Source organism: Pleurodeles waltl, chromosome 1_1, assembly GCF_031143425.1.
Source record: "Pleurodeles waltl isolate 20211129_DDA chromosome 1_1, aPleWal1.hap1.20221129, whole genome shotgun sequence".
NCBI classification, from domain to species: domain Eukaryota; kingdom Metazoa; phylum Chordata; class Amphibia; order Caudata; family Salamandridae; genus Pleurodeles; species Pleurodeles waltl.
Genome location: NC_090436.1, coordinates 1,003,163,623 through 1,003,307,801, shown reverse-complemented (window position 1 = coordinate 1,003,307,801; position 144,179 = coordinate 1,003,163,623).

The following is a 144,179-nucleotide window of genomic DNA, read 5'->3' as shown; positions in this document are numbered from 1 at the left end:
CTCAGGCATATATGATCTCAGTGATGCTGCACCAATAGAAGCTACCTCCCCATTACAGTCTTTGTCTTTAAAATAGCATCAAAACCCAAAAGGAATAGGAAAAAATCCATCTCCAGTTCCATGTTTTGCTCTTGGTAGAGTTCATCAGAAGATTGTAATCAGTCTACTCCTGATACAGGCCACCATTCATTACAAAACCAAAACATTCAGAGACTCAGGCTCCTGTGTTTCATTAAGTAGGAAAATAGATACAGGTCCTTTCCAGGTTTTAAAGACGTTCTCTTAACCACAGAGAATACTGAATAAAGGGCCAGATGTAGGAAACTGTTTGCACGTCGCAAACTGCGGTTTTCGCTGTTTGCGACGTGCAAGCTGCACTATGCAATGCACAAAACCCGTTTTGTGATTCGGTAACCTGGTTACCGAATTGCAAAACGGGTTTGCGAGTCGCAATTAGGAAGGGGAGTCGCAGTGCAATGCCAGATTGCTTTGAGACCGCGAACTCGGTCGCAAAGCAATCGCAGTTAGCACCCATTTGAAATCGGTGGTAACCCATTTGCAAAAGGGAAGGGGTCCCCATGGGATCCCTGTGAATGCCGCCACTCGCAAGGGGGTGCAAATTGCGACCCACCTCATTAATATTAATGAGGTGGGCCTTTGCGACCCCCTTGCGAGTCGCAGATGGTGTCAGGGACACCATCCTTCATTCCAATTTGCGACTCGCAATTTGCAAGTCGCAAATTGGAATCTTCCTACATCTGGCCCAAAATGCATGAATCCACATTTTGCCTCATAAAGAGATTGTGTTCTTGCGAAGATTTGAGCGTTTGGACTATTTTGGACTAACAGCATTGACCATAGCAAGCAAGCACGTTACATACACATATAACACTACATATGCTACCTCTCAAATAGGAAAAAGATTGAGCCCAAGTCATTATTGCCATAGTTTATTTCCAAACAGATATATATATATATATATATATATATATATATCTTCTTTTACATTTCATTACATGTCCAGTGCCTGCAACAAGCCATCTCTGGAAATCTTAAATGAAAAAAAAAATAAGTTGCAAAAACATGACTGATTTTTTCTTGCACGTCAGATGCAGGACTAGTAGATTCTTTTGTGGGGCCAGGTCATTACCTTCATATTCATACACGGGCCTTACACGGCTCCTTTCCATGTGATGCTCTGTTCAGACTAATAAGTAGCACACTGCAGGAGCTTTACACAGACCCCTGCAGCCCATGTGGCACAAGGAGGCTTCCAACTCTTCAAAGGGGCACCACTCAGCCCAAGGCCAATTAATGCATGTGAGATATGCGGGACTCGGGGGCCCTCATCACATTCTGCGGGAGGGCGAGGGAGGGGGGGTATTTTATGCTACGCCACTGATACACTTATTGACTGCATATTTTCCATTATCTTTGTTATGTACTTTTTCAAACTGTCAGCATTTCTTTTCTGTTCATTTAACATAGTCCAATATCATTATTCGCTTGAACAGGAGAAACAAACAGTGCAAGTGATTACAAATATCATTGAAGAAGCAAACAAAATCTGCAACGAATACAAAGAAACCGGAGAATGGAAGACAAGGCTCTGGTAAATTGCGATGCAGTTAAATATTTTAACTCAGAACAGTTAGCAATTCAGGATATGCAGTTAGTTTAAACATTACTAATGGCATATGCTTTTTGTATTCTGAAAATAAAATGTATATCTGGTGATTAAGTGCAGCAATTTGAAAACTATCCACCTCTGGTTCCGTGTTTATAAATGTTGATGCGATGGTTTGGTGGATCATATTGTTTGCAGAAGATGAAATATGGGTGACATTGAAAAGGTGGGCTTTAGTTCAGATTGCTGGGTGGAACGTGCTGTGCGGCGTTGTATGATTACCAGGTGTGGCACGTCGGCGGCCTGGTAAATTCATGGGATAAATTATACCCGTATTTATACTTTTTTTAGCGCCGCATTTGCGCCGCTTTTTGACGCAAAACGGCGCAAACCTACAAAATACAATGGTATTTTGCAAGTTTGCGCCGTTTTTGCGTCAAAAAACGACGCAAATGCGGCGCAAAAAAAAGTATATATACGGTATATCTACAATGTACTGGTTGAGTGGCGTATCCAGCTTGGGTGATTGTATCATAGCGATAGCCAGCTAGTAGCTGAAACTCTACCGCTTTGCATGTGTGTGAGGTGTTAGGTCAAGAACGGATTTTTGTTACCCGGATTTCCCTTCGAGAAGGAAGCAAGATATGCAGATCAGGCTAGTGTCGGTTTCAGAATGAACACTTTATAGCTCGAAATAGCTAAGAAAAAAGTATAAAACAAAGGGTGTTTTAGAAATAACAATGCATTGCACAAAAAAACACACCTCAATGCACTCACCCAAATATATAATTACTGAATCATGCAAGAAAATGTTGACTTTACAAGTTGGGGTAAAGTGCATGTTTTTCTCATTAAACTGTTGTCTAGCACAATCAATCAATCAATCAAAAAATTTATAGAGTGAGCTATTCACCCGTGAGGGTCTCAAGGCGCTTGTGGGGGGAGGGGATTGAGGGGGGGTTACTGTTCGAACAACCATGTCTTGAGGTTTTTTCTGAAGAGTAGGAGGTCTTTGGTTTTGCGGAGGTTGGTGGGGAGGGAGTTCCAGGTTGTGGGGGCGAGGTAAGAGAAGGCCCTGCCTCCTGTGGTGGTTCGTTGGATGCGGGGGAATGTAGCTAGTGCGAGGTCGGCTGATCGGAGGTTGCGGGTGGGAGTGTGGAAGTTCAGTCTTTCGTTGAGGTAAGTCGGGCCGGTGTTGTGGAGGGATTTGTGTGCGTGGATGAGGATCTTGAAAGTGATTCTCTTGTCTATGGTGAGCCAGTGAAGGGATTTGAGGTGTGGTGAGATACGTTTGTGGCGGGGGAGGCCAATGACGAGGCATGCGGCTGTGTTCTGGATTCTCTGGAGTTTGCGCTTGAGCTTGAGTGTGGTGCCAGCGTAGCGGGCGTTGCCGTACTCTAGTCTGCTGCTGATGAGTGCATGGGTGACTGTCTTCCTGTTCCCTGGGGGAATCAATTTGAAAGATTTTTTTAGAGTGCGGTGTGTGTGGAAGCAGGAGGAGGTTAGTGCATTGATTTGCTGTGTCATGGAGAGGGAGGGGTCCAGGATGATGCCGAGGTTGCGTGCGTGGTTTGCGGGGGTGGGTGCAGGGCCTAGGGCGGTGGGCCACCAGGAGTCATCCCATATGGTTTTGTTGGGGCCGAAGATGATGATCTCGGTTTTGTTGGAGTTAAGCTTGAGGTGGTTAGTTGTCATCCAGTTGGCGGTGTCGAGGAGAGCAGCATGTAGGTTGGTTTTGGCGGTGGTGGGGTTGTGGGTGAGGGAGATGATGAGTTGGGTGTCGTCTACGAAGGAGAGGATAGTGATTCCGTGTGGTCGGAGGATGTTGGCTAGGGGGATCATGTAAATGTTGAAGAGTGTGGGGCTGATGGAGGACCCTTGGGGGACTCCGCAGATGATCTTGGTAGCGGTGGAGTGGAAAGGTGGAAGGCGGACTCTTTGGGTCCGGTCGGTGAGGAAGGAGGTGAGCCAGTCTAAGGCTTTGTGGCAAATTCCTGTGTTGTGGAGGTGTGTGCGGAGTGTGTTTGGCAGACAGTGTCAAAGGCTGCGGAGAGGTCTAGGAGGATGAGTGCGACGGTCTCGCCTTTGTCGACTTTGGTCCTGATGTCGTCAGTGCATGTGATGAGGGTGGTTTCCGTTCTGTGGTTCTTGCGGAACCCCGATTGTGAGGGGTCAAGAGTGTTGTTTTCTTCGAGAAAGTGTGATAGGCGGGCGTTGACTAGTTTCTCAGCAACCTTGGCGGGGAAAGAGAGGAGGGAGATGGGGGCGATAGTTGGAGAGGGTTTCCGGGTTGGCTTTGTTTGTTTTTAGGAGAGCGGTGATTTCTGCGTGCTTCCAGGGGTCTGGGTAGGTGGCAGAGTAGAAAGAGGAGTTGATTATGTCGCGGAGTATGGGGGTGATGGTTGGGCTGGCTTTGTTGTAGATGCGATGAGGACAGGGGTCGGAGGGTGATCCGGAGTGGATGGAGTTCATGTTTTTTTCGGTTTCTTCGTGTGTGGTGGGGGCCCAGGTGGTGAGTGTGGTGCAGGGGGTCATGAGTGGGGGTTGAGTTGGGTGAGTTAAGGGTGTGTGTGGTGGGTGTGTGTGGTATGAAGCTGTTGTGGATGTCCAGGATTTTGTGGTGGAAGTGGTTGGAGAGGGCATCACATAGGGGCTGTGTGTGTGGGGGGTCTATGTTGCTGGCTTTGGGTTTGGCTAGCTCTTTAATGATGGTGAAGAGTTCTTTGTTGTTTTGGAAGTTGTTGTCAAGGCTTGTCTTGTAGTGATCTCTTTTGGTGGTGCATATGGGTTGATGATGGGTGCGAATGGTAGTTTTGAGGGAGGAGAAGTTGGTTGTAGAGGGTGCTTGTCGCCATATTTTCTCCACTTGGCGGCATTTGCGCTTGGAGTCTTGGAGTTCGAGGTGAACCATGGGGCATTCTTGATGTTGCGGGTGCCGATGTGTTTTCTGAGGGGGGCTAGTGTATATGCGCAGGTAGTGATCCATTTAGAGAAGTTGTGTGCTCCTGCATTGGGGTCGTTGGTGTGGGGGGGGAGGTTGTGAGGCAGTTGGGAGTTCAGGCGTTTTATGGGGATCTTGTCCCACATGAGGTAGGGTGTGGTTTGTTGATGGTGGTATGTGGGGGGTTTGGTGAAGGAGAATTGGACGCAGTGGTGGTCAGTCCACTGGAGTTCGGTGTTGTGGGTGTAGGCTATGTGTTGGCTTGAGGTGAAAATTGCGTCGCACAGGATGCTTTTCACTTCCACTGTAGATGCTGTAATTTTCCAGAAGCCTTTTATCAGCTATTGATAGGCTTTTATTATGTATTAGACAACTGCTAGGAAGGTTCTCACTGGGAAGAGAGTAGGTGGCAGGAAACAGAACTCATGTGAATAACTGTCTGAACCACAAGATGTACCCAGTGTAACATTTCAAGGACTCAGTTCAGTATTTCACTGGGGAGGCGTGAGAAACTAGGGACTTTACTTGCTCCCAGAGTTTGCTGAGGATTGATTGGTTGTTGGGTATGGGGAATTGTTGGACCTGGTCCTTGTGGCAGGTTCATCCCCTGAATTGTTGCCTCCTTCCTCCTATTTTTTTTTACCTCTCACTGTTGGCTCCAGGACTCTGAGCACTTCAACACTGCTGATCAGTGGTAAAGTGCAGGTGCTCTCCGATATAAAGTTAGTATGATTGGCTTATACCTATTTGGCATATTTAATTTACCTGTAATTCCCTTGTACAGTGGTATCGCTATACCCAGGGCCTGTAAATTAAATGTTACTACTGGGCCTGCAGCGCTGCTTGCGCCACCAACTGAAGTAGCCTTTCAAACCTGTCTCAGGCCTGTTAGCACAAGACCTGCGTGCACAGTTTTCTGCGACCGGGACCTGGTGTAAGGAAATGCCTCCTTGAGATGGTTACTCCCTGACTTTTTGCCTTTTGCTGACGCCAGTTATGACTGAAAGTGTGCTGGGACCCTGCTAACCAGGCCCCAGCACCAGTGTTCTTTCCCTAAACTGTACCTTTGCTTCCACAATTGGTACAGCCCTGGGACTCAGATAAGTCCCTTGTAAATGGTACCCCTGATTCCAAGGGCCCTGATGCCAGGGAAGGTCTCTATGGGCTACAGCATGTCTTATGTCACCCTGGGGACCCCTCACTCTGCACATGCACACTGCCTCACAGCTTGTGTGTGCTGGTGGGGAGAAAATGATTAAGTCGACATGGCACTCCCCTCAGAGTGCCATGACAACCTCACACTGCCTGGGGCATAGGTAAGCCACCCCTCTAGCAAGCCTTACAGCCCTAAGGAAGGGTGCACTATACCACAGGTAAGGGCATATGTGCATGAGCACCATGCCCCTACAGTGTCTAAGCAAAACCTTAGACATTGTAAGTGCAGGGTAGCCATAAAGAGTATATGGTCTGGGAGTTGGTCAAACACGAACTCCACAGCTCTATAATGGCTACACTGAAATCTGGGAAGTTTGGTATCAAACTTCTCAGCACAATAAATGCACACTGATGCCAGTGTGGAATTTATTGTAAAATGCACCCAGAGGGCATCTTAGAGGTGCCCCCAAATAACAGTCCGACTCCTATTTTCCGAGTCTGATTTTCTGCCAGCCTGCCACAACCAGACGAGTTGCTGGCCACATGGGGAGAGTGCCTTTGTCACTCTGTGGCCCGGAACAAAGCCTGTACTGGGTGGAGGTGCTTCTCACCTCCCCCTGCAGGAACTGTAACACCTGGTGGTGAGCCTCAAAGGCTCACCCCTTTAATTACAGCACCCCAGGACATCCCAGCTAGTGGAGATGCCCGCCCCTCTGGCCACTGCCCCCACCTTTGACGGCAAGCCTGGAGGAGATAATGAGAAAAACAAGGAGGAGTCACCTACCAGTCAGGACAGCCCCTAAGGTGTCCTGAGCTGAGGTGACCCCTGCCTTTAGAAATCCTCCATCTTGAGTTTGGAGGATTCCCCCAGTAGGATTAGTGAAGTGCCCCCCTCCCCTCAGGGAGGAGGCACAAAGAGGGTGTAGCCACCCTCCAGGACAGTAGCCATTGGCTACTGCCCGAGACCTAAACACACCCCTAAATTTAGTATTTAGGGGCACCCCGGAACCCAGGAAATAAGATTCCTGCAACCTGAACCAAGAAGACGGACTGCTGACCTGAAAGCCCTGTAGAGACGACGGAGACAACAACTGCTTTGGCCCCAGCCCTACCGGCCTGTCTCTAAGAAAACTGCAACAGCGATGCATCCAACAGGGACCAGCGACCTCTGAAACCTCAGTGGACTGCCGTGAGCCAAAGGACCAAGAACTCCCGTGAACAGTGGCTCTGTTAAAAAACCAACAACTTTGCAACTTTCAAAGACTTCACTCTTACCACCGGAAGCGTGAGACTTAACGCTCTGCACCTGATGCCCCAACTCGAGCTCCAGAGAACCAACACTACAGGGAGGACTCCCAGGTGACTGTGACATTGTGAGTAGCCCAAGATGACCCCCCTGGACCCCCACAGTGGCACATGCAGAGAGAATCCAGAGACTCCCCCTGACCACGACTGCTTGTAACAAGGAACCCAACGCCTGGACTGGCAGGGCCAGAAGGAACCGACCCTCAGTGCAGGAGTGACCACCAGGCGACCTTCTGCCTAGCCCAGTCAGTGGCTGGCTCGAGAAGCCCACCTGTGCCCTGCCTGCACTGCTAGAGTGACCCCGGGTCCCTCCATTGATTTCTATTCAAAACCCGAGGACTGCTTTGCACACTGCACCCAGCAGCCCCTGTGCTGCTGAGGGTGTGTTTTGTGTGCCTACTTGTGTGTCCCCCAGTGCTCTACAAAACCCCCCTGGTCTTCCGTCCGAGGACGCGGGTACTTACCTGCTGGAAGACTGGAACTGGAACACCGCTGTTCTTCTTAGGCGCCTATGTGTTTTGGGCTTCTCTTTGACCTCTGCACCTGACTGGCCCTGTGCTGCTGGTGTGGTAACTTTGGGGTTGCCTTGAACCCCCAACAGTGGGCTGCCTATGCCCAGGAACTTAGACTTGTAAGTGTCTTACTTACCTGACAAACTAACCAATACTTACCTCCCCAGGAACTGTTGATTTGTGCACTGTGTCCACTTTTAAAATAGCTTATTGCCATTTTTACTAAAACTGTATATGCTATTGCTCTAATTCAAAGTTTCTCACTTACCTGTCTGGAGTACCTTGCATTTTATGTATTTACTTCAAATCTTAAACTTGTGGTTCCAAAAATAAATTAAGAAAACATATTTTCCTATATAAAAACTATTGGCCTGGAGTTAAGTCTTTGATTGTGTGTTCCTCAATTATTGCCGGTGTGTGTACAACAAATGCTTAACACTGCCCTCTGATAAGCCTACTGCTCGACCACACTACCACAGAATAGAGCATTAGAATGATCAAATTTTGCCACTATCTTACCTCTAAGGAGAACCCTTGGACTCTGTACACACTATCTCTCACTTTGAGATAGTACATACAGAGCCAACGTCTTACACCTGGCATCTAAATCTACTCGCCAGGCCCAGAACTCCCCTTTTACTACATGTAGGTCACCCCTAAGATAGGCCCTAGCTAGCCCTATGGGCAGGGTGCTATGAATGTAGAAGGCAGGCCATGTGCCAGGTTGCCTGGCCTGTCCTGGTAGTGGCCTAACTTGGTGTCTCACTGCTGTGTGTGCTGCCTTCTCATAGGATTGCATTGGAAATGGCCTGCCTTATGTGTAGGGGGTATTGTCTGATTTATGAGGGGTAGCGTAAGCATGTTTGGTATGGTTGTAATGGTGGTAAGAAATGCTGCTTACTGGGGTTAGTGGATTTGTTCTTACTATTACAGGAATGGCACTTCTAGAAAGTGAGCATTTCTCTGTGCTTATGACTAGTGTTTTGCAGCTTGACTCCAATCCACGTCTGGGCAGAGTGACAGTTGGGCTTTGTGCATACTTTTCAGACAACCTGTACACAGGGAGGGTGGAGGTGTCACAGAGATGCATCTGCATGCTGAATAGTCTTCCTGGGCTGAGAGAAGGGAGAGGTGGGGCACACCTGCATTTGTAAAGGCTGTGCCCTGGCCTCACACAATAGGGTTGTTTACCCTCAACTGATGTTTGGAGCCTGTGCTGGAGGAGAGAGGGGGCACTCCCAGAACCAGTTGTAACTGGTTGGAACCTCCTCTCCCCTTCCTTTGTAACACACTGTAAAAATGAGTATAAGTACAGGGGAGTTTTCCCCACAATTTGGTGCCATTTTGGAACTGGAACGCTGGAAGGACTCACCAGGAACTGCCATGGAGTGCTGCTGCTGTGCGGACCTGTGATCTGCTTGGTCACTGTAAGGAACTGCCTGCATCCCCTGTGCACTGATCTGTTGCTGGGCACTGCCCCCCTGTGCTCCTTTTTCATAAACTTTGTTCTCCAGGGGAAGCGTGCTGTGGCCCCTGACCCCTGCAACCATTTAAAGCACAAGAATTGTGAGTGCCCTTAGCACTTGTTGCTTCCGTGGAAATCACCTCTGCGACCCGGGGTCTTTGTGTGCCCCTACGCTTTGAAAAGCGCATTGCCTTTGTGTGACAAATTCATCGCTGCGACCGGGCTCTCCACTAAAACCTGAGCGCGTCAGAGACGTGCTACTGTTGGTGCCCCTGGGGCACAAAGGAGCAACAACGGGAGCTGCTGTGCTCCCTTAAGTGCCCCTGGGTGAAGCGCGCTGAAAGAGGCACCCCCGGGGCACAAGAAGGCACCTACTTTGGTGCCTGGCCTCAGCTGCAGCCCGGGCGGGCTGCAGTGTGCAGAATGAAGCCGGGCAGGGTGGAAGGAAGCCTCATCGGAGGCTCCCTCTGGCACCCAACAGAGCCCGTCTTGTGCCGCTTGAGACTGCAGGGGTCGCGAGCCCCAGAAGGGGCCCGTTATAAACCAGAGGAGGTGTGTGTCGCCCCCCTCCTTTCCCAATCATGGTGCTGGCTTTGGGCCCCCTCTGGAGGGCCAGTTGAGGGCCGGGGGGCCCAGAGATCGCTGGTCCCAGGTGGGGCCCACCATTAACCAAGAGGGTGTGCGTGTCGTCCCCCCTCCTTCCCAATCACCGTATGGCCCCAATTTTGTGCAATAGAGTGCCAGGGCCCCATTTGGATCTCCTCTTGGCACTGGAGGTGTCTCATCATGGAAGACAGGTACTTTTAGAGGACAGACATATTTCAGATATTCCTTATATGAACATTACTGGTTTATATGTGTATCTGCATATTTTTATGATGTTTCATATATGTATGCTAATGTTCCTTTTATGGGCATAACATGCAAATATGTTTTTTCTGACTTGCCATATGTTTTATAATGTTCCTGATATGGGCATTTTTGATACTTCTATGACAAGTGCTTTTCAGTTAGTAATGTGATTCCTGACTACCGCTTATGTTGCAGAATACTAGGTAACCTGTGTGTTATATGGGACTACTGCTAGTTCTTCCGAGTAACTAATGTGTAACGTTCTGACAACTGCTAAGGTAGCAGTATTTTACTAATATGTTGGTCTAATAATTGCGTTGTGTACAATACAGTATATTTTCACATAACTTGGTGTTGTGTTTCCTTTTGGTGGGGATAGTGCATCACTTGTGTTGTGTGTGTTGTGCAAACGCTTTACACATTGCCTCTGGGATAGGCCTGACTGTTCGCGCCAAGCTACCTAGGGGGTGAGCAGGGGTTATCTTTGACGTGTAACTCCCTTGCCCTGACTAGAGTGGGTGGGTTCTGCCTGGCTTAGGTGCATACCCTAGCCAACCAGAAACCCCATTTATTACATGAATGCAATAATTGCTAACAATGATGCTTTTGCAGAATTATATTAGTATGTGTTCCTCAGTTTAGTTAGAAAGCATGCAGAAATGGATAGGAGGGACCACATCTGAGACCTTTCCTTCCTACTCTGAGACTAGGTACGCCAGCTGATTTATAGCTGAAAATACAAATCGTTCTGTTGCTTAAGTGTTAAGGCTTCATGTCTATGCATTTTCAGTCTCTCATCAGAATTCTTCATTTGGGTTTTTGAAACTGACACAATTCCTTACATATTAAAGAAATTGCCTTTTTATGTCTAAAATCATCCCTTAAATCAGGTGGGTGAGCCTGCTGCTACAGCATTCACAGGTGTAAGTACTTTGCACACGCTGGTGGAAATATCTGCCACCGCTGCAGAGAACTCCCTATGGCAAAGTATAGCGAAAATTATTCACTTTATTACTTAAAAAAATATAAAATATGTTAATCTATATTATAAATGTAAATTCATTGAAAATATTTATTATTAATATAGAATGAATAAAATGTTTCAAATACAAACTGAATGTGTATCAAACAATTAATTAGTTTAAATATTTTAATTTAATTAAAAAATCATTTTAGAACAATCATTTTAAAAAGTCCAAACTTCAATTTTATATCTAATTTTAGTAAATGTGTTTATAATTAGGTTTACTGTGGATGTTTGTAATGATAAAATGATTAATAATGATATCTATTTTTACCACTATATATTTTCATTTTCCCATTCAATTATAATGCATGCATATATATATATGTGTAAATGCATAAATACCTACACGCACATATATATGCATACATCCAAACCCACACAAACACATACATACGTTATTACATGTTACCATAATTAAATTAAATTAACTGTATATCCTCTGGATTTTTTTTAACTTTCCTGTCCACCGTTTTCTATGAAAGTGTGTTGAAATGCCTATAAGGCGACTGGTGGAGTTTGAGTGGACAGTGTACATTTGAGCCTGTTTTCACACCTTAGTGGTTGTAGTAACTTAAGAAGTGTAGTTTGCGAATATAAATGTTTTTTCTCTTTTGTGGGTATGTGCTTGTACTGACATGTCCCTCCCTAAACGCTTCCTTAAGTATTCCCTAGTTTGTAGGCAGTCCCTTTTGTCCCTCCCACCACTTGCTACTAAAACGTATTCTGTGTCTGTGGAGATCATCACTTGGCATGGATCTCCACATAGGACAGAGATGAGAGTTGAAGGTCTCCTGCCATATGATTGTGAATAGCATTTTGTAGTGTGTAAATAGCTCTGTTGTAGTGTTAGTTTATGTACAAAAAATGCAGTATGTGATTAGGGCCTGATGTGAGCAAGACCGAGAAGATGACTGCCAGGACCTAAAGCTGAGGGTTGGTGGCAACTCACATTTTGCAAGTCCTAAAATATAATTTGTGTTTGTGTAGGGCGATCATCATTTTTGCATCACTTCATCCTAAAAGTGTTATTGGGACAGCACTGGAGTTTGCAGAAACCTATGAAAAGACTGCAGCAAAGTGTTGTGAAATAAGTGAATGGACTTCTGACTGTTTTCTAGAAGAGGTACTCATTTTTATTTACCTTTCTGTGTTTACTTTTTATAGATCATAAACTCTTACCATGTTTCAATTAATGCTTAGACTACACTAATACCAAAAAACTTGAGAAACACATAAGTCTGCCTTATTCGGAACACCTTATGTAGGTCTATGTTGCCATTTGTTTTCAGTAAGACCGCATAAATAAGCATAAATTTTTCAATTCATCCATCATTGGTAATCCCTAACAGATATTTTTGTAATAAGCAAACTCTGCTGAAATCTGGTTACTACACATTTTACAGCATTTGTGAATATTGAATTGTGAATAAAGTCACTGAATTCCCATTCAAGGTAGTAGCACGGGTGGTTAGCCCAGAAGCATAAAATAAAGAAGTAAAAGGGTAACACTTTTATAGTTTTAACAGTAACCTGGACCAGGAGGATTCTGGTTATCATCAAAATAAAAGAGCGTGAAAATATTATTCACATGCCAAAGAGTATGGCCAAAGCAGCACACAATGGTGTTTACGTGGACATCTCTCTTTACTAGCTGATGCTAGGCAGCAGAAAAATGAAGAACTGTAACCATGGCAAGTTTCCCTCAGAAGGAGGAGGAGGGCTCATAGACTGTATCTACTGTGTGAGCGAGCTCTCATAGCCTCAGTTTATCATCTTCATATAGATGGCATTCTGTCTGCAACAGGATCAACATATGTCAGCTTTCAAAGCTTCAAGAAGTTTTGTGCTACTGTGCCATGGTTTGCTATCAGGGTACCATGGACTCTTCTCATGCCGGACGTGCAACTTCACCTGCCCTCAAGCGACCAAGCACCACAACAATGCCACCCACCTCAGCCACCTCAGCTGCATCCTCCTCAACACCCGCTCGATCCACAAGCACTCCGTTAAACTCTGGGACCTGCTCACATCAACCTCCCCAGACATCGCCTTCCTCACTGAGACCTGGATGAACCCCTCATTGGAACCCGACATTGCCATAGCCATTCCTGAGGGCTACAAAGTCACCCGAAGAGACCGCACAAACAAACCAGGAGGAGGAAGAGCCATAATCCACAGGAGCTCCATCAAGATCTCAACGGATACCCATAATGCCCTAGATACCACTGAACTCCTGCACTTCCAGATATATGTCAATGCCAACACTACCCTGAGAGGGACCCTCGTCTACAGCCCCTCGGGCCCCCGCTAACAACTCTGCGACACCATCGCCGACACAACCGGCACCCACGCCCTTGCCTCCATGGACTACATGCTCCTCGACGACCTGAATTGTCACCTGGAGAGCACCGACGACAGCAACTCCTCCGCCCTAATTGACAACCTTGCCAACCTCGGCCCCAAGCAACTTGTCACCAGGCCCACCCACTCAGCCGGCCACACACTCGACGGCATCTTCTCCACCAGCAATCACATCATCTTCACCCACACCACCAACTCCACTGGACCGACCACTGATGTGTCCATTTTTCCTTCCAGAAACCCACCGCCCACCACCAACAGTATCGAATCCCTCACCGCAAGTAGAACAAGATCTCCAAGGACCAACTGATCTCCAACCTCACCAGCGCCCCACCACCCAACACCAGTGACCCCAACACCGCCGCCCTCAACCTCAAGCAATGGCTTGACGACTGCGCCAACACCCTCGCCCCACTAAGGAAAACCACCAACACGAGCACCAACAAAAAAGCCCCCTGGTTCACCACAAACCTTCAGTTCTCCAAACTGGAATGCCAAAAAGCTGAGAAGATCTGGCGCCAAGAACAAACAGAAAGCAACTACGCCGCCCTCAAATCCGCCATCCGCAAACATCACCAGCTCATCCGAACCACCAAAAGATCTTTCTACAAAGAATTAATTGACAACAACGCACACAACAGCAAGGAGCTCCTCAGCATCATCAGGGAACTCACCAACCCCAAGTCCTGCTCTTGCCGACCCCCCCACTCGCAAGACCTCTGCGACCCTCTTGCCACCTTTTTCACCGCAAGATCAAGGACATCCATGGCAGCCTCACACCACCGTCCCCTACCACCACCACTGTCAAGGCCGACCCCGACGTACCCTTCCACACCAACATCCTGAGTGCCTGGACCCCCACCAGCGACGAGGAAACCACCAAGACCATGAGCACCATCCACTCTGGTTCACCCGCTGACCCCTGCCCTCACCACATCTTCAAAAAGCCAGCCAAATCATCACTCCCCAGCTCCGGACCATCATCAACAGCTCCTTTGAGTCCGCCATCTTCTCGAAAAGCTGGGAACACCCCGAAGTCAACGCTCTGCTCAAAAAGCCCAAAGCCAACCCAGAAGACCTCAAAAACTACTGGCCCATCTCCCTACTCCCCTTCCCTGAGAAGGTCATCGAGAAGATAGTCAACAACCAACTATCTTGCTTCTTGGAGGACAACAGCCTACTCAACATCTCCCAGTCTGGCTTCTGCAAGAATCACAGCACCGAGACCGCCCTTATCGCCTGCACTGACGACATCAGGAGCAGGCTCGACAAAGGTGAAACCGTTGCCCTCAACCTCCTTGACCTTTTCGCAACCTTCAACACCGTCTGTCACCACACCCTTCGCACACGTCTCCATGACACCAGAATCCGCCACAGATCCCTGGATTGGCTCACATCCTTCCTTTCTGGTAGAACCCAAAGAGTCCGCCTCCCCCATGGCCTGTCAAAAGCCACCAAGACCATCTGCGGAGTCCCCCAGGGATCCTCACTCAGCTCCACCCTCTTCAAAGTCTACATGGCACCACTCGCCAACTTCGTCGGATCCCACAGCTCTTCCTGTCTCTCACCAAGGACCCCACAACCGCCAAGACCAACTTTCACACCGGACTTCGCCAACAGGATGGAGGCAAGCCTCCTCCAACTGAATTCGGAGAAGACCGAGATCATCATCTTCGGCTCCAACAGATCAGCATGGGATGACTCCTGGTGGCTTGCCACTCTGGGAGCTGCCCCTACGCCCACCACCCACGCACGCAACCTCGGCTTCATACTGGACTCATCACTCTCTATGACCCAGCAAGTCAACGCCATCACATCCTCATGCTTTAACACCCTTTGCATGCTTCGCAAGACCTTCAGATGGATCCCCATTGAAACCAGAAAAACGGTCACCCACGCCCTCATTAGCAGCAGCCTGGACTACGACATTGCTCTCTATGCGGGAACAGTGGCCAAGCTCCAGAGGAAACTTCAGCGCATCCAGAACGCCTCAGCACGACTCATCCTCAACCTCCCTTGCCATGAATACATCTCAGCCCACCTCAGAGACCTCGACTGGCTCCCCGTCCACAAAAGGATCATCTTCAAATTCCTGATCCACGCTCCCAAGGCTCTCCACGACGCCGGACCTGCCTACCTCAACGAGCGTCTCAACTTCCACATCCCAACATGCCAGCTCCACTCCACCAACCTTGCGACTGTCCCCCTCATCCACCAGACACAACCGGCAGCAGATCCTTCTCCCACCTTGCCGCCAAAACCTGGAACTCCCTCCCGGTCAACCTACATCTGACCCAGGACCTCCTGACCTTCAGGAAGCACCTCAAGACCTGGCTCTTTGAGCAGTAGCACCCCCCCAGCGCTTTGAGACCCTACTGGGTGAGTAGTGCGCTTAACAAATTAGTGATTGATTGATTGGTTGATCAGCACCCCAAATGACATTTACTAAAATACTGTCAGATGCAAATTGGAATGGGCATTGAATGTCCTGCTAAGCCATATGGGCTGCAAGATCATATTCTCCACTGACAGGTATTATGCCAGTTCCATAGAAAAATACTTTTAGGGCACCGAAAACTTCCCAGAAGTTGAGGTCCCAGAGGCTGTGCTTCTGGCTAATCGTATCAACATCAAACTAGTACCAGCAAAGACCAGGGGTAAAACAAAAAGAGGTATGTAGAATTCTTGAATGGAGCCACTGGTTATTACAAAGGCCACATTTCAGTTCATTGTTTTAGCCACTATGCCGCTCTAGGCAGAGAACAGCCATATGCAGATTATACTTTGTCCTGATTCTGCAGGAACAGCCCAGCCTAAACTACTATGCCAGGTCCCCCAAAAAAACAACCCAAGCAAATCCAGACTCGTCTCAGCCTACTTTGGCCTCGTTTGTAAGGTGAATCTTGAATCCCATGGCACAATGAGAAGGGGGCCCACTTCTGGGACCCCTTCCCCTTTGTGTCTGGCATTAAAAATAATTTTTCAGAGCAGGCAGTGGTCCAATGGACCACTACCTGCCCTGAAAAATACCAAAACTAAAGGTTTCGTTTTTTTAATCAAAGTGCAGATCGTTTTCCTTTGAAAAAAAAAACTGCTTTATTTAAAAGCAGTCACAGACATGGTGGTCTGCTGTTCCCAGCAGGCCACCATCCCCGTGAGTGCCCTGAATCGCTATGGGGTCGCAAATTGCGACCCACCTCATTAATATTAATGAGGTGGGTCTTTGCGACCCCATAGCGACTCGCAGAAGGTGTCTGAGACACCTTTCTGCATTCCAAATTGTGAGTTGCAATTTGCGAGTCGCTGGGACTCACAAATTGCAACTCGCAATTTGGAACATTGCTACATCTGGCCCTAAATGTGTAATAATCTGTATTCCACCCTGTGTCCATATTTAAATTAAAGTAATTCATTCTGTACCCAAACTATCGGTCAGAATGACTGGCTACCTCAGATACACTTCAACTGTTGTCAGAGGTGTGAAGAAATATAAAATATAAAGCTTGGGGTTGCATTCAATACCATGTCCAGAAACATTGTACGAGTTTTAATTTTGTTTAATGGGATGGTGGAGTGTGGATTCCTGTTTTGTAACTAATCAACATATTCACTTAGAAAACATTTTGAACTTATTTTACAGTATTAAGACATCTTTTCATAATATTCTCTGTGTTCTGCAGTCTGAACTTCTTTTGAACTTGTTTTGTTCGAGATCAATAACTGTCGCTCATGGAGATTGCTGTCTGAAGAGTGGACCTGACAGAGCAAAATGTCTGAATCAGATTGCAATGCAAGAATCTACGGATATCCCTGAAAAAATACCGCTGAGAACCGAGAAGCTGTGTGAAATTTACAAAGTGCACAATGCACGTTTGCTTATTTGGTAAGATCTCGAAAGGTTTGAGTGGTATAATATCTGTCAAAAACATATTGGCCCAGACTTACAAAGGCTTTGCCTAAAGTTTGCATTACTTTTCTAACTCCAAACTGACATAAAAAGTTCAGGTGGGATTTATTAGCCAACACAAATAGAGATTTCTGTTAGATAGTAACCCAACTTACCGCAAAGCTAACTAGTGCGCTGCCTTGCGTTACTTTGCATCAAGGAGTGTTGGACCTGGCCCTTTTTGTCGGGTTATCCCAAACATTTTACCTTCTGCCTCCTATTTTTCTGACCTATTTTTTGTTGACTTTAGTACTCTGGGCACTTTAACACTGCTAATGAGTGCTAAAGTGCATGTCCTCTCTCCTCTAAATATGGTATAATTGGTTTACACCTGTTTGGTATATTTGATTTACTTGTGAGTCCCTTGTAAAGTGGTGTACCATATACTCAAGGCCTGTAAAATAAATGTTACTAGTGGGTCTGTAGCACTGATTGTGCCACCCAAATAACTAGCCTTTCAAACCTGTCTCAGGCCTGACACTGCAGTGCCTGTGTGTGTAGTTTTCTGCCGCTTCCACATGTATATAGAACTACTTACTAAGCCTTATACTCCTCTTTTATTATAGCTAAGTCACCCCTAACATAGGTCTAGGGTAGCCTTATGGACAGGTGCTGTGTAAGTAAAACATAGGACATGCACTTTTATTTTTTCCTGTCCTAGTAGTGACAACCCACTTAGTTAATTTTTCACTACTGTGAGGCCTGCTCCTCTCATGGGTTAGCATTGGGAAATCCCTTATACCTCTTTAAGTGATAATTCCTGATCAGAAAGGAATAGCTTTGTCATGTTTGGTATGCTTAGAATGGCAGTAATAAATCCTACTTACTAGTTTAGTGGGATTTTACATTACTATTTTAGAAATGCCACTTTTAGAGAGTGGGCATTTCCCTGCGCTCGTAACTCTGTGTGCTTAGCAGTGTGTCTCCAAACCACGGTTGGCCTTGTTAACAAATTCACTTTGTGGGTACTCTCAAGACAGCCACAACACAGGAAGGGCTGGGTGTGACAGGGGATACATCTACATTCATTTGCATTTGCATACTGATGGGCTGGGAGAGGTGGTTCACACTTAACATTTGTGTAGGTTGTGTGCTGCCCTCACACAAAAGACCGATTTACCCCCTACTGATTGTATGGAGCCAGGGCTGGGCTGAAGGTGATTGTTTTGAGTATAAGTACACTGGCTCTGACCCCATGTTTGTAGACAATGAGTGGGACTTGTAACCAAACACTGGTGACTCTTCAATTGCCAGATGACTGCTGTGCTGCCAAAAGGAACAGCCATTTGGGCTACTTGTTTTGTATACTGGAATGCTGGAGGGACTGCCACTCTGCCATTGAACTTTATTTACTGGCCTGGCTGCCTTCTGCTTTGTGTGTCCCCCAAGGTTTCTCAAAGGGCTTGTTGTCTTGCCCATTGTTCTTAAAATCTAAGGGTCAGAAAAGATTCCATTGAAGTCCCTCTGCTGTAGTACTCTGCCGTTTGTGAGTCCGGCAGCCACGGGCTGAGGATCTGAGATCTCTACTCCTCAACTTTTCAGTCTTCTTTAGAGCGTGGTGTGCGCTGTTTATTGCTTCGATCAGCAATTTAATGTACTGGCAGTACAGGCGCTACTTCCAAGTTCCACCAACCTCTTTTAAAGCCAGAGGAGTTTCCTGGAAGGATGCCATCACCCGCATCAGTAGAAGCTGCTGTGGTGGCTAGAAAGTACTGTGCTGTATTCAGTTGCCAAATTGGTGTGGGCCTGGGTTCAGGGCCCCATGTGCCGGTGGTGTATGTAGGACCACCGCATCTCTCTCCTGAATTGTGCCACCTCTGCAGGGCGTGGAGACTCTGAAAGCTGCCTTCACGCATGATGTGTTGCTGGGGCCACTTGGAGACTCTTTCATTGACATCACCACTACTTCACGCTGCCTCCCCTAGACCATGGCAGAGTTAGATGCTGCGGGCTCTGTTTCTGAGGCCCCCACTGGCACATTGGAGGCTGTACTGCCACAATACCTTGGAGGGTGGCCCCTCTTTCAAGTGTAATTTTCCATTGGGAGCAGATAGAGATATGGGGTTTGGGATCTCAGAACTCACAGTTTAAACACAATTCAAACTTACATCTTTTGGGGAAGTTTGCTTTTGAATTGAAGGTTTAAAAAATGCCACCCTTAGAAAATGGGCATTTTCTTGCTTAACCATTATGTGCTTCTGCCTATCTATGGAATACACGTCTGGATCAGGATGACAGTTGGACTGTTTGTACATTCACTCTAGACAGTCACACAAAGGGAGCTGAGGTGTCCACTGCAATTCCTGATGGTTCTTCCTGAGATAGAGTGGTGGAAGGAGCTGACACTTGCACCTGAATAGGGCTGTGCCTGTCCCCACAGAAGGCATTCTTCAACCCCCCTGTTTGTGTCTTGGGCTAGGGCAGGGAAAGGCAGGGACCTGTGCACTACAAAGACTTCTCTTTAAAGTTTGCCTACTTCAAAGGCAGAAATGGGTATAAGTACTGGACCTCTGACCCCACAACATTTGAATTCTTCTGGACTAAGGACATTCTACCAGGAAGAAGAACTGGATGTTGTAGGACGGACTGCCACCCTGCCTGTTGCTTTGATGTGTTGGCCTGCTGCTTCAGTCCTGGAAGTGAAAGGACTGGACTTTGCTTTCTACATCCTGCTTCAAAGGTTCTCCAAGGGCCTGGACTGAACTTACCTCCTGTTAAGAAGTCTCAAGGACATCAAAAACGTCACCTGCCAGTGCCTAGGCTCTCTTGCTGAGAGTTCTGACTTGCCAAGTGGTGCCAAATCTAGGTCCTAGGCCCTTGGGAGTAAGTTCTTCTGTACAAAAGGAATGGTCTAGTACATCAACCTCCAGAACGACTTCAGGACAGGCGCCACTCTCTGACTCCATGCCGCTTCCTGCACTAGAGCCATGTTCTTTGCTTAGTGCAAGGATCGCAACCTCCACCACAAACCTGATGCAGCTGCAGCACATCCGAAATCCTACCACAGCGTGAATCCTGAGTGCCATGTCTCCGACGTCCATGACACCCGACTCCACTGCAGCACCTGTGGCCGCGTGGTGTGATTCAAGCACTGCAAAGTCAATGCCTCGCATCTTGACCTGCCTGATTCATTAACCCCGCCCTTGTCACAAGGAACAGATGCCTCGCCACTGACTCTGCATCACCTCCTCCGCAACCATAAGGAACTGACGCCTCACCTCCTTTGCCTAGCAGTAAGGAACTGACGCCTCACCTCCTTGGTAGAAGTAAGGAACCAATTCCACACCGGCTCCATCGACATCTCACCTCCCCAACTCCATTGTTTTCCAAGGTACTGTACCCCCAACATTTTCCAAAGTTCTGTACCCGGGGCTGTGCAACTCCGTGATTGGGCCACAGTCCCTCACGAGTGACATTGTACTGTTGGGAACGACTCCTTCAAGATTGTGTGATAGACCCATTTGAAGCTATTGTGTTTCTAAGCACTTTACTGAGATTTAATCTTTTAAAATTTGTATCATTGCTTGTGTATGTTAGATGTTTGCAGTTTTAGTCCTATTTCATTCAGATAAATATTGGCTATTTTTCTAAATTGGTGTGGAGTCCCTTTGTGGTGTTTTTTTACTGTGTTTCTGTGTGTGTGTGTGTGTACAAATAATTAGCACATTGCCTCAGAGATAAGCCTGACTGCTCGAGCCAAGCTACCAAGGAGGGAGGTCGGGACATCTTAGCTGTGTGACTCTCTTGGCCTGACGAGAGTGAGGATCCCTTCTTGGACAGGGTACAAACCACTGCCAAGTAGTGTGTGTGTGTGTCTGTGTGTGTGTGTGTGTGTCATATAGTTTGATGGCTGCTCCCCCGAAACCCAGTGCAATAATTGCATTTTATTGCGCTAAATTTTAAAAAATTGGCCGAAAGGGAGATATAAATTTCAACTTTCCAGTGTATATTGGAGTTCTATGCTTGGAAACTATAACCCAGATTTACTAAAGGTTTGTGCTAGTGCTGGTGTGAGGCAAAGTGGTGCAAATGGGCTCAAAGGGCAGCAATGATTAAGTTCTACGCACAAAATCTATTCTGCACAAAATGTTGATCATTTAGCAACACAAAAAACTGCATAGGGCCAACCTACTGAAGGAGTATGTCTGGGGTGGGACAGTGCACGATACATAGGTTGTGGAACTAAAGCCAGTTCTGCTTTTGCGCCATATTCTACCCCCCAGTGAAATGGAGGAGCAAGAAAGGGGCTAAATGATAGATTGCCTGATATACTTATATGTAACATGTATGCTTTAGTCTAAAGCATACATCTTATTAGAACCATGTCGTATTGTCTACATACATATGTATTTATACTTGTGGATGTACCTCACATACAAATGCTTGTTTAGATACTGCTGACTGGCCCATGTGCCACAATGAGAAGGTTAGCATTAGACAGAACGGCTATTTTTAGGGTGAGGGCTGCTGAAAACATTTAGGGGGTCATTACGACCCTGGCGGTCGGTGGTATAGTGGAGGTATTACCACCAACAGGTTGTCAGTACCTACCTCCAGTATTATGACATTGGCGGTTTGGCCAAAGCCAAACCGCCAATGTACCACACCGACCGCCAAGGCGGCAATGACCGCCGAGCTGGAGACTGCAGTCTCCAGCCCAGCGGCCATCACTAGGCCACCCATGGCATTATGACCCCGCCCACTGCCATGGTTTTAGTGGTTTCGGTACTGCCACTGAAACCATGGCATTAGGCACTATCGGTGCCAGGGAATCCAGGGAATAGGGGTCTTCCCCCTTCCCGTCCCCAGAATCCTCTGGCTTTCTGGCTGTTTTCCATCTACGGTCAGAATGCCATGGACGGTCGGTAGCCATGGCGACGGTATGTTGGCGCCAATGTCATGATGAGGGCCTTAAAATTTACACTCAGCCCTCTCCTACATTTGAATGCTCCCAGCAATGAAAAAGCTACGGAGCCCCCAATTTAATATATGACAGTTTCTGAGTGAGGTTTTGGTTTACAGGTCAAAATAAGACTGGTATCACAGGAAACATTTTTAGGGAAATGAGTGCAAGTGCAACATATCCACTCCCATCTTGAAGCCAACACCTTCAAGTCCCAAGTGATGCATTGCTGGAGTTGTGTTGTAAAAATTGCTGATGCAACTACAGCAATGTGTGAGAACACAGAGGACAGTTCTATGTTAAAAGCCCTGTGTCAATCCTTATGCCTGGTCTGAGCAGGCGTAAGAATTCAGATGCAGTCAAGTCGCAGAGTGACGCAGGAAAAAGTTGTAAATTTTACTGCATCAGTTCTGCGTGGCTTTTAATGTGGGGATGCCTACTCTGCATACATTTTACCTGGCCCAGGTATAATGTGAAGTAGGCCTCTACAAACTGACACATTGGGCCCAATGTGTCGGTTTGTAGATATGGAGCAGTGTGGAACACTGATTGCGCCTCCATAGCAGCAAACAAAAATAATGCAACGGGAGTGCAAGTTACCCGTAAATGAGGCCCTGAGTTTCCATAAACCACTAAGCAACTCATTGAGCCACTGCCACCAAGTAATTTGTTTGGAGATTCAGAACTGAGAGGTCACTTGCACCGTATGGTGCCAGAATGTCATACCCTACCATGAGTTGAACTTTGGCCCATATTAATCTAGTACAAATGACTCCCAACTCGTGAAAAATGCACTTGATAGCATTACAGGAATAGTTAAAAGTAAATATATTAACTAGTGTAGAACCACCACGGGCAGTTTATCCCAAAACTCCACAGAGGCTTCTAACTTCTGTTTCATATTTGCATTGCATCAAGGCATTAATAGTCTGGCTAACATGAATAACTAAGGGCCTCATTACGACCCTGGCGGGCGGCGGAGGCCGCCCGCCAGGATGCCGCCCTCCATAATACCGCTCCGCGGTCAGAAGACCGCGGAGGGTATTATGAGTTTTTCCCTGGGCTGGCGGGCGGTCTCCAAAAGACCGCCCGCCAGCCCAGGGAAAAACTCCCTTCCCACGAGGATGCCGGCTCGTAATCGAGCCGGCGGAGTGGGAAGGTGCGACGGGTGCTACTGCACCCGTCGCGTATTTCACTGTCTGCTACGCAGACAGTGAAATACTAGCGGGGCCCTCTTACGGGGGCCCCTGCAGTGCCCATGCCATTGGCATGGGCACTGCAGGGGCCCCCAGGGGCCCCACGACAATCCTTACCGCCATCCTGTTCCTGGTGGGCGAGCCGCCAGGAACAGGATGGCGGTAAGGATTGTCAGAATCCCCTCGGCGGCGCAGCGAGCTGCGCCGCCTTGGAGGATTCTTAGGGGCAGTGGAAAACTGGCGGGATACCGCCGGTTTTCCCTTTCTGACCGCGGCCAAAGCGCCGCGGTCAGAATGCCCAAGGGAGCACCGCCGGCCTGTCGGCGGTGCTCCCGCCCCGTTGGCCCTGGCGGTTCTCTACCGCCAGGGTCATAATGAGGCCCTAAGTACTTAAGAGGTACTAGATATTATGCTATTTCCACATAAACCTTGATGTAGTCCAAATTTTGGTAGTGCCCCTTGTGTCAAAAAAGTCATCAAATATGTGACAGTTTATATCTTATATTAATCAAAGCACTAAGGGTGAATGTAGAAATTGCATTGACACGTTTAATTAATGTGCATTTGTTTACACTCTTGAGTTCAACATAGGTGGTATTTTAATTAAATCAAAGTTATAAGGATAAAACTGATATTATGATGTAATTTAGACTGTGGACTAACAGAATGTATTGAATGTATTGTAATGATTTATGATCTAAAAATGAAATAAATTTACTTCCCTGTTATATCTAATGAAATGCGTTAACGTTTTCTCTGTTTAAAGTAAATGTAACATGTATCAATGAAGCAGTATTAATATTGAATTCATATGTTGCATACTATATGTGTTGTATTAAAACATATTAATTAAATGTATTGCTATAATTCTTTTGTGTTAGCCAAAGTGAGGCCTTGTACTTCGTGACGTCCAGGAAATGCGGATTCATTTTTTTTATAACATGAGTTTTTCTTTTAGACTTGTTCCCATGAGAAGACTGGCTTTTGGTAATAGGCCCTATAGTTAAGACACAGAGAGAAAGTGTAATTGTGTCCTTGAAATTGGAACATCCTGAATAGGTGGATTGACAAACTGTACAAATATTTCTACCTCGTGTGGAGACACTTGGATGGAAGAGGTTCCTGGTTCCCATGACAGACCTGGGGAGATTTGTAGATTTTTCAGATTGGAGTTTTGTGATTAATTTATATTGGATGATGCCCCCTCAATGTAATTGAACTGATACCTTTGGTGAATCAGAATGCTTTATGTCAGGAGTATCAAATACTGGACAGCTGGATTCCTCAGTAGCAAAAGCTAGTCCCAACACCCCTCCACTAATATCCACACTGACCTTCTGACTATTACCAGTGTGAAATATAAACGGGGGAAAAGGGGAAGTGGATAGAGAAATAAGAGAGACTGCCTTTCAGGGGAATCTTCGTTTCTGTACTTTGTTTTTACCTGATGTTGTAAATGACAGCTATGTTCAAGGGAAGACAAATACAAACATGCAATTCTCATTTCAATTCATATCCTAATGTTACTAAACTCTATTTCTATTTTATGTACATCAATGTTCCATACCCCTATAGAGAAAGACCTGTGTTCCTCTCTTAGAAAATAAACTCTGTAGCAAATATAATAATATTTTGAATTGTCCTAAATTAGTACTTTAACACTGTGACAGTATGCCAGTATAGCAGTTGTAGTATTTGATTGAGTGAGTAGATACAGTTCTATAGTGAAGAAATCTATTGTTTTTCATAGTTGAGCTCCAAATGACGTGAATACGCGTTTGCATTGGAGAATGAGCAACGTTCATGTATTTTCAACTGATCACAATATATTAACTGAGTCTTAAGAATTTTCTCGTAATGTAGAAAGTCTTGAATTTTTCCTAAAATATTATGCCACTTGAAAAGATATGTGTTATCTGACCTTTGCAAAGAAGTTAAATGCAGAGCTCGCAGTTGAGGATCCTGTGAACTATGAGTGCTGCAGAGAACTGAATTAGTTGCTGTACGATAAAGAAGAGACACTACTCCAAGATCCATGAGCTGCTTTCCCTGACCAGGCCAAGCAGTGTCCTTTCTGGTGAGGAATCTTCTGTAAGGTAACTATGCACTAATGAGATGCTATCAGCGCCTCAGGAGTCCAGTTGAAGTGCGCCGCTTTCCTTGATGAGTGCTTGCATGTTGAGCTGAGATTTCAGCTTGTGTGCAAACTCTAGACTGATAACCTTCCAGTAACATCAACAATTTTGGAGATTCAGAAGTCGGTGCGTGTAGCAAACAAGCAGAGGATGGCCTTCAACAACGGTTTTGCGAATGGCTTACTATGCCCCCAATGTAGATATCACCCGGGTCTTGTCAATCTCTGGTGTTTTGGTCTTTTGCACAACTAAGTCTTTGTTCCTGCTACTGAATTCCTGACAGCTTTATGAACTTTAAGATATTGATGACCAGTTGGACTTTGGTTAGATGCTTCCAGATAGTTTCCAGATTTTCGACTCAGATGCTTTGCTGATGAAGAGTCCCCATATACTGTGCCCTTTGGAGAGGTATGTTCCTCTCTGCCATTGCCTCTTTGAGACTTAGAAATCTATCTGCTATCCCCTGTTAGAAGACTCTTGATTGAGCTGACATACAGAGTCGTCCCTTTTTACCTATCTTTTGCCCACTGTAGGTAGTAGCTTGCAGTCCGAGATTGTCTTTATCTTTTCCAAATTATTTTTGTTCTTTTTCGTCTTTTGTCTGCACGTGTTCCACCCCACACATGTATTTCCCTGATTTGGGCAACTGTAGGGTTTTCTCTGTGCCCAGCTAATTTGTGACTCTCACAAATTGAATTGATCGATGATTGCTACTCCAGAACATTGTTTAATTTCTGTACCACTGATATTTCTTTTGATGACATGTATTGTCCTTATTGAATGCTTAATTTTGTTAATGTTAGTTTGCTTGAATGTATTTTGTCGTCTTGGGCAACCCTTGGTGAATATGTATCTTTATAATATGGTTTTGTAAATTGTCTACACGACATTGAGCTTGAGTTTGTGATAACTGTTTTCTCAACTTGCCTTCCATGGCCACATTGGTTGTGGTGTATAAATTAATTAGGTTTGTATTGAAATTGTGTTAATGGTTCTACCACACCCTGCCACAGGGTCCGAAGATTCATCAACCTCGAAGGTCATTGATTTCTGCGAAGGATGAAATTGCAGAAATGGTTTGCCCCACCAGGGGGGAGAGACATTTAAGAGTAGTGTTAGGGAGTTAGGGATCAGCCCCATGAGATTGCCCAGCCCAAAAATTGTCTACCCGGAAATCTGTCCCATGGCTTGTTCCGGAGACTGATGAAGTTCCAGTGTCATGCCTACTTGTGATGTATATCTGAGTATTAATAAGGTTTGGCACTTGCATTGCTTTTGGTCTGCAGATTGATGTGAAATGTGATGTTGTGAAGTGTTTTGCAGAGTCATAGGCCCATATTTATACTTTTTGACGCTAAACTGCGCTAACGCAGTTTAGCGTCAAAAAATTTAGCGCCGTCTAACACCATTCTGAAGCGCCATGCGGGCGCCGTATTTATGGAATGGCAATAGCCGGCGCTAGCAGACCGGCGCTGCCTGGTGTGCGTGGAAAAAAACCACACAGACCAGGCAGCGCCGGCGTAGGGGGAAAATGGCGTTAGGGCGTCTTAAAATGGGGCAAGTCAGGTTGAGGCAAAAAAATCGCCTCAACCCGATTTGCGCCATTTTTTTCGACGCCCAGACGCCATTTAAATGACTCCTGTCTTAGTAAAGACAGGAGTCATGCCCCCTTGCCCAATGGCCATGCCCAGGGGACTTATGTCCCCTGGGCATGGTCATTGGGCATAGTGGCATGTAGGGGGGCACAAATAAGGCCCCCCTATGCCACCCAAAAAAATAAAAAAAAATAAAAAATGTATACTTACCTGAACTTACCTGAATGTCCCTGGGATGGGTCCCTCCATCCTTGGGTGTCCTCCTGGGGTGGGCAAGGGTGGCAGGGGGGGTCCCTGGGGGCAGGGGAGGGCACCTGTGGGCTCATTTTGAGCCCACAGGCCCCTTAACGCCTACCCTGACCCAGGCGTTAAAAAGTGGCGCAAATGCGGGTTTTTTTGACCCGACCACTCCCGGGCGTGATTTTTGCCCAGGAGTATAAATACGACGCATTTGCGTCGCCGTCATTTTTTTAGACGGGAACGCCTTCCTTGCATCTCATTAACGCAAGGAAGGCGTTCACGCAAAAAAATGACGCTATTTGCCCATACTTTGGCGCTAGACGCGTCTAACGCCAAAGTATAAATATGGCGTTAGTTTTGCGCCGAATTTGCGTCGAAAAAAACGACGCTAATTCGGCGCAAACGGAGTATAAATATGCCCCATAGTACTCAAAGTGATTGTGGTGCTATTTGCTCAAAATGTCCGCAGTTGTTGTTTTTGAGGTTAACGGGTCCTTCATGACCTTTTATCCCAGGATAACGCACAGGTGTAGAAAACATATGTTGCCTGCAGTGAGGTACTTGTCATGAGATGTCGTTGACAGTGGCAATAGTTTTCCTTGAATAAATGTGAGTTAGTGGTTGATATTAATTGAATCCTGAGCGCACATGGGAGATCTATATCAACCGGAGTGAGAATTGCTGGCCAAGTTTCACTTTTTGTGTAATTGGGAAAGCTACAGCTGGAAAGTGTAAACCCATACAGCTTTGAAGTGTTTGAGTTCCTTTCCATGGTGTGCAGAGAGGTTGTTGGTTTTTGCTTGCAATACATTGCTTTAGGTGTGTGTGAGTAATTGTGTGAGAGACAATTACGTAGCAACTGCAGTGCTGAACGAAATGAGTGTGACGTCATTCAGTACAGTGCTAGTATAGGGCGTTGGTGTGAAGCCACACTGGTATTGGTGGACAGTTGCTTTTGGTTGAGATCATCAAGAGCAAAGAATTTTGGGATTAAAGTTACTTCCTAATTTGATTGAAAGTTATTGTGATTAATTGAATTTGACCGAAAATGAAGTTTTTCATAGCATTAAAGTTTGCGTTAAAAGGAGATACATTCATTCCGTTTAAGGAAGGTATAGAACTCCCACCTGGGGGAACTCCAGGTCACTGTAAATCAAAGGATTATATGCATATGTATGGCTTGAACAGTGGTGCAAGTTTACTGAGAAAGAAGGTACCTTAGCATTTCCCAGATATGGAACATTTAACTTGAGAATTATTGATAATTTGAGGCACATAATGTAAGAGATGAAACTGCCTCCACAACCTGCACAATTTGAAGCACTTAGGCCCTCATTACAACATTGGCGGTATCGACTGCCTACAGCCACAGCGACGGCCGCCAACATACCACCGCCGTAGCTACCAGCGAGCAACGAGTATTATGTCCGCCGACGGTATTCCGCCAGAAATCTGGCAGAACACTGCCGCCGGTCATGGCGGCGGACGGCGGTAAGGCTGAGCTGCTGAAAGCAGCACTGCCACACCAGCAAAACACCGCCAACCATATTGTGAGCAATGATACAGCCTGGCGGTCTTTTGCTGGCGGACGCTGCTGCTGACAGCAGCACCGCGGACCATCTCCAGCCGGAGGACCCCCTGTAAGCAGGTAAGTCGGGTTCTCCGACCGGAAAGGGGGGCGGGGGGTGTTGTGTGTATGTGGGGGGTGTGTGTGTATGTTTTGGGATGTGGGGATGTGGTGTGAGTCGTGTGGGATGCATGCATGAATGAGTGATTGTGAGTGTTGTGGATGCATGTGTGTGACAAGGTATGTTGGTGTGTGTTGTGGTGTGTGGGTATGTATGTGTGCATGCGTGGGTGGAGGTGGGTATGCGTGTGTGCATGTGTGTATATGGGTATGCGTGTGGGTGTGGATATGTACGGGGGCAGGAGTGGGTGGGGGAGGGTGGGGGAAGACTCTGGGGATGGAGTGGGGGGCGGGGGAGACCCCTATCAGTGCCAGGGAATGGATTCCCTGGCACTAATAGTGCCTACCGCCATGTTATTTGTGGCGGTACAGAAACCATGGAAACCACAGCGGTAGGCTGGCTCATAATCCCGAGGGTGGGAATGTGACAGCCGCCGGGATGGAGACCGAAGTCTCCAGCCCAGCGGCCGTTACCACCCTGGAGGTCGGTGTGTTAAAGTGGCGGTGTTGGATGGCCATAACCGCCAGGGTCCAAATCCTAATTTTTTTTACTGCCGGCCTGTTGCCGGTGTTACCTCCACTTTAACACCGACCACCAGGGTTGTAATGAGGGCCTTAGTCTTTGGGAACTCGTAGCGTCAGAGAAACTGACAGCCAAGCATGAGAGCAGAATGCAGGAAGCAATTAAGACACTTTTAGAAGCTAGAGGGATGCAGAGCAGATGTAATTGCGGCAGTTAGAATGTTTCTAGCCATTTCAAATGAGGAAGGAGAAAGCACTAAACCAAAGACTAGAAACAAACAGACAGAAAATGCCCAATAGATCACAGGAGCTGAGAATAAAAAGACAGAAACGTATGACAGTGATTCAGATGATGAGCTTATAAATCAGACCCTGATGAATCGTCCACCTCTGTATCATTTAGTTGAGGCAAGAGCGAGAAGTGTAGCAGCACCAATTGTAACTCTGAATGTGCCAACTGCTCCAGTTGCATGGACCTTGAATCAGACAGTGCCAGATACCCCTGTAAATTCAGGGACACAAGTCAATGCAGTCCAGTTGTAAATCAAGTTACAACGAGTCCTAAAGTGAGTCAGATGGTGCAGTCATCTTATGTGAATCCGCCTGTGCAAAACTGTACCCCAAATCAGTCTGTGTCATTGTTTAGTCAAGTTCAGCCATTGCCAAATGTTATCCTGAGTCAAACAGGACAATATTTCAGTACAGTCTTAACTGGACAAAGTGCAGAAATAACAATTCCTCAGAACCAGGCAAATCTTATGGGTGCCGAATCATTAACAAGTCCTGTGACTATAGGTCCAGTTGTTTTCTTGTATGCTTCAATTACACCTGGAAGTAATATTCATTCAATAAATATCTTGACTGTTCCTGATACATCAGTTACATCTGCTGGTATATCACCAGTTGGTATGCAGAGATAAGTTTATACAAACAATTCAGAGATGGAGAGAACAGCTTCTCTTGTTCAACCATTGACCCCTACTGGAGTTGCAGAACCTCATCCAATTTTTAATCAAGCAAGACTTAAACCTGATGCAAGGTTTCCTCAGGGAACCCCACTGTATTTTATGCCCAGACCTGATCAGATCCCAAATGTACATTGCAGGACTCCACAAGCAGAAGCACCACAGAGAAATAATATTAGTTTACAAGGTTTCACAGCACAACAGTTGACAGATTGGTTAAAATATTTGAGCCCTCTAGGTGCAACAAGTGCAACCAAGTCAAATGTTTCAACAGAAGAGACACCCGAGAGAGATAGATCAGTAAGTGTGTCCTAACTGAAAGTGGGATCTTAAATGAAATAATTACAGGAACATTAGACACAGCTCAATTGGAGGCTTGCACGGGAAAGGCTTATGAAAATTTGGCTGAAGTGGCCGAGAAACATGATATGGATTTAGTTGAATTAAACCCCTCAAAGAGACGTTACAGATTAGAGTTCATTTCAAAGGACATAGTTAACATGAGATCTCCTGGGATGAAAAATTGCACATTGAGGAACTGATTACATACACACAGACATGGGGAGCGTTAGACAAGTGGGAAGGTAGGTGAGTGAAAAAATGAGATCAGAAGAAAGCAAAGCCGAATGTGCCTCCGGCTGGAGCAAATCAAGCCAAGGGCAATGTGAAAATGATGCCTATGAGAGTAATGCCACATGAAGGTTATGCAAGTAGGGATGATATATTGTCATTCACCAATGATCACCCGAGATTGAGAGAAAATCCTGTGGAATGATACAAGCAAACAGAAAGAGTTGTGAAACTTTGGGAAGATTTTAATATGTGGTTTGATAATGTGGTTCCGATAGATTTGTGGTCTGCATGTAAAGTGCATGTTGATTGGCTTGATAGTGAACCTCGAAGAGATCCGGTAACAGGTGCAACATCTGAAGAGGTGATGAAAAAGTATTACAAGGTAATTGAATTTCTGAAAAAAATTCAAAAAATGATTGATTAGCAGAAAATTGACAGAACATCCCAGGAGTCATAAGAACTTACTATGTAAGATTAGTGCAGGCTTTCAGATATAGCAGTGGCACTGAGACTATAGAAGCTAAAGATATGGGTCGTTTTGTGTTCAGATGTGTGCACCTGATTTGTTGGAAGAATAAACCAATTGATGAAATTCCACGTTATGTAAAGTACTGTAGTGACAAATTGAAGTTGAATAAATTGAAAGAAAAGGTCATGGTCTTGCAATTGAAAGCAGCTCAGAACGATAATCAGAATCCGGAGATATTGGTGAACACTAGTAAGATACAAGGAGTACCAAAGCAGGTAATGAATGTTGTTCAGCCTAGAGTTTGAGGACTTGGTGTTCAGGTAGATCAGAGTGGAGGTGTTCTTGATGTTCAGGCTTTGAAGATAACTAACCCGTGTCATGTGTGCAAAAAGCTTGGCCATTTGCGACAGGAGTGTCCATATACTAAAGTGAATAAACAAGTGCATAATACTGCGGTTGCTCAGATGTAAGGCAATAATCAAGTTAAAGTACAAAGAGTTCAAAGACTCCTAGTGCAGAAGGTAAATGTGTCCCCAGGACATTAGATGCAGGTACCACAGGCCACGATGAAACAGCAGCAATTTATTGTTCCTCAGCAAAACATGAATTAAATGGCAAAAGGAAATGTGAATCAGATAACATCACAATTTCCCCTAATGAACCTCAGTGATGAGGAATTTTCAGAAATTCTTTAAACTGACAGCTCTAATGATGAGGAATGCATGCTAGGTGCATCCTTATAAGGAGATCAATGTGGTCCATATGTAAATGCCAATGTTATGGGCCATGATCTATCATTATTGCTTGATGCAGGAGCTACACGTTCCATTGTCCGAACAGTTGAAGTGCCAAATTTGCCCCTTTCAGGAAAGAAAATCCAGGTTGTAGGAGTCACAAAAAAGAAATTGACCAACCCTGTAACAGAGTATGTCCCTGTAAAAATCTATTTATTCAAAGATGAGCACTGGTTTGTGGTCTGTAATTCAAGTCCCGTAAGCTTGCTAGGATGTTGTCTGATATGTAAGCTAAACTGTTCTAATAGCTGCACACCCCAAAGAATAGCAATTCATAAAAATGAGAAAGATGTGCCTTGTGAAATTGCAGAGGAGTACTGGAGTGTTCCCCTTAACCAATGCTGACATGTAATGAATTGCCTGAAGATTTAAAAGAAACAGTGACACCTGAGGTTTGGGATTTTTCAGGAGAAGAAATAGGACTCATTAAAGTAGTTGAGCCTATTAAAATAATACATTGAGTCAAATACAGTATACCCCAAAACACCCCTGCATACTATGTCAGTAGAGACAATTGCTGGAATAACCCCTTTGATCAACTATCGGATTCAGCAAGGTATCCTGAAAGAGGTTTTGGGAAGTCTGTGTAATTCTCTCATTTTAGGATTGTGGAAGTCAAATGAAAAGTATCACATAGTTCAAGACCTGAGAAAAATGAATGAGATTGTCATTCCATGTTGTCCCTTGGTACCAAATCCAGCAGTGATTTTATTTCACATTCCCTGTGAAGCAGAATGGTTTACTGTAATTGATCTTTGTCAAGGCCTTCTTTTCTATACCATTGCATAAGGAAAGTCAATTCCTCTTTGCGTTCAAATTCAGCAGTTATGTTTTTGCAGGGTGCTGAGTTCCACAAGGGTATACTGAGTCACTATCCATTTTCAACCAGATCTTGAAAATTAATCTGGAGTCCCTTAGAATTCTCTATCATTCCGTCTACATACATGACCTCTTAGTTGCGTCAAACACCCGAGAAGTATGCAGAAGATGTATAATTGCTCTCTTGAATCATCTGGTAGAAAATGGTCAGAAAGCGTCCCCAGTATTTAGGTCACCACATTGAGAAAAGTGTGAGGAAAGTTTCACAAGAGAAAATCTCAACAATCATGAAAATGAATCCTCCTGTCACACAGAAAGAATTCTGAATGTTTTTGGGAATGTGCACCTACTGTCATCAGTGGATCCCAAACGTTTCACTTTTGGCCAAGCCTTTACAGAGGCTAACACAAGGATGTGTCTGATCCTGTACCTTTGGATGACAACTGCCTATGTGCCTTCACTGAGCTGAGAAAAAGCCTATGCCAAGCCCCAGCTTTGGGAATGCCTGTTTATAACAAATGTTTTTCTTTGTTTTGCTATGAAAGAGATGGATGTGCTCTCTCAGTTGTGACAAAGCTGCATGGAAAGCCTGTGGCTTATTTTTCTGCTACACTTGATCATGTAGCATCAGCGCTGCCTGGTTGTTTTTAAGGCTGTGGATGCTGCTCATGATGGAGTAGGTTTTGTCCGTGTTGAGGATGGTCCAGCGGTCAAGGATCTGTGATGGTTCAGAAAGTTGGAGCTGGGGGGTTGTTGGAGGACTCGAAGGGTCTTGGGGTCCGAAACTGTCATGTATGTCTTTGATTTTTCAGTGGAATAAGTTGGCTAGTCTGTTTCCGAGTTCTTGAGAAGGAGGGATATTTGCCATTTTTGATTGGAGCTTAGTGAATTCTTTGACCACAGTGAAGAGTTCTTTGGTGTTACGAGTGGTGGTACTGATACGCTCCTGCAGTGCTGCTTTCCTGGTTGTTCTGAAGAGGTGGTGGATGGATTGGATGGCAGCTTTGAAGGCCTCAAAGTCTTCCAGGGACTTGCTGTTTCTCCATCTTTTCTCTAGCCATTTGCAGGTGCACCTGGAGTCCTGGAGTGCAGGGGAGAACCAGCTGGCCTTCTTGAGGTGGTGTTCAGCTGAGGTCTTACGGAGAGGTGCTAGGGTGTTGGCGCATTTGGAGATCCATTGGTGGAAGTTCCGTGCTGAGATGTTAGTTTCTGTAGTGAGGGGCTGGGAGACTTGCTGTGGGTGTTGGTGAGCTGTTCCTCTGTGATCTCGTTCCATTTTCTGCTTGGGGCTCGGAGTGTGCGGAGGTGGATGGTCAGTGTGGTGATGGTTAAATGAATGCAGTTGTGGTCAGTCCAGTGAAGCGTGGAGGTGTTCTCGACAGTGATGTTGTTGCTGGTGGAAAAGATGGCGTTGAGTGTGTATCCAGCAATGTTTGTTGGTGAGGTAACCAGTTGCTTTAGTCCTATTGTGGCGAGATTCTCGAGCAGGGAAGCGGTGTTTGTGTCTCTGCCATTGTTAGTATGGTAGTTGAGTTCACGAGGAAGAAGTAGTTTATGGAGGCGAGACCGTGGAGAGAAATTATGTCTATGATGGAGTCTCTGAAGGCTGGGTGGGGGCTGGGTGGCCTCTTGATGAGGGTGCCGCATAAGGCTCCTGTTTAAGAGATAAAGATGGTTCCCTGAAAGCAGGTTATTCAGTTTGCACCATCTCAGGTGTGATAGAAGCCTCCTGGCTTTGAGAAGTATTTTTAACTCAAGTAGCCAAATTGGTCTCTCCTACCAGTGCATGCTGTGTTTGTGACAGCTTAAAGTGACAATTGTCACTGATAGTCAGTATGGTTTTGGTGTTGTACATGATTTATGACAGTTGTGTTCCAGAGAGGCTTTATGACCTCTTTTGGTTGCCCCATCTCTATGACAAGATTTATAATCTATTAAAGGCATTACAGTTGCATGCAAAAATTGCCAATGTAAAGTGCATGGCTCACAGAAATTCTACTGATTATGTGACCTTAGGGAATACTTATGCGGATAAAGTTGTCCCCTGTGGCGAGACTTTATCATGACAAGCACACAGAGATAGAGATGCATTGATTAGAATGTTCAGACAAACATGGTTTAACCCTAGATTCAGAGGATTACAGAACTACATGCCATAGATGTGTTACGTCAACAGATGAACATAGGAAAATACACAGTTGTAACACTGGGTCATATTGGTTGATTAGGAGGACCATTGAACAGAATGCAGCTGGATTTAATTGAGCTGTCAATGTGCAATAGACTGAAATATGTCTTAGTCATTGTATGCATTTCCTCACACTGGGTCAAAGATTACCCCAGTAGGAGCAAAACAGTTACTTAAAAAGTTGATTCCTCCTTTTATCTTTCCGACTTCTCTAGAATCAGACCGAGGAACTCATTTCAAAGGTGAGGTCCTAAAAATGTTGTGTATGGCATTACAAGTTGAGCAAATGCTGCATTGTAGCTACAGACCTGAGGCTTCAAGACGTGTGGAGCAGATTAATGGAACTTTGAAGTCCAGGTTGACAAAAGTATGTTCATCCACAACGTTGAAATGACCAGATGCATTGCCTCTTGTCTTGATGAGTATGCACAGAACACCTGACAGAAAGACTGGATTTTCCCCTCATGAGATTATCATGGGGAGATCCCTGAGATTGCCAGCAGTTCCATGAAATGGGCTTGTGACTTAGTGCTGGATTATTGCAAAGGACTGGCTGACATGGTGCGTTCTTTGTCGCATCAGGTTGGAGAGGCTACTGCAGATCCGCAGCAGAAACTGTTTCATGACATATATTCCTAGCAACTGGGTCATGATTAAAAATCAAGGAAGGAAAATCCACTTGGAACCACGTTGGAAAGGCCCCCAGCAGGTGGTCCTAGCAACCACTACAGCTGTGAAGTGTGCTGCTCTCCTGACCTAGGTGCATGAAAGCCACACTCACAAAGTTCCAGGTCCCCTAGATGAAACAGCACTTATTCCAGAAGGGTTGGTTACAGTGAGTGAGAGGGATCAGGTTAGTCAACCCTTGGGGGCTGGACAAGTAGCTGCTACAGCAAGGTCTGATGTGGTTCTGAGTGAGTCAACAACTGTGAATGGTGCAGAAGTGATGAGACGGAATCAGTTGACTCATGCTAGCTTGGATGCTGATGGAGGACGAATGGCTGCAAGTAATAGCACTGTATCAGGAGGCAATTGGCCTAAAGAGAAAACTTTACCTACTATATAAGCACCTCCAACTATTGCTGAAGAAGATGAATAGTCAAGTCAAAGAGTCAGTAAATTCTGAAAGCCGAGTAAACAGAAGGTCAAACAGAAAAAGAGTGCCAAGCAGAAAGTACTGAGCACTTGAATGGGCATATTTTGCTGCTGATGACTGAGAACAGGACTTTGTTACCTTTTGAGCTAACAATTCAAATCCAATTCAATATTTTTGAGATTGAAATTGTATTGAAGCTGAACTTTGAAATCTCATTGCCACTTGATGAACAAAGCCAATACATTTTGGAAGTGATGCTCAATGATTATGAACTGTGCCTTTATTAGAGGCGTTCAAACTTTTAGTAGAAGCTTTTAGAACATTTGCAAGTAGAGAACATTCTTGATGAACTTTCTAGAAGATCAAGGAACTGTGTGAATAATTACAGATTTGAAGAGACTATTTTTTATTTTTGCTTTGCTCACAAATAAAAGGGGCTGAAAGACAAAGTGATACATCAAAGCTGCTTTGCAATTTTGAGTTTTTGATTTTGACTTTTGATTTTTAGAATTTGGACTTTTGGTCTGTAATTAGAGAAATCATGGATTCAATTCACAATAGAAGTAGTAAGTGTAAATACATATGTATAGGGTTAGCAGTGGTATCAGTTATTTTAATTATATTATTATCCATTGGTTTGAGTCTGCCCATAGCAAATGATTCACAAAAGATTACACCCACACTTGTCCCAAATTTAGCAAATTCCATTGTAGATCAGAGACCACTTTGCAATGATGAGAAATATTTCCACACTGATCGTTCCAGAGGTGATTTTTCAGCAAATGTGTATTATAAATTGTTGTATGACTATGTTTACACCATGCAACCCAGAGATTGCTATGTGTTATCACAGTTGCCCTCATCAGTAAGTGAGGGAATCATATATCATAGTTTGTCCCAACCTATGGATTTTCCTGTAGTTTGTAATTAACACTGTTTGATCAGCTGGAGTATTATCAGTACTTCTTTTCTAATTATGATTTGGTATTTTCAACTGTCCCAAACATGAAATACCTGAGTAATATTGCATAAATGAAGAGCATTGACACTGTGGGAGGTTTCTTTGAGCCTACATTGACATTTTATACAGTACATGCACACAAGAACATTTTGACCTGCATTCTTAGCCCAGCAGAAAATGAATTTATTGGACAAGTTAAAGCAAGAAGAAGATAGAAAAAGGAGTATTTTTACAGAATTAGGAAAAAGATGCAACACACTCAGTAGCTGGAAATCAAGAATTCCCAGATATGGATTGGCAACAAGTAGGGAAGTTATGTATCTATAGACCTAGATCAAAGACTGGCACACATTTTGTAGATGCTAGTGATTGGAGACGTGTTTTTAATGTAGACGTGTTTTTTTTTAGGAGTGCTTGGACTTTGAAGTTAAATAGACAAGAGAAGGTGTTTGGAAAGAATGCCAATCACAAGTTGCCAAAAGGCTGGTATGGTACATGTTACCGAGAGTAATTTTTCCAAAGATGTGCCATGTGGACCTTTTTAATAATTCTGTATGTAGTGAGACATCAAACTCCAAAGTCAAAAGAGAAACTGGTGCTTTAGAGATTGTAGGAGACATTTTTGGTGCCATAATTCCATCAGTAGATGTAGCCTTGAGTGATATCAAGATTAGGAAGCTGCAAACATTAGTAGATATGTTATCTACAGACACTACAGGGGCCAAATAAATGAACAAGAAACAGAAGTGGTTGCTGTGAGATCAATGGTTTTGCAAAATCACCTTGCGTTAGACATCCTCCTCACAAAGGAATGCGGAGTTTGCAAAATGCTACATGCACAACAATGTTGCACTTCCATACCTGACAATAGTAAAGATATAAGAAAGTACGTTGCAAACATGACTGGCTTGAAACTGGACCTTAAAGGATTGACAGCAACAGGTGCATGGGAAACGATAGGTAATGGTTTTTCAGCATTTGGAATCTTAGGAAGAGGTAGTGAGGGAACCGTTTTGAGACCCCTATTGATCATGGTTTTGTGTGTCCTAGTTGCAGTTGGCATTTATAAGATATATAAGAAGTTGAAGGAGAAAAGAGCCAAGAGCAGACGGAGAAGGCAGGAGACTGAAATGGAGTCTAGGAGAAGCCTGTGTTATAGTAACATCAAACAGTTAGAGGATTTCAGAAGACCTTACCTGAAATAAACCTCTGAAATGTTGAGCTGCCTTACTGAAAATGAGAATATGAGTACTTTGTGATGGCTTAATTCATCATCAAGGAGAGAACCGATGTAGTCTAAATTTTAGTAGTGTCCCTCGTGTCACAAAAGTCATCAAATATGTGACTGTGTATGTTTTATGTTAATCAAAGCACTAATGGTGAATGTAGAAATTGCACCGACACATTTTGTTAATGTACATTTGTTTACACCGTAAAGTTAAACAGTGGTGGTATTTTAATGAAATCAAATGTTAGAAGGATAAAACTGATATCGTGATGTAATTTAGACTCTGGACTAACAGAATGTATTGAAACAATGTTGACATTTTATTGATTTATGATCTAAAAATGTGTGCAAAAAATAAAAAGAAATGTTCTTTCCTGTTACATCTAATGAAGCGCGTTAACAAAGCCTTTCCCTGTTTAAAGTGAATGTAACAACCATATTAATGAAGTATTATTATTATTGAATTCATAAGTTTGCATATTACATGTGCTTTATTAAAACATATTAATTAAATGTATTGCTGTAATTCTTTTGTGTTAGTCTAAGTGAGGCCTATTAAGCTTGTATTTTGTGACTGTGCAGGAAATGCTGATTCAATTTTTTTACAACATGAATTGTTCTTTCAGACTTCGTTCTCATGAGAAGGCTAGCTTTTGGTAATAGGCCATATTGTTTAGATAAGAGAGAGAAAGTGCAATTGTGTCCTTGAAATTGAAAAATCCTGAGTAGATGGACTAACAAATTTTACAAATGTTTCAACCTTGTGTGGAGCTACATAGATGGAAAAGTTCCATGTCTGACCTGGGAAGATTTGTATATTCTTTCAGATTGGAGTCTTGTGATAAATTTTTATTGGATGATGCCCTTAAACGTAAATTGGACTGATACCTTTGGTGAATCAGACCTCTTTATAAACGTTAATATATTGATGACCCGTTGGATTTGGTCAGATGTTTCCAAATGCTTTCCAGATTTTCGACTCAGATGCTTTGCTGATAAAGAGTCCCCATATGCTGTGCCCCTTGGAAAGGTATCTTCCTCTCTGCTTTTGCCCCTTTTAGAAAGCTGTTGATCAAGCTTTTAACATGCTGACACGTTCCCTTTTTAACTTTGTTTTGCCCACATTAGCTAGTAGCTTGCAGTCTGAGATTATCGTTTTCCGAATTATTTTGGTTCTTTTTGTACTTTTTGTCTTTTGCCTGCATGTGTTCCACCCAGCCCATGTATTTCCCTGATTTGGTCAACTGTAGGGTTTTCCGTGTGTCCAGCTAAATTGTGACTCTGCTGAATTGAATTGATTGATGATTGTTAATCCTGAGCAACATTTAATTTCGGTATCACAGATATTTCTTTTGATGATATGTTCTGTTCTTCTGGAATGCTTAGTTTTGTTAATGTTAGTTTGCTTGAAGTTATTTCATCGACTTGGGCAACCCTTAGTGATTATATATCTTTATAACTTGGTCTTGCGAAATGTCGACATGACATCGAGCTTGAGTGTCTAATAAATCCCCTAACTCTATTCCTAGTTGGAGATTTCCTTCCATGCAACATTAGTCATGGTGTGTAAATTAATTGGATTTGTATTAAAATCGTGTTAATGGTTCTACTACAGCCTGTTGCAGGGTCCAAAGATTCTTCATAGTTGAAGGCCACTGATTCCTGTTAAAAGATGACACTGTTCCAGCAACCTCATTGGCTGACTGATCCTCTCGATGTTCCTGGTAAAGGGTAGACATTCAGATTTGTTCAATTAATCGTCAACCCTGAGAATTCATCTAATTCTGTCACCTCCTCCGTAAGTGACAAGAGGTTCACCTCCATGTCCCCTCATATAGGAGAACAATTTACATACATACAGGCATGCGGTTCCTTTTCTAGAGAGAACAGCAATGGGGATAAAGGGTAACCCTGCTACTTTCCTGCTGAGAGGTGAATTTCTCAGACATCCTCGATTTCGTGAGCATCTTGCTAGTGGACCATTGGGTAACATCTGCAATAAGGTCTAAACCTACTGTCATTCTTCATATTACTTTCATAAGAAATGGCTACGCAATGGAATCAAAAGCTTTCTCTGCATCACACCTGGTCAGGACCACCTCCAGTCCTGGGTCTATTCAGTGAAGAATTGCAAGCACCTGTCTTAGAATATCTAATGTGACCCTACCCAGGATAAACCCTGCCAGATCTGGCAGAGTTACCAATGACATCAATGGCACTAGACGGTTTTACAGTCAAGGTTGATGAGGATTACTGCAGTAAAGTTCTGAGAGCCTCTCTAGTATTTAGGATAATTAAGTTTAACCAGAGCTGCTGCAGACATTTCCAGCAACTGTGGAACTACTGTTTTCTTGTAGACCTCATAAAACTCACTTGTCAGACCACCATTTCCTGGATCTTTGCCCCAACTGCCTTCCCTATCTCCTCCACAAATGCTTTCTTAGCACCTCTTCAATCCACAAGAGAAATTTGATCAAGGTACCTCCCAGTTAGCTCTGAAGATGCCTGTTTCTTTGTAGAGCATGACGTTCTTTGGTAAGCAGTAAACCTAAATACCTTTTGTGCAATCTCATATGTCCAATTTGTTGCCCCGCTCACTATTTCTCGCTTGTATGTGCCTTTTGTATTGCAGCACCTTCTTTCTAGAATTGTCTTCCTTTTTGTCTCTGTCAGCTTAAAAAGTGTCAAATGTGTAGAGAGGCAGTCAAGGCATTTCTTTTCTATTGAGTCCCCTTTTTTTGCTGTCTACCAGTTCTGGTACTGTGATGGCATGGGACGACATATTCATGTTATATAAAAATCTCATTTATTCATTCATTCAAGGTTTTTAAAGGCTGTTTAGAAATTCTTCCATGATGTCAGTCTATTTGATTTCTTTAACAACATGCATAAGAATATTATTTCTTTGGGATATCACTTCCAAGTATTCAGCTTTTGCCTGGAGCTGCATTATCTACACTTTGAGTATGTGACCACAACAGGAGATTGATGTCCTTTGTCTTCAAAATCAGAGATGCACTGCTTTGCACAGCCCAGCCTAAAACCATGCTTATCCAGCCAGCTTGAATATGTGTCCTGCGTGTTAGAGCATAAAGCTTTCTCCCTCTACCATTAATGGTTTTCTTCATCTCGGAGAGCATGGATTTGATACTGGCTATGTCTTGTTGCGCTGTTTGATGTAGCCTGCAGAAACATGGCCGTTCTAAGCATAACAATTTATTTTACAATGTTTTTCATTCAAGCTACCCACTTTTGGAACAAAGTTTGTGGGGCGCTAAAGCAGGGACAGAGCAGCTCAAGCTGTTCAATGTTCTCATCCTTGAAAAGCTCAGTACTACTACTGCTATTATGCTCTTTGCTTACCTCCACTGCTCAATTACTATGGGATAACAGGAGCTGACTCAGCATGATTCTAGCCTACCAAATCAATTACAGCCAAATGTGACCTTGGTGTTGTGTCGCCTTAGTCTTAATACATTGATGATATGTACTTTTGTCTCACAGTGTGCAGTCTTTACTCTGCAGCTAACACTTTAAGAGATCAACAACAGTGACAGGCCACGCCCCTTAACAAGGATAAACCCCAGCAGCTATGCCTACAAATCGTCTGTTGGACACCAGGTTCTCAACAGTTACTCCTGAAGCCATTGGGCTAATCAGAGCAACCCTCTGATTGTGCTACTGACTTGGCCCCCCGGGCCCAAGTGCCACCAAATACAGCTTCCCTGGCTCACCTCTCTGTAGCTTGCCAGACAGGAGTAACACCACCTAGAGGCAGTGTGATCCACAGCTAGCTCAGACCTAACTTCACAGTAGCAGACTACTGAGATCCCTAGGTAGTGAGGGGGTCTGCAGCAACAGATGCTTTGGCTGCAACATGCCTTGTGTGGTAAGCATGCTCTTAATGGCTCAGCCTGCTCTGTTGCCATTCCTCCCCATGCTGTAGGCTAGGATAGAAATGACTCAGTGCTACAGGTGCCAAGGAGGTCCACAGATCTACAGCAACTCAGGGAGACCCACCACAGTCAAAACCAGTTCCTCTCAGTTTATTCATTGCCACCACAGGTACTCTTCCGCTGTTTACATCAATCTTTAGGTCCCATACAATCTGAGTGCCATTCATTTACATGGAAATGTGTTGATTTGCAGGACTCTTCAGGATTTTTTTTTTAGCTTAGCCATGCCATAGACGTCACAGATGACGTTCCATCTTGGCTTGTGGTACTCTAATGCCCCTCGTTATCTGGGGGTGATTGATGTTTTATTTATCAACATTCTATTTATATTCTGAAATCTTTCCACTTTCACACAACTAGTTAGTATAATTGTAGAGTTAGAACAGAGATTTAAAGCATAGACTTTAATATTTTTGTTTTGCTATTAAATTGTTTGAAACAACTTCCAGTATTAAAGTATAACTCTCACGTATGACAGTCAACAGATAATACGTCATAGAAGTGGTGTCTGGTGCTATAATTCATCCTGGGTTTATGATCTGTGTCCTATTCTCTACTTTGTATTATTTTCAGGCCTGCATATGTGATTTCTTCTCAAATCATTTGGTTCATGGATTTGTCTTCGGCGTACAACTGTCACTAAGACTTCTGATTTGGTAAAGACGATGTTAGCACCTTGCAAAGGCTGGTGCAAATCTCACGTTTCGGCTGCACCCAGGTGGATGGACTTTTGACTCGAATTGAGGTTTGACATAAAAAATTGAAGCACAATTTGCCTCACAAGAATGACAGAGTAGTAGATTTGTAAATCCTGAAAGCTTATTAACAGATTAACAAAATGCAAACTCAACTCAGTTAAATTATTCTTGAATCACTAATCATTCGGATTCAGCATAACTCAATAGGAACTGGGCAGATTAGAATAGCAAATAAAAAGTAAAGTTGTTTAAGTATTGTAGACAAATACCCAAGGATTCAGTTCCCATAACGGTAAACTCCCTGATGCCAAACTAAGGTTTCAAAGTTAGGAAAGCTTAAGCAGCAAGTGTCAGCAAAATAAAGTCTCTGAGGTGGAGCCAGATAAAGCATTCAATCAAGGAAAAAAGAAAAGGGTTTGCTCGAGAGAGTAACTCTATGAGTAGTTGTAAGGGAAGCAATGGGTCTCAAGAGTGGCAAAGGGACCTCTACCTTCAAAGGTGGACAGGAGCAGGTTAGTTGTTCATCTCATTAAAATATACATTTTGAGGCCTTCACACACAATCTAACAAATAACAATGCAGTTAACACTTTGGCTTTTCTGAAACGAGAAAAATGATTATGCACAGCATGCTAGAACCCAACATTTCATTTAACCTGGAGGCTTTTCAAATCAAGACCGACAAGACTATCATTAGATGAACGTCAACACAGTCTAACTATGGTAAGCTACTAATTTGAAAATCACTCATTAAGGCCAATCTATATATAAAAGCACAATGAGATGTGAAGAAGCAAAGATTATATGTGAAGTGTAATAATAGGTAGGCAAATGAAAATGTGAAAAATAGTCACAACATCTTTACTACATCTGCGGAGGCTAGACTAAGGTCCAGATTTATAGAAAATTGATGCAGTGCGGTGCTGCGCTAAAATTGGCAGCGCCACGCTGGGTCACTTTAGAAATGCAGGGATGCGCTGTATTTATGAGAGTACGGCGCCCCCCTGTGTTTCCCATAGCGCTGGCGCTAAATTTAGCTTCCAGTGCTAACGCAGGCATTCTTGCACCATTGTGCAAGGATGTCTGCATCGAGGGGTGTGATGTTTTATGTGCGGGAAGGTGTCCCTTCCTGTACATAAACAATCACTAATGGCGCTTTGGCACCTCTCTGTGTGCTGCAGCACACACAGAAGTACCAAAGCGTAATTTTCAAATGATTGTTTATGTGCAGGAAGGGGAAAAACGAGGAGGAATAAAAGTATTCCTCTTCTTTGTGCCCTGCTAACGCCACCCCTGAGGGTTTACAAAATTTCATAATTCTGAAGCAGCATCAAAATGCAATTGGTGTTGCTATAGCACGCCCACAGCACCACTCATTGCACGCCCCTTCCATGCACAGTGCTGCGTGGGAAGAGGCCGTATTCACAAGATGACGTTAAGCCACAAGAAGTGGCTTAACGCCACCTTGTAAATATGGCGCAGTGCTTAGCGCCACAGAAGCATCACAAAAAGTGATGCTCCTGTGGTTGCGTATAAATACGCCCCCAAGGCGTAGTGTTGTCTATCACCAGAACTAACAGCTATTCTTACACTGTCTGCACTGTTTACCACAGAGGTGTATAGCCATTTCCAAGATGCCATGACAGCAAAAAAATGGCTGCATGCTATTAATTAATTCTACCAGGGATCTGAATTTATGTTCATGAGGTGGTGGTTTAACGGTTTCCTTTTTTGTTTGGCATTTTCCCAACTTTGCATTCAGATTAATCTGCGGTGATAGTTCTCTGACGATTTCAATCTTGTACTTTGTCCTGTTTTGCTTTAACACAAAGCGTTACTGCTACATTTGCTCTGCATTGCTTTTATTTGAAACTTTTATTTTTGTTTTTATTTAATCTTTTCCTTAACATAGTGCACTTTATGTTCTGACTATATTCGTTTTTGCACATATCCCTCCGGTTTTCAGGTCTATAGTGCTCTCAATGCTATGGTTACACTGACAGAGCTCCCTTGGCTCTGCCCGTGAAAACCTCTAAACTGCAACTCATTTGGCAAGAGACAGGTCACAAAGACGGTTGTCCTGCCCATTGAGGATATTACTGATACATTTAAAATCTGTAATATACCTACGCAGAACCGCAATATGGTAAACAAAAATTGGTTACATAGAACTTGAGTGCCATTGGTACTTTGAGCTGTGCTTTCCAGCTAACCAAATATTAAATGTGTGTTTCTGCAGCACCCAACTGGTAAAATGGCATCTTCCTGATTAGCAAAAATGATTTTACAGCTTCTCACCTTTCTTTTCTTTCAGGTACGCATTTGAATTTGCAATACGACACCGGCAGGAAAACCTAAGCTCTGTCCTGACTGCGGTTTCAAATGTGAAGCTCGTGTTAAAAAGATGCTGCGCTGAAACTTTCTCAGATGCCTGTCTTTCATTCTTTTTGCCGAAGCTGTCACTTGTTATCCTCCCCACCGATCCATTGAAAAGTGATTGAAGAAAATGTATCACTTTAAAAGAAACAGATTAATAAAAACATTCATCTCACAATTCATTGGAAATCGAGGCATTTACTGGGACAAATTTGTACAACCAGATGACCGGATTGATAATGCTGTCACTTATTGCAAATCTAGGTCTGGGTTGAAGTTTATTTTGATATTGCTTGGTCCCTGTGCAAAATATGTGCCAGGTGAATATTGTGGTTTATATCATCATATACACAGATTTACTTAAGGGTTCATATAAGTTGCTTACCCGGGCCTCATAAATAATATTTACGGCAACATCATGTGAAAGAGCAAATGAAACAAAACATAAAATTTATGGGACATTATTGGAAACAAGGGCTCATTCAAGGAATCCTTTGTTGATGCTATACATTCTTAACCCCTTTGCTGCCAGGCCTTTTCCCCCTCAGGTATCGAGATATTTTTTGGCTATTTGGGGGTAGTTTGCGCTTAGGCCCACATAACATTTTGCCCACATAAGCTATCCACACCAAATTTGCGTTTGTTTTTTTCCAACATCCTAGAGATTCTAAAGGTACCCAGAGTTTGTGGGTTCCCCTGGGGAGACCAAGAAAATTAGCCAAAATACAGCTAAAACTTAGTTTTTTTCTGAAAAATTGGGAAAAAAGTGCTGCAGTGGAAGCCATGTGTTTTTCCCCCTGAAAATGGCATCAACAAAGGGTTTGCAGTGCTAAAATCACCATCTTCCCAGCTTTCAGGAATAGGCTTACATGAATCAAAAAAACACACTTTTTAACACAATTTTGGCATTTTACTGGGACATACCCCATTTTTACTATTTTTGGTGCTTTCAGGCTCCTTCCAGTTAGTGACAGAAATGGGTGTGAAACCAGTGATGGGTCTTGGACAGCTAAACATTTCTGAAAAGTAGACAACATTTTGAATTCAGCAAGAGGTCATTTGTGTAGATTGTTCAAGGTTTTCCTACAGAAACTAACAACTAAAATAAAAAGAATATTGAAATTGAGGTTAAAAAAGAGCCATTTCTGGCCACGTTTTCTTCTATAACCTTTCTATCCGTGGCAGATTTTTGAAAGCAATATACCATTACATCTACTGGACTCTTCTGGTTGCAGGGATATATAGGGCTTGTAGGTTCATCAAAAACCCTAAGTACTCAGAGACAATAAATGAGCTGCACCTTGCAATGGGTTTTCATTCTATAACGGGTATACAGCAATTCATTTGGTGAAATATAAAGAGTGAAAATTAGGTATCAAGGAAACCTTTGTATGTCCAAAATGGGAACAAGATAAGGTGTTGAGAAGCAGTGGTTATTTGTACATCTCTTAATTCCGGGGTTCCCATACTAGCATGTGAATTAGAGGGCATTTCTCAAATAGACTTCTTTTTTACACACTGTCTTACATTTCAAATGAAAAAATGTAGACAAAGACAAGGGGAAATAACACTTGTTTTGCTATTCTGCGTTCCCCCAAATCTCCCGATAAAAATGGTACCTCACTTGTGTGGGTAGGCCTAGTGCCTGCGACAGGAAATGTCCCAAAACACTATGTGGACCTATCAAAATGATCAATTACAAAACCACCTGTTTTTGCAGGAGGCACCTGCGCTTTTGGTCCTGGGATCAGCAGCCATGTAGGGAAACCTATCAAAACCATACATTTCTGAAAACTAGCCACCCGAAGGAGTCCAGGGAGGTGTGACTTGTGTGGATCCCCCAGTGTGTTCTTACCCAGAATCCTCAGCAAACCTAAATTTTAAGTAAAAATCACATTTCCCCACATTTCTGTGTGGGATCACTGCACTGGCACAAATTTTCAACCACCAAACATTCCCCTCAGTCTCCGGATAAAAATTATACCTCACTTGTGTAGGTGGGCCAAGTGCATGTGACAGGGAAAGCCAAAGACATGTTGAAACTGAGTGGGAACAAAAGGCGGGTCCAAAAGTTCAGTTTGAAAAACCATTAAAAACATGTTTTTAGGCTGTCAAGTGGGGCAGAATTTGTATCATTATAGAAATTTGACAATGCTGGGTGGTAGGAATTTTGTGGATTCCTGCAGATTCCAGAAGGTTCCAGCACAAAAATGTGTGGAAAATGTGTGATTTAAAGCAAAGTTGGAGGTTTGCAGGGTGTTGTGGGTGAGAAAATGGTGTGGGGTGCATGTGAAGCACAGCACACTGGACTCACCCAGATGCTTAGGGGCATATTTATACTCTGTTTGCACCGAATTAGTGTCATTTTTTTTTACTCTAATTCGGTGCAAAACTAACTCCATATTTATACTTTGGTGCTAGATCCTTCTAGCACCAAATTTATGGAGTTAAAGTCATTTTTTGAAAGTGGAGACCTACTTTGCCTTAATGAGATGCAAGGTAGGTGTTCCCGTGCAAAAAATGACTCTATGGCCTTAACACCATATTTAGGGGCATATTTATACTCTGCGGCATATTTATACTCTGTTTGCACCAAATTAGTGTCATTTTTTTTTACTCTAATTCAGTGCAAAACTAACTCCATATTTATACTTTGGTGCTAGACCCATCTAGCACCAAGGCCCCGATTTAACCTTTTTTTGCACCGCATTAACGTCATTTTATGACACAAAAGTGGCGCAAACTTTCAAAATATTGGCCCTTATTTATACTTTTTGCTGCAAAACTGCACTAACTCAGTTTTGCACCAAAACGTTTAGCACCGGCTTGCACCATTTCTGTGCACCAGCTGGGCACCATATTTATGGAATGGTGCAAGCCGGTGCAAAGGGTAGGCTAGAGTTTTAAAAAATGACTTTAGTCGGGTGGGGCTGGCAGTATAGAAGAAGAGGGTTTAGCACCAAAAAATGGCTTTAGGCAGGTTAGAGTAAAAAAAAATGACGCTAACCAGATTAGCGTCATTTTATGGTGCTAAACCTACCATGCCACATGACTCCTGCCTTAGAAAAGGCAGGAGTCATGCCCACCACCCCAGTGGCCGGCACAGAGGACAGGGGTCCCCTGGGCATGGCCATTGCACCCGGTGCCATGTATGGAGGCCCATTTCAGGGCCCCCAATGGCACTTTCAAAAATAAAATGCACTTACCTGTACTTACCTGGGATGGGGTCCCCCATCCTCGCAGTCCCTCTAGTGTGGGTGGGGGTGCCCCTAGGGCCTAGGGAGGGCACCTCTGGGCTTATTCCATGGTGTTCCACCATGGAAATAGGGCCACAGGTCCCCTAACACCTGCCCTGACCCAGGTCTTAAAAAATGGGCCAAAGCAAGCTTTGCCCCATTTTTTGACCCCTCCTCCCTCCCTTGCACCATTTTTACATGGGAGTATAAATATGGTGTTAAGGCCATAGAGTCATTATTTTGCACAGGAACGCCTACCTTGCATCTCATTAAGGCAAGGTAGGTTTCCACTTCCAAAAAATGACTTAGGCCCGTATTTATACTTTTTTAGCGCCGCATTTGCGCCGCTTTTTGACGCAAAAACGGCGCAAACTTACAAAATACAATTGTATTTTGCAAGTTTGCGCTGCTTTTGCGTCAAAAAGTGACGCAAATGCGGCGCTAAAAAAGTATAAATACGGGCCTTTAACTCCATAAATTTGGTGCTAGACGGGTCTAGCACCAAAGTATAAATATGGAGTTAGTTTTGCACTGAATTAGAGTTAAAAAAAAATGACGCTAATTCAGTGCAAACAGAGTATAAATATGCCCCTTAGCGTCAAAAAATGATGCTAATCTGGTCAGAATCATTTATTTTGACTCAAAACTGCCTAACGTCATTTTTTTTTAAGCTAGCCTACCCTTTGCACCGGCTTGCACCATTCCATAAATATGGTGCCCAGCTGGTGCTAAAAAATGGTGCAAGCCGGTGCAAAACTTTTTGGGGCAAAACTGCCTTAGAGCAGTTTTGCACCAAAAAGTATAAATAAGGCCCTTAGTTTTCAGATGTGTCTAGGTCGCATAGATTTTTCTAGATGGCAGCATCCCAAAGTCCAAAAAGTGCAGCCCTCACCATTCCAAGTGGGATGGTTTTGAGAGTCAGCCAAGCTCTCATGGCCCAAATGTAAAATCAAAACCCCAAATAATCAAATGTCCTCTTGCTTGCCATTGGGATAACATCTTTTAGTGTGCGGGGGAAAGAGCTGAAAGACTGTTACCCCCTTCATGCCCATACTGGTTGGTAGCCACCACACCACTATTTTTTATTTTTTTTAAATTCCCTGTCATCTAGTAGGCTTTCTGCCCCCTCGGGAAGTGGATATGGGGTAATTACCCCATCGGCCCACTGGTGGGCAGAACAATTTTGTCCCCACTTATTTGGGGTGGAGTTATGGTCATACCCCCTCTCTCTTTCTGAAACAAAAATTCTTCCCTGGTGTCTAGTGGGCTTCCTGCCCCCTGGAGGGTAGATGGGCCTTACAAAAATAGGCCAATCTGCCCCTAAGGGGGGGCATAAATGTCCAACAGTCATGTGCCCCCATGGGGAGTGACCCTTTCCCAAGGGCTGCCCCCCAAAACAAAACACACACACACCAATCCCTGGTGTCTAAGTGGTTTCTGCCCCACTTGGGGGCAGATGGGCATAATAGAAATAGGCCGATCTGCCCCACGGGTGGCAGAAATGGCCTAAAATAATTTGCCCCCATGGGGAATGGCCCTTGCCCAAGGGGCCGCTCCCATTACGTAAGATAGTAAAGGAATGTTTTTAACATCCCATTAGCCTCCTTCCTTCACCGTCTCCCCATGCTGACACAGGGCAACAACACCTTTGACAGCAAAAGGCAGCAAACCTTTGGGTGATTTTGGAGAACAGGGGGAGGTCTGGAAATGTTTATGCTCAGCGGCCATTCACTGCTCAGTCAAGGAATAACCAGTGAACACAAAAGGCGACCCTTGCTGACTCTTTTTATTCACTAGCATCAGCAAGGGCACCACATTTTTCTCCGCCCAGGGCACTATCTTAGCAAATGCCAGCGAGCTATGTCTGTAGTTTCCCACTCTGTAGCCGCTTTTATACTAATTCCTGTCAAGAGCAGGGGTAATTGTGTTTCCATGGGGAAACGTCCCGTACAACGACGTCGGAACCACAACAATTTTGTTACTGCAAGTGGAACCATGCTTGCGTCAACAATGACTCCCTTTATCTCTGCCTTATCCATGCATCTGCTGAACAACGCACATGTGTGGTTAAGGCAGAGAAAAAGGGAGTCAGCATCAGGAGAGGATACGGACAGGTAAGTGGGGCTGGGGTGTAGTTTTTAGGGCAGTTTTGTTTTAAGGGCAGGACTGGGGGGTCGGGTAGTTTTGTTTTTAGGGGCGGGTGGGGGTAATTTTGTTTTTAGGGTGGGTTTTTAGGGGCAGGGTGGGGGTAATTTTGGTTTTAGGGGTGGGGTAATTTTGTATTTAGGGTGGGGGCAGGTTTTAAGGTTTTAGGGGCAGGGTGGGGGGGTCAGGATAATTTTGTATTTAGGGTGGGTGGTTGGGTTTTAAGGAGCTGGGGTGGGGGTTGGGGTAGTTTTGTTTTTAGGGGCGGGATGGGAGGTTGGGGTAATTTTCTATTTAGGGTGGATGGGGATGGGGTTTTAGGGGTGAGGTGGGGGGTCTGTGTAATTTTGTATTTAGGACGGGTGGTTGGGCGGGTTTTTAGGGATGGGATGGAGGGTTGGGGTAATTTTGTATTTAGGGAAGGTGGGGGGTTGGGTTTTTAGGGGTGGGGGATCGGGGTAATTTTGATGTTAGGGGCAGGGGTGGGGAGTCGGTGTAGGGCGCGGTCATGTAAGTGGAGCTGGGGAAGGGTTGGGGTAGTTTTTAGGAGTGGGTGGTTGGGGGTGAGGGGTGAGGGTGGGGGGTCGAGGTAGTTTTGTTTTTAGGGCATGGGTGGGGGGTCAGGGTGCTATGGTTTTTAGGCTGGGGGTTGGGGTAATTTTATTTTTGGAGGGTTGGGGTATGTTTTGTGTTTAGGGTGGGTGGGTTTTTGGGCTGGGGGCTCGGGGTAATTTTGTATTTAGTGCAGATGGGGGGTTGGGTTTTTAGGGGTGGGGGTCTGTGTTATTTTGTTTTTAGGGGCAGGGTTGTTTTATTTTGGGGGTGGGGTTGGTTGTTTTGAGGGCAGATGGGGGTAGGTTGGTTTTAGGGCGGGTGGGGGTTGCGGTAGGTTTTAGGGCTGTGGGTGGGGGTATCGGGGTAGACTTTAGGGGGGTCGGATAGTTTTATTTTTGGGGCGGGTGGTGGGTCAGGGTACTTTTATTTTGTGTGTGGGGGTTGGGTAGATTTATTTTTAGAGCGGGTGGGGGTGTCCGGGTAGTTTTTTTTCAGGGCGGGGTGGGGGGGTCGAGGTAAATTTGTTTGTAGGGACAGGTAGATTTATTTTTTAGGTGAGGGGGTCAGTTTTTAGGGCGGGTGGGGGGTTGGGTTAGGTTTTAGGGCTCAGGGTCGGTGGGGGTATCGGGGTTGTTTTTGAGGGCGGGTGGGCAGGTCAGGGTAGTTTTATTTTTAGGGCAGGTGGTGGGGTTGGGGTAGTTGTGATTTTTGGGCATGTGGCAGGGACGGGTTAGTTGTGTTTATAGAGCCGGTGGGGGAGTGTCATGCGAAAACCATGCATGCTGTTCCACACATGCCTTTACTAGGCATGCCTTTACAATGAAAAATCATTGTAAAGGAATGCGTGGTAAATGCATTCATGGAAACAACTCGGTCATTGTTCTGACTGCGTTGTTCAGTAATGCGTGGTTGGCGCATGCATTGTTCCATCATATATCTGTTTCCAGGGTTAAAAAGGGGAGGGGGAGTTACACTATCAAATATAATGATGCTCAATGGTAAGGTGTTTATTTACGGCAAAATAAAATTTCCCTATGGAGAAACACACGTAGTTAACATTTTGAATGTGTAAATGTTTTCCATGTTAGTACATCTGGAAAACTAGGACTGCCTCAGTTCTTCAGAAGTAACACTGGAATTTTTTGAGAATTGAGATTTCAATAAATTCCATAAAACTAGAAATTTTAATAAACTCAAAAGGGAGCAAGTTTCTAACTTTTTTCATTTACGCTTCGTGAGTCCGGCATAAAGTAATTTTGAAGGAGTTCTCTTTGAAATTATACACACATAAGTAGTCTAATCAAACGATCATACTGATTATTGTAGGCTAATGATTACTTGGTACCAGTGAGGTTGACCAATAACTAGTTTAAACCCTACAAAGTATTGATTGGGCTCAACATCCCTCTTTTGTTTTTTAAATATATGTATTAGCTTTTACATATAACCAATCCTTCGCATATTGCATTAACACATCTGAAAGCCCATTCCACTATGTCTATAGGAAATACATAAGCCTCTCAAACTACAAAACAGAATGCCCTAACGCCAATAGGACTGGGAGGTTGGTCTCTCCTTGTCTGATGTAGGACCATTACAATTGTGTCCATTGGGCTTTGCTGTTGTGCTACAGAAGAGACCAGAAAGCATTAACAATACAGTGCAATTCAAACAATTAGGTCTAAGCATATGATCATGCATCCATTTCAGCATAAATGTGTCTTGGAGCCCGGGTCAAAGAGCCATCCCCTACTGTCAGGTAGGCAGAACCAGGTGAGAACATTCAGGGCTAAACCTTGCCAGACTCCCGCCAACCTATGCACATCCCTTTGTCCCTCACAGGGACCCCACATCACAACCTAGAAGCCAAGACAGCAATGATAATAGGGCAATGAGCATTAAACTACAGCATCTCCACCTGCACACCCACAGTCTTGGCCACACCTCCACCCGCCTCACACCAAGTCTTGGCCTCCCCGTAGAATGTAGTGAGTTTCTTGGGTAACACAAAAGGTTGATGGACAGAGTGCTGAACAATGCAAACACTCACCCCCAGTCACAGATCTGGGTTTAATCCATCGTTCTTTTGCTCACCATGCTACCCCAGTTTGAACCCAGCAAATCAGTCTTGATCATGTCCTTCATGGGAACAGTTCAGCCCGAACTGCCAAGCCAGGTCCTCACTGGACCAGAAACAAGCATCCTGGGACTAGTTTCCAGGTTTTATCCTTCATCAGCCAGGCTAGCTTGAATACAGTGGCACAGTGAGCAAGGGACCCACGTCTGGGCATACCCTTCCCACTTGGGGCAACTTTAGCAACACAAAAGGATGATGAACGGAGGGCTGAACAATGCAAACACTCACCCCCAGTCACAGATCTGGGTTTAATCCATTGTTCTTTTGCTCACCATGCCACCCCAGTTTGGACCCAGCCATATGCAAATCAGTCTTGAACCTGTCCCTCACGGGAACAGTCCAGTCCTAACTGCTAAGCCAGGTCCTCACTGGACCGGAAACAAGCATCCTGGGACCGGTTTCTGGGGTTCACCCTTCAACAGCCAGGCTAGCTTGAATCCAGTGGCACAGTGAGCAAAGGACCCATGTCTGGGCATACCCTTCCCACTTGGGGCAACTTTAGCAACACAAAAGGATGATGAACAGAGTGCTGAACAATGCAAACACTCACCCCCATTCACAGATCTGGGTTTAATCCATTGTTCTTTTGCTCACCATGCCACCCCAGTTTGGACTCAGCCATATGTAAATAAGTCTTGATTCTGTCCCTCAAGGGAACAGTCCAGCCTGAACTGCCAAGCAAGGTCCTTACTGGACCGGAAACAAGCATCCTGGGACTGGTTTCAGGGTTTCACGCTTCATCAGCCAGGCTAGCTTGAATCCAGTGGCACAGTGAGCAAGGGATCCACATCTGGGCATACGCTTCCCACTTGGGGCAACTTTAGCAACACAAAATGATGATGGAGGGAGTGCTGGACAATGCAAACACTCACCCTCAGTCACAGATCTGGGTTTAATCCATCGCTCTTTTGCTCACTAAGCCACCCCAGTTTGGACCCAGCCATATGTAAATCAGTCTTGACCCTGTCCCTCATGGGAACAGTCCAGCCCGAACTGCCAAACCAGGTCCTCACTGGACCGGAAACAAGCATCCTGTGACCGGTTTCAGGGTTTCACCCTTCATCAGCCAGGCTAGCTTGAATCCAGTGGCACAGTGAGCAAGGGACCCACGTCTGGGCATACCCTTCCCACTTGCGGCAACTTTAGCAACACAAAAAGATGATGGACGGAGTGTTGAACAATGCAAACACTCACCCCCAGTCACAGATCTGGGTTTAATCCATTGTTCTTTTGCTCACCATGCCACCCCAATTTGGAGCCAGCCATATGCAAATCAGTCTTGACCCTGTTTCTCATTGCAACCAGGCAACACCCAGTCCCATTGAAAGCATAACCCTCTCCAGGAGCAACCAACTACCTCTGTCAAATGTCTTTTTCATGTCGATCAACACTATCCTCTCCTGTCCCTTCCCCTGCAACAATGGCAAGTGCAGGAGCATATACAGACAGTGCAGATTCAGGAGGGTGGTGCACTATGGGATAGAACCACACTGATCAGGGTGCATTAACTTTTGCATATGCAGGAGTAGCCACATTGCCAGAATTTTGCTCAGTATCTTGAAATCCGTGTTCAGCATGATCAGAGGTCTGTATGCCTTAAGAGGTACCACTTGCGCCTGGGTCTTTGGAAGCGGGGCCACCATTGTGCCTCTAGTGAAGGCAGGGAGTATCCATTTTTCCAGGGCTGCAGCATAGACAGCAGTAAGTACTGGGACCAGTAGCCCAGTAAAGGCAGAGTAAAATTCCACCTGCAGACCATCCAGCCCAAAGGACTTCACTCGCCCCATATCTTGTATAGCACTTTTAATTTCCTGTGGTGTGATGGGACCCCCCCTGCCTCTGCAGTCTCCGCCGTGACTCTACATAATCACAAAGGGTCAAGAAAGGACTCTGTAGCCTCACCTGAATCCTCAGCCTGTCTGTTCTAGAGAGTTGTATAATGGTCCTGGAAAGCAATGTTAATTGTTAATATACGCCAGTGAGTAGACCTTTCCCCTGCTCAGCACGTGCAATTAGTTTAACAGAAATCCGTTACACTCCTGCTGTTTCAGCCATGCTAACAGGCACCCTGCCCTTGCTCTTGCCCAGGCAATATAATCCCAATAATGTTGATACCAGATCTTCTTCAGGAGAATAATGTATTGTACTCTGACTTCTGCCAGCCTCACTCCTGCCTCATCATCCAGGCCCAGTTGGTTGTCTAGGTGACTGACGTAGCCCTCTAGTTTGGTCAGGTCTCGCTGTAGGTCTGTCCTTATCCTCACTGATGCTCCCAAGCAGTGTCCCCGTACCACCACCTTGAACACCTTCCACTCGACAAGGCAGTCTGGTGCCAAGCACTGGTCGTGCTCAAAGTAATGGAACATCTTCTCCTGGAGGCCTTCCCAGAAAGTGGAGTCCTCCAGTGCACGGAGAACAGGTCCCACAGGAGGACCGCAGGGCATTCCTCCCTCTGATGGGGATGTCTCAGCAATGGGATATGATCAGAAATGATGTGACAGAGGTATTCAGCATCTTTTAACAAATTGACACAGTCTTCCTGAGCAAAGAAATGTATCCAGGCAGACATTTAGCGCATACAGGCTGAAATAATAGGACTTCTGCTGTGCCCTTCAGACATCTTCTAGTCTCCAGCTCCCCGTCCAACCCCGGAGTCCCCTTTCTACCCTATGTGTAGAGTCCCCTAGCAAAGCAGAGTAGAATGGCCCAAGTATGTGTCAGTCACACTGTTAAATTCTCCCCGAAGGAGCATCTCTCCATCAGTACTCATACTTAGTTGTGCAGACACAATGGGGAGCACCACTTGGTCCTGATTTTGGGCATATGGAGCCAATACTGAGTGTCTGACCATCTAGTCTCCCCTCCACCAACATATATCTCCCATCCTTATCTTTCTCTTCTAACCTGTAGTGCTTCAAAGGGGACTTCGGCTCTGACCCACATCAAGGCCCCCCTAGCTAAGGCAGAGTATTCTGAAGCATACACCTGTCCTCTCCAACACCCTTGGAGGTGTTGCACCTTGACCCTTGTGCTGTGCGTTTCCTGAAGAAGAGCAATGTGAAGTGCCCTGCGCTTTAGGAACACATGGACCTTTTGAAGCTAGGTAGCAGATCCCATACCCCTGATGTTCCACAATAGCAATCTAAACCCTTCATGTGTTGCCATCATTCCAGCAATCCCCACACCACATCCAATCTCCACCACACATCATGGCAGGCTTCCCATGGCCCCCCTCCCTCTGTACAGCACATCTTAACCTAGAAAGATACCTGAAGCCTATAAACCGGCAAACAAACAAACACAGCCCAACTCTCTGACCCCAGAGTGGCCCAGCAATGGCCAGCCACCGAAATACAGACATGGTGAACATTAATTCTACAAAACTACTGCTATCCATGTGTAAGTGGCCAAGGATATGGGGGGTGAAGAACCACACAGTCAGGCCGCAGAGGCACCCCACCCCAGTCTCAACCCACCCCAGCCAACCACTTGCAATCATCTCAACAACAAGTGAAATCTAATCAGGGCATAGAAAACATCAGCTACACCTCCCCCATTCATGAAGAGTGGTGAAAGTCACTCCTGGCCAGCAACCGACGGGCCACTGCAGCGAGTCCAGCACGCATGGTAGGCCAGTACATGATCAGTTCCCTCCAATGGTCAAACAACATAACCTATCTCCTGCAAGCTGCCCCTGAACACCTTCCAAGAGGGTCCAACAATGCAGAGCACAGCCCACAGCACATCACCACAAAGGAACCAACTCACCCATTAAGGTCCGTAGAGTCAGATCAAGTCCTCTGCAGTCTGTGGTGTCAGACAGAGCCGGCTCTGTCTGCTAGTGGAAATAGGGCCCGAAGTAGACCCCTCCAATCGGACTGGGTGACCTATTCCGAGTTCACAGGACCACTCCAGTGAGCCCAGTTGCAGCCATCTAGGCAGCTGCACTGTCCTCATCTGCGTGCTCCTTTGTTGGTTTCTGAACCTGCGTAACACTCGTAGGATCTCGCCACTATCTGCGCACTCATCGGTGCAGCCTGCGTCCATCCTTCACCATCTTGTCACCCATGCTCTCAACCTGGTACCTCTTAAATCGCCCACACATATTAGAAGGTGTCATGAAGATGTGCAGCATTCCATTTAGGAGCACCTGCAACTTTGCCAGGAACAAAATGGAGTACCCTAGCCCCCCTTTATGGAGTCCCCTCTTGACTTCTGTAAAGGATGCCCTCTTAGACTGTACAGCCGCAGTGAAGTCAGGGAACATTGTCACTGCTGCATTCTCCCCCGGGCCAGGCCACCCCACACAGTGGCTACAGAGCCACTTCAGCAGAGAGCCTGTAACTGTGTCAGTAATGAGCCCCATCCCCCTCCGCAAGATCTCCAGTCATTGGGGGGGGTGTAGCAATGTCCTGTTTCTTACGTTTCTTTCATATTGCTCATTTTGGCCCTCATTACAACTTCGGCAGCCTTCACTGAAGGCCGCCGAAGCTGCGGGTGTCAGTATACCGCCAGTGCTGGTGGTATTTCTGGCTCCCTATTTGGACTTTTCCACTGGGCCAGCAGACAGTAACAGTGTTACCATCCGCTGGCCCAGCAGAAAAGTCACATCAACATTGCTGCCAGCGGCAATGCTGATGTGCAGCGGGTGCAGTAGCACACATCACACATTTCATTGCCTGAAATTTGGGCAATGAAATGCGTGACGGGGCTGTGCCTGTGGTCCCCTGCACTGCCCATGCCAAGTGCATGGGCAGTGCAGGGGCCCCTAGGGGCACACCAAGTCCCCCTTACCGCCAGCCTCTCCATGGTGGTGTTTACCGCTGTGGCCAGGCTGGCGGTCGGGGACTCATAATCTCCAGGGCAGCGGTGCTCACGGTATAGTGGAGAGGCCGGCGGTATGGCTGTGGCTATTGTGCCACCATCATAATAGCTGGCGAAACACTGCCAGCCTGTTGGCGGTGTTACCGCCAGCTTACCACCGGCCGCCAGGATTTCACGGTTGACTCGTCGCTTACCAGATTTATCTGCTTGTAGGTCCTGCCTTGGCCAAGATATGGGCGACCCTTTCTGGTAGCCACGGTGCTGCTGACAAGGGAACGTCAGGGCAGTCCGTGCCTTCCAAAAGGAGTCCCTGATGAAAAACCCAAAGGAAAAAACCTCAAAGGCTGGAACTCCCTAAAACAACAAAAAGGCACAGGCAAGGTAAGTGTTCAATAACAAAAATATAACTGGAAGGGCCTGAAAAAAGGCTAAAAAAAAGGCTGGAAAAAACGGAGCGTGATCACCACCAAAGGATGTGTTGCAGCGCAAGGAGACTAAGGGGGCCATTACAACATTGGCGGTAAAAGCGGCTTACCACCGTGCAGAAGACCGCCGATACACCGCCGAGGTCGTGGAAAATTGCCACAGCTATTATGACACACATCTCGGAATCCGCTGAAATTCAGACACCCGCACAAGTCCGCCACACCAAAGGTCAGTGATAAACTGGCGAAAACAAATCCTCCACCGTCACGCCAACAGAAACACGCCCATGCTATTACGACTCACGAATCCACGCAGCGGTCTTTCAACCCCGGTATTCCATTGGCGGTACACACTGCCGCGCTCAAAATACACACACATCTCCAAAACACTGCCACATTGGACAATTCAAAATACACACACCTGATACACATACAAACACCACTCCCACACACCCAACACAATATAAAACACACACCCATATCACCCACTAACCCCTACGACCAAAAATTAGAGACGAAGGCAACAGAGAGAGCACAGCAATAGACAACCCCACCACACAGAGGCACACTACACCATCACCCACACAACACCCATGCACAAAACACCCCACACCACTACACATCACCACACTCATCACCACATACACCACCCCACACATCACCTACACCACCCCATGGCACGCCAAAGACACCCCAGGTTTTCGGAGGAGGAGCTCAGGGTCATGGTGGAGGAAATCGTACGGGTAGAGCCACAGCTATTTGGATCACAGGTGCAGCACACCTCTATAGCTAGGAAGATGGAGCTATGGCGAAGAATCGTGGACAGGGTCAACGCAGTGGGACAGCACCCAAGAAATCGGGAGGACATCAGGAAGAGGTGGAACGACCTACGGGGAAGGTGCGTTCCGTGGTCTCCAGGCACAACATCGCGGTTCAGCGGACTGGCGGCGGACCCCCACCTCCTCCCCCACAACTAACAACATGGGAGGAGCAGGTCTTGACCATTATGCATCCTGAGGGCCTCGGAGGAGTCGGTGGAGGAATGGACACTGGTAAGTCAAATCTTAACTATCATATCCCCTACCCTACCTGCATGCTATCACACCCCCCACCCTCACCCCCTCCCCTATCACTCCAACTCCTCACTAATGTACTAATAACACAAACCACCCATCCCAACAGCAAGCCCTGCATGACACAACAAAGCATGGACACCCCTCATTAAAGCATGCCCACTGAACATACCCATAACAACCCCTAACCATCATCACACAAGCCCCCACATAGGAATGCTAGCACTGGGGTACACTCTCACTCACCCATTGCACACCATGACACACACAGATGCAATAATCATGCTTTTATACCCCTGCAGGACCACTACCTAACGTCACCAGACAGGAGGGTCCAGACATCTCCACCCCACCCACAGAAGAGGCCCACAGTGATGACAGCAGCTCTGGCCAACTGGATCCAGATGACCAGCCCGGACCATCGTGGGCCTCGGGACAGTCGGTTCCCCTCGCACAGGCACAGCCCAACACTGACCTTCCACCCTCTGGAAACACCAGTACAGCACCCACCCAGCGGGCCCATACCTCCGTACCCAGGACACGTCAATCAGCTGTGTGTCCACCACTACAGGGAACCAAGGATAAGCCACCACCCCAACAACAACAGGGACCTGGGGGCAGTGGTAGTTGGCACGCGGTCCAGGGGACGGAGGCACAGAAACACAGGGGAACTGGGAGGGCTGCTGTGCGACAGGGGGCTGACAGGCCAAGGGAACCCACTAACCACGATGCCCTCTCCTCCATCATGGGAGCATACCACCACTCCCAGGAGACGATGGCTACGGTCCTGGCCAAGTTTCAGGAGACCCAGCGCCTGCAGGAGGAACAGTATTTGGGGTTCAGGGAGGAACTCAGAACCATCAGCTCCGCCCTGGGCACCATCGTAGGGGTGCTGAAGAACATACAGAACACCATGAGGGACACCGTGGCACTCCAACGGGCCCCTGACACTAGCCTGGACGATGAACTGCCCACCACCTCCGCCGGCGCTAGTGGACAGGACTCGCTGCCACAGGACCACCACACTAGCACCCCACCCCCTGCAGACGGAGAACCACCCCACAAGCGGTCGCTGAGATCCAGGAACAGGACAGAGCACGATGGCAAGACCCCCGCCAAGAAATGAGACCACCCTGATTGTCATCCCACTGTCCCACTTTGTAACCCTGTCCATATTGGAACTGCCCCAGCTCCACTTCCTATGCCCATATGGGCAGTGCACCTGTGAGACTAATAGACTGGACTCTGCCATGGACATTCCTCCACCATCACCCATCACCATTTTACCACCCCCTCCAATAATTACCACTTCAATAAACACCCTTGAACCACAAAACAATCTGGTGTCTTTCTGTGTTTTTGAAAATGTGTATTAGCTATGACAATGACAAAATCCGTTCGAAAATGTAATGTCAACATACCTATGTCACACATCACAAGTCCATGAAGGATGCAAGCAGATGACACACGTTGGTAACCACACCTGTGAAACCGTAATGGAAATGTACATCCCAGTTACCAAATACTGCTTGAAATTTAGAGACAGGATAGAGGTAGAAGTGTGAAAGTAAATGTAGTAGTGACTGAGTCCATGTTGTCAATGTCTTCTTCCTCTGCTTCCTCCTCATCACTGTCCACAGGCTCCACAGCTGCCACAACACCGTCATCTGGACCATCCTCCTGCAGAAAAGGCACCTGGCGTCGCAAAGCAAGATTGTGAAGCATAGAGCAGGCGATGATGATCTGGCACACCTTCCTTGTGAGTAGAATAGGGAACCACCTGTCATATGGAGGCACCTGAACCTGGCCTTCAGGAGGCCGAAGGTGCATTCGTTTACCCTCCTAGTCCGCCCATGAGCCTCATTGTAGCGTTCCTCTGCCCTGGTCCTGGGATTCCTCACTGGGGTCAATAGCCATGACAGGTTGGGGTAATCAGAGTCCCATATTAGCCACACCTGGTGCCTCTGGAGTTGACCCATCACATACGGGATGCTGCTATTCCGCAGGATGTAGGCGTCATGCACTGAGCCAGGGAACATAGCATTTACCTGCGAGATGTACTGGTCTGCCAAACATACCATCTGTACATTCATCGAATGATAACTCTTCCGGTTCCTGTACACCTGTTCACTCCTGTGGGGGGGGGGACCAGAGCTACATGGGTCCCATCAATGGCATCTATGATGTTAGGGATATGTCCCAGGGCATAGAAGTCACCTTTAACTGTAGCCAAATCCTCCACCTGAGGGAAAACGATGTAGCTCCTCATGTGTTTCAGCAGGGCAGATAACACTCTGGACAACACGTTGGAAAACATAGGCTGGGACATCCCTGATGCCATGGCCACTGTTGTTTGAAATGACCCACTTGCTAGGAAATGGAGCACTGATAGCACCTGCACTTGAGGGGGGATTCCTGGGGGATGGCGGATTGGTGACATAGGGCCTGATTACAACTTTGGAGGACGGTGTTAAACCGTCCCAAAAGTGACGGATATACCACCTACCGTATTACGAGTTCCATAGGATATAATGGACTCGTAATACGGTAGGTGGTATATCCGCCACTTTTGGGACGGTTTAACACCGTCCTCCAAAGTTGTAATCAGGCCCATAAGGTCTGGCTCCAAATTAGTACACAGTTCCTGGATTGTGGCACGGTCAAACCTGTAGGTGATGATTAAATGTCGCTCCTCCATTGTCAACAGGTCCACCAGCGGTCGGTACACCGGAGGATTCCGCCATCTCCTCACATGTCCCAGCTGACGGTGCCTAGGAAGGACAACAGCGACCACAGAGTCAAGCAATTCAGAGGTATGTACCCACAGCTACACAGAACACGAAACAAAATCCAAAAAGTTGTCTGTATGTGTGTGGAGTCCAGGCCTAGGTATGTGTGACGCAGTTGAAAATGAAGCCATGTGGGCCCCTGAAATGGCGGATGCCTGACCTCTAAAGTGGGACAATGGGATGTGAGGTAACTGCGCAGGCGTTGTACACCGCCGCGGTAGGCGGTCGTAGACCGCGGCGCAATGCTGCATTGGTTAACATTGGTCCCTATGGGTCCCAGGAGCCAATGACGAAGTGCGCCGGTGGTGATGATACGCACCTCCGCGGACGTCACCGCCGTGGACGTGACCGCCATTTTCTATCTGTTCAATCACTCGATACCTGATCTTCGACAGGAGAGGACCTACACTGCAAGTGCTGCTGTGACCTCGGTTTGGAAGAGACAATGGCACGTGCGTCTGGGGAAAGGGCCCCTGCCTTCACTGCACAGGAGTTGGATAAGCTCGTGGACGGGGTCCTCTCCCAGTACACGCTACTCTACGCTCCTCCAGACCAACAGGTGAGTACATAGGGTGCAAGTTGTATGGGCTATGCCTGGGTGGAGATGGCTGGATGTAAGAAGGAAGGGGGCAGAGTTCTGCGAGCATGAAGGAGTGTGAATGCATGTGCCACATGGCAAGGGCAGGGATGTGGGCCACTCACTTCGACGGTGCAGTTGGTAATGACTTCTCTTCTTCCCCTGTACATGTCATGTAGGTCAGCGCCCACCAGAAGAAGGATATTTGGCGTGCCATCGCCAAGGACGTCCGGACCCTGGGGGTCCACCAGAGACTGAGAACCCACTGCCGTAAAAGATGGGAGGACATTCGCCGCTGGAGCAAGAAGACGGCGGAGGCTCAGCTGGGGTTGGCCTCCCAACGTGGGAGGGGTGCCCGTCGCACCATGACCCCCCTGATGTTCCCAATCCTGGCGGTGGCCTACCCTGAGTTGGATGGGCGCATGAGGGCATCACAGCAGACACAAGGGGGTGAGTACACTCTCATTCTGCTGACTTTGCGCGCAGTGGAGGGGTCTGGGTGGGGGAGGAGGGCTGTGGGTTTCCCTAGGCCAGGGTGAGTTCTGTAGGCTAGGCCCCTCCATAATGCAGGCCATGTGGCACTCCCCCCCACCTCTGTAGAGTGCCAAGTACAGGTATACATCCCCTGTGTCATCAATGTGTGCAGATGTCCACCATAGCCATGTAGGCCATATCCCAGGAACTGCATCTGTAGAGCCCAAGAGCGCGGCGTAGTGCAGGGGGCTGCTGTGTCTGTATTGTCCGCCAACGGTAGTGGTAAGCCATGCACTCAACCTGTCTTTCTTCTGTTTCCCCACCCCTTTTTGTTCTCTCCCTGTTCTTTTGTGCATCAGCATCATCAGGCGGAGGTACAGTGTCACTGGAGCACGAGGGGGATGCATCCCACATGGCCATGGAGGGCTACACCACAGACTCAGAATACACCAGTGGGACGGAGGGCGAGGGGAGCTTCATGGCGGTCACCGGATCAGCAAACAGCGACACGGACTCGTCCTCCGATGGGAGCTCCCTTGTGGTGGTGGCACCATCTGTGCCCCCCACTTCTACAGGTACAGCCGCCATCCCCCCTACCAGCACCGCCCTCCCAGCAGCCCCTCAGAGTTCGCCCCATGCCCGCTCACCCAGGAGGGTGGGCATCACCTTCGCCCCAGGCACCTCAGCCCCTGCCCCTGTCACCTCTGCTGCCCTCAGTGAGGAGGCCTTTGACCTCCTCAGGTCCCTCACTGTTGGGCAGTCTACCATTGTGAATGAATGCCATCCAGGGTGTAGAAAGGGAGTTGCAACACACTAATGCATTCCTGGAGGGCATTCATTCTGGTCAGGCTGCCCATCATCGAACCCTGCAATCTCTGGCCTCAGCACTGATGCAGCCATTGTCCCTGTGTCTAGCCTCCCCCCTCCAACTTCCTCCACCCAGACCCAATCCCCTGTACCTCAGCCTATCCCCAGCACACCATCGGACCAGCCTGCACACACGTCAACAACAAGGGCAGCTCAGGCAAACATAGGCACCACACATCCCACAGGCACTCACACAAGCATCACCCACATACAGACACAGCAACATCCAGTGCCTCCACTGTGTCCCCCTCCTCGTCGTCTCCCTCCTCCCTCCGGTGTTGTCTACACTCTCCCCTGCATGCACTATCACTACAGCCACTAGGACTCGCACCAGAACACCCAGCACCACACCCCGCTCACCTGCACTCACCACCCCCACTACCATTTACACATCCCCTGTGTCCTCTCCCAGTGTGTCTGTGTCGCCCCCTCCCAAAGTACACAAACGAGGGCACACACACACCCAACATACATCCACCTCACGACAGCCTCCAGAACATGCACCTGCACCCAAATCATCAAATGTTACACCTCCTACAACCACCTCCTCTTCCTCGACTCCCAGACCCCTTCCAGCTACCTGTCCCAGTGTTCGTCAGAAACTTTTCCTGAGCAACGTTGACCTCTTTCCCACCACCCCCCCTCAAATTCATAGGTCCCGTAGTAGCACCTCAGCCAAAAAATGTCCGGTACCAGTGGTGCCTGTTAGAGGTATGTGGAGTGCACCGGGCACCAGGGCAGCCAGTGTGACATAGAGCCAAAGCACAGCCAGCCCCTCCCCCCTGTGAAGCACCAGAGGTTGGACAGTGCCCGACAGGAGAGGGTGAAAACTCCTGCCGGCAAAGCCACTCACAAGGGTCCCGGGGGGGAGTGTCGAGTCAGCTGTGACTCCTCCCAAGGTGGGGAAGAGGCAGAAGAAAGCGCCAAAGTCTGGGAAGAGTAGCACGGCGGAGAAGGCCGCCATCACCCCGCTGCCCAGGACGCCACCGCCAGCCCCATCGTCACTGGTCAGGAGACCACCATCAGAGTCAATGCCCAGGAGGGCAGCACAATCGTCACTGGTCAGGAGACCACCATCAGAGTCAGTGCCCAGGAGGGCAGCACAATCGTCACTGGTCAGGAGACCACCGCCAGAGTCAGTGCCCAGGAGGGCAGCCCAATCGTCACTGGTCAGGAGACCACCGCCAGAGTCAGTGCCCAGGAGGGCAGCACAATCGTCATTGGTCAGGAGACCACCGCCAGAGTCAGTGCCCAGGAGGGCAGCACAATCGTCACTGGTCAGGAGACCACTGCCAGAGTCAGTGACTAGGAGGGCCCTGGCAGCCACAGCCCCGCTGGGCAATGAGGGACTGCCATGGCACACACCGCTGCACAGGTCAGAGACAGAAAAGTCAAGCACCGCTGAACAGGACAAAGACCGCCATGGCAAGCACCGCTGAACAGGGCAAGCACCCCTGAAAAGGGCAAAGACCGCCAAGGCAAGCACCGCTGAACAGGGCAACACCGCCGAACAGGGCAAAGGCCGCCATGGCAAGCACTGCTGAACATGGCAAGCACCGCTGAACAGGGCAAAGACCGCCATGGCAAGCACAGCTGAATAGGGCACGCACCGCTGAACAAGGCAAGCACCGCTGAACAGGGCAAAGACCGCCAAGGCAAGCACCGCTGAACAGGGCAAGAACCGTCAACTCAAGCCTCGCTAGCCCATGTGCGGCAGGGGCAGTGACTGAACTGGGACCGTCACGGGGAGAGTGATGCACTCTGGGCAGCAGTTCCCCTCCAGAACCAGTGGAGAACAGCATCCACTACCTCAGTCCTTAACAGGATGAAGCACTCTGGGAAGTCTGTGGCTTTGCACTCCCCAGGATGGAACAGTGGGCAAACCACCCACTGCAAAGACTTGTGAGGCTGTGGCTTGGCACTCCCCAGGATGGAACAGTGGGCAACCCACCCACTGCAAAGACTTGTGAGACTGTGGCTTTGCACTCCTCAGGATGGAACAGTGGGCAAACCACCCACTGCAAAGACTTGTGAGACTTTGGCTTTGCACTCCCCAGGATACATCAATGGGCATGGAGCCCCGTCGTGGATCTGGCGTGGTGCTGTCATCCGGCTGAGGTGCCCCCCCCTTCCCTTCCCCCTGAGGTGCCTGTTGTATTTCTGTCTGATGCCCCTGCAGTGTTCTCTCCATTTCTGGACAGGTATTGTGTGTGGGCCTCGCCCATGTCATGTATTTTGGGCCCCGTGGTCCACGGACATTGAATGGTGCATACCTGCACTACTAATCGTGATGTATATTTTTTGAATGTGTATATATTTCTGTATATATTAGCTTACTGCATTTTGATACATTACAATGGTTGTACTCATTTCCTTTTGTCTTTGCATTCTTCCGGGGGGGGTTGGGGGTTGTTACTGTGATGTTTGGAAATGCATTGGTGTGTGTGTTGTAGTGTGCGAGGGTCGGGTGGGGATGGGGGTGTTGCGTGTGTGGGTCCCTGACTTTTGCCTCCCCGTCCCCTATGTCGTAGGTGCAGTACTCACCGTTGTCTTCGGTGCCGGCATTGCTGATGTTCGTAGAGGAGCAGGAACACTATCGCAGGGAGCTCCATGGTGCCCTCCTTCCTCGTGGAGTGTGTTAAGGTGAGTGTTTTCCCATTGAAATGGCTGTTTCCGCTGTGTTTTTATCCACAGTGAATCCGCCCCGGAAAAGGTGGCGGATTGGCCTGTTGTAATACTGTGGGCGGGACTTTGTCTTCCGCCTGTCTGTTGGCAGTGACCGCTGCGCTGCTTGTCTGTACCGCCGTGGCGGTCGGAGTGTTAAAGTGGCTGTCTATGTTGGCGGTTTCCGCCACAGTCATAATTCCCTTTTTTTTCCGCCGGCCTGTTTACGGTATTACCGCCACTTTATCACCGTCCGCCAGGGTTGTAATGACCCCCAAAGTGTCTTAGACCTTATATTCCCAAGGACAGGAAGTGACCTTCAGGAAGGGAAAATACGCCATGTTAGTTTGGGAAAAACTACCATAGGAATGTAGATGAAGTCACCATGTTAGATAGTGAGCCTGATGCATGCATGGAAGAGAAAGGCATGCTGGAAAAAAAAGCAAAAAACATGGCTCCACCCAAAAAAGGGACAGAGAATAAAAGGAAGAACAAGAACAGAAGGGAAAAGAACAGAAGAAAACAAAGAACCAGGTATGTGCCAGTGTGGGGGGAAGGGCCTGTCACTAACTCCCAGGCTGCGCCCCACCCTGAGCTCGCCGAGGCCTGAGAAAACACTAGGGCCTTGTGCGAGGAAATGCAGAAAAAAAATGGTTGCGGCATGACTGGTGGCCCAAGAGCAGAACCCCGGCTGCTGTGTCGCGACTCAGAGCTTCCGAGTGCGCCGCAGCAGGCCGTGGCGCAACCCAGGATCGTAATGAGGCCCTTTATGTGTTGTATTATTTAGCCTCATCACATTTTTTGCAGCATTATTTTTATGTACAAGCTTACAATATATTATTCCAAGAAGGCAGGCAACATGACGATTGTTTCTAGTTGGCTTTCTTGGCACATAATCAGGAACACTCTGTCCAAGGCTGTGTTCAGATCAAGATATTCTGGGTGCTGTGTTGTCAGTTTAGGTGACAGCTTTCAATACCAAGACAAAGCATCAAAGCAGAGCTGCATCTTCTAGCACAGTGCAGTTTTATTATATAAGAAATGCACTGACCGGAAGGGTCAAGAGGGCAGTCGATCCACAGCAGTTTTGGGACCGCTGAGCTTGACAATCAAGCTTTGCTGGTGCTGATCCACCAGTCTCCTGATGAGGATTGCCATTCTTCACACAGGCAGACTCCTGACACCAGTTTCAATTATGAAGCTAAGGCAAATCCCTTGGATTTGGCAGGGGGTGGGGTTGTTCAGTCATGTGCCTCCACTTCATCTACCTACGTCGTGAGCAACCTCCGAACAAGTCACAAATCCACTCTCGCCATCGGTTCGATGTTCTCTCGTGAGCCCCCACTCGAAGAGTATCAGTACAACGCCAGTCTCCTGGCCACAGACAGACCCAGGGGTCAGTTTTAAGTATGAGGCTAAGACTAATCCCTTGGATTGGGCAGGCAGGGAGGTACACCCAAATATGCTCTCTCTAGGATAGTAGGGCCAAGAAGGAATCTCTAGAATTTCTAGAACCAGCTAGCAATGGTGGAATTGTTAATTTTTTTCACTGCGTTCATAATGCTGATTATTTTGGTCTATTTTGTCTGCCTAATTATCGCAACTCATATTCTCTATATAAGAATACATACGTTTCAGTAAATGCATTGAAAACTCGTCATGTATCTTCTTTGTGTTTTCACCTTGGCATGCATGAGTAAAATGAATAATATGACAAAAGATCTGTTTCCACAGCTTCCCCGGGGAGACAGAGTGCCATGTTTCAGGTTGCCACAAATCTCCTTCTCCCTGTAAGGGTAGGGGTTCAAGTGAGGCGCTGTGAGCTAGCCAGGAACCAGGCCGACATTTTCTGAAGTTCTGCTGTCCCACAGCACAGTCCTGTTCACATAACAGGAAATGCACCACGGGGTTGGCTGTCTTAGCCATGTTCCAGGGGCCCAGAATCCCATGAGGCCTTCAGCTGTGTCGTGCAGTACCAACAAATGTGTGTACCAGCACAGTATCCCACAGCAAGCCCCTCCTGCCTCATGCAGGAGCCCATTAATGTGGGCCAATGGATGGCCCTGGCTCCTCCACGCAATCCAGGTCGCAAGAGGCCCTGCTGTCACTAATCAAGACCTGATGGCTCAGGAGGTGCAGCTGTGATTGGGTGAGAGCATGTTGCCTCTGGGCCTGTTGCCTCTGTTTGGGTCCCTCTTCATCATGGGTTCCTCTCTGGGCCACTGACTGCCGCTACCACAGAACACTGTGCATGCTATATATGCTTATGGTACCTCAGGGTCAGGATCTCATTGTAGGCAGCTTCCAAGAGGATGGAATCAGATTATTGTAAAAAGGGCCAGAGCGGAGCAAGAGCCTCATGTGTCCACCATCTTCATTGGCCAAGCCACACACCTGGCTCACCCTCTCTCTTGAACATGGAAGATCTGCTTATTTTCTGTCATAATTTGTTATCTTTTAAAATCATTATTTGGCATCACTTGACATGCACTTCTAAGATGAAAACCCTAAGTATAACTGTAGTAGGGCAATCAAGTTACAACAATGTATGCAATATATATATTTAGAATTTTGGGGGTCATTACAACCCTGGCGGACGGTGTTAAAGCGGCAGTAAGACCGCAAACAGGCCGGCGGAAAAAAAATGGGAATTATGACCGTGGCAGAAACCGCCAACAAAGACAGCCACTTTAACACTCTGACCGCCACAGCGGTACAGACAAACAGCGCGGCGGTCACCGCCAACAGACAGGCAGAAGACAAAGTACCGCCCACAGTATCACAACCTACCAATCTGCCACCTTTTCCGGGGCGGATTCACCGTGAATAAAAACATGGCGGAAACAGCCATTTCAAAGGGAAAACGCTCACCTCTACACATTGCACGAGGAAGGAGGACATCATGGAACCGGAACTCCAAATACTCCAAGCGATAGTCTTCCTGCTCCTGTACGATCATCATCAACGGCGGCACCGAAGACAACGCTGAGTACTGCACCTACGACATAGGGGAGGCAAAAGTCAGGGACACACACACGCAACACCCCCACCCCCACCCCGACCCTCACCCACTACAACACACACACCAATGCATATCCAAACATTACAGTAACAACCCCCAAACCCCCCGGATGAATGCAAAGACAAAAGGAAATGAGTGCAACCATTGTAATATATCAAAATACAGTAACCAAATATATACAGATAAATATACACATTCAACAGAATATACATCACGATTAATAGTGCAGGTAATGCACCATTCAATGTCCCTGGACCACTGGGCCCAAAATTGCCGGGCGAGGCCCACATCAGATACCTGATCAAAACGGGGAGAGAACACTGCCGGGGCATCAGATAGAAATACAACAGGCACCTCAGGGGGATGGGAAGGGGGCGGCACCTCAGCCGATGAGTGCACCACGCCAGATCCACGAGGGTGCTCCATGAGCATCGATGTATCCTGGGGAGTGCAAAGCCACAGTCTCTCAAGTCTCTACAGTGGGTGGGTTGCCCACTGTACCATCCTGGGGAGTGCAAAGCCACAGTCTCTCAAGTCTCTACAGTGGGTGTTTTGCCCACTGTACCATCTTGGAGAGTGCAAAGCCATAGTTTCTCAAGTCTCTACAGTGGGTGGGTTGCCCACTGTACCATCCTGGGGAGTGCAAAGGCACAGTCTCTCAAGTCTCTACAGTGGGTGGTTTGCCCACTGTACCATCCTGGGGAGTGCAAAGCCACAGTCTCTCAAGTCTCTACAGTGGGTGGTTTGGGGAGTGCAAAGCCACAGTCTCTCAAGTCTCTACAGTGGGTGGGTTGCCCACTGTACCATCCTGGGCAGTGCAAAGCCACAGTCTCTCAAGTCTCTACAGTGGATGGGTTGCCCACTGTACCATCCTGGGGAGTGCAAAGCCACAGTCTCTCAAGTCTCTACAGTGGGTGGTTTGCCCACTGTACCATCCTGGGGAGTGCAAAGCCACAGTCTCTCAAGTCTCTACAGTGGGTGGGTTGCACACTGTATCATTCTGGGGAGTGCAAAGCCACAGTCTCTCAAGTCTCTACAGTGGGTGGGTTGCCCACTGTACCATCCTAGGGTGTGCAAAGCCACAGTCTCTCAAGTCTCTACAGTGGGTGGGTTGTCCACTGTACCATCCTGGGGAGTGCAAAGCCACAGTCGCTCAAGTCGATAATAGTCTCCACTGGTTCTAGAGGGGCCTTTGTGCCCAGAGTGCTTCATCCTGCCAAGGACTGAGGTAGTGGATGTTTTTCTCCACTGGTTCTGGAGGGGGCTTTGTGCCCAGAGTGCTTCATCCTGTGAAGGACAGAGGTAGTGGATGCATGTCTCCACTGGTTCTGGAGGGGGACTGGTGCCCAGAGTGCATCACTCTCCCCGTGACGTCCCAGTTCTGTCACTGCCCCTGCAGCACATGGGCTAGCGGTGCTTGAGTTGGCGGTCTTTGCCCTGTTCAGCGGTCTTTGCCCTGTTCAGCGGTGCTTGACTTTGCAGTTTCTGACCTGTTCAGCGGTGCTTGCCATGGCGGTCTTTGCCCTGTTCAGTGGTGCTTGCCCTGTTCAGCGGTGCTTGCCATGGCGGTCTTTGCCCTGTTCAGCGGTGCTTGCCCTGTTCAGCGGTGCTTGCCATGGCGGTCGTTGCCCTGTTCAGTGGTGCTTGCCCTGTTCAGTGGTGCTTGAGTTTGCAGTTTCTGACCTGTTCAGCGGTGCTTGCCATGGTGGTCTTTGCCCGGTTCAGCGGTGCTTGCCCTGTTCAGCGGTGCTTGACTTTGCAGTTTCTGACCTGTTCAGCGGTGCATGCCATGGCGGTCTTTGCCCTGTTCAGCGGTGCTTGCCCTGTTCAGCGGTGCTTGACTTTGCAGTTTCTGACCTGTTCAGCAGTGCTTGCCATGGCGGTCTTTACCCTGTTCAGCGGTGCTTGCCCTGTTCAGCGGTGCTTGACTTTGCAGTTTCTGACAGGTTCAGCGGTGCATGCCATGGCGGTCTTTGCCCTGTTCAGCGGTGCTTGCCCTGTTCAGCGGTGCTTGCCATGGCAGTCTTCGCCCTGTTCAGCAGTGCTTGCCCTGTTCAGCGGTGCTTGCCATGGTGGTCCTTAATTGCCCAGCTGGGCTGGGGCTGGCGGTCCTTCATTGCCCAGCGGGGCTGTGGCTGCCGGGGCCCTCCTGGGCACCGACTCTGGCGGTGGCCTCCTGGCCAGTGACGATGGGGCTGCCCTCCTGGGCACTGACTCTGGTGGTGGCCTCCTGACCAGTGACGATGGGGCTGCCGTTCTGGGCACTGACTCTGGCGGTGGCCTCCTGGCCAGTGATGATGGTGCTGCCCTCCTGGGCACTGACTCTGGCGGTGGCCTCCTGGCCAGTGACGATGGTGGTGCCCTCCTGGGCACTGACTCTGGCGGTGGCCTCCTGGCCAGTGACGATGGGGCTGGCGGTGGCCTCCTGGGCAGCGGTGATGATGGCGGTCTTCTCTGCCATGTTGCTCTTCCCAGACTTTGGCGATTTCTTCTGCCCCCTCCCCACCTTGGGAGGAGTCACAGCTGAGTGGACACTCCCCCCGGGACCCTTGTGAGCGGCTTTGCCGGCTGGAGCCTTCCCCCACTCCCGCCGGGCCCTGTCCAACTTCTGGTGCTTCACATGGGGTGACTGGATGTGCTGTGGCTCCGTGTCATACTGGATGCCCTGGTGCCCGGTGCACTCCACATACCTCTAACAGGCACTACTGGTACCAGCAATTTTTTGGCTGAGGTGCTGGTATGGGACCTATGAATTGGAGGAGGGGGTGGTGGGAAAGACGTCAAGCTTGCTCAGGAAAAGTTTCTTAGGAACACTGGGACGGGTAGCTGGAGGGGGTCTGGGAGTGGAGGAAGAGGAGGTGGTTGTAGGAGGTGTAACTTTTGTGGCTTTGGGTGCAGGTGCATGCGCTGGAAGCTGTCATGAGGTGGATGGCTGTTGGGTGGGTGTGTGCCTGCGTTTGTGTACTTTGGGAGGGGGTGTCACAGACACACTGGGAGAGGACACAGGGGACGTGTTAATGGTAGTAGGGGTGGTGAGTGCAGGTGAGCGGGGTGTGGTGGTGGGTGTGCTGGTGCGGGACCTAGTGGCTGTAGTGGTAGTGCATGCAAGTGAGAGTGTAGATGACACTGGGAGGGAGGAGGGAGACGACGAGGAGGGGGACACAGTGGAGGCAGTGGATGTTGCTGTGTCTGTATGTGTGTGATGCTTGTGTGAGTGCCTGTGGGATGTGTGGTGCTTATGTTTGCCTGAGCTTCCCTTGTGTGTTGAGGTGTGTGCAGGCTGGTCTGATGGTGTGCTTGGGATAGGCAGATGTACAGGGGAATGGGTCTGGGTGGAGGAAGTTGGAGGGGGGAGGCTAGAGACGGGGACAATGGCTGCCATCAGTGCTGAGGCCAGAGATTGCAGGGTTCGATGAAGGGCAGCCTGACCAGAATGAATGCCCTCCAGGAATGCATTTGTGTGCTGCAATTCCCTTTCTACACCCTGGATGGCATTCAGAATGGTAGACTGCCCAACAGTGAGGGACCTGAGGAGGTCAATGGCCTCCTCACTGAGGGCAGCAGAGGTGACAGGGACAGGGGCTGAGGTGCCTGGGGTGAAGGTGATGCCCACCCTCCTGGGTGAGTGGGCACGGGGCGAAGGCTGAGGTGCTCCTGGGAGGGCGGTGCTGGTAGGGGGGGTGATGGCTGTACCTGTAGAAGTGGGGGGCACAGATTTTGCCACCACCACATGGGAGCTCCCATCGGAGGACGAGTCTGTGTCGCTGGTTGCTGATCCTGTGATCGCCGTGGAGCTCCCCTCACCCTCAGTCCCACTGGTGTATTCAGAGTCCGTGGTGTGGCCCTCCATGGCCATGTGGGATGCAGCTTCCTGATGCTCCGGTGCCACTGTACCTCCGCCTGATGATGCTGACGCACACAAGAACAGGGAGAGCACAAAAAGGGGGGGTGGACGACAGAAGAAAGACAGGTTGAGGGCATGGCTTATCGCTACCGTTGGCGGACAACACAGACACAGCAGCCCCCTGCACTACACCGCGCTGTTGGGCTCTACAGATGCAGTTCCTGGGATATGGCCTACATGGCTACGGAGGACATCAGCACACATAGATGACACAGGGGCATGTATAGCTGTACTTGGCACTCTACAGGGGTGGGATGGAGTGCCACATGGCCTGCATTCCGGAGGGGACTAGCCTACGGAACTCGCCTGGCCTAGGGAAACCCACACCCCTCCTCCCCCACACGGACACCTTCACTGCGAGCAAAGTCCGCTGAATGATATTGTACTCACCCCCTTGTGTCTGCTGTGATGCCCTCAAACGCCCATCCAACTCAGGGTAAGCCACCGCCAGGACCTGGAACATCAGGGGGGTCATGGTGCTATGGGCACCCCTCCCACGTTGGGAGGCCATCCCCAGTTAAGCCTCCACCGTCTTCTTGCTCTAGCAACGAATGTCCTCCCATCTTTTACCAGCACAAAAGGATGATGGACGGAGTGCTGACAATGCAAACACTCACCCCCAGTCACAGATCTGGGTTTAATCCATAGTTCTTTTGCTCACCATGCCACCCCAGTTTGGACCCAGCCATATGCAAATCAGTCTTGACCCTGTTCCTCATGGGAAAAATCCAGCCTGAACTGCCAGGCCAAGTCCTCCCTGGACTGGAAACAAGCATCCTGGGACCAGTTTCAGGGTATCACCTTTCTTCAGCCAGACTAGCTTGATTCCAGTGGCACAGTGAGCAAGGGACCCACGTCTGGGCATACCCTTCCCACTTGGGGCAACTTTACCAACACAAAAGGCTGATGGATGGAGTGCTGACAATGCAAACACTCACCCCCAGTCACAGATTTGGGTTTAATCCATCGTTCTTTTGCTCACCATGCCACCCCAGTTTGGACCCAGCCATTGTAAATCAGTCTTGACCCTGTTCCTCATGGGAACAGTCCAGCCTGAACAGCCAGGCCAGGTCCTCCCAGGACCGGAAACAAGCATCCTGGGACCGGTTTCAGGGTATCACCCTTCTTCAGACAGAATAGCTTGATTCCAGTGGCACAGTGAGCAAGGGACCCGCGTCTGGGCATACCCTTCCCACTTGGGGCAACTTTACCAACACAAAAGTATGATGGACGGAGTGCGGACAATGCAAACACTCACCCCCAGTCACAGATCTCGGTTTAATCCATTGTTCTTTTGCTCACCATGCCACCCCAGTTTGGACCCAGCCATATGCAAATCAGTCTTGACCCTGTTTCTCAGGGGAACAGTCCAGCCCAAACTACCAGGCCAGGTCCTCCCTGGACCGGAAACAAGCATCCTGGGACCGGTTTCAGGGTATCACCCTTTTTCAGCCAGAATAGCTTGATTCCAGTGGCACAGTGAGCAAGGGACCCACGTCTGGGCATACCCTTCCCACTTGGGGAAACTTTACCAACACAAAAGGATGATGGATGGAGTGCTGACAATGCAAACACTCACCCCCAGTCACAAATCCCAGTTTAATCCATTGTTCTTTTGCTCACCATGCCATCCCAGTTTGGACCCAGCCATATGCAAATCAGTCTTGACCCTGTTCCTCATGGGAACAGTCCAGCCCAAACTGCCAGGCCAGGTCCTCCCTGGGCTGGAAACAAGCATCCTAGGACCGGTTTCAGGGTATCACACTTTTTCAGCCAGACTAGCTTTATTTCAGTGGCACAGTGAGCAAGGGACCCACGTCTGGGCATACCCTTCCCACTTGGGGCAACTTTACCAACACAAAAGGATGATGGACGGAGTGCTGACAATGCAAACACTCACCCCCAGTCACAGATCTGGGTTTAATCCATCGTTCTTTTGCTCACCATGCCACCCCAGTTTGGACCCAGCCATATGCAAATCAGTCTTGACCATGCTCCTCATGGGATCAGTCCTGCCCAAACTGCCAGGCCAGGTCCTCCCTGGACCAGAAACAAGCATCCTGGGACCAGTTTCAGGGTATCACCCTTCTTCAGCCAGACTAGCTTGATTCCAGTGGCACAGTGAGCAAGGGACCCACGTCTGGGCATACCCTTCCCACTTGGGGCAGCTTTACCAACACAAAAGGATGATGGACGGAGTGCTGACAATGCAAACACTCACCCCCAGTCACAGATCTGGGTTTAATCCATCGTTCTTTTGCTCACCATGCCACCCCAGTTTGGACCCAGCCACATGCAAATCAGTCTTGACCCTGTTCCTCATGGGAACAGTCGAGCCCAAACTGCCAGGCGCTCCCTGGACCAGAAACAAGCATCCTTGGACCAGTTTCAGGGCATCACCCTTCTTCAGCCAGACTAGCTTGATTCCAGTGGCACAGTGAGCAAGGGACCCACGTCTGGGTATACCCTTCCCACTTGGGGCAACTTTACCAACACAAAAGGATGATGGACGGAGTGCTGACAATGCAAACACTCACCCTCAGTCACAAATCTGGGTTTAATCCATCGTTCTTTTGCTCACCATGCCACCCCAGTTTGGACCCAGCCATATGCAAATCAGTCTTGACCCTGTTCCTCATGGGAACAGTCCAGCCCAAACTGCCAGGCCAGGTCCTCCCTGGACCAGAAACAAACATCCTTGGACCGGTTTCAGGGGATCACCCTTCTTCAGCCAGACTAGCTTGATTCCAGTGGCACAGTGAGCAAGGGACCCACGTCTGGGCATACCCTTCCCACTTGGGACAACTTTACCAACACAAAAGGATGATGGACGGAGTGCTGACAATTCAAACACTCATCCTCAGTCACAGACCTGGCTTTAATCCATTGTTCTTTTGTTCACCATGCCACCCCAGTTTGGACCCAGCCATATGCAAATCAGTCTTGACCCTGTTCCTCATGGGAACAGTCCAGCGCGAACAGCCAGGCCAGGTCCTCCCTGGACCAGAAACAAGCATCCTTGGACCGGTTTCTGGGCATCACCCTTCTTCAGCCAGACTAGCTTGATTCCAGTGGCACAGTGAGCAAGGGACCCACGTCTGGGTATACCCTTCCCACTTGGGGCAACTTTACCAACACAAAAGGATGATGGACGGAGTGCTGACAATGCAAACACTCACCCTCAGTCACAGATCTGGGTTTAATCCATCGTTCTTTTGCTCACCATGACACCCCAGTTTGGACCCAGCCATATGCAAATCAGTCTTGACCCTGGTCCTCATGGGAACAGTCCAGCCCGAACTGCCAGGCCAGGTCCTCCCTGGACCAGAAACAAGCATCCTTGGACCGGTTTCAGGGCATCACCCTTCTTCAGCCAGACTAGCTTGATTCCAGTGGCACAGTGAGCAAGGGACCCACGTCTGGGCATACCCTTCCCACTTGGGACAACTTTACCAACACAAAAGGATGATGGACGGAGTGCAGACAATGCAAACACTCATTCTCAGTCACAGACCTGGCTTTAATCCATTGTTCTTTTGTTCACCATGCCACCCCAGTTTGGACCCAGCCATATGCAAATCAGTCTTGACCCTGTTCCTCATGGGAACAGTCCAGCGCGAACTGCTAGGCCAGGTTCTCCCTCGACTGGAAACAAGCATCCTGGGACCAGTTTCAAGGTTCACCTTTCTTCAGCCAGACTAGCTTGATTCCAGTGGCACAGTGAGCAAGTGACCCATGTCTGGGCATACCCTTCCCACTTGGGGCAACTTTACCAACACAAAAGGATGATGGACGGAGTGCTGACAATGCAAACACTCACCCCCAGTCACAGATTTGGGTTTAATCCATCGTTCTTTTGCTCACCATGCCACCCCAGTTTGGACCCAGCCATATGCAAATCAGTCTTGACCCTGTTCCTCATGGGAACAGTCCAGCCCGAACTGCCAGGCCAGGTCCTCCCTGGACCAGAAACAAGCATCCTTGGACCGGTTTCAGGGCATCACCCTTCTTCAGCCAGACTAGCTTGATTCCAGTGGCACAGTGAGCAAGGGACCCACGTCTGGGCATACCCTTCCCACTTGGGACAACTTTACCAACACAAAAGGATGATGGACGGAGTGCTGACAATGCAAACACTCATCCTCAGTCACAGACCTGGCTTTAATCCATTGTTCTTTTGTTCACCATGCCACCCCAGTTTGGACCCAGCCATATGCAAATCAGTCTTGACCCTGTTCCTCATGGGAACAGTCCAGCGCGAACTGCCAGGCCAGGTCCTCCCTGGACTGGAAACAAGCATCCTGGGACCAGTTTCAGGGTTCACCTTTCTCCAGCCAGACAAGCTTGATTCCAGTGGCACAGTGAGCAAGTGACCCATGTCTGGGCATACCCTTCCCACTTGGGGCAACTTTACCAACACAAAAGGATGATGGACGGAGTGCTGACAATTCAAACACTCACCCCCACTCACAGATTTGGGTTTAATCCATCGTTCTTTTGCTCACCATGCCACCCCAGTTTGGACCCAGCCATATGTAAATCAGTCTTGACCCTGTTCCACATGGGAACAGTCCAGCCCGAACTGGCAGGCCAGGTCCTCCCTGGACCGGAAACAAGCATCCTTGGACCGGTTTCAGAGTATCACCCTTCTTTAGCCAGAATAGCTTGATTCCAGTGGCACAGTGAGAAAGAGACCCACGTCTGGGCATACACTTCCCACTTAGGGCAACTTTACCAACACAAAAGGATGATGGACGGAGTGCTGACAATGCAAACACTCACCCCCAGTCACAAATCCCGGTTTAATCCATCGTTTTTTTGCTCACCATGCCAAACCCAGTTTGGACCCAGCCATATGCAAATCAGTCTTGACCCTGTTCCTCATGCGATCAGTACAGCCCAAACTGCCAGGCCAGGTCCTCCCTGGACCGGAAACAAGCATCCTGGGACCGGTTTCAGGGTATCACCCTTCTTCAGCCAGACTAGCTTGATTCCAGTGTCACAGTGAGCAAGGGACCGACGTCTGGCATACCCTTCCCACTTGGGGCAACTTTACCAACACAAAAGGATGATGGGCGGAGTGCTGACAATGCAAACACTCACCCCCAGTCACAGATCTGGGTTTAATCCATCGTTCTTTTGCTTACCATGGCACCCCAGTTTGGACCCAGCCATATGCAAATCAGTCTTGACCATGTTCCTCATGGGAACAGTCCAGCCTGAACTGCCAGGCCAGGTCCTCCCTGGAGCAGAAACAAGCATTCTTGGACCGGTTTCAGGGCATCACCCTTCTTCAGCCAGACTAGCTTGATTCCAGTGGCACAGTGAGCAAGGGACCCACGTCTGGGCATACCCTTCCCACTTGGCGCAACTTTACCAACACAAAAGGATGATGGACGGAGTGCTGACAAAGCAAACACTCACCCCCAGTCACAGATTTGGGTTTAATCCATCGTTCTTTTTCTCACCATGCCACCCCAGTTTGGACCCAGCCATATGCAAATCAGTCTTGACCCTGTTCCTCATGGGAACAGTCCAGCCCGAACTGCCAGGCCAGGTCCTCCCTGGACCAGAAACAAGCATCCTTGGACCGGTTTCAGGGCATCACCCTTCTTCAGCCAGACTAGCTTGATCCCAGTGGCACAGTGAGCAAGGGACCCACGTCTGGGCATACCCTTCCCACTTGGGACAACTTTACCAACACAAAAGGATGATGGACGGAGTGCTGACAATGCAAACACTCATCCTCAGTCACAGACCTGGCTTTAATCCATTGTTCTTTTGTTCACCATGCCACCCCAGTTTGGACCCAGCCATATGCAAATCAGTCTTGACCCTGTTCCTCATGGGAACAGTCCAGCCCGAACTGCCAGGCCAGGTCCTCCCTGGACCGGAAACAAGCATCCTTGGACCGGTTTCAGAGTATCACCCTTCTTTAGCCAGAATAGCTTGATTCCAGTGGCACAGTGAGAAAGAGACCCACGTCTGGGCATACACTTCCCACTTAGGGCAACTTTACCAACACAAAAGGATGATGGACGGAGTGCTGACAATGCAAACACTCACCCCCAGTCACAAATCCTGGTTTAATCCATCGTTTTTTTGCTCACCATGCCACCCGAGTTTGGACCCAGCCATATGCAAATCAGTCTTGACCCTGTTCCTCATGGGATCAGTACAGCCCAAACTGCCAGGCCAGGTCCTCCCTGGACCGGAAACAAGCATCCTGGGACCGGTTTCAGGGTATCACCCTTCTTCAGCCAGACTAGCTTGATTCCAGTGTCACAGTGAGCAAGGGACCGACGTCTGGCATACCCTTCCCACTTGGGGCAACTTTACCAACACAAAAGGATGATGGGCGGAGTGCTGACAATGCAAACACTCACCCCCAGTCACAGATCTGGGTTTAATCCATCGTTCTTTTGCTTACCATGGCACCCCAGTTTGGACCCAGCCATATGCAAATCAGTCTTGACCATGTTCCTCATGGGAACAGTCCAGCCTGAACTGCCAGGCCAGGTCCTCCCTGGAGCAGAAACAAGCATTCTTGGACCGGTTTCAGGGCATCACCCTTCTTCAGCCAGACTAGCTTGATTCCAGTGGCACAGTGAGCAAGGGACCCACGTCTGGGCATACCCTTCCCACTTGGCGCAACTTTACCAACACAAAAGGATGATGGACGGAGCACTGACAATGCAAACACTCACCCCCCCCAGTCACAGATCTGGGTTTAATCCATCATTCTTTTGCTCACCATGCCACCCCAGTTTGGACCCAGCCATATGCAAATCAGTCTTGACCCTGTTCCTCATGGGAACAGTCCAGCCTGAAATGCTAGGCCAGGTCCTCCCTGGACTGGAAACAAGAATCCTGGGACCAGTTTCAGGCTATCACTTTTCTTCAGACAGACTAGCTTGATTCCAGTGGCACAGTGAGAAAGAGACCCACGTCTGGGCATACTCTTCACACTTGGGGCAACTTTACCAACACAAAAGGATGATGGACGGAGTGCTGACGATGCAAACACTCACCCCCAGTCACAGATCTGGGTTTAATCCATTGTTCTTTTGCTCATCATGCCACCCCAGTTTGGACCCAGCCATATGTAAATCAGTCTTGACCCTGTTCCTCATGGGAACAGTCCAGCCCAAACTGCCAGGCCAGGCCAGGTCCTCCCTGGACCGGAAACAAGCATCCTGGGACCTGTTTCAGGGTATCACCCTTCTTCAGCCAGAATAGCTTGATTCCAGTGGCACAGTGAGCAAGGGACCCACGTCTAGGCATACCCTTCCACTTGGGGCAACTTTACCAACACAAAAGTATGATGGATGGAGTGCTGACGATGGAAACACTCACCCCTAGTCACAGATCTGGGTTTAATTCATCGTTCTTTTGCTCCCCATGCCACCCCAGTTTGGACCCAGCCATATGCAAATCAGTCTTGACCCTGTTCCTCATGGGAACAGTCCACCCCAAACTGCCAGGCCAGGTCCTCCCTGGACTGGAAACAAGCATTCTGGCACCAGTTTCAGGGTATCACCCTTCTTCAGCCAGACTAGCTTGATTCCAGTGGCACAGTGAGCAAGGGACCCACGTCTGGGCATACCCTTCCCACTTGGGTCAACTTTACCAACACAAAATGATGATGGATGGAGTGCTGACAATGCTAACACTCACCCCCAGTCACAAATCTGGGTTTAATCCATTGTTCTTTTGCTCACAATGCTACTCCAGTTTGGACCCAGCCAAATGCAAATCAGTCTTGACCCTGTTCCTGATGGGAGCAGTCCAGCCCGAACTGCCATGCCGGGTTCTCCCTGGACTGGAAACAAGCATCCTGGGACTAGTTTCAGGGTATCACCTTTCTTCAGCCAGACTAGCTTGATTCCAGTGGCACAGTGAGCAAGGGACCCACGTCTGGGCATACCCTTCCCACTTCGGGCAACTTTACCAACACAAAAGGATGATGGACAGAGTGCTGACAATGCAAAAACTCACCCCCAGTCACAGATCTGGGTTTAATCCATCGTTCTTTTGCTCACCATGCCACCCCAGTTTGGACCCAGCCATATGCAAATTAGTCTTGACCATGTTCCTCATGGGAACAGTCCAGCCCGAACTGCCTGGCCAGGTCCTCCCTGGACCGGAAACAAGCATCCTGGGACTGGTTTCAGATCATCACCCTTCTTCAGCCAGACTAGCTTGATTCCAGGGGCACAGTGAGCAAGGGACCCACGTCTGGGCATACCCTTCCCACTTGGGGCAACTTTACCAACACAAAAGGATGATGGACGGAGTGCTGACAATGCAAACACTCACCCCCAGTGACAGATTTGGGTTTAATCCATTGTTCTTTTGCTCACCATACCACCCCAGTTTGGACCCAGTCATATGCAAATAAGTCTTGACCCTGTTCCTTTAGAACAGTCCAGCCCTAACTGCCAAGCCAGGTCCTCCCTGGACCAAAAACAAGCATCCTGGAACCAGTTTCAGGATATCACCCTTCTTCAGCCAGACTAGCTTGATTTCAGTGGCACAGTGAGCAAGGGACCCACGTTTGGGAATACCCTTCCCACTTGGGGCCACTTTACCAACACAAAAGGATGATGGACGGAGTGCTGACAATGCAAACACTCACCCCCAGTCACAGATCTGGGTTTAATCCATCGTTCTTTTGCTCACCAAGCCACCCCAGTTTGGACCCAGCCATATGCAAATCAGTCTTGACCCTGTTCCTCATGGGAACAGTCCAGCCCGAACTGCCAGGCCAGGTCCTCCCTGGTCTGGAAACAAGCATCCTGGGACCAGTTTCAGGGTATCACCCGTCTTCAGCCAGACTAGCTTGATTCCAGTGGCACAGTGAGCAAGGGACCCACGTCTGGGCATACCCTTCCCACTTGGGGCAACTTTACCAACACAAAAGGATGATGGACGGAGTGCTGACGGCAGTGGGTGCTCCGTCTCTGGTAGACCCCCAGGGTCTGGACGTCCTTGGCGATGGCACGCCAAATACCCTTCTTCTGGTGGACGCTTACCTACATGACATGTACAGGGGAAGAATAGAAGTCATTTCTAACTGCACCGTAAAAGTGAGTGGCCCCCATCCCTACCTTTGCCATGTGGCACATGCATTCACAGTCTTTCATGCACGCTGAACTGTGCCCCTTTCCTTCTTACAACCAGCCCTCTCCACACAGGCATAGACCATAGAACTTGCTCCCTGTGTACTCACCTGTTGGTCTGGAGGACCGTTGAGTAGCGTGTACTGGGGGAGGACCCCGTCCACGAGCTTCTCCAGCTCCTGTGCAGTGAAGGCAGGGGCCCTTTCCCCAGACGCACAAGCCATTGTCTCTTCCAGACCGAGGTCACAGCAGCACTTGCAGTGTAGGTCCTCTCCTGTCGAAGATCAGGTATCGAGTGATTCAACAGATAGAAAATGGCAGTCACGTCCGTGGCGGTGATGTCCGCGACGGTGCGTATCATCACCGCCGGCGCACTTCGTCATTGGCTCCTGGGACCCATAGGGTCCAATGTTAACCAATGCAGCATTGCGCCGCGGTCTTCGTCCGCCTACCACAACAGTGTACAACGCCAGCGCAGTTACCTCACATCCCATTGTCCCAGTTTAGAGGTCAGGCAGCCGCCATTTCAGGGGCCCACATGGCTTCATTTTCAACTGCGTCACACATACCTAGGCCTGGTCTCAACACACATACAGACAACTTTTTGGATTATTTTTCGTGTTCTGTGTAGACTGTGGGTACATACCTCTGAGTTGTTTGACTCTGTGGTCGCTGTTGTCCTTCCTAGGCACCGTCCGCTGGGACATGTGAGAAGATGGCGGAATCCTCCGGTGTACCGACCGCTGGTGGACCTGTTGACAATGGAGGAGATACATTTAATCATCACCCACAGGTTTGACCGTCCCACAATCCAGAATTGTGTACTCAGTTGGAGCCTGACCTGATGTCAGCTATCCGCCATCCCACAGGGATCCCCCCTCAAGTGCAGGTGCTATCAGTGCTCCATAACCTTGCAAGTGGGTCTTTTCAAACAACAGTGGCCATGGCATCAGAGATGTCCTAACCTATGTTTTCCAACGTGTTGTCCAGAGTGTTGTCTGCCCTGCTGAAACACATGCGAAGCTACATCGTTTTCCCTCAGTTGGAGGATTTGGCTACAGTGAAAGGTGACTTCTATGCCCTTGGACATATCCCTAACATCATAGGTGCCATTGATGGGACCCATGTAGCTCTGGTCCCCCCCCCATAGGAGTGAACAGGTGTACAGGAACCGGGAGAGTTATCATTCGATGAATGTACAGATGGTATGTTTGGCAGAATAGTACATCTCCCAGCTAAATGCTATGTTCCCTGGCTCAGTGCATGACACCTACATCCTGCGGAATAGCAGCATCCCTTATGTGATGGGTCAACTCCAGAGGCACCGTGTGTGGCTATTAGGGGACTCTGGTTACCCCCAACCTGTTATGGCTACTGACCCCAGTGAGGAATCCCAGGACCAGGGCAGAGGAACGCTACAATGAGCGCCCAATGGCGGACTAGGAGGGTGATCGAACGCACCTTCGGCCTCCTGAATGCCAGGTTGAGGTGCCTCCATATGACAGGTGGTTCCCTATTCTACTCACCAAGGAAGGTGTGCCAGACCATCATCGCCTGCTGTATGCTTCACAATCTGGCTTTGCAACGCCAGGTGCCTTTTCTGCAGGAGGATGGTCCAGATGACGGTGTTGTGGCAGCTGTGGAGCCTGTGGACAGTAATTAGGAGGAAGCAGAGGAAGAAGACATTGACAACAGGGACTCAGTTATCCAGCAATATTTCCAGTGACACACAGGTGAGAACACATTCCTGCCTACTATAAGTACTTTCCCACTTCTAACTCTATCCTGTCTGTCGATTTCAACCTGTATATGGTAACTGAGTTGTTCACTTCCATTACGGTTTCACAGGTGTGGTTACCAACGTGTGTCATCTGCTTAGATTCCTCATGGACTTGAGATGTGTGACATAGGTATGTTGACATTACATTTGAGAACGGATTTGGTCACTGTCATTGCTAATACACATTTTCAAAATCACAGACTGACTCCAGAATGTTGTGTGCTTCTAGGGTGTTTATTGCAGTGCTAAATATTGGAGGGGGGTGGTAAAATAGTGAGGGGTGATGGTGGAGGAATGTCCATGGCAGAGTCCCGTCTATTAGTCTCACAGGTGCACTGCCCATATGGGCATAGGAAGTGGAGCTGGGGCAGTTCCAATATGGACAGGGTTACAAAGTGGGACAGTGGGATGACAATCAGGGTGGTCTCATTTCTTGGCGGGGGTCTTACCATCGTGCTCTGTCCTGTTCCTGGATCTCAGGGACCGCTTGCAGGGTGGTTCTCCGTCTGCAGGGGTTGGGGTGCTGGTGTGGTGGTCCTGTGGCGGGGCGTGCTGTCCACTAGCGCCGGCGGAGGTGGTGGGCAGTTCATCGTCCATGCTAGTGTCAGGGGCCCCTTGGAGTGCCACAGTGTCCCTCCTGGTGTTCAGTATCTCCTTCAACACCCCTACGATGGTGCCCAGGGTGGAGCTGATGGTTCTGAGTTCCTCCCTTAAGCCCAAATACTGTTCCTCCTGCAGGCGCTGGGTCTCCTGAAACTTGGCCAGGACCGCAGCCATCGTCTCCTGGGAGTGGTGGTAGGCTCCCATGATGGAGGAGAGGTCCTCGTGGATAGTGGGTTCCCTTGGCCTGTCCGCCCCCTGTCGCACAGCAGCCCTCCCAGTTCCCCTGTGTTCCTGTGCCTCCGTCCCCTGGACCGTGTGCCAACTACCACTGCCCCCAGGTCCCTGTTGTTGTTGGGGTGGTGGGTTATCCTGGGTTCCCTGTAGTGGTGGACACACAGCTGATTGACGTGTCCTGGGTACGGAGGTATGGGCCTGCTGGGTGGATGCTGTGCTGGTGTTACCAGAGGGTGGAAGGTCTGTGATGGCCTGTGACTGGGTGTGGGGAACCGACTGTCTCGAGGCCCACAATGGTCCGGGCTGGTCATCTGGATCCAGTTGGCCAGAGCTGCTGTCATCACTGTGGGCCTCTTCTGTGGGTGGGGTGGAGATGTCTGGACCCTCCTGTCTGGTGACGTTGGGTAGTGGTCCTGCAGGGGTGTAAAAGCATGATTATTGCATCTGTGTGTGTCATGGTCTGCAATGGGTGGGTGACCGTGTACCCCAGTGGTAGCATTCCTATGTGGGGACTTGTGTGATGATGGTTGGGGGGGGTGTTACGGGTTTGTACAGTGGGCATGCTTTAGAGAGGGGTGTCCATGCTTTGTTGTGTCAGGGCTTGGTGTTGGGATGGGTGGTTTGTGTTAGTAGTACATATGTGAGGAGTTGGAGTGATAGGAGAGGGGTGAGGGTGGGGGTCTGTGATAGCATGCAGGTAAGGTGGGGGATATGATAGTTAAGATTTGACTTACCAGAGTCCATTCCTCCACCGATTCCTCCCAGGCCCTCAAGATCCATAATAGTCAAGACCTGCTCCTCCCATGTTTTTAGTTGTGGGGGAGGAGGTGGGGGTCCGCCGCCAGTCCGCTGTACCGCGATGTTGTGCCTGGAGACCACGGAATGCACCTTCCCCTGTAGGTCGTTCCACCTCTTCCTGATGTCGTCCCGATTTCTTGGGTGCTCTCCCACTGCGCTGACCCTGTCGACTATTCTTCGCCATAGCTCCATCTTCCTAGCTATGGAGGTGTGCTGCACCTGTGATCCAAATAGCTGTGGCTCTACCCGCATGATTTCCTCCACCATGACCCTGAGCTCCTCCTTAGAGAACCTGGGGTGTCTTTGCCATGCCATGGGGTGGTGTAGGTGATGTGTGGGGTGGTGTATGTGGTGATGAGTGTGGTGATGTGTAGTGGTGTGTGGTTTTTTGTGCGTGGATGTTGTGTGGGTGATGGTGTTGTGTGCCTCTGTTTGGTGGGGTTGTCTATGCTGTGCTGTCTCTCTGACCTTCATCAACATTTTTGGTCGTAGGGGGTTGTGGGTGATGTGGGTGTGTGTTTTTTATAGTATTGATTGTGTGGGAGTGTTGTGTGTATGTGTATCAGGTGTGTCTATTTCAAATTGTCCAATGTGGCGGTGTTTTGGAGATGTGTGTGTATTTTGAGCGCGGCGGTGTGTACCGCCAATGGAATACCGCGGTTGAAAGACCACCGTGTGGATTTGTGGGTCGTGATAGCATGGGCGTGTTTCTGTTGGCGTGACAGTGTCTGTTTTGTTTTCGCCAGTTTATCACTGACCTTTGGTGTGGCGGACTTGTGTGGGTGTCTGAATTTCGGCGGATACCGAGATGTGGGTCATAATAGCTGTGGCGGATTTCCGCGGCCGCGGCGGTGTATTGGCGGTCTTCTGCACGGTAGTAAGCGGCTTTTACCGCCAATGTTGTAATGACCCCCATAGTCTTCGGCCATTGAGTATGACATAATTGGAGATGCTGACACTTTGTTACTTCTATGCAGGAGCTGGCAGAAAATAAAAAAAACAACTCCACTCTGAAAGAAAATTATTTTAACTTACTTTATCATTTTTCCCAAGATGTGTTAAAACACATTTTACTACCATTGTAGACCAAATCTATGTCACCTTTTGTCTAACATGACATAGTTTCATTGCTGTCACCTCTTCCGTCTCCAAATTCCAGTCAAATTTACCTCATTCTGTAAGTTTCGGCCACAAGCCTGTAGTTCGTGGCCTACATTTCTTCGCAATATGTCTCCTTCCGCAGCTAAACTTATAGGTCAGAGGTGGCACCTCCTTCAAGCCATTAAAAGAGCCTTGATACTGAGGTCCTCACTACTTCCCCACATTTAAAATAAATACCCTTTCAAGCACGCTATTTGGATTTCTTCATCAACAATTTTATTTTGTGTACACCGTGTTTTTTTCCAAAATCTTGATATGTATTCACATTCCATATTCAACTGCAAGAAACAGTGTTCAAGACATAGCAACTAGCAGATTAACTGGCGTCCAAACTATAAAATCTCAGCAGATTTAAAAGAACAATAAATGGAATTCATGCATTTCAAATGTAACAGTTCATGTCAACAGTTCATTAAAACATGTTTAATAAGTCAACATCTAGTCCCCTATTGCAATTTCCATACCCTTGTAGAGCAAGTCCAACCGCATGTTTATTTTACACTGAAAGGTATAGTGCAAAGAAAGCATCCATGAGGTGTCCAAGGTTCATCTTAGATAGGTTTTTACATAAAATGTCATCAAATGTGACCTCAAGCACACAAATTATACATTGAAGGGCCCTGTGGAGAGCACAGACGCAGTCTAGTCTCTCCTCGAGATCCTTTGTGGCAGAGATGACGTCACGGGGACAGGGATTGGAGGGGTGGGAAGCAGGGGAGGGCTCTGAGGCTGGTTATAAGTAGTTAGTTAAAGAAAGGGGTCGACCTCTTCAGCTCAGATCACTTGCGCTGCTGAAGGTGGCCAGAGATAGGCAGGAGAGGTTTCATCCAGTTCGGGTTGGTCGCGTTTGCGCCATGGTGACTGCACATGACATGGAGGCAGTGCACACTGCTTTGTGCATTTTAGGGGAGGCTGGACATGCGGACCTGCTCAAACCTGGGTTTTTGGACCAGGCGTGGGTAGGCGTGGCGGCAAGCAGCGTGGCGGCAAGCGGCGTGGCGGCAAGCGGCGTGGCAGCGGCAGTGGCTGCTTGACAGTCACCTGTTAAAGGCAAAGCAAAGCAGGAGTCCGCACGGGGGGAGACGTAGTGCTTCCACCCCCCCTTCTCCAAGCGCGGAGTTGAGCCAGTGGGGGGGGGCTAAAGGGGGCCCAGATGCGATTGCAGAAGGGCCAGGAATTCTGGACCCCTTGAAGGGGCCCAGCAACGAGGCAGCTCAGGCCCTGAGGGACAGTGGGACCACACCCCTGGGGCAGGCCCAGCAGGGCCCTGCAGCAGGGACTATGCCATTATATTAAGCATTGGGGAAGGCAAGGGGGACCACGGGGGACAGATTCCTGGGGTCCTTACAAGGGGGAGAAAAGGCAGGCAAGGTGCAGGCCAGGGGCCAGGCGAAGAGGCAGGACGGATGGCAGACAGGACAAGGCACCAGTGGGCAGGGTGAGCTGCGCTGACAGTTTGGCTTGGGCGGCTGGGGACATTGAGGCAAGCATCAGGGAGCAGTGCAGGGCAGTGGCTGAGACGGCGGAGAGATGGGCCCAATTGAGCAAGGACAAGGAGGAGGCGCTGAGGAGAAATGGGCAGTGCACGCATAAGACAGGCACTGAGGAGGTTGGGGGTCCAGCAGAGCAGGCTGAGCAAGGGTTGCGGTAGTTGGGTATGGGTGCCTAATGACGGTACAAGGGGTCAGCAGGAGGCCTTTGCAGCCTGTGGGTTTAACAGGGTGAGTAGCACAAGTGGCAGGGGTGGCCATGCATGGCGCGGAACAGCGATACCAGTGAGAGACGCTGTCAGAAAGGTGGCGCAGCAAATGACCATGGGATGTTGGTCTAAAGAACCGGGGGGTCTTCAGCGGCCTTCCCTACAGCGGAGGATTGCAAACTACGGAGTTATGGCAGACGCCATGGGGGAGACGGTTTGGCAGAGCATCAAGGATTTATGCATGCTGAATATTGTAATCGTATTGTATTGTAATCGTATTTATATAGCGCTTACTACCTCTGACGAGGCGTCGAAGCGCTTTTCGATGAGTAGCACGCTACTCTGGAACCCAACAAGAATTAGTGATGGATTAGTATCGGGAAATAATGAGTACAGTTTTAGTATTATTATGAGTTAATTTGAGCCGCGGATATGAGAGTTTGTTAGTTAGATTGACTGGAGTAATGGAGGGGTGGAGGAGGAAAGAAATCCAGAAGTGTTAATTGGGAGTATATCCTTCATTTACTCAACCCAAAGGCTTGGGATGAGTAAAGGGGGAAGGAGGAGGGAAGAGTATGTGGAAGGGTTAGGGAGGGCATAGTAGCAGGGTGAGATAAATGCAGGAGAATTTAGTAGGGTTGTGTGGGAGGTCACAGTAGTAGAGTGAGGTTTGGTGAGTTAGATGTGGAAGCGGAGGGAAGAGCTTAGGCAGAGTTATTTAGGAGATGAAAGTAGTAGAAAGGATTTGTGTGAGTCAGAGTGAGAATGGAGGATATTTTGATACAGACATGACATATGATTATGGGTAGATAAGTGTGATAAGATGAGAGCAGGAATTCATAGATATCTAGTATAACAACCCACCCAGGAGACATGCAATGATCCACGAACATGCCAAGCACAGAAACAACATATATACATACATACATACATACATATATATATATATATATATACATACACACACACATGAATACACACCCATATGCACATACAATACATAATTAGAACCATCGGTAAAATATACTTAGTCAAACAGGTTTAAAGAGTGTGTGTCTATTTTATTGTTATGACATAGTAGCGATACATATTTTCTAAAGAAACTATACATAATTAGAAATGAACACATAATTTGAAAAAAAATATTTATCAACATAGGCATATGCAGTTCATAGTTGTTTGAATATGGTGGTTATGAAGGAAAGAGCCAACTCTTGAGTATTTTTCTGAAGACAAGAAAGTTATCTGTGGCTCTTATAGTTGGGGGTAATGAATTCCATAGTTTGGCTGCTTGAACGGAGAAGGATGTACCACCTATAGTCTTTTTCTTGTATGGTCGTGTTCTAAGGTGGGGTGCCAATTTTGAGCGGAGGTTTCTTTGTTGGATGCATTTGGTTATTTTGTTTCTGATAAAAAGCGGTCCTGTTCCATGTATAGCATTGTGGGTGATACAAAGCAGCTTGAAAGTGCATCTTCTGGCAACGGGTAACCAGTGTAGTGCTCTCAAGGCAGGGGAGATGTGGGCTTGCGGCTTTACATGTAATAGTAGCCTGGCAGCGGAATTCTGGATAGGTTGTAGTTTTTTTATAACAGATAGAGATGATCCATGGTAGAGACCATTGGCATAATCCAGTTTGGATAGTACAAGCGAGATAGTAGCTTGTACCTTGTGTGGAAATCCGAGGTAGGGGAAGATGCAACGTAAAGACTTCAAGGTGATGAAGCTTGTTCGTGCTAATTTGTCCACTTGGGCATTCATAGTTAACTTGGAATCCATAACTTCCTTGGATAATTGAGGAGGTGGTCCGAGATCGTCAGGCCAGACGCACAGAGGGTCATAAATTTTCCAGTCACCACATATGAGTATTTCTGTTTTGGAGGTATTTAGTTTGAGATGGCTCCAGGTCATCCACTGATCTAGGGCTCTGAGGCAAATGAAGATTTCTGAGTTTTCAATGTTTTTGGGGCATTCTAATTTAAGTAGTATTTGTGTGTCATCTGCATAGTTGTAGCATGTGAGATGGAAATCATTGATCAGTTCTGGTAAATATATCATGTAGATGTTGAAAAGCAAAGGTGAGATGATTGAACCTTTGGGGACCCCTGCTTTTGTGAGGTAGGGTTCGGACGAGAAGGGGGGTGAGTGGATGATATTCGATCTTTTTTTAAGATAGGAAGTAATCCAGTCAAGAGCAATCCCTTGTATGCCGGCTTTGTGGAGTCTTTGAATTAGGGTGTCATGGTCAACCGTATCAAAGGCAGCTGAGAGGTCCAAGAGAAGTAGTGCAGCAACTCCATTTCGGTCGACTGTGTTTTTAAGATCATCCCAGATTGCTATGAGTGCCGAATCAGTGCTTCTTCCTGGGCGGAATCCAGTTTGGAAGTCTGAAAGTATAGAATTGTCTTCAATGATTTATGACATCTGGGCAAATGCTGCTCTTTCTATCAATTTGCCCAGGAAAGGTCCATTTGTGATTGGTCTGTAGTTGTTGGGGTCTTGCGGGCCTAGGTTTGTTTTCTTTAATAAAGGTTGTATGTATGCCTTTTTCAGGTCTACAGGAAAAGTTCCTGAAGTTAAAGAGTTGTTGATGATTCTTCTTACAGGTGTGGCAGAAGAAGTAGATAAAATAATGTTCTTGAAGATGTGTGGAGGGCAAGGGTCAGAAGGGCAACCAGAAGGTCTGCTTGCTTTGACCAAATCCATAAATTCATCCTGGGATATTTGTTTGAAGGACTGTAGAGGTTGGGTTGGTTTATTCTTAGAGGGTATTTTAGGAAAGGGGTTGGTGCTGATGTTTTTCTTCTGTTTTAAATAGGAGTCCAATGTGTCTGCCTTGGTTGTGTAGTGAGTTGCCAATTTGTTTGTGAAATCTTGAGTAGTGGGATGACTTCCTTCCATGCATGTAGGTTTTCGAAATTCATTGAGAATTTTATAAAATTCCTTGGTTGTAGATTGAGCATTTTGAATTCTGTCTGAGTAATACCTTTTTTTTAGCTTTTTTGATTGATGATTTGTTTATCCTGTTAAGTTTGTGTAGCTGCAGTTTGTCTTGACTGTTGTTTGTTTTGAGCCAGGCCCGCGTCAACTTTCTGATTTGTTGCTTTATCTTTTTAAGTTCTGTGTTTCTCCAAGGTGTTGGTTTTCTTTGGTTGTGTTTAGTTTTTCTAAGTGGTATGAGGATATCAAAAGCTTCCTGTAGCCACTCATAAAGTTTTGGCACAGAATTAATTGTATCTAGATCTGTGTTGGCTGTTAGTTGTGTTTCTAAGTTATCCAAATTGAGTTTGCTCCATGGTCGATAGGTGTATGTATGTAAGTAGTTGTGGGGTGCTGCTCTATTCAGAATCTCCTTGGATAAAGACAAGCTGAATCCACACTTCTAAGCTAGCAGAGTCTACTTTCCTGGTAAGGGAGAGATTGTTTAAGAAACAAACACTGGAATACTGCTAGGCGCGCACTCTGAAATCGGGCTTTTTTAAAGCCAAAATACAGGGGAGCAGACAGTTTTTAAACACAATTTAAATCACAGAAACAGATTAAAACAGTCTCCTAAAAACACACTCTGCAAGATGTATGTAGCCTTTTTACTTAGAAGAGAAAACGGGGGGGGGGAGTGGGAGGTGTGCCACAAACTAGGAAGGCAATTCACACAGTCACGGCAAAAACAAATAAAAAAAAAAACACCACAGTAAAACAAGCACAGGTAGCTGAAATAAACATTTTTGAACAAATAATACTATTTACCCAGAAAAATCTCAGGGCTCCTTACCTAGGTCTTTTTGCAATCCTTGAACACTGGGCTGTATCAGGACACAGGGGCGATGCTCAGAGGCTCACAAAATGGAGCACAAATATCACATCACAAAAATATGATGACGTGAGAGATGACATGGATGTGGAGGATGGGATAGAGCTTAACTACGAGGCAGACAATGATGAATGGGAAGCAGGGGAGATACGAGAGGCATAGGTGAGCAAGGGGAAAGCAACAGACAAGGAGCGCAGGAGAGGCGCAACCCCCTCTTCCTCTGCTGTTGCAAGAAACAAGGTTGGGTGTGAGAACGTGATAGGAGGCACGGAAAGATGATCGTGAAGGTGGTCTTAAGAAGGTCCTGGAGGCAGATACCCATGAACCAGGACTTCAAGGTAAGGGGGAGTGGTGGTCTGCATGGGGCCCGGCACAGAGCACTTCTAGTACAACGCAGTTCAAGTCTATCAGGGTGGGAGAGGAGTCTGTTAATCAGGTAACTAGTGTGGTAGTGGCTGTGGCCATGCAGACAGAGGGGACTGCGGCAGGGCAGGACATGCCATCTGGAGGTGAGGGAGATAAAGGCTCTGAACCAGATGCAGACAGTGAAGCAAGAGATGGGAGTGGAAACACCTCCCATGTATGGGTTTGGCGATGCCACTGCGGTCACAGGTGGAGGAAAAGACCAAGAATCGTATATGGAACATGAATATGCTGATGTATTCAAGCTTCTCCACAGGGAAATACAACCTAAGGAATTGTCAAGGGAAGAGGAGTGGGAACTGGCACGCAGGCTGAGGGTTCCCATTATGATGGAGAACTGGACGTTGGCTTTTCTGATCTATGCAAGCATTTATTGCGACAAATACCCTTACAGGGCCATTGGGATGTTTAAGTATATGGATATAATTCGCAAGGCACAGTTGCATTTTGAGGGTTTTGCATGGCTGAGTTATGACGAGGAGTTCAGGGCTAGGTTGAGCGTAAACCCAGACAAACCGGGGAGAGAAGTGGATTCAGAACTATGGAAGCAGTGCATGGCGTCTTCGCGTTCTGCTACATCCACTCATATAGCAAGTGGGTTGCTGGTGATATACAAACCTTTTCAACCACGTCCCGCCCAGGTCGGGGTGGGTAATATACAGAGAGCTCCAGTTTTCAGCAGGGGAGCAAGTTGGAATTTCAACAAAGGCTTCTGCTCCCGCCACCCCTGTAAATTTAAGCATGAGTTTTCCAAAAGCGGGGGCAGACACCCTGCCATGCAGTGTTTTTCACTGACAAGCCCAACTGAACAGTGGAGGTCCACCAGAGGTCGTAGAGCTCAAGGCACTCCTGGACCAAAGGACTCCTACACCAATTGAATTGACAAAACTGCTCCCTTGGCTGTGCCTGTATCCTGACACGGATGTAGCACGTAGATTGGAATGGGGTTTCAGAGAAGGCTTCAGGATAGGCTATCAGGGACCGAGACAGCAAAGGTTGGCTGAAATTTGTTGTCAGACAAAGAATTGCCGGAAGTGGTCGCTGGCAAAGTGAGTAAGGAAGAAGCTGAAGGGAAGATTTCGGGCCCCTTTTACAAGTGGCCTAAGGAGGATTTGATGATTTCACCATTGAGCGTGGTGCTAAAAAAGAAGTCAGGGGAGTTTTGTCTCATCCATCATCTATCTTGGCTGGAAGGGGCGTCAGTGAATGAATTCATCGCGCCTGAGGACACAAGGGTGGTGTACGCGTCAGTCCATGATGCCATCAGGCTGGTTTGAAAATGTGGCAGGGGGGCTGAGCTGGCAAAATGTGACATTAAGGCGGCTTTTAGGCTCTTGCCCATTCATCCTGAAGATTTCTCCTTACTGGGTATGCAGCTGGATGGGGCTATCTATGTAGACAGGGTCATCCCTATGGGTTGCACTATTTCTTGTGCCTTATTTGAAGCGTTCAGTGCCTTTTTGCAATTGGTGTTTACGAAAGTGAGCGGTCATAGAGCAGTGTCCCACTACCTGGATGATTTTCTTTTTGTAGGTCAGGCCAAGTCTGGGACATGTGACAGGGCTTTGAGGTGTTTTGAACGGATGGCACTAGACATGGGGTTTCATTGGCTCCAGAGAAGACCGAAGGCCCTAGTACTACAATGACTTTCTTAGGTATTGAACTGGACACTGTGGCATTCATTTCACCGCTGTCAGCCGAGAAAGTGAAGGAGATTGTGGATTTTCTCCAGCACCTCTGGTTACTACAGAAGATTGAGTTGAGGGCAGCACAACAACTGATGGGTTTTCTCAATTTCGCTTGCAGGGTGGTGCGAGGAGGCAGGGTGTTCTGTTGGTGCCTGGGGCTAACTATGTCTGTTGCATTGCTACCTCATCACCGTATTCATTTGTCTGTGGGCTGGAGGGAGGATATCAAGGTGTGGGAAACGTTCCTTACTCAGTTTAATGGGGTTTCCATGGCTTTTTGTGAGGAGGACAAGGTGTGACAGGTGCAGATCATTTCTGACGCAGCGGGTGCAGCAGGTTTCGGTCTCTTTTGGCATGGCAGGTGGTACACGGAGGTATGGCCTCAACAGTGGATCACTCAGGGCAGGAGCATTGCTTTTTTGGAATATTTTGTTTTGCTGGTGGCGTTGTCTGTGTGGGGTGGTGAACTTGCCAATAGGACGGTGATGTTTCAGGTGGACAACTTGGCAGTGGTGGAATTGGTGAATAGGCAGAGAGCAAGGGATCTCAGGGTTTTGCAGCTTCTATGGCGTTTCATGCTTCGTTGTTTTACATTGAATATAATTTTAAAAACTGCTCACATTCCTGGGGTTAACAATTCCATTGCGGATTCCTTGTCTCATTCACAGTGGCAGTGTGTCCGTACATTGGCACCTGACGCTGGCACAGATGAATGTAAGACAGCAGTCCCAGAAAACATTTGGGAGTAGGGGGCTTGATGGTTGTTAGGCCTGTGGAGCAATCCCTAGCAGAATCCACGTGGCAGAGTTATTGGATGGCATGGTTGGAATTTCCATCCTTTGACTGTATAGAGGGGCAGTGGAGGTTAAAGGAGCAGGGCGCTCTTGGGACTCGCACAATAAGTTTTGTGCTGTTTTTGATTAAGAAAGGTCTTTCACCAGCCACAATTGGTGGCAAGTTAGCTGGAGTTTCATTTTATGGCAAGTTGTTTTTTTGTTTGAGATCCTGCAAAGGATGAGATTTTCGGGAGCATGTTAGAGGGGTGGGGCAAAGAAAGGGGGACAGGTGCGGCGGTAAGGGAAACCATCACTTTTGATTTCTTGCTGGAGGTGTTACAAGTGTTGCCGGTATGTTGCACAGATAGTTATGAGATGGCGCTTTTTCACCTCTGCATGATATGGATATTTTTTGGCGGGATTTGGGGTGTCTCAGTTGTTGGGGTTGGGGAAGCTGTGGGAGTGAAGCTTGGGGAAGTGTGACTGCAGGGCGACCATTTGGGCATATGCTTGCGGTAGTCTAAACGGATCAGCTTGGATGGCATTTGAAGGGGCAAATTGGTGTTGCTGTATAAAGGAGTTAATCCAGACACATGCCCAATCAGTGAGTGAGGGAGGTTTTTGGAGCAGGGGGCCTAAGGGGATGAGGGTGTTTTTTGTCAGGCGAATGGGTCAAAATTTACAGCATTTCAGTTGTTGGCCGTGTTGCAGATGGTGCTGCGGAGGTTGGGCCAACAGGCGGGTAACTTTGGTACTCACTCATTCCAGATTGGGGCAGCAACTGTGGCTGCACGCCTTGGGTGGGACTGGTCTCAGATAAGGCGGATAGGATGGTGGAGTTTGCAATGCTGTGAGCGGTATGTGAGGGCATGAGCAGGTTCTGGCGCAGAATGATTTGAAGGGAAAAGGGGAGAGAGAGAGGTAAAGGAGGGGATGAGGTTGAAGGGCGGGTGGCTTGTCTTCCTCTACTCATATCTGTTTTTTCTCCTTCAGGATGTGTGCGGGGTCCTGGGATATCAAAGGTGGTTACGTGGCTGGTCGACCACTCCTTCTTTCATTGGGCATCCAAATATGCGGAAAAGCACATTTATGGACGCTTTCTTGGACTACCGAGAAGCAGACATGAGGTTTTGTAGTGGGGGAAGAATGGGATGCCCTGGGGAAATTTGCTACCTTTTATTACTTCCATGTTGACAAATTTCCCCTATGCCTTAGTGATTCACTTGGGGGAGAATGATTTGGTACAACTCTCCGAGCTCACCCTACTGCAACACATGCCACATGACTTTGATTTGCTGCGGCGGAAGATGGTAGGAACCTGTTTGATTTGGAGAGAATTGGTGCCCAGGCAAAAATGGAGAGGGGCAGTCAATCACAGGGCGATTGACAGGTCAAGGAGGAAGCTCAATAGAGCGGTGAGGGTCTTTTGTGGGGCGTATGACATAAATGTTTTGGCTCATGAAGGTATAAAGGCGGAAGAGGCCACCCTCTCCCGGAATGATGGGGTACATCTGTCAGACCAAATCTCAAGCAAGTGGGGGAGTATTATATGGCGTGGAGTTATGGGGTCATTGTAATTTGAATGATTTGGAGAAAGACGAAAACCTCTTTATGAAAGTGCTATTAAAAATACCGGCAAGTTCCCCGACCCTGCCCATTAGGTTGGATTTGAATCTTCACCCTATCTCGCATATTGCTGCTTAAGGCCATTGATGCACTGGGTCAGGATCTGGTCCTTGGATATTTTTGGCCCATATAGAGCTGGGCTTAGCGCCCTGATGAGCATGCAAGCTTTAAAGAAACTTAGGTGGTGTAATTACGTTAGATAAATCTTCTTTAACTTTGGGTTGGGAGTCTATTGGACAGATACTTCCCATCTTCAAAAAAACACCAACCAGGTCATGAAAGATGCATATTGGTTGAGTGTACAAATGGAAAAATTAGCAGAGGTCCCCTCGCTTAGCCTAACAGATAGTTTTTATTAGTGAAATGCCACTATGAATTTGAGCATTTTATGGATCTGATTGTATCTCCCTTAGCACGTGCACTTTACATTAGATTTAGGCTAGGAACACTACCACTTTGCACTTTCACTTGTAAATGGACCAAATCTGTCACCGACAATGATTTATGCCCCATGGGATGCGGAGTTGCTGAACGTATAGCCCACGTTTTATTTTGTTGCCCCGCTTATTCTAAGCAGAGGGCACGTTGGCTTATACCACTCTGCAGATCCATGGGTTTTACGAGTGGGATACTAGCCCTCAGGATTTGTAAATCAAACACGCATGGGAATGTGGCATGTTCATTGGCAAAATTCTTAGAGGCAATTTGGCCCATTAGACGTAAATCTTTAGAGTGTCAATCATGATACATAGTACTGTAACTGTCACGAGTGAGCAAATGCAAATTGAAATCCAATATTTTAGGGATGACTTATGAGAATTAGTTTCCAATTGAGAACATGAGATGTGCTGTATCCTTGTAGTTATGATCTTATAGCTGTTTTTGACTCCTAAACGTACTATATTTTTTATCTTTAGATGTATTTATGTGTTTTGCCTATGTGCTTTGATGGTATTTTCTTTTACCGAAATGAAGCTAACTAACTAACAAACTAGTGGTGAAGGAAGAAAATTATGAATGGCAAGTGAATATAGGTAAGTATAGATTTACTAATTCTAACTTCATATTCACGTACCTTGAAGATAAGTGCATGGCGTAGGTACATTTATATGGGGATTAGTAATAGAAAATGTAGACTTACTTACTTGTCTATCAAGCTATCTATCTATCTATCTATCTATCTATCTATCTATCTATCTATCTATCTATCTATCTATCTATCTATCTATCTATCTATCTATCTATTCACTTAAAAAACAAATATTACAGGGAAGTTATTGTTAGAATCTGAATTTACTCACAAAAAACCATAGAAATTCAGCGGTTATCATTATGGTTAGTTGAAGTAACTATAATTTGTGCCCTAAGGTAACTGTAACTTGCGCCCCTGCTCAATGAAGTTATCAAAGATGTCATGAGTGATGTAATATTTGGGGTAATTAGCACTGCATGGTGATGGCACAAGTTATAGTTACCTTAGAGCATGAGTTATAGTTACTTGAGCTAACTTATTTGGTGTAAATCTGTTCAGTATTTTTGGAGATATTAAAAGAAAAACTAATTTGTACATTTCTGGCCGCGATGACTTCAAGAAAAAAGGCAATCTCGTGCAGAGAAATGCACAGCTCTGATTGGCTGCCAGCACATCATACCACAAAGTGTTAGCAGCCATCTTGCGACATGGCTTCAGCCGAGTTCCACTAAGGAAGTAATAAAAGAAGACCCAAGGGCCCAGGGCAGAGTCACCCTGACCACTTAGCTCTGGTGATCCCCAGAGCTAAAAAGCATTTTGTTTTTAAATGTTTCCATGAGTAGCGGCAGGTCTGGTAAAAAAAAAATGTAAAAGCCCCTCGGTAGGCCAGGTCCTGGAGACATTGATTTCTTAATGTCCCTGCCACCCCTGCAGCCCCCGCAGCCCAGTGGACCACCATCCCCCTGGAGCTTTAGTAAAAATTAATGCAGGGAGCTGTATGGGCCACCCGCAACCCCGGGGTCAGCCACCTCCCTGGGACTTTAAAGGGACCACTACTTGCCTGGGGCTATTAGAGTTGGACGGAGGACGTGCGGCCCCCCTCACAAAGCCAGTGATGGCCCCAGGGACTTCCAGCCCCCAGGGCCGAATCCTGCTATGTCCTGGGGTGGCCACCGCTGGGACATAGCTGTTTGCTTTTGCTTGGTGGGATTGACAACTCCCACCAAGCAAAAACAAACAAAGTCCGCTTTCTGTATGTGAAAGCTGTAAAACAGCTCTCAATTGCAGAAAGAGGGGTTTTCATCTGTTTTCCCTGCACTTGTGCGTGCGGGGAAGACAGATGAAAACATTGCTCCTGCAAACAGGGAGCTGCTAATAAAAGTAGCTCCCTGCTTGTGGGAGCAATGCTGGCTTCCACAGGACATGGGGAGCCAGCTAGGACTGTGTGGGCCTTCAGGCTCCCCCCGCGGTCCTGTCACTCTCTCTCTCTTCCATCCTGTAATGGGATGGGAGAGAGATAGAGAAATTGTCATTGAATGGTCTGTCCATGCAATGACTTTAAAGAGTTAAACTAGCAAGATGTTTGAAGGTGAATGTTATAGTTACATTTGGATGCAGAGTGGGTCAGAGCCACGTCTGGTCTAATGGTCATGGCCTTGTGCTGTCACTCAGTAGGCTGAAAGTTCAAATCTTAGCATCGCTTGGCAGTGTGTTTGTTTATTTACCGGTCTTTTGACTGTTAAACCTTCTTAGTGATGGGACATGCATGTTTCTTTCCAATCACATGCCTGGGTTGTCTGTCATGTGTATGTCTGGAAGCATCACAGTAAGGAGTCACCTATGGCCTAAAGGTTAAAGTCACAGACCCTCACACTGAAAGTTGAGGGGTCTGCTCCAGGTGTGAACGAGGTTGGTTTTCTTCTTTAATTTATTTTAAACTTCAAAAGTTTAAGGTTTATACTGAAAGGTGATCTCACTCTTTTTAATTGATAAATACATTTTTCTTTTTATTTTGTAAAAAAATATCTCATTCTAAGTATATCATTCATCAAAGCCTAAAAACTCTCTATCCCTCTGCCTCTCACTCTCTTTCTCTCTCTCTCTCTCTCTCAATTTCCCTTTTTCAATCTCCTTCTCCCACTCACACACTCACTCAGACCCCTACATACCCCCTCACAGACCTACTCAGACATTCACACACCCACTCACAGACATACTCAGACACTTATACACCCACACCTACTCATACTCACACCCACCCACTCACAGACCCACTGAAACCCTCATGCACCTACTCACAGACCCACACAGACACTGACACACCCAGTAAGACACTAATGCACCCACTCTCAAACACAGACAGATGCTCTCACAGCCACTTTTAGCCCCAGATATACCCTCTCACACCTATGCTCACACCAAGAGAAACAGGCTGTGGCCACCTATAGTCACGCACAGCCAAAGGACTGTGCGCAGCATTGGGTTGAGTGGTTATGGGGTGGATGGCCGCAGGGTCTTGCCGCAGCCCTGGCCTTGCAGCCAACCCCGCATGTAGAACCTTTGGTATGGTGCAAGGTTGGGTGTTTAAAGGGGGTTGACCTCAGGGCCTGGCCACCAAAGGCCATGCACAGAGGTGGTTGGATTAACGTAGGGTAATGAAAATTGCAATAGATAAAAAAAAACAAAGAAATTCACAGATAAAAACAAAAGTTACAGGGATGTCATAGTTAGGGAATAGAATTTTTAACACCCATAGAAATTAACTTCAAAAAGGTTTCAGGAACGTTATAGTTAGGCTCACATTTGAAATGTACAAAACCATAGAAATTCAACAGTTAGAGTTATCTCAAGTAATTATAACTCGTGCCCTAAGGTAACTATAACTCGCGCCCTCGCCATGCACTTCTAATTACCTCACAAATTACGGCACTCATGACACCTTTGATAACATCATTTATCATATCAATGTAATAGTTGCAGTAACATTTTTGATGAAAAAACGGTGAATGCTGTGGCGAGAGTTACACAAAAAGATGAAAAATAAGAAAAGGGGCCAGGGTTGGGACCTCTTCAGGGCAAAAAAGTTATTTTGTGCAGCGGAGACCACCACCTCCTGGATCCCTGGGGCAAATCATGGAATTAATGCGGGGGGCCTGCACTGTCCCCCCCGAGGGCCACCACCATTATAGTAGGGGGTCCTGTGCCCCCCCTTGCAGACCCTACCAAGCCTTGGGGATTACCACCTTGCCGGAGATACCATTGTATTATATGTGGGGGGTTACGTGGCCCCCCGCAGCCCTGGGGACCACCACTTCCCTGGGGCTGAAAACAGATAATGAAGGGAGTCAGTTGCAGACACCCAGGGATCACCATCTCCCTGGGACAAAGTTCATGGTTGGAGGGTAGCCACATAGCCCCCCTCGAGGAGCTAATAATGGCCCTCTTGACTACCACCTCCCTGGAATGGCCCATGTTATATCCTGGGGTGCCACCCCAAGGACATAGCTGTTTGCTGTGACTTGGCAGGAGGTTTGACAGTTCCCGTCAAGTCACAGCAAACATGCTGGTTCCAGCAAGTGAGAGCTGCCAAACAGCTCTCACTTGCTGGAAGCAGAGGTTTCCTCTGTTTCCCTGCCCCACATATGTGGGCAGGGAAACAGAGAAAACAATTGCTCTCACAGACAGGGACCTGCATGCTTAGCAGCTCCCTGTCTGTGACAGCAATGTTGACTCCAGCAGGAGGCGAGAAGCCAGCTGGCACCACTGTGGCCTTGAGGGTCCCTCCACGGTCCCATTGCACACTGGATGCCCTGCAGGGCTCCCAGGACAGATGGCTGGGCCCCAGGGAATAGGGTCCTCGAGGCGACATCAGCCACACAGCCACCCTTGCACACAATGGCCATTAACCCATTGAGGTAGCTCTTAATAACTAACCAGTAGAAAGTTCTCCAGTTGGATAGATGTTTTGTGCAAAACTGTGGACTCTTGTTTTCGCAAATGAGCAGGTGAGCTTCCGTTCTGACCATGAAGCCCATTTCACAGAAATTAAACACCAACAGGAATCACTTAAAAGTATGAAAGTAGTGGGTGCCCCAGTTGAAGTCCCACTTCTGGAAAGGACAAAGAATTCTAACTCCTGGGATTGTCGAAGGCAAAGCAAGTATGTTTACTCTGCTATTCCATATTCAAAAACTGTCTGAAATCCTTTGTGGAGGTGAATGCACCATTCATCTATTGGTGCGCAATCAGACACTCTTTCACCCACTGTAACATCCAGACAGACACACTCACAGCCACTCACACACTGAGAGACACCCTCTCCCACCTATTCTCACACCCAGAGAGACAGGCCCTGTGGTCAAGGTTAGAAGGGGTTGGCTGTCCATGCGCGGCGGTGTAGGAAAGTACCATTTGCCTGGCATGTTACCCCTATTTTTACTTGTATGTCTGTTTGTTTTTGCCTGTGTCACTAGGATCCTGCTAGCCAGGACCCCAGTGCTCATAAAGTGTGCCCTGTATGTGTTCCCTGTGTGGTGCCTAACTGTATCACTAAGGCTCTGCTAACCAGAAACTCAGTGTTTATGCTCTCTCTGCTTTTAAAATTGTCACTGCAGGCTAGTGACTAATTTTACCAATTCTGATTGGCACACTGGAACGCCCTTATAACTCCCTTGTATATGGTACGCAGGTACATAGGGTATTGGGCTTCCAGGAGATCCCTATGGGCTGCAGCATTTCTTTTGCCACCCATACGGAGCTCAGACAATTCTTACACAGGACTGCCACTACAGCCTGAGTGAAATAATGTCCACGTTATTTCACAGCCATTTTACACTGCACCTAAGTAACTTATAGGTCACCTATATGACTAACCCTCACTTGGTGAAGGTTAGGTGCAAAGTTACTTAGTGTGAGGGCACCCTGGCACTAGCCAAGGTGCCCCCACATTGTTCAGGGCAAATTCCCCGGACTTTGTGAGTACGGGGACACCATTATACGCATGAACTACATATAGGTCAATAACTATGTGTAGCTTCACAATAGTAACTCCGAACATGGTCATGTAACATGTCTAGGATCATGGAATTGTCCCCCCAATACCATTCTGGTATTGGGGGGACAATTCCATGCATCCCCGGGGCTCCAGCATGGACCCCGGGTACTGCCAAACTGGCTCTCTGGGGTAGTAATATTAAATCCAACGTCACCATTCAGCAGGATTTGATATCACCATTCTGGCCATACTAAATATGACCTTTCTACTCCTTTCAGGTCAGCAGCTACCACTCAAACAATGTATGAGGGCAGCCCCAATATTAGCCTAAGAAGGTAGCAGGCCTCACAGCAGTGTAAAAACTAATTTAGGAGTTATACACTACCAGGACATGTAAACTACATAGGTGCATGTTCTGCCTTTTGCCTACACAGCGCCATGTCCTATGGGTTACCTAGGGCATACCTTAGGGGTGTCATATGTAGAAAAAGGGGAGTTTTAGGCTTGGCAAGTACTTTTAAATGCCATGTCGAATTGGCAGTGAAACTGCACACACAGGCCTTGCAATGGCAGGCCTGAGACAAGGTTAAGGGGCTACTTAAGTGGATGTCACAATCAGTGCTGCAGGCACACTAGTAGCATTTAATCTACAGGCCCTGGGCACATATGGTGCACTCTACTAGGGACATATAAGTAAATTAAATAGTCCAATTGAGTATGATCCAATGTTATCATGCTTAAAGGGAGAGAGCATATGCACTTTAGCACTAGTTAGCAGTGGTAAAGTGCACAGAGTCGAAAAACCAGCAAAAACAGTGTCCAAAAATTGGAGGGAGGCAGGCAGGAATTTAGGGGTGACCACCCTAAGGCTGTGAGGTCTAACACTAACTATAACCTTGCTGCAACCTTTTGTTTTCTTGGTGAATTTCTAAGGTTTTTTAAATTCTATTTCCCCACTAAAACATCCCTGTAACCTTTAGTATTTACATTTGATTTCTAAGGTGTGTTTAAGTGTGTTTCATAAATATAACCTGTCTGTAACGTTTTAATTTAATAGGTAATTAAAATCTTTTAGTTATAGTTACTAAGATATTAACCACAGAAGTCAAGGGGGAAAAGTAAAGGGGATCCTTTTGTTAAGCTGTTCCTCATAATACAATACATCAACACTGTACACTGTTGTAAGTAAAATGGAACAGGCCCATTCTTTTTTAAAATGGTGATACACTTTTATAGTCTATTGAGTATTTAAATACTTGTCAAATGGTAGTGTAATATTATTATTTTTTTTAAATTAATTTTAGATCTGCTGTGCCATCCATGGTTCCTGACAGGTAGAGCAGCGTAGCTCTATGGTTTCTGTTCCAATAACATGATCAGAATGAATCTGTGGTTTGGATCTTCGTGTAAATTAAAAAACAAATTAATATATAGGACCCATATCTTCCCATGTAACTAGAAGGTTGCAAATATTTAGAAGTCACTAACATATTGTGTTTCCTTACAAAACATTGTAAAAGTAGTTTTTTGATTTTCATGGATCCGCGGGTCCAGTCAGATCTGCGGAGCAGTGCGGGGTGTGAAGACTATTCTGCTATTTCATTGGTTACTTTTGAACCACACCTAATTTTGGGTAGGGCCACTCCCTAAATCAGTTATTATTCTTCTAGATGTTACGGAAGAAGCATCTTAGCTGAGATCCTCTGTTATAGAACTTTACATAATGGCTGAAGGGAATGCTCCAACACCATCTGCTCAGTCCCAAGATATTGCTGAAGAAGATGAAAGCCAACAGGTGCCATCTTCATCAATAAAGGAGTGTGATGCATGACAGTTTTTTACCATACCAAGCAGGGAAAAATAGTCAGCATAAGAATTATTAAATGCAACCTCTGTGGAAAAGAACTGTCTTGTGGCACATAAAAAAAACACTACAGCCACGAGACATCGAGTTTGTGGAAACATGTGCGCACAATCCACGAACAGGCATATCGGACTTATGATCAGGAAAAAAGAAGTAACACATTAGGATGTTGAACCTGGTACATCATCATCATCATCCCTTGCTACTGCTCAAAACATCAGTATGCCAGCCACATGCATCGAATGCAAGTCGAATGGTAACATCCTGCACCATCTGTTATATTCTTGTGGTTGCAAAAGTTAAAGATGTCAATGATTTCTTTTTGCAGGTGAAAAAGCACTGTTGTTCATTCTTGTTTTAGAATTTTTTCGTTTAAGGAAACAGTTATTGCGCACTGTTGTGCTTTGATAATGGAAACGTTTTGCATTTAAGTTTCTCCCACGTTTCCGTTACGTTTTCTGAATAAAAAAATGACCCAAAAGAAAACTTGTTTCAAAAAATGACAAATAAGTGGTTATTCTTAGAACCTCCACTGAATGAAAAACAAAGAGCTGCCTTTGAGTCTTTATTATGCATTGGTATTTGCATGCCTGTGTCAGTGTATGCATGGCTTTCCACTTTAGTTTGTGTCTGGGTGTATCAGTCTATGCATAAGTGTGTTCTTGGGTGTGTCAGTGTATGCAGCAAAGTGAGTGTGGGTGTGTTAGTGTAGTATAATAGTGTGGATGCGTCAGAGTATGCATCAGTATCTTCCTGGCTGTGTCAGTGTTCCCATGTGTTTGACCTTTTGTGTGTCAGTGTATGCATTAGTGTGTACCTGGGTGTCTCAGTGTATGTATTAGTGTGTGCTTTTCTGTGTCACTGTAAGCATTAGTGTATTTCTGAATGTATCTGTTTATACATCAGTGTGCATCAGGGTGTGTAGTGTATGCAATAATGTGTGCCTGGGTGTATCAGTGTATGCATAAGTGTGTTTCAGTGTATGCATGAGTGTGACCCTCGGTGTGTCAGTGTATCTGACTGTCTGTGCCTGGATGTCTGAGTGTATGCTTCAGTGTATTTTAATGTCCCTTTGGATGCATTTTTGTATACATCAGTATGCAACTGATTGTGTCAGAGTATGCAGTCATTTGGGCCTGGGTGTGTCAGTGTATGCAGTGATATCTGTATAGCTGTATCAGTATATGCATAAATCTGTACCTGGATGTCTTAGTGTACGCATCAGTTTCTGACAAGGTATGTCAATGTATGCATCAGTGTGTACTTGGGTGTGTCAGTGTATGTATTTGTGCGTTTCTGGATGTATCAGTGTAAACATCAGTTTCCATGTGAGTGTGTCTGGGTATGCAATAATTTGAGTCTGGGTGTGTCAGTGCATCAACAGGAATGTACCTGGGTGTGTTAGTAAATGAATAACTGTGTGTCTGGGTGTGTCACTATGTGCACCTGGGTGTGTCAGTTTATAGATCATTGTGTGCCTTTGTGTATTAGTGTATGTATTAGAGTGTCCCCAGGTGTGTCAACATGTGTTGGGCAATCTTTGTCGGTTCTCAGTGTATATAGAAGTGTTTGGCTGGATGTGTTAGTGTATGCACTGTGTACTTAGGTGTTTTACTATATGCATACATGTGTGTCTGGCTGTGTCACTATGTGCATGAGAGTGTACCTGTCTGTGTCAGCCTATGGAACATTGGGGGTCATTCCAACCCTGGCGGTCATTGACCGCCGGGTTGGAGGACCGCGGGAGCACCGCCGACAGGCCGGCGGTGCTCCCAAGGGCAGTCCGACCGCGGCGGTAAAGCCGCGGTCGGACAGGCAACACTGGCGGTCTCCCGCCAGTGTACCGCCGCCCTTTGGAATCCTCCAAGGCGGCGCAGCTAGCTGCGCCGCCGAGGGGATCCCGACCCCCCTACCGCCATCCAGTTCCCGGCGGTCCGCCCGCCGGGAACCGGATGGCGTTAGGGGGGGTCGCGGGGCCCCTGGGGGCCCCTGCAGTGCCCATGCCACTGGCATGGGCACTGCAGGGGCCCCCGTAAGAGGGCCCCTACAAGTATTTCACTGTCTGCTTGGCAGACAGTGAAATACGCGACGGGTGCAACAGCACCCGTCGCACCTTCCCACTCCGCCGGCTCGATTACGAGCCGGCATCCTCGTGGGAAGGGAGTTTTTCCCTGGGCTGGCGGGCGGTCTTTTGGCGACCGCCCGCCAGCCCAGGGAAAAACTTAGAATACCCTCCGCGGTCTTTCGGAGGGGGGAAGTCTGGCGGGCGGCCTCCGCCGCCCGCCAGACTTGGAATGACCCCCATTGTGTGCCTGTGTGTATCACTCTCTGCATGAGTGTCCCTGGGTGTCTTAGTTTATACATGACAGTGAACCTGGGTGTCAAGTGAATGCATCAGTGTGTGAGTGAATCTTTGATAGTCTGTACATGTGTGTGTTTCAAGACACCAGTGTATGCATTAGTGTGAAAGTTTCTAAGGTTAAGCATCAGTGTCTTGTGAATATGTTAGTGTATGCATATATATAAACAGCTGTACTTACATTAATGTATTGCTGTATTTGTATCATTACCTATGTGTAACTGATTATATTTATGGATAGAGGGAGATGTACTTAGTTACCTTCATTGGTGCAGTAAAATGAATGTTGTGCTTGTATAAAAATAGAAAAAAACAAAACAAAACATAAGTTAAAGTTTGTATTAGGTTATCCCTTCGTAGTTTTCAATCTTTTTAAAAAATAATGTAGCAAATTTGAACAGATAGCAAATATTTACTACTCTATAAAAATGTAGAAATATTATTCAAGCATCGTAAATTCCCTTATCCACTATTCTCTGCTTCCTTACTTTTGCACTATACAATAAGTGCACTTCCTTTAACAGTGGGGTGGTGGAGACAGTCATATAGACTTTAAAAAAATCCATAAGTGCATAGCAAGTTATTTCAAATTAACATTACTATGTGTGGTACTCTCTATGAATAGTAACTAAACTCTTTCAGCTATAGTTGTCAAATTATATAAAGAATATTACAAATTGTAATGCAATTAATGTGCATGAATCACACTAGTAGTCTTAAGATATCACCTGTGGTAGGCCGAATGATGTCAGAAACTCAACTCATTCACTAAAGAGGCCTATAGTATGTCATCAGTTTTTTTTTATCTTCAGTAGATGTATATTGTAGTTTACTGACAGTAATCTCCATTTTTACTTTAGTAGTATGTGTCCAATTTTCATCCAATACAAAGAATATTTGTACATTTAAAATGCCTTAGAAAGACATCACCCTCTGTAGGCCGTATGATGCCTTCTATTCTGCTCTTAAAAGCCCAATACATTCATTGTTCCATTTCTCTAGTTTCATCTGCTTTGCATTGTAGCATTAAGAAGATATACTTCCCATTTTTTCCTATGCTCAAAGTTTTGTGAAGCCTCTTTAAACAACTTTTCAAAACTGACAGTTTTAGAATCTGGTAGAGTTAGGTAGATACATAGTTCTGAATCTAATTCTGTTACTGAAGAAAAGGAAAACTTTTCACAATCATGCTGCCATGAGTAGCTTAGTCCAAACAGGACATCAATAGGTGCCTCCTCTCCTTTTAAAATAACTAGTAGGACTATCAAAAATGATTGTGCATCTTCATGAGTATTTTGTCTAAAGTGTACAGATCTAGAGCACATATCTGCAATATCTCTAATACAAGATAGAGAGTAGGTTTTTATTCTATCAATGCACAACCGTTCAACAGTGCAGAGCATAATTGTTTTTCCCTTTTCTCTTTAAGCTCATGGACCAGACTAAGTAAGGAGAACAGTGCATTATTGACTACATTAACATAGCAGTTGACTCCAGACAAATTTGATAAATTGTAAACTAGAATTTCATCATCAATTTTAATGTTGTTTTTCTCTGATATATTTTTTTCTTTTTTTTAATCTTTTTTCTCCAGAACATCACTCAGATCTTTTGAAATGTTTAGTTTTGGTAAGATAGAAGGCTTTTTGTAAACTGGATACTGCTTCATATGGGGAGCACACAGCGTCCTCAAATGCTTGTACTTCAATACATAACTAGAATCAGCATTTGCTTTACTGTCATCAAAGTCTATTTCCGAATCGCAAATGCGGATGCAGAACGGTGTCTCAGACACCGTCTGCGACTCGCTATGGGGTCGCAAAGACCCACCTCATAAATATTAATGAGGTGGGTCGCATTTTGCGACCCCATAGCAAGTCCCTGCACTCACAGAGATGGTGGCCTGCTGAAGTCAGCAGACCTCCATGTCTGTGACTGCTTTTTAAATAAAGCAGTTTTTAAAATTTATTTTGCAAACCGTTTTCCTTAAAGGAAAACGAGTTGCAAAATAAAAAAAATAACAAAACCATTTGGTTTCGTTTTTTCATGCTCTGAAAAAAACTTTTGGGCAACATTCACAAAGGGGAAGGGGTCCCATTGGGACCCCTTCCCTTTTGCGAATGCGTTACCACCAGTGTGACACTGGTGGTAACTGCGAATTGCGATGCGAGTCGTAAATAGGAAGGGAATACCCCTTCCTATTTGCGAGTCGCATTCACAATTTGCGAGTTGGTACCGACTCGCAAATTGTGAATGTGCATCGCAGAAGGCTTTTTGCATGGCGCAAACAGCTTACTACATCTGGCCCTATGTTCTTTATATATCTTGTTTCTAGATGTTTTTCTTCTTTTGACAGTATTCCAACTATAATATACCTCAATAAACTTCCATATTGCTTATCAGATACTCAACACCTGGTTTTAATCAGTTCCTTCTATTGGAAATTTAACAAAATGTTAAAATTTCCAATGCTTCCTAAAGAACTATGAGTTTCGTAAGGCGATAGAGTATTACATATAGGTTGTCCTTTCACAGGGGTACGTTGTAGTAAATCACCAAAAACAATCATGTTTTCCTCCAAAGAGCACATCATACTCAGTCTTTAATATATGTTGCATTCTCAAATGCACGGAGGCAAGCATTGTTTGAGACAATGCTCACCTCGTCAATAATTGAAAGCTTTAGGCCCTGATTTATAACTTTTGGTGCAAAACTGCACTAACGCAGTTTTGCACCAAAACATTTAGCACCTGCTTGCACCATTTTTGTGCACCAGCTGGGCACCTTATTTATGAAATGGTGCAAGCCGGTGCAAAGGGTAGGATAGCATTAAAAAAATGACATTAGTCGGGTGGGGCTGGCGGTATGGAAGTAGAGGGATTTACACCCAAAAATCACATTAGGCAGGTTAGAGTAAAACAAAAATGACTCTAATGTGCCTAGAGTCATTTTCTGACACAAAACCATCCATACCACATGACTCCTGTCTTAGAAAAGACAGGAGTCATGCCCACCATGCCAATGGTCAGCACAGGGGACCAGGGTCCCCTGGGCATGGCCACTGCACCCAGTGCCATGTAGGGGCACCTATTGCAGGTCCCCCAATGGCACAAAAAAAACGTTCCTGTACTTACCTATACTTACCTGAGATGTGGTCCCCCATCCTCTGCTGTCCCTCTGGTGTGGATGGGGTGTCCCTGGGTCCTGGGGAGGGCACCTGTGGGCTTATTACATGGTGTTCCACCATGTAAATAGGCCCACAGGTCCCCTAATGCCTGCCCTGAACCAGGCATTACAAAATGGTGCAAAGCAAGCTTTGCACCATTTTGTGAGCTCTCTTCCCTCCTGTACCTGATTTTAGCACGGGGATAAATATGGCGTGAAGGCCATAGAGTCATTTTTTGCACAGGAATGCCTACTTTGCATCTCATTGACACCAAGTAGGTTTCCACATCCAAAAAATGACTTTAACTCCATTAATTTGGTGCTAGACGGGTCTAGCGCCAAAGTATAAATATGGAGTTTGTTTTGCCCCGAATTTGCATTAAAAAAAATGATACGAATTCGGCACAAAACAAGTATAAATATGCCCCTTAGTTTCTTCACAATTCCAGAAACTTTGTGACCAATTTCACCAGATTACTTTTGCTATTCAAGTTTAATGTTGTGTTTAACAGGGAGCATGAGTAGACGATGCAAGGTAATTCCTTTGACATTGTGTGCATCTAATCCAGTAGGAGCTGTTACTACACAACAAAATGGAGTTTGTAGTCTTCTGTAGATATGTAGTTAGAACGTGTATTAGAATGCTTTTTCCAGTGCTTGCTTATCCACTGACATACAAAAGAAATGGCTCAAAGGTTGAACAGTTACATTGATTCTTTTCATGCAGTAATCCATGGTCTATTTCTAATTTGACTTCTATATACTTCGTTCTGCTTATTATTGAGCTGTTCTACTAACTCTTCCAATGTAACATTTTCTTCTCTTATTTGTTGCATTGCTGTCTCCACTTCATTCTTGCTATGGTAGCTTCATTTTCTATTACTGGCTGTCCGAGAGGATCTTGACTAAGCGGTGCAGAACTTTGGCTGCTTGTGAACTTTCCTTTGGCAATCTCAGTAGCAATTGTTTCTTCTTGTTCAATTTCTTCATTTAACATTTTCACATAGCTTAGTAAATATTGGACACTGAGTGGTGTCTTTAACAGCATTGAAAGAGTCTTCATAGCAATCAAATTGTCAAAGTAACTCTGTGTCATATCGCCAAGGTTTGACTAGCTGCAGAAGTGCCAAGTAGAAAAACTCTTTTTTTTCAACAGTTTGACAAGTAAGTTTTCAATGGCTGATTAAGTTACCCTTTGCATGCCAAACTAAATAACCATCACAACCAGCTACATTATCTTTGCCTTCATCAATATTTTCTGAAACATTACTTCTGTACCTATTGTGTTGCTGAATTTCATAAAGACACATATATTCAAGGTGTACACTTCTTTTTGGATAGTATGTGTCTAACATATTTATTTTGACAGTATCTGTACTCTCTGGATCAAATTCTGCTAAATACTGAATTTCTGGAAAAGGTTTAAAAACTCTGTTTCATGTGTTGGCAAGGCCTAGGCTAACCCTAAAAATTCCTCTGGACTTTGAGAACAAGCTAGCTGAACTCAACCTATCACAGCACTCATATGAACTTAACTCTCGGTGTGACAACATTTTCAAGCTCAAACTGTATAATTTCTTTGATAGAGACTTTTCTGTAAAAATGTCCTCCCATGTTTCCTTCATGTCTGTTTTCTCTCACTTAGTGATGTATGAAGTGACATAGCGAGCAACAGTAATAGAATTGTCAGCAACAAACTGTATGGCCATATTTGCATTTCATAATTTCAGGATGACAGAATTATAATTGTTACTATAATTAGATGCCTCTGCTCTTTTCAGATTATGGGAGTCATTATGACATTGGTGGTAAATGCCGCTTTTCTCTGCGGTGAGGGCCGCCAACATACTGTCGTAAACATCCATTCAACATATTATGACAACCACATACTAAACCGAATACTGCCACAAACACAAATCCACCAAACCAAAGGTCAGTGGTAAAGTGATGGTATGAACACCCATACCGTTACGTCAACAAAACAACGCCCATCACATTATGACCCACGAATCACCACGATGGACATTCAACGGCAGTAAACCATTGGCGGTACACACCGGTGCTGTCAGAATGGCCACCCAAATACAAAACAACACAACATTGGCCAAAACTAAAATCACACACCTGACACTCATACACACACCATACACGCCCCCCACAGCACTATAAAACACCCACCCATATTGCACACAACCCTTTCCCAACATGAAAAGACTGCAATAGCTAGCCACACAAATCACAGAGACAACTACACACACACACCACAACCACAAATACATCCGTCACGCACTCCACATTCCACAGCCCACCACATTACTCAACACCCTCTGCACAACACCCACAACACAACACCCATGTCCCCACTAAGGCACCCCCATTTCACAGATGAGGCGTTGCAGTTCATGGTGGAGGAAATAGTCAGGGTAGAGCCACAGCACTCCGGCGCACAGGTACAGCAAATATCCCTTGCGAGGAAGATGGAGCTATGGAGGAGAATCGTGGAAAGGGTGAATGCTGTGGGACAGCATCCAAGAACAAGGGACAACATCAGGAAGAGGTGGAACGACCTACGGGGGAAGGTGCATTCTGTGGCAGCAAGGCACCAGATCGCCATCCAGAGGACTGGCGGTGGAACCCCACCTCGTCCCCCACAGCTGACAGCATGGGAGGAGCAAGTCATGGCAATCCTGCATCCTGAGGGAGTCACTGGAGTAGCCTGAGGACTGGACACTGGTGATTAAATATTTACTACTTATTTATTATAGATGAAAATAAGTGGTCAGAGTTCCAATCAAAGTGCACTTACTTGCTACCAACGCGACCGGCACGGTATTGCTCCACATGCAACAAGGCTTATCATGGTCATCATTGCTACCATTACTCCTTATGATTGACTCACCGGGAATTCTACATCAACCATTTGTTTGGAACTCCTGTTTACTTCTCCTAACCTACATGTGTTTGCATAGCTTAAACCTTGCCAAAGTCTGTAAGACGAAACACGTGTCGGCTGTTTTGCTGTTTGGATTTATGTTGTATGTGGTCATTTGATTGGAACTCTGACCACTTATTTTCATCTATAATAAATATCCAGTGTCATCTGCTTGCCGGACTTCGACTCAATTCCTGAAGTACTACTTGGATCAACTACACAGAGTTTTACCTGGGGTGTGCCCTGGCCTTTGTGTTTTCGTTGTACAGGCAACTACTCACTGTTTCAGTGTGTGGTCCTCTGACACCTGTGGTGGAAGGTGTATGGGTAGCTTGGCACCCATGATGAACTTTTGCTTATAAAAGACTATCACGGATGGACATTAGACAAACCTTTGTTGATGTGCGAGCGCTTTTGGCATTCTCCACCCTCTTTCGCTTTGACTTTAAATATTTACTACTTATCACTCCCCATACCGTCATGCCATCTCGCCCTGACTCCCATCACTTCAATCCATCCCACACAGTGCACCTACACATGTGACTAACCCCAATGCCAAGCCCTGCATGCCACACCAATGCATGTACAGCCTTCCCAGCCCTGCATGTACACCTATCACCAAGGAATGCACAGCATGGAGAACTAACAATCCCACAATACATCTCCATAAACAAACAAAAGTGGCAGGGCAAAAGGAACAATATAGGGGAAGCTAGGGATGTACAATATGTCACAGACAAGAAGCATAATACATCACTAACATCCGCAGAGGTGCCCCATCCAATCCCAGCAGGGAAGAGGTGCTACAACTATCCAGTCCCCCAACAGAAGATGCCCCCAGTGATGTAAGCAAATCTGGACCTAGCCCACTCCCAGTTCACCACAGAGTCTCCCCCCTCAGAATCCAACACCACAGCACACCACCCAACATCCCCGCACCTCTGTCCCCAGGACACATCAATCAGCAGTGTGCCCACCTGTACAGGGACCCCTGTCCACACCTCACAGCCAAGACAATCAGGGTCCTGGGGTCAGTGGCAGTGGGCACACTGTTCAGGGGACACAGGCACAGGGGAAGAGGGACACTGGGAGGACAGGCAGAGGGAACCACCTTTCCAGGAGGCACTCGCCAATGTCCTGGGGGCTTGCCAACAATCCCAGGACAAGATGGGCCAGATACTTAACAACATGCATGAGAACAAATGGCTGCAGGAGGTACACCATCAGGAGATGAGGGAAGATTTGCAGGCCCTCAATATCACCATGGTCTCCATAGTAGCGATGTAGATGCACATGTTTGACCAAGGCAGACAAAACCCTTGCCAGCACTATTGGGAACATTGGCTGTGGCATTGTTGCTGCCAAGCACACTGTCACTAGGAAAGTACCAGTTGCCAGGAATTGGAGCACTGATAGAACTTGCACAAGAGGGGGATCCCAGTGGGATGACAGATAGCTGATATCAGATCAGGCTCCAATTGAATACACAGCTCTGTGATTGTGGCCCTGTCCAGTCCACAGGTCAGTATTATATGCCTCTCCTCCAGTGTAGCCAAGTCCACAAGGGGTCTGTACACAGGGGACTTACCTCCTCCTCCTCCTATTCCTCCACAATGGTAGGTAACTAAGGGACACAACAGTGAGAAGGGTGTCACAAACTAAACAATGGAACCACCACCCCAGTGCAACTGGGCATGTATGTAATCGGACGATGTGAATGGCAATGACACAGTTTCAAATTTCTGATTGTTGTCCACCACCATGAGATGGCAACCGCCTGTCCTGTAAGTATGGACAGGTGGAAGTGATGTAACTCCGCTGGCATTGGGCATCATGGAAGAAGGTGGTCTTGCACCCCCATGCTATTGCTTATTGGCTAACATGGGGCTCTATGGAGTACAGCATCCAATGAGGATCACCGGCAGCGGTGACTGTGTACCCCGCCGTGGGCGTGACTGCCATTCTATGTATAACCTCACTTGACTTTCCACAGGACAACACCTATACTGCGTGTGCTGCTGTGACCTGTGTCTGGATCCTGCTTGGCCCGTGTGACAGGGGAAAGGGCCCCTGCCTTCACTTCGGAGGAGTTAGAGCACCTGGTGGATGGGGTCCTATCCCTGTATGTACACCTGTGTGCCCCTCCAGACCAACAGGTGAGTTCACCATGGGGACGATGCATGCGACAAGTTGTGAGGTATGTCTGGTGGTAGTGTACATTCAGGGCTCCAGGTGATGTGTGTGCCAGTGGGGATGGAAATGTAATTTGTGGGCCATATGTGTGACAGGCTGGATTGTCTGGTTAATGGTGTCCTCCTGTCTGTATTACATATGCAGGTCAGCACCCATCAGAAGAATGGATTGTGACATGCCATTGCCACGTAAGTGCGGTCCCGGGGGTCTATAGCAGGCAGAGCACCCACTGCAGGAAAAGATGGGAGGACCTGAGACGCTGGGCTTGGAAGACCACAGAGACCATGAGGGCGGGGTGACCAACGGAATCTGACCCCCCTGATGGCCTGCATACTGGCAGTGGCCTACCCAGAGCTGGATGGGTGCTTGAGGGCAGCACAGCAGCCACAAGGGGGTGAGTACAGTGAGCGTGACAACCATTTTTGTTGGCTCGCATGGGATCCAGGTGGTGGGTTCCAGTAAGTGGATGCACCTTAATGCCAGCTTAGACATTGCTGTGTGGTCCAGCACAAGGTAAATGGGTGAATAGCAAAATCTTGTATTGTAGCTAGGTGGCATTCCAGGTCAGACAGGGCTTAGTGGGACCCGGGAGGGGTGCAGTTGGTGGTGGTTGGCTCTCATCTTGCTGTGGTACCTAGCCAATGGAATGCCAGGGCGATGCATAGTGCCCAGTCGTGATCCCTGTGTGTGTAATGGTAATGTGTATGCCATCTGTGGTGTTGGTGCTGTATTTGACCCAGTGCTCCCTTTCTCTCCCACCATTTTCTTATGTCATCCTGTCCATGTGTACATTAGCATCATCTGGCGGAGGAGCAGGGGCACCAGCGACTGAGGGAGCTGCATCCCACAGGACCCAGGAGGCAGAGTCCATTGACACCGAGGGGACCAGTGGGAGAGAGGACGAGGGGAGCACCACGGCGGAGACAATAGGTGAAAACACTGACTCTGATACCTCCTCCGATGGGAGCTCCCTGGTGGTGGCGGACACCTCTGGAACCACCCCAGCTACAGGTACAGCCACCACCCCGTACCAGCACCGCCCTCCCAGTAGCCCCCCACCGAGTTGCCCGTGCCCACTCACCCAGGATGGTGGGCATCTCCTTCACCCCCAGGCACCTCAGGCCCTGCCCCAGTGATCCCTGCTGCCCTCAGTGACGCGGTCATTGACCTCCTGATATCCATCTCTGTAGGGCAGTCAATCATAGTGAATGCCATCCAGGGGCTGGCATCCCAGAAGGAGCAATGCAATGCGTTCCTGGATGGCATCCACAGTGACTTGGCGGCCCTATAGAGATCGTTTCAGGCTCTGGCCTCCACTCTGATGGCAGCCAATGTCCCTGTTCCTAATGCCACCCCTCCAACTACCACTTCCCAGTCCCAGTCTCATCAACCCAACCCATCCCATACACACATACAGACAAGCATGCACACAAAACATCAGACAAGAGTAGCACAGTCAAACACTGGCAGCACACTTCAGGTCACAAGCACTCACCCAAACAACAGACAGTTGCACACACAACCACATCCACTGCCTCCACTGTCTTCCCCTCCTCCTCCTTCTCCTCCTCTGTCACAGTCACATCCGCACTCACACCTGCATGCACTGCATCAACAGCCACCATCACCATCACATCATAGAGCACACACATCTCACTTGCATCATCCATCCGTGCGTCCCCTTTGTCCTCTCCCATCATGTCTGCCCCCCTCCTAAGAGACACAAATACACGCACTCAGACTCCAAACAGCCATCCACCTCACACACGCACACTGCCCATGCACCTGCACCCAAGTCCAGCAGTGGTGCACCTCTGAAAACCACTCCCTCAACCTCCACTCCCATCCCTCCTCCCACATCCCGCCCGATGTACCTAAGAAGCTTTTCCTTGCCCATCTTGACCTCTTCCCTCCCCCTCCACCCCTGTCCTGTCTGTAAGAGCAGGGTCCCAATGACCCAGCATAGCACCTCAGCCAAACAGTCTGCCACTGCTCCCATCAAATCCTCAGCTGCTGGCACAAAGGTGCCCCAGAGTGTGTTTGCTGCCACTCCTACTGTGAGCACACCTCCACCTCAGAAAGGGAGGACTATGGAGGTGAAAATCAAGGGACAGGAGATGGGGACAGTGGAGGCACCTCCTAGTCCTGGAGGCAAGAAAGGGAAAGTTCCCACTCCACCACCCAAGAAAGGGAAGGTACCCACTCCACCACCCAAGAAGGAGAAGGTTCCCCCTCCCCTAGCAAAGAGAGGCAAGAGGCCCCCTCCACCAGCAGGGGGCAAGGAGCCCTCACCTCCAGCATAGGCAGCCAGGGTAACACCTCCACCAGCAGTGGGCAAGGAGCGCCCACCTCCAGCAGAGGCAGCCAGGGGTGGCCAAGGAGCCCTTACCTCCAGCAGAGGGCATGTAGGCCACCCACCAGAGACAATTGGGAATGGAACCCCCTCCAGAATCAATGGGCATGTTCCTCACTTCAGAGACTGTGGCCTTGCACTCACCACCAGGGAGAATTGGGCATGGAGCCCCCTCCAGAACCAGTGGGCATGTTCCCCACTTCATCTGAGGTGCCGCCCAACCCACCCTCTTCCCCCTGAGGTGCCTGCCTATTTCCAACACGATCCCCCTCCACAGTGGGGTCCGGATAGTAAGGAGTCAAGTTGGGCCTTGGACTGTGCCCTGTGGCAATGTGTTCATTTTAGACTTTGGACTGGCTATTGGCCCTTTCTGAACATTGACGGATGCTTTTGTTTTCGCATGGACAATATAATGGCTGATGGCATCAAATAACAGTGTCACTTAAACCTCAATGTGGTCCTTGTTTTAATTAGGCGTGGGTCCTGTGACATTGGTTTTACTCTGCAGCTGGTTGTGTGTATGGTGTGTGTGAATGGTGTGTGCTGTGCTCGTGTGTCACTCTCCTTTTCCTCCCTCGTGTTTAGGCGGCTGTACTCACCGTCGTTGTCTTCGTCGGCATTGGTGTTCCAGAAAGACCATGGCGTAGAAGAGCATTGGGAAGACTTGAATTTCCAGTTCCATGGCAGCAATGGAGTCCTCTGTGCACCTGTTAGTGAGTCTTCTGTTTTATGTGTTCTGTTTCCACCAGTTCCACCAGACTTTGATGACGTTGGTACCGCCCTGGAAATCCTGGCGCTTTGCTGTGTCATAATATGGCGTGGTACATTGGCTGCCTATGGGAAGGATCACAGCCATGGTCATAATTTGGCAGTAATTACTGCCAACCTGTTGGTGGTATTACCGCCACTTTAACAGTCACCGCTAATGTCATAATGAGGGCCTATATGTATTTTTGGGTGATTTGTCAGTGTGTGCTTTCCTACAGACATAAAGCGATTTACTCTTCCGTTAGAGAGTATAGCCCTTAGAAATCCACACTGAGATCTAGTAAAAAACTTTATTTTGCATTTATATCTTCGGTGACAATATTTGCTACACTTATGTGTTTGGAAACATAGAATTTGCTGTCTTAGATGTTTGTTGTTATTGTCATCTGGAATGGCATATGAAACATGCTGCTCTATAAAAGACAGAAGACAGTCATCATTGTCAGTCCAAATTTTGGGGCACCCTTTATCCATAACAGCATATGTAATGTATATGAGGAGCTCCTCTCGCTTTGTATTTTTTTCTCCAGAGAAAAACTGTAACTTCTCCAAGAGGAGGATTTGTTTTATTACATATGAAAGCCAGCATAGCTTGAAACTTGTTCATTGAAATATCTACAAACGTTAGTAGGATCCAAAGAGAAAAGTTCTTCTGCTTTCTTCAAATCGATAACCTTTATGTTAGAGTTTGCTACTTTTAGAAATGTTAGTAAATCCTCCCATGCATACTCTGCACAACTAAGTGTTACAAATCAAGTAGGAAGACCTATATTATATAGCATACATTTAACTTGTCCATGAGAATGGTACCCGTATTCCTTAGTGCCACATTCACAAGCCATCAAATTGATTAATGGCGCTCTAGATTTTAATCTTTTCCTTGTATCTTATTCTCAAAATCTCTTGCAGAAAAAATTTGGAGATTAACTCCAGTTTTAAGAATATGGTTAACAGCATATGAGAGCCCAGACAAATCTCTCTCAAATAACAGATGGAAAATATAAGGAATACATTGTCGAAATCTAGGATCTTCTGAATATAGTCTTGTTGTCCTATACTCAGCTGCTGGTATTTGTACAGGTCAGTTATCGTAACAGCCACCTACTCCTGTAGGAAATAGGTGTGGAAAACAACAAGCCTCTAAACTTTTTTCCACGACACTCAAAGAAGTTACTGTAGCATGTTTAATTTGAAACAAATCAATAGAATCCCCTACAACATCTTTGGAATGTAGTGAATGAATACTGTAGTGTTTACATATTTCTTCTGCCATCTGCTTTTCTACTTTTTCAATCTGTCTACTAGATTGTTCTACTTCATCTTCAACAAAGGTTACATCTCTAGTAATATCAACTTTAGTATAAAAAATATTGTTTTCTTTCAAATAAATGGTAGTTTTTTAATTGTATTGACATGTACTAATTCTTGCCAGATTTAACTTTTCGTGGGAACTCCATTTACTAGAATAATCAATGGTTCATTTACATCTTTTTCAACACCCACATTATATATTTTTTTAAATCTAGAGGTAAATACACTTCTCTTCCCTTTAGACCTTTTTGCTGTTCTGTTGCTGGCAGTTTCACTGATTTTGACTCCATTGAAACAATTGCTTGGAATGGATGTGCAGGTGGTATTAAAATTGATTCATATATATTTAATTCAATAAGTTCATGAGGCATGGGTACCAACTCTAATTTGTTATGAATTGATTTAGCTTGCATTTTATTCTCTTGTAACTTGTCATGTCAATACTTACGTATTATTTGCTTTGTGGCTAAATCAAAGTGTTCTTCTACAAATAACTACGCCCCAAATTCCTGCGACTTATCATTATCATCTTCTTCAGTTCTAGAAAATACATCTACATAATGAGTTTGGTTTTTGTAGTGAGTATGTCAACAAGAAACACAACCATGCTCTGCTTCCTCAGAACACACATAATTGAACTTGCCTATTTCTTTTGTAAATATTTCAATATCAATTTCTGTTTCTATTTCCCCTACAGCTGCAATCAGTACCTGGTCATTCTCTGTATTCTCTTCTCCCGGGCCAAAGAAACAGAACTGACACCTCAATGAAAATTCTCTTAGAAATGTTTTCAATGTATTAATTGATTCCCGACGGATACTACAAATACTACTACACTTCCACTTGTACCAGGGAGCCTGTTTATGTCTTCCCTGTTGTTCTTCAGATATAATTTTTTCTACATTCCTAGCAACGATCTTTCTTTTTCTACAGGATTGCCATCTTTTACTTCACAACAATGACCAGTTGTGTCAACTGCATTTACTAATGTCTTCTTCTGGAAATAACTCTCTTCATTAAGAAAACGGTTCTGTACTAGATGTGTGCATCCATTTACCTTTACAAAGTTTGCAAACAGTTGTTTTGATAATAATTCTCTTCCCTAAACTTCTCTTTCTCATGGACTTGACCGTTTTATCCAGTGTCTTCGCTCTGTTCAATTTTAAAATAAAGAGTTACCTCTTTAGAACAATTGCTTTGTCAATTACATTTTCAATATGATGCTTTTGTTTTATAGTAGCACTTCTCCTATACTTCATCTTCTTCCTCAAGTTTTGAAATACTCTGTTTTGAAACATTTTTAATCTTAACTCCTTAAATTGTTTCTGTCTGAAAGTCTCTGGCTTCTTATTGAATTTCCTGATTCTTATAACATCCATTTGATACAGATTATCATTGCATTCCAAATTTCTACTTTTAATTATATTTTTCTATTACTCTACATTTTAAGGCATATATTTTTTTAAAACATCCTTAGTACTTTTACCATCTGCACCTTTTCCACTTTATTTTGTTTTTTACTGTCAGTTTTAAGCAGGTAATATAGTTTTTTTTTTTTCCTTGTATCTCTTCTGTCAGGTATTGTTTAACTTAGTTAGAAATCAATACCTGAAAACCAAATAAAGAATATATTTACCCATATGAAAAGAAAGTTGAGAACATTTTCTAGTACAAAGTTTACTTAATACTACATTTACAAATGTACACTACATTAGGGTGTACCTCTCCCTGTCAGACTATGGACCTCATCATGACTTCGGCGGTCTTTTCCAAAGACCGCCAAAGCCACCGGTGCCAAAATACCACCAGTGCTGGCGGTCTTAAGACCACCCTAATACTACTGATCCCTGAATTCTGCCCCAAATTGGGTGGAATTCCGAGACCAGTTGCACTGGCGGTCGGCAGTGCAGAGGAGGTTCCGCCACCGGTACTGCCATACCAAAAAGAGACCACACACCGTATTACAACCTGTAATACGGTGTGGCGGTGTCCAGATGGTTAGGCACTGCCAGTGATGGAAGCGCCATGATCTTTCCCCTCCCGCACGACCTCCTCGACGGACGAGGTAAGTGGATTGTCCAACAGGGGAGGGTGTGTGTGGGGTTTTACTGGATGCATGTCTGTGTGAAGAGTGATTGTTTGTGGATGGGGATGGGGTGAGTTAGTGTTTGTGGATGGGGTGGGGGTGAGTGAGTGTTTGTGGATAGGGTGGGGGTAAGTGAGTGTTTGTGAATGGTGGAAGGGTGAGTAAGTGTTTGTGGATGGGGAGGGAGGTGAGTGTGTGAGTGCGTGTGTGCGGGTGAGAGCAATTAAGGCCCATATTTATACTTTTTGATGCAAATCTGCGGCAGAGCATGTTTGTGTCAAAATTTTTAACGCCGGCTACCGCCATTCCAACACGCCAGCCGGGCGTCATATTTAAGGAATGACGGTAGCCGGCGTTGCTGCCTGTTCAGCGTCAAAATAAATGACGCAGACCGGGCAGCGGAGGCATAGGGAAGACTAAGGGGTTGTGCGTCAAAAAACGGTGCAAGTCAGGTTAGAGTCAAAAATATTGGCTCTAACCTGACTAGCACCATTGTTTGACACACAACCCCCATGGAAATGACTCCTGTCTTAGCAAAGACAGGAGTCATGCCCCCCTGCCCAATGGCCATGCTCAGGGGACTTTTGTTCCCTGGGCATGACCATTGGGCACAGTTGCATGTAGGGGGGCCCAAGTTAGGCCCCCATGCCACTAAAAAAAAAAATATATATATGCTTACCTGCACTTACCTGCACTCACCATGGAAGGGTCCCTCCATCCATGGGTGTCCTCCAGAGGTGGGCTAGGGTGGCAGGGAAGGGCACCTGTGCCCACAGGTCCCTTAACTCCTGCCCTGACCCAGGCGTTAAAAAATTAGGCAAATCCGATAGTGCACCATTTTTTAAGGCCCGCCTCCTCCCGTGCATCAAAATGACACAGGCAGATAAATAAGGCGCACATGCCTTAGAGTCATTGTTTGGAAGGGAACGCCTACCTTGCATATCATTAGCGCATGGTAGGTGTCCACGCTAAAAAATGGCTCAAACTCCATGGATTTTGGCGCTAGATGGGTCTAGCGCCAAAGTATAAATATGGAGTTGAGTTTGCACCAGATTTGCCCCAAAAAATTACGCAAATCCGGCGCAAACAGAGTATAAATATGCCCCTGAGTGCATGAGTGTGATTGAGCGGATGGAAGGGGTGAGTGCGTGTATGTGTGTGCATCAGTATGTAAGTGGATGGGGAGGGGGCTGCATGTTTGTGTGATTGGATGGCGAGGGGTGTGTGTGTTTGTGTGAGTGAACCGAGAGAGCAGGTGAGTGCATGTATGCGGTGCAGGGGGGTGCATGTTTGTGTGAGTGAATGGGAAGAGCGGGTGAGGGCATGTATGCAGTGCAGGGGGAAGGGGTGTGTGAATATATGTATGTGGTGCAGGGGGAGGGGGATGTGAATGTATGTATGTGCTAAGGAGGGGGAGTGAATGCGTGTGTGAGTGCCGTGTTTGTGTATGTATGGTTGTGTGAATGAGGGTGTATGATGCAAGTGCATGGGTGAGTGGGGGGTGTGTTTATATGTGTGTGAGTATGTGAGTGCATGTGTACGGATATGTGGACGTGTGTGCGAGTGTATCCTGGCGACAGGAATGACTACTCCTGTCGCCAGGGTGGAAGACCGCCAGCTTTTTCTGGCAATGAGACCGGCAGAAAAATGCTGGCAGTCTCCCGCCTTGTGATACCACTAGTGGTATCACACCTTCCACTGTGCTGGAGGTGCTCACCTCCAGCCTGGCAGAACGTGGTAATGTGGTGGGACGGGTGGAGGCTCAGCGGTTTGGCTTTGGCCAAACTCCTAATTTGGTGGCATTCACCACTGGCCCGTTGGCGGTGACACCACCACAGCGGCCTTGGCGGTCGTACTGAGGGCCTATTTCCTAGTTTGTGATTAAGTGCATCCATGAATACAAGACTTTCTGCTAGATGTAACAGTCGATGTAACACTGTGTGTCTCTTGTGTCACAATATTTAAAAGTGTTACCTGGTTCATGTCACTATGGCCCTCAATATGACATTGGTGGTGATTGTTAAAGTGGAGGTAATACCGCCAACAGGATGATGGTAATTACCACCAAATTTGGACCATGGTGGTGATAACTCCCATAGACAGCCAATGTACCGCACCAACCACCAGGGTGTTAACACTACTGACCACGGCGGTAGCCTTTAACAGCCAGCCGGAAGCCAAGGTACCGCCCACCATATTATGACACTGCAAACTGCCACAATTTCCGGGGCAGTACAAACTCCATCAAAAGCCTGGCGGAAACACATCACAGAAGACCAAAGACTCACCAACAGAGACACGGGGAAGACCAACGCCACCTTGAAATCGGAACTGCAAGTCTTCCCGATGCTCTTCCATGTCATGCTCCACCTGGAACACCAATGCTGAGTAGAGCTGCCAAGCACACAAGGGAGGGAGGGAGGGAAGAAAAGGAGAGTGATACACACACGCACGACACACACCAGACACACACACACCATACATGCAACCAGCTGTAGACATAAACCAATGGCACACAATGCATTGCATAATAATATAAGATCTACAGTTCAGCAGCACTGACATTGTAATAGTAAGGCAACACCCACCATATGAACCAGCTTTAGAACAACAATACATGAACAATATTGTCCAGAAAGGACCAATGCCCAGTCCAAAGTACATAAGGCCCACAGGGCATAGTCCAAGCCCCAACTTGATCCTGACAAATTCTGCACAACACTGTGCAGGGGCAACATCTCTGAAGTGTACAGGTACCTCAGGGGGAAGGAGGGTGGGAGGCACCTCAGCTGAAGTTAGGAACTTGCCCACTGCTCCTGGAGGGGGCTCCATGCCCATTTCCGAATGCTGGGGAGTGCAAGGTCATGGTCACGGTCTGTGAGGTGGGGATCTTGACCACTGCTTCTGGAGGGGGCTCCATGCCCATTTCCCAATGTGGGGAGTGCAAGGCCACAGTCTCTGAGGTGGGGAACTTGCCCACCGCTCCTGGAGGGAGCTCCATGTACAACAGTCCCTGGAGGGTGGCCTACGTGCCGTCTGCTGGAGGTGAGGGCTGCATTGTCTCTGCTGGGGGAGGTGTCTCCTGGGCAGCCTCTGCTGGAGGTGAGGGCTGCATTGTCTCTGCTGGGGGAGGTGTCTCCTTGGCAGCCTCTGCTGGAGGTGAGGGCTGCATTGTCTCTGCTGGGGGAGGTGTCTCTTGAAAGCATCTTCTGGAGGTGAGTGTGAACCTTTTCTGACATTGGTGGTTGAGTGGGAATCTTTTCTGACATTGATGGCTGAGTTGGAATCATTTCTGACATTGGTGGTTAAGTGGGCACCACTTCTGACATTGGTGGTTGACTGGGAATCTTTTCTGACATTGGTGGTTGATTATGATCTTTCCCTTTCCTCGCTGGTGGAGTGGGACCTTCCCTTTCCTGGCTGGTGGAGTGAGATCCTTCACTTTCCTGGCTGGTGGAGTAGGATCCTTCCCTTTCGTGGCTGGTGGAGTGGGATCCTTCCCTTTCCTGGCTGGTGGGATCCTTCACTATCTTGCCTTGATAACTAGGAGGTTCCTCCACTGTCCCCGTGGACTGTTTGGCTGAGGTGCTGGGCTGGGTCATTGGGACCCTGCTCTTATGGACAGGACAGGGGAGGGAAGAGGTCAAGTTGGGCAAGGAAAAGCTTCTTAGGGACGGTAGGGTGGGATGAGGGAGGAATTGAGGGAGTGGTTGTTGGAGGAGTATGTCTGTTGGACTTGGGTGCAGGTGCATGGGGAGTGTGGTAATGTGAGGTGGATGGATTTTGGGTGTCTGAGTGCCTGCGGTTGTGTCCTTTAGGAGGGGACAGACAGGGTGGAAGAGGACGCAGGGGACATGTTGATGGATGTTGTGTAGGTGTATGCTAGTGAGGTGTATGTGCTGCTTGGTGTGGTGATACTGGTGGTGGCTGTTGAAGCAGTGCATGCAGGTGTGAGTGTGGACGCGACTGTGAGGGAGGTGGAGGGGGAGTAGGAGGTGGAGACAGTAGAGGCAGTGGATGTGGATGTGTGTGCAACTGTCTGTTGTTTGTGAGAGTGCTTGTGGATTGAAGTGTGGTGCCTGTATTTGACTGTGCCACTCTTGTGTGATGTCTTGTGTGCATGCTTGTCTCTATATACGCATGAGATGTGTTGGGGTTCAGGAGACTGGAACGGGGAAGTGGTAGTTGGAGAGGGGATGGTAGGAACAGGGACAATGGCTGCCATCAGAGAGGAGGCCAGAGCCTGAATTGATCTCTGTTGGGCCGCCAATCCACGTGGATGCCCTCCATCAATGCATTGAATTGCTGCATCAGGATCTCAGGAGGTCAATAGCCTCCTCACTCAGGGCAGCAGGGCTCACTGGGGCAGGGCCTGAGGTGCCTGGGGCGAAGGAGATGCCCACCCTCCTGGGTGAGCGAGCACGGGCAACTCGCTGAGGCGCTACTGGGAGGGCGGTGCTGGTACGGGGAGTGGCGGCTGTACCTGCAGCTAGGTGGTCATAGAGGTGTCCGCCACCACCAGGGAGCTTCCATCGAAGGAGGTATCTGAGTCAGTGTTGTCACCTCCTTTCTTCGCCGTGGTGCTCCCCGTGCCCTCCGTCCCACTGGTTACCTCGGCATCAGTGGACTCTGCCTCCTGGGTCCTGTGGGATGCAGCTCCTCTGTTGCCGGTGCCCCTACTGCTCCGTCAGATGATGCTAATGCACACATGGACAGGATGACAGAAGGACAAAAGGAGGAACGAGGAGAAAGGGAGCACTGGGTCAATTACAGTACCAATACCACAGTTGGCATATACAGCACCATCACACACAGGGAACAATATTGAGCCCTATGCATTGCACTGGCATTGAATTGGCTAGATGCCACAGGAAGATGAGGGCCAAACACCGCCAACTGCACACCTCCTGGGACACACAAAGCCCTGACTTAGATGGAATACATACAAGATAGATTACCTGCATTTGCCATACACCCACTACCCTTGAGCTGGATCACGCTGCAATGTCTGACCTGGCATAAAGGGGCACCACTAACTCACAACCTGGATCCCATGCCACCTAACAATTATTGTAGTTAGGCCCACTGTGCTCACCCCCTTGTGGCTGCTGTGATGCCCTCAAGCGCCCATCCAGCTCTGGGTAGGCCACCGCAAGTATGTGGCCATCGGGGGGCAGATTCCGACAGGCACCCCTTCTTGGTTGAGAGGCCATCCCCAGCTGGGCCTCCACGATCTTCCGTGCCGAGCATCTCAGGTCCTCTCACTGTTTCCTGCAGTGGGTGCTCCGCCTGCTGTAGACCCCCAGGGTCCACACGTCCTCGGCGATTGGACGCCAAAATCCCTTCTTTTGATGGGCACTGACCTGCAGAGGGAATACAGACAGGAGGACAGCATTACACATACAATCCAGCCTATCACACATATGGCCCACAAATTTCGTTTCCAACTCCATTTGCACACACATCACATCTGTATGCTATCACAGTGTTCAGATCATTTGCACTAGATGTGACATTTTGGACTTTTTTGCTTATGCAGGGTCACCCCCAATCTTTATGCCTCCTGCCTTCTATTTTTTCTGACCTGTTGCTGTTGTTTTTTTTTTTTTTAACTCCAAACACTTTACCACTGCTACCCAGTGATAAAGTGCATATGCTCTTTGTGTAAATTGTATTGGTAATTGGCTTATCCATGATTGGCATATTTGATTTATTAGTTAGTCCCTAGTACAGTGCACTAGAGGAGCCCGAGGCCCGTAAATCAAATGCTACTTTTGGGCCTGCAGCACTGGTTGTGCCACCCACATAAGTAGCTCTGTAATCATGTCTCAGACCTGCCACTGCAGTGTCTGTGTGTGCAGTTTAACTGTAAATTTGACCTGGCAAGTGTACCCACTTGCCAGGCCTAAACCTTCCCTTTTCTTACATGTCAGACACCTCTAACGTAGGCACTAGGTAGCCGCAAGGGCAGGGTGCAGTGTATGGTTAAGGTAGGACATATAGTAATGTGTTTGAAATGTCCTGACAGTGAAATATTGCTAAATTTGATTTTCACTGTTGCAAGGCGTGTCCCTCTCATAGGTCAACATGGGGGCTACCTTTAAATCTGATTAAAGTGTAGATTCCCTTTGGGAGCGGATGGACATGTGGAGTTTGGGGTCTCTGAGCTCACAATTTAGAAATACATCTTTTAGTAAAGTTGATTTTAAGATTGTGTGTTTGAAAATGCCACTTTTAGAAAGTGGGCATTTTCTTGCTTATACCATTTCTGTGACTCTGCCTGCAATGGCAGGCCTGAGACATGGTTAAGGGGCTACTTAAGTGGGTGTCACAATTAGTGCTGCAGGCCCACTAGTAGCATTTAATCTACAGGCCCTGGGAACATATGGTACACTCTACTAGGGACATATAAGTAAATTAAATAGTCCAATTGAGTATGATCCAATGTTATCATGCTCAACGGGAGAGAGCATATGCACTTTAGCATTAGTTAGCAGTGGTAAAGTGCACAGAGTCTAAAAACCAGCAAAAACAGTGTCCAAAAAGTGGAGGGAGGCAGGCAGGAATTTAGGGGTGACCACCCTAAGGCTGTGAGGTCTAACACTAACTATAACCTTGCTGCAACCTTTTGTTTTCTTGGTGAATTTCTAAGGTTTTTTAAATTCTATTTCCCCACTAAAACATCCCTGTAACCTTTAGTATTTTCATTTAATTTCTAAGGTGTGTTTAAGTGTATTTCATAACTATAACCTGTCTGTAACGTTTTGATTTAATAGGTAATTAAAATCTTTTAGTTCTAGTTACTAAGATATTAACCACAGAAGTCAAGGGGGAAAAGTAATGGGGATCCTTTCGTTAAGCTGTTCCTCATAATACAATACATCAACACTGTACACTGCTGTAAGTAAAATGGAACAGGACCATTCTTTTTTAAAATGGTGATACACTTTTATAGTCTATTGAGTATTTAAATACTTGTCAAATGGTAGTGTAATATTATTATTTATTTTTTTAATTAATTTTAGATCTGCTGTGCCATCCATGGTTCCTGACAGGTAGAGTAGCGTAGCTCTATGGTTTCTGTTCCAATAACATGATCAGAATTAATCTGTGGTTTGGATCTTCATGTAAATTAAAAAACAAATTAATATATAGGACCCATTTCTTCCCATGTACCTAGAAAATTGCAAATGTTTAGAAGTCACTAACATATTGTGTTTCCTTACTATACATTGTAAAAGTTGTTTTTTGATTTTTATGAATCCGCGGGTCCAGTCAGATCTGCGGAGCAGTACGGTGTGTGAAGACTATTCTGATATATCATTGGTTACTTTTGAACCACACCTAATTTTGGGTAGGGCCACTCCCTAACTCAGTTATTATTCTTCTAGATGTTACGGGAGAAGCATCTTAGCTGAGATCATCTGTTATAGAACTTTACATAATGGCTGAAGGGAATGCTCCAACACCATCTGCTCAGTCCCAAGATATTGCTGAAGAAGATGAAAGCCAACAGGTGCCATCTTCATCAATAAAGGAGTGTGATGCATGACAGTTTTTTACCATACCAAGCAGGGAAAAATAGTCAGCATAAGAATTATTAAATGCAACCTCTGTGGAAAAGAACTGTCTTGTGGCACATAAAAAAACACTACAGCCATGAGACGTCGAGTTTGTGGAAACATGTGCGCACAATCCACGAACAGGCATATCGGACGTATGATCAGGAAAAAAGAAGTAACACATTAGGATGTTGAACCTGGTACATCATCATCATCATCCCTTGCTACTGCTCAAAACATCAGTATGCCAGCCACATGCATTGAATGCAAGTCGAACGGTAACATCCTGCACCATCTGTTATATTCTTGTGGTTGCAAAAGTTAAAGATGTCAATGATTTCTTTTTGCAGGTGAAAAAGCACTGTTGTTCATTTTTGTTTTAGAATTTTTTCGTTTAAGGAAACAGTTATTGCGCACTCTTGTGCTTTGATAATGCAAACGTTTTGCATGTAAGTTTTTCCCACGTTTCCGTTACGTTTTCTGAATAAGAAAATGAAAAAAAAAAAAACTTGTTTAAAAATATGACAAATAAGTGGTTATTCTTAGAACCTCCACTGAATGAAAAACAAAGAGCTGTCTTTGAGTCTTTATTATGCATTGGTATTTGCATGCCTGTGTCAGTGTATGCATGGCTTTCCACTTTAGTTTGTGTCTGGGTGTATCAGTCTATGCATAAGTGTGTTCTTGGGTGTGTCAGTGTATGCAGCAAAGTGAGTGTGGGTGTGTTAGTGTATGTATAATAGTGTGGATGCGTCAGAGTATGCATCAGTATCTTCCTGGCTGTGTCAGTGTTCCCATGTGTTTGAACTTTTGTGTGTCAGTGTATGCATTAGTGTATGCCTGGGTGTCTCAGTGTATGTATTAGTGTGTGCTTGTCTGTGTCACTGTAAGTATTAGTGTATTTCTGAATGTATCCATTTATTCATCAGTGTGCATCAGGGTGTGTAGTGTATGCAATAATGTGTGCCTGGGTGTATCAGTGTATGCATAAGTGTGTTTCAGTGTATGCATGAGTGTGACCCTTGGTGTGTCAGTGTATCTGACTGTCTGTGCCTGGATGTCTGAGTGTATGCTTCAGTGTATTTTAATGTCCCTTTGGATGCATTTTTGTATACATCAGTATGCAACTGATTGTGTCAGATTATGCAGTCATTTGGGCCTGGGTGTGTCAGTGTATGCAGTGATATCTGTATAGCTGTATCAGTATATGCATACATCTGTACCTGGATGTCTTAGTGTAAGCATCAGTTTCTGACAGGGTGTGTCAGTGTATGCATCAGTGTGTAGTTGGGTGTGTCAGGGTATGTATTTGTGTGTTTCTGGATGTATCAGTGTAAACACCAGTGTCCATTTGAGTGTGTCTGGGTATGCAATATTTTGAGTCTGGGTGTGTCAGTGCATCAACAGGAATGTACCTGGGTGTGTTAGTAAATGAATAACTGTGTGTTTGGGTGTGTCACTATGTGCCTCTGGGTGTGTCAGTTTATAGATCATTGTGTGCCTTTGTGTATTAGTGTATGTATAAGAGTGTCCCTAGGTGTGTCAACATGTGTTGGGCAATCTTTGTCGGTTCTCAGTGTATATAGAAGTGTTTGGCTGGATGTGTTAGTGTATGCACTGTGTACCTAGGTGTTTTACTATATGCATACATGTGTGTCTGGCTGTGTCACTATGTGCATGAGAGTGTACCTGTCTGTGTCAGCCTATGGAACATTGTGTGCCTGTGTGTATCACTCTATGCATGAGTGTTCCTGGGTGTCTTAGTTTATACATGACAGTGAACCTGGGTGTCAAGTGAATGTATCAGTGTGTGAGTGAATCTTTGATAGTCTATACCTGGGTGTGTTTCAAGACACCAGTGTATGCATTAGTGTGAAAGTTTATAAGGTTTAGCATCAGTGTCTTGTGAGTATGTTAGTGTATGCATATATATATATAAACAGCTGTACTTACATTAATATATTGCTGTATTAGTATCATTACCTATGTGTAACTGATTATATTTATGGATAGAGGGAGATGTACTTAGTTACCTTCATTGGTGCAGTAAAATGAACTTTTTGCTTGTATAAAAATAGAAAAAAAACAAAAAACATAAGTTAAAGTTTGTATTAGGTTATCCCTTCGTGGTTTTCAATCTTTTATAAAAAATAATGTAGCAAATTTTAACAGATAGCAAATATTTACTACTCTATAAAAATGTAGAAATATTATTCAAGCATCTTAAATTTCCTTATCCACTATTCTCTGCTTCCTTACTTTTGCACTATACAATAAGTGCACTTCCTTGAACAGTGGGGTGGTGGAGACAGTCATATAGACTTTCAGAAAATCCATAAGTGCATAGCAAGTTATTTCAAATTAACATTACTATGTGTGGTACTCTCTATGAACAGTAACCAAACTCTTTCAGCTATAGTTGTCAAATTATATAAAGAATATTACAAATTGTAATGCAATTAATGTACATGAATCACACTAGTAGTCTTCAGATATCACCTATGGTAGGCCGAATGATGTCAGAAACTCAACTCATTCACTAAAGAGGATTATAGTATGTCATCAGTTTTTTTATCTTCAGTAGATGTATATTGTAGTTCACTGACAGTAATCTCCATTTTTACTTTAGTAGTATGTGTCCAATTTTCATCCAATACAAAGAATATTTGTAAATTTAAAATGCCTTAGAAAGACATCACCCTCTGTAGGCCGTATGATGCCTTCTATTCTGCTCTTAAAAGCCCAATACATTCATTGTTCCATTTCTCTAGTTTCATCTGCTTTGCATTGTAACATTAAGAAGATATACATCCCATTTTTTCCTATGCTCAAAGTTTTGTGAAGCCTCTTTAAACAACTTTTCAAAACTGACAGTTTTAGAATCTGGTAGAGTTAGCTAGATACATTGGTCTGAATCTAAAAGGAAAAATATTCACAATCATGCTGCCATGAGTAGCTTAGTCCAAACAGGACATCAATAGGTGCCTCCTCTCCTTTTAAAATAACTAGTAGGACTATCAAAAATTATTGTGCATCTTCATGAGTATTTTGTCTAAAGTGTACAGATCTAGAGCACATATCTGCAATATCTCTAATACAAGATAGAGAGTATGTTTTTGTTCTATCAATGCACAACCGTTCAACAGTGCAGGGCATAATTGTTTTTCCCTTCTCTCTTTAAGTTCATGGACCAGACTAAGTAAGAAGAACAGTGCAATATTGACTACATTAACATAGCAGTTGACGCCAGACAAATTTGATAAATTGTAAACTAGAATTTCATCATCAATTTTAATGTTGTTTTTCTCTGATATATTTTTTTCTTTTTTTATCTTTTTTCTCCAGAACATCACTCAGATCTTTTGAAATGTTTCGTTTTGGTAAGATAGAAGGCTTTTTGTAAACTAGATACTGCTTTATATGAGGAGCACACAGCGTTCTCAAATGCTTGTACTTCAATACATAACTGGAATCAGCATTTGCTTTACTGTCATCAAAGTCTATAAGATACAAATCAGACAAAATTTGAATGCTTGATAATACTACATAAGACATACATTCCTCAAATACAGTGCTACCAATATTAATAAAAACTGTATCTACACTTAAACCTTGAGACTTATGTATGGTTACAGCATATGCTAGAGATATTAGAAACTGTTTTCTACATACATACAGGTCTTTTCACAAGTAAGAAATGTGCTACAGGTCTTGCTATCTGTTTTACATCTTCAGGATCATCAAATTTAATTGCTAGATACTGAACTTCATTTCTCTTTGGATACAGAATAAAATCTATTATTTTTCCAGTAGCTCCATTAACTAATCTTTCTTCAACATTTCAATTATGCTGCAAAATTACTCTACAGTCCTTACAAACATGGATACACTTTTCTAAACCCACAGTTTTGGAAACAGAATTTTCCAAAGAATCTTGTTTTGGCTGTAGTTTATCATTCAATAATATTGTTACTCCTTTGTCTTCCATTTTAATCAATTAATATCAAGTCTAATAATCGCTGTATTCTCTAGTTGCAGTAATTGATTATTAGAATATGTGCATTCTTGAATCACAGGCATTAGGCACAGAATTTACTTTTCTTTTTGAATAAATTCAAACATTAGCTCTGATGCACCTTTTTTTGAAGGAACTATGGGCCAGATGTAGCAACTTCCGCATTTGCGATTCAGAAATTGCGAGTCTGTGTGACTCGCAATTTCCGAATTGCAAATGCGGATGCAGAACAGTGTCTCAGACACCGTCTGCGACTCGCTATGGGGTCGCAAAGACCCACCTCATAAATATTAATGAGGTGGGTCGCATTTTGTGACCCCATAGCGAGTCCCTGCACTCACAGGGATGGTGGCCTGCCGAAGTCAGCAGACCTCCATGTCTGTGACTGCTTTTTAAATAAAGCAGTTTTTTAAATTTATTTTGAAGCCCGTTTTCCTTAAAGGAAAACGAGTTGCAAAATAAAAAAAATAACGAAACCATTTGGTTTCGTTTTTTCAGAGTAGGCAGTGGTCCATTGGACCACTGCCTGCTCTGAAAAAACCTTTTGGGCAACATTCACAAAGGGGAAGGGGTCCCATTGGGACCCCTTCCCTTTTGCGGGTGAGTTACCACCAGTGTGACACTGGTGGTAACTGCGAATTGCAATGCGAGTCGCAAATAGGAAGGGAATACCCCTTCCTATTTGCGAGTCGCATTCACAATTTGCGAGTCGGTACCGACTCGCAAATTGTGAATGTGCATCGCAGAAGGCTTTTTGCATGGCACAAACAGCTTACTACATCTGGCCCTATGTTCTTTATAAGTCTTGTTTCTAGATGTTTTTCTTCTTTTGACAGTATTCCAACTATAATATCCCTCAATAAACTTCCATATTGCTTATCAGATACTTAACACATGGTTTTAATCAGTTCCTTCTATTGGAAATTTAACAAAATGTTAAAATTTCCAATGCTTCCTAAAGAACTATGAGTTTCTTTAGGTGATAGAGTATTACATATAGGTTGTCTTTTCACAGGGGTACGTTGTAGTAAATCACCAAAAACAATCACGTTTTCCTCCAAAGAGCACATCATACTCAGTCTTTAATATATGTTGCATTCTCAAATGCACAGAGGCAAGCATTGTTTGAGACAATGCTCACCTCGTCAATAATTGAAAGCTTTAGGCCATGATTTATACCTTTTGGTGCAAAACTGCACAAACGCAGTTTTGCACCAAAACATTTAGCACCTGCTTGCACCATTTTTGTGCACCAGCTGGGCACCTTATTAATGAAATGGTGCGAGCCAGTGCAAAGGGTAGGCTAGCATAAAAAAAAATGACATTAGTCGGGTGGGGCTGGCGGTATGGAAGAAGGGGGATTTACATCCAAAAATTACATTAGGCAGGTTAGAGTAAAACAAAAATGACTCTAATGTGCCTAGAGTCATTTTCTGACACAAAACCATCCATACCACATGACTCCTTGTCTTAGAAAAGACAGGAGTCATGCCCACCACGCCAATGGTCAGCACAAAGGGCCAGGGTCCGCTGGGCATGGCCACTGCACCTGTGCCATGTAGGGGCGCCTATTTCAGGTCCCCCAATGGCACAAAAAAAACATACCTGTACTTACCTATACTTACCTGAGATGGGGTCCCCCATCCTCTGCTGTCCCTCTGGTGTGGATGGGGTGTCCCTGGGTCCTGGGGAAGGCACCTGTAGGCTTATTACATGGTGTTCCACCATGGAAATAGGCCCACAGGTCCCCTAATGCCTGCCCTGACCCAGGCATTACAAAATGTGCAAAGCAAGCTTTGCACCATTTTGTGAGCCCTCTTCCCTCCTGTACCTGATTTTAGCACGAGGATAAATATGGCGCAAAGGCCATAGAGTCATTTTTTGCACAGGAACGCCTACTTTGCATCTCATGGACACCAAGTAGGTTTCCACATCCAAAAAATGACTTTAACTCCATAAATTTGGTGCTAGACGGGTCTAGCGCCAAAGTATAAATATGGAGTTCGTTTTGCACTGAATTTGCATTAAAAAAATGATACAAATTCGGCGCAAAACAAGTACAAATATGCCCCTTAGTTTCTTCAAAATTCTAGAAACTTTGTGACCAATTTCACCAGATTACTTTTGCTATTCAAGTTTATTGTTGTGTTTAACAGGGAGCATTAGTAGACGATGCAAGGTAATTCCTTTGACATTGTGTGCATCTAATCCAGTAGGAGCTGTTACTACACAACAAAATGGAGTTTGTAGTCCTCTGTAGATATGTAGTTAGAACGTGTGTTAGAAAGCTTTTTCCAGTGCTTGCTTATCCACTGACATACAAAAGAAATGGTTCAAAGGTTCAACAGTTACATTGATTCTCCGATGGGAGCTCCGTGGTGGTGGCGGACACCTCTGGAACCACCCCAGCTACAGGTACAGCCACCACCCCCGTACCAGCACTGCCCTCCCAGTAGCCCCCAACTGAGTTGCCCGTGCCCACTCACCCAGGATGGTGGGCATCTCCTTCGCCCCCAGGCACCTCAGGCCCTGCCCCAGTGATCCCTGCTGCCCTCAATGACGCGGCCATTGACCTCCTGATATTCATCTCTGTAGGGCAGTCAATCATAGTGAATGCCATCCAGGGGCTGGCATCCCAGAAGGAGCAATGCAATGCGTTCCTGGACGGCATCCACAGTGACTTGGCAGCCCTATAGAGATCGTTTCAGGCTCTGGCCTCCACTCTGATGGCAGCCAATGTCCCTGTTCCTAACGCCCCCCCTCCAACTACCACTTCCCAGTCTCATCAACCCCAACCCATCCCATGCACACATACAGACAAGCATGCACACAAAACATCAGACAAGAGTAGCACAGTCAAACACTTGCAGCACACTTCAGGTCATAAGCACTCACCCAAACAACAGACAGTTGCACACACAACCACATCCACTGCCTCCACTGTCTCCCCCTCCTCCTTCTCCTCCTCTGTCACAGTCACATCCGCACTCACACCTGCATGCACTGCATCAACAGCCACCACTACCATCACCACATCATAGAGCACACACATCTCACTTGCAGACACCTCCACATCATCCATCCGTGCGTCCCCTTTGTCCTCTCCCACCATCTCTGCCCCCCTCCTAAGAGACAGAAATACACGCACTCAGACTCCAAACAGCCATCCACCTCACACACGCACACTGCCCATGCACCCGCACCCAAGTCCAGCAGTGGTACACCTCTGACAACCACTCCCTCAACCTCCACTCCCATCCCTCCTCCCAAATCCCGCCCCAATGTACCTAAGAAGCTTTTCCTTGCCCATCTTGACCTCTTCCCTCCCCCTCCACCCCGTCCTGTCTGTAAGAGCAGGGTCCCAATGACCCAGCATAGCACCTCAGCCAAACAGTCTGCCACTGCTCCCATCAAATCCTCAGCTGCTGGCACAAAGGGGCCCCAGAGTGTGTTGGCTGCCACTCCTACTGTGAGCACACCTCCACCTCAGAAAGGGAGGACTAGGGTGGTGAAAATCAAGGGACAGGAGACGGGGACAGTGGAGGCACCTCCTAGTCCTGGAGGCAAGAAAGGGAAAGTTCCCACTCCACCACCCAAGAAAGGGAAGGTATCCACTCCACCACCCAAGTAGGAGAAGGTTCCCCCTCCACCAGCAAAGAAAGGCAAGAGGCCCCCTCCACCAGCAGGGGGCAAGGAGCCCTCACCTCCAGTATAGGCAGCCAGGGTAACACCTCCACCAGCAGTGGGCAAGGAGCGCCCACCTCCAGCAGAGGCAGCCAGGGGTGGTCAAGGAGCCCTTACCTCCAGCAGAGGGCATGTAGGCCACCCACCAGAGACAATTGGGAATGAGCCCCCTCCAGAATCAATGGGCATGTTCCTCACTTCAGAGACTGTGGCCTTGCACTCCCCACCAGGGACAATTGGCCATGGAGCCACCTCCAGAGCCAGTGGACATGTTCTCCATTTCAAAGACTGTGGCCTAGCGCTCCCTACCAGGGAGAATTGGGCATGGAGCCCCCTACAGAACCAGTGGGCATGTTCCCCACTTCATCTGAGGTGCGGCCCAACCCACTCTCTTCCCCCTGAGGCGCCTGCCCATTTCCAACATGATCCCCCTCCACAGTGGGGTCCGGATAGTAAGGAGTCAAGTTGGGCCTTGGACTGTGCCCTTTGGCCATGTGTTCATTTTAGACTTTGGACTGGCTATTGGCCCTTTCTGAACATTGACGGATGCTTTTGTTTTCGCATGGAAAATATAATGGCTGATGGCAACAAATAACAGTGTCACTTAAACCTCATTGTGGTCCTTGTTTTAATTAGGCGTGGGTCCTGTGACATTAGTTTTACTCTGCAGATGGTTGTGTGCATGGTGTGTGTGAATGGTGTGTGTTGTGCGCGTGTGTCACTCTCCCTTTCCTCCCTCCCTTGTGTTTAGGCGGCTGTACTCACCGTCGTTGTCTTCGTCGGCATTGGTGTTCCAGAAAGACCATGGCGTAGAAGAACATTGGGAAGACTTGAATTTCCAGTTCCACCAGTTCCACAAGACTTTGATGACGTTGGTACCGCCCCGGAAATCCTGGCGCTTTGCTGTGTCATAATATGGCCTGGTACATTGGCTGCCTATGGGAAGGATCACCGCCATGGTCATAATTTGGCAGTAATTACTGCCAACCTGTTGGTGGTATTACCGCCACTTTAACAGTCACCGCTAATGTCATAATGAGGGCCTATATGTATTTTTGGGTGATTTGTCAGTGTGTGCCTTCCTACAGACATAAAGCGATTTACTCTTCCGTTAGAGAGTATAGCCCTTAGAAATCCACACAGAGATCTAGTAAAAAGCTTTATTTTGCATTTATATCTTCGGTGACAATATTTGCAACACTTATGTGTTTGGAAACATTGAATTTGCTGTCTTAGATGTTTGTTGTTATTGTCATATGGAATGGCATATGAAACATGCTGCTCTATAAAAGACAGAACAGAGTCATCATTGTCAGTCCGAATTTTGGGGCACCCTTCATCCATAACTGCATATGTAATGTATATGAGGAGCTCCTCTTGCTTTGTATTTTTTTTCTCCAGAGAAAAACTGTAACGTCTCCAAGAGGAGGATTTGTTTTATTGCATATGAAAGCCAGCATAGCTTGAAACTTGTTCATTGAAATATCTACAAACGTTAGTAGGATCCAAAGAGAAAAGTTCTTCTGCTTTCTTCAAATCGATAACCTTTATGTTAGAGTTTGCTACTTTTAGAAATGTTAGTAAATCCTCCCATGCATACTCTGCACAACTAAGTGTTACAAATCAAGTAGGAAGACCTATATTATATAGCATACATTTAACTTCTCCGTGACAATGGTACCTGTATTCCTTAGTGCCACGTTCACAAGCCATCAAATTGATTAATGGCGCTGTAGATTTTAATCTTTTCCTTGTATCTTATTCTCAAAATCTCTTGCAGAAAGAATTTGGAGATTAACTCCAGTCAAGAATATGGTTAACAGCATATGAGAGCCCAGACAAATCTCTCTCAAATAACAGATGGAAAATATAAGGAATACATTGTCGAAATCTAGGATCCTCTGAATATAGTCTTGTTGTCCTGTACTCAGCTGCTGGTGTTTGTACAGGTCAGTCATCGTAACAGCCACCTACTCCTGTAGGAAATAGGTGTGGAAAACAACGAGCCTCTAAACTTTTTTCCACAACACTCAAAGAAGTTAATGTAGCATGTTTAATTTGAAACAAATCAATAGAATCCCCTACAACATCTTTGGAATGTAGTGAAAGAATACTATAGTGTTTATATATTTCTTCTGCAATCTGCTTTTCTACTTTTTCAATCTGTCTACTAGATTGTACTACTTCATCTTCAACAAAGGTTACATCTCTAGTAATATCAACTTTAGTATAAAAAATATTATTTTCTTTCAACTAAATGGTAGTTTTTTAAATTTTATTGACATGTACTAATTCTTGCCAGATTTAACTTTTCGTAAGAACTCCATTTACTAGAATAATCAATGGTTAATTGACATCTTTTTCAACACCCAGAGTATCATTTGTTTTAAATCTAGAGGTAAATACACTTCTCTTCCCTTTAGACCTTTTTGCTGTTCTGTTGCTGGCAGTTTCACTGATTTTGACTCCATTGAAACAATTGCTCTGTATTCTCTTCTACCGGGCCAAAGAAACAGAACTGACACCTCAATGAAAATTCTCTTAGAAATGTTTTCAATGTATTAATTGATTCCCAACGGATATTACAAATACTACTACACTTCCACGTGTACCAGGGAGCCTGTTTATGTCTTCCCTGTTGTTCTTCAGATATAGTTTTTTCTACATTCCTAGCAACTATCTTTCTTTTTCTACAGGATTGCCATCTTTTACTTCATAACAATGACCAGTTGTGTCAACTGCATTTACTAATGTCTTCTCCTGGAAATAACTCTCTTCATTAAGAAAACGGTTCTGTACTAGACGTGTGCATCCATTTACCTTTACAAAGTTTGCAAACAGTTGTTTTGATAATAATTCTCTTCCCTAAACTTCTCTTTCTCATGGACTTGACTGTTTTATCCAGTGTTTTCGTTCTGTTCAATTTTAAAATAAAACGTTACCTCTTTACAACAATTGCTTTGTCAATTACATTTTCAATATGATGCTTTTGTTTTATAATAGCACTTCTCCTATACTTCATCTTCTTCCTCAAGTTTTGAAATACTCTGTTTTGAAACATTTTTACTCTTAACTCCTTAAATTGTTGCTGTCTGAAAGTCTCTGGCTTCTTATTGAATTTCCTGATTCTTATAACATCCATTTGTTACAGATTATCACTGCATTCCAAATTTCTACTTTTAATTATATTTTTCTATTACTCTACATTTTAAGGCATATATTTCTTTAAAACATCCTTAATACTCTTACCATCTGCACCTTTTCCACTTTATTTTGTTTTTTACTGTCAGTTTTAAGCAGGTAATACAGTTTTTTTTTTCCTTGTATCTCCTTTGTCAGGTATTGTTTATCTTCTTTCTTAGGTAGAAATCAATACCTGAAAACCAAATAAAGAATATATTTACCCATATGAAAAAAAAGTTGAGAACATTTTCTAGTACAAAGTTTACTTAATACTACATTTACAAATGTACACTACATTAGGGTGTACCTCTCTCTGTCAGACTATGGACCTCATCATGACTTCGGCGGTCTTTTCCAAAGATCGCCAAAGCCACCGGTGCCAAAATACCACCAGTGCTGGCGGTCTTAAGACCACCCTCATACTACTGATCTCTGAATTCTGCCCCAAATTGGGTGGAATTCCGAGACCAGTTGCACTGGCGGTCGGCAGTGCAGAGGAGGTTCCGCCACCGGTACTGCCATACCAAAAAGAGACCACACACCGTATTATAACCCGTAATACGGTGTGGCGGTGTCAAGATGATTAGGCGCTGCCAGTGATGGAAGCACCATGATCCGTCCCCTCCCACACGACCTCCTCGACGGACGAGGTAAGTGGATTGTCCAACAGGGGAGGGTGTGTGTGGGGTTTTTCTGGGTGCATGTCTGTGTGAAGAGTGATTGTTTGTGGATGGGGATGACGTGAGTGAGTGTTTGTGGATGGGGTGGGGGTGAGTGAGTGTTTCTGGATGGGGTGGGGGTAAGTGAGTGTTTGTGAATGGTGGAGGGGTGAGTGAGTGTTTGTGGATGGGGAGGGAGGTGAGTGTGTGAGTGCGTGTGTGCGGGTGAGAGCAATTAAGGCCCATATTTATACTTTTTGATGCAAATCTGCGGCAGAGCATGTTTGCGTCAAACATTTTAACGCCGGCTACCGCCATTCCAACACGCCAGCTGGGCGTCGTATTTAAGGAATGACGGTAGCCGGCGTTGCGGCCTGGTCAGCGTCAAAATAAATGACGCAGACCGGGCAGCGGAGGCATAGGGAAGACTAAGGGGTTGTGCGTCGAAAAACGGTGCAAGTCAGGTTAGAGTCAAAAATATTGTCTCTAACCTGACTAGCGCCATTGTTTGACGCACAACCCCCATGGAAATGAACCCTGTCTTAGCAAAGACAGGAGTCATGGCCCCCTGCCCAATGGCCATGCCCAGGGCACTTTTGTTCCCTGGGCATGACCATTGGGCACAGTGGCATGTAGGGGGGCCCAAGTTAGGCCCCCATGCCACTAAAATAATATATATATACTTACCTGCACTTACCTGCACTCACCATGGAAGGGTCCCTCCATCCATGGGTGTCCTCCAGGGGTGGGCTAGGGTGGCAGGGAAGGGCACCTGTGCCCACAGGTCCCTTAACTCCTGCCCTGACCCAGGCATTAAAAAATTACGCAAATCCGGCAGTGCGCCATTTTTTAAGGCCGCCTCCTCCCGTGCATCAAAATGACACGGGCGGATAAATAAGGCACACAATCCTTAGAGTCATTGTTTGGACGGGAACGCCTACCTTGCATATCATTAGCGCAAGGTAGGTGTCCACGCTAAAAAATGACTCAAACTCCATGGATTTTGGCGCTAGATGGGTCTAGCGCCAAAGTATAAATATAGAGTTGAGTTTGCACCCGATTTGCGCAAAAAAATGACGCAAATCCGGTGCAAACAGAGTATAAATATGCCCCTGAGTGCATGAGTGTGATTGAGCGGATGGAAGGGGTGAGTGCGTGTATGTGTGTGCATCTGTATGTAAGTGGATGGGGAGAGGGCTGCATGTTTGTGTGATTGGATGGGGAGGGGTGTGTGTGTTTGTTTGAGTGAACCGAGAGAGCAGGTGAGTGCATGTATGCGGTGCCGGGGGGTGCATGTTTGTGTGAGTGAATGGGTAGAGCGGGTGAGGGCATGTATGCAGTGCAGGGGGAAGGGGTGTGTGAATATATGTATGTGGTGCAGGGGGAGGGGGATGTGAATGTATGTATGTGCTGGGGAGGGGGAGTGAATGCGTGTGTGAGTACCGTGTTTGTGTATGTATGTTTGTGTGAATGAGGGTGTATGATGCAAGTGCATGGGAGAGTGGGGGGGTGTGTTTATATGTGTGTAAGTATGTGAGTGCATGTGTTCGGATATGTGGACGTGTGTGCGAGTGTATCCTGGTGACAGGAATGACTATTCCTGTCGCCAGGGTGCAAGACCGCCAGCTTTTTCTGGCAATGAGACCGGCAGAAAAATGCTGGCAGTCTCCCGCCTCGTGATACCACTAGTGGTATCACACCTTCTAACGTGCTGGAGGTGCTCACCTCCAGCCCGGCAGAACGTGGTAATGTGGTGGGACGGGTGGAGGCTCAGCGGTTTGGCTTTGGCCAAACTCCTAATTTGGTGGTATTCACCACTGGCCCGTTGGCGGTGACACTACCACAGCGGCCTTGGCGGTCGTACTGAGGGCCTATTTCCTAGTTTGCGTATAAGCGCATCCATGAATACAAGACTTTCTGCTAGATGTAACAGTCGATGTAACACTGTGTGTCTCTTGTGTCACAATATTTAAAAGTGTTACCTGGTTCATGTCACTATGGCCCTCATTATGACATTGGTGGTGATTGTTAAAGTGGCGGTAATACCGCCAACAGGGTGGTGGTAATTACCACCAAA